The 144,179-nt window shown below is 42.9% G+C and overlaps 1 protein-coding gene across 3 annotated transcripts; it reads right to left on the reverse strand.

Annotated features, from left to right (window-relative positions):
- Nucleotides 1-328: 328 nt before the first annotated feature.
- EZH2 (enhancer of zeste 2 polycomb repressive complex 2 subunit) lies at nt 329-78,229 on the reverse strand. 3 transcript variants are annotated; one of them, XM_075828585.1, is made up of 20 exons: nt 77,882-78,229; nt 53,395-53,518; nt 52,783-52,911; nt 43,504-43,620; nt 39,529-39,649; nt 35,656-35,796; nt 35,470-35,572; nt 30,944-31,107; nt 28,569-28,660; nt 28,191-28,431; nt 27,923-28,092; nt 27,530-27,624; nt 22,207-22,247; nt 21,178-21,303; nt 20,881-21,059; nt 18,514-18,609; nt 16,882-16,963; nt 10,429-10,509; nt 10,234-10,318; nt 329-644 (listed from the first exon to the last, which is right to left on the reverse strand). In XM_075828585.1, the coding sequence occupies exons 2-20, from the start codon at nt 53,509-53,511 to the stop codon at nt 584-586; spliced, it is 2,241 nt and encodes a 746-aa protein (XP_075684700.1). In that variant the 5' UTR covers nt 53,512-53,518; nt 77,882-78,229; the 3' UTR covers nt 329-583. The 3 variants fall into 3 exon arrangements, with proteins under 3 accessions (XP_075684700.1, XP_075684702.1, XP_075684701.1); XM_075828587.1 differs by lacking the exon at nt 77,882-78,229 and adding an exon at nt 77,469-77,853; XM_075828586.1 differs by lacking the exons at nt 329-644; nt 10,234-10,318; nt 77,882-78,229 and adding exons at nt 19,103-19,143; nt 77,469-77,857.
- Nucleotides 78,230-144,179: the final 65,950 nt, after the last annotated feature.

Here is a 144,179-nt window from a genome sequence, read left to right on the forward strand (position 1 = left end):
TTCAATGGGAGGCAGAGAAAGTGTATTTAGCGGCGTTTTATGCCCGCAGCGCCCAATGGCCGCGGGCGAAAAGCGCTGCGAAAATCGGCGTGCAGGGAAAGGAAAATCTGCCTCAAAACTTCCAAACTGGATTTTGAGGCAGAAATTCTGCCTGCAAAATACTCCGTGTGATCATAGCCGTATGGTTCTCAATCCAATGCTAGCAGGAATAATACAATGTAGGAAGGTTACATTTAGAGGAGACTTGTCAGCACTATGTTCAATGAGCCATAAGCCAAAGTGATTGAGTGGCGAGTCCCAGGTGAAGTCATTAAACATGCAGGAAATAGAGAAGTTCAAGTATATTTTATTTGAGGTGGGAGATGTACCACAATACATTATTGCCAAAAATTCACTGGTACAAAAAAATTTGCATCTGGCAAAAATGTTTGACATCACTATAAATTAGTTATACAGTACTCAGTAACTTTAGAACTTCAACTCGCATTTTTTTTATTTCATTCTTTGTAGCTAAAAATTGCGCCAGTATTAGAAAGTCCTGAAGGAAATAAGGCATGGGCTGCAAGAAGAGGTAGCTGGTCCATCAGGGGATTTCCATTTCTCTCTCAATACCCACATATTTCAGAGCGTCAGCTTGGCTATATCTACAATGAAAACAAGAAATGGTTACATCCAGAGATACTATAATTTTAGCATGTGTATCGGAGTAAGGCCCCATGCACACGACCGTATATTTCATCCGTAATTACGGACCCATTCATTTCTATTGGCTACGGACATCTTTCAGTATTTTTACGGATGGATGTCCGTGCTGAAAAAATTATAGAACATGTCCTATTCCTATTCATGTCCTAAGGAACGTTTAAGAAAAAAATAATCATAATAATAATTTGAATAGATATATTGTATTAAAAATGGGCTAATAGCCAAAAGTAACTACAGTAACATGCATAATCAAATAGCACCAAGATGAATGCGAGAGTACTAGTGACACGAAGCAAAACGCTCCATACAATCATCTCTAGCAACCCCTCTCATACACCCATATTGTGATGATGCACATTGCCAGTAATCCAACCTGACTAGAACAGTGTCCCTACGCGTTTCTGCACTCTATTAGTATAGGAGTGCGTCCTCAGGGGTACACATGCAAACAGGCAGTCCTTTTATATATTTCAGGACTAAGCCCCGTTTGCATTTCTGTATTATTTAAAGAGTATGCCGGACAGCACAAAAGTGCTGTATCGTGTCTCCCGGCGTGCGAACGTCACGGATATCTGTCCTATTCTTGTCTGTAACTACGGCACAGACTCTCCCATAGAAGTCTATGGCCGCTTACATAAATACGGACATGCATCCGTAAACCTTCCATATTTACAGAAGCGTTGCTATGCAACATGTTTACTACATCATTTGTGGCCTCCCTAATTTTTAACGGGTCCGTATATAAGGATGCAATGCGGTCGTGTGCATGGGGCCTAAGGGTTAATTTACAAGTGAAAACTTTTTACGGTAATTTCTGTTATCATCCCAACTCGGGGGAAGGTACTGGTTCTCCTTGCGGACATACAGCTGGTGTAGGTGGTCTGACAGGTAATGCTCGCTGGGAAAGTTATGCAAATTAGATCTAAATAGGGAAGGCATGTCTCTAGTGCCACCTATAGGTAGCTACCCTGTAAGTCAATGTCCAAACCATTAACCCCTTCCCGCTGCAGCCACTTTTCGGATTTTCACTTTTGTTTTTTCCTCCCCACCTTCCAAAAGCCATAACTCTTACTTTTCCATCAATATTGGCGTATGAGAGCTTGTTTTTTGCGAGACGAGATTTTCCCAGCACCATTTTTTCTACCATATAATGTAGTGGGAAACGAGAAAAAAAATATATGTGGGGTGGAATAGGAAAAAACAGTGATTCCTCAACCTTTTGGGTGGTTTTGTTTTTACGGCGTTCACCGTACGTTTACCTTTATTCTGTGGGCAATGCGATTACAGCGATACCAAATTTATATAGTTTTATGTTTTACTACTTTTACAAGGAAAAAACTGATTGTTAAAAATAAAATTTGAGTTTTGTCGCCACATTCTGAGAGCCATAACGTTTTTATTTTTCTGTCGATTTAGCCGCGTGAGGGCTTATTTTTTGTGGGGCGAGCTGCAGTTTATATTGGTAGCATTTTGGGGGAGAAGGGACCAAAAAACAGCAATTCTGATGGTTTTAATTTTTTACGGCGTTCACTAAATAATGATATATTGTAATAGTTCAGACTTTTATGGACGCGTCGATACCAGCTATGTTAGCTTTTTATTTTTTTACATTGTGCTTGAGGGAAAATGAGAAAAGGGGGGGGGGGGGGTGTTCTTTTTTATTTTATTTTTATTTGTTCCCCTAGAGGACTTTAACCAGCGACTTTAGATCGCTTTCACGATATACTGCAATACTAATGTATTGCAGTATATCGCGATTCCGACTGTGAAGCCCTGCCGGAGGCCAATGGTTTTGGGCCTATTTATCACATACAAAGGATCATGGATCAGTTTGAACATATCAAAATACTTGAGATCAGGTTGCCCTATGCCAAAGAAGAAATGTCCTTGAAATGGGCGTTTCATCCCATCAATGCCCCAAAATGCACCAGTAAGCCAATAACATCTTGGTTACAGACCAACAGGATTGAGGTAAAGGAGTGGCCAGCCCAATCCCCTGACCTTAATCCCATAGAGAACTTGTGGGGTGATATAAAAAATAAATAAATCTGGTTTATGAGACAAAACCCAAAAATGCAGAACTGTGGAATGTAGTCCAATCTTTCTGGACTGATACCTGTTCAGAGGTGCCAGAAGTTGGTCGACTCTATGCAACACAGATGTCAAGCAGTTCTCAGAATGGCGCTGCTATTTTTTTTTTTGAACAGCCTAATATTCCTTTACTTTCTTTAACCCCTTAGTGACCAGCCCATTTTAGGCCTTAATGACCAAGCTATTTTATTCGTTTTTCTATAGTCGCATTCAAAGAGCTATAACGTTTTTATTTTTTCGTCTACATAGCTGTATGAGGACTTGTTTTTTGCGGGATTAGTTGTGCTTTTTAATGGCACCATTTTTGGGTACATATAATTTTTATATTAACTTTTATTAACCTTTTTGGGGGGGGATTATAAAAAAAAACTGAAATTCCGCCATTGTTCTATGCGTTTTTAAATTGACGCCGTTCACTGTGCGACGTAATTAACATGTTACCTTTATTCTATGGGTCGGTACGATTACGGCGATACCACATATGTGGAGGTTTTTTTATGTTTTACGACTTTTGCACAATAAAAACACTTTTGAACTAAAATTATTTGTTTTTGCATCGTCTCTTTCCAAGAGCCGTAATTTTTTTATTTTTCCATCAATGTAGTGATTTTTTGGGCTTGTTTTCTGCGGGACAAGACGTAGTTTTGAGTGGTACTGTTTTGGGGTACATGGGACTTATTGATTCATTTTTATTATGACTTTTTTGGGGGGCAATGGAAAAAAATTGCAATTTCGCCATAGTTTTTGGCGTTTTTTTTTTACGGTGTTCACTTTGCGGTTTAAATGACATATTAACTTTATTAATGGAGTCATTACGGTCGCGGCGATACCACATATGTGTACTTTTTTTTTTTTTTTTACACTTTTACTAAATAAAACCACTTTTTATGGAAAAAAATGGTTTTATTTATTTTTTTACTGTACTTTTTATTAATAATCTTTATTTCACTTTGATGACTTATTTTATTAGTCCCACTAGGGGACTTTACTGTGCGATGTTCCGATCGCTGCTATAATGCTCTGGTATACTTCGTATACCAGAGCATTATTGCCTGTCAGTGTAAATCTGACAGGCAATCTGTTAGGACGTGCCTCCGGCGCGTCCTAACAGGCATATGTCCAGGGCAGACCTGGGGGCTTTTATCAGTCCCCCGGCTGCCATGACACCCCATCGGAGACCCGCGATTTCATTCGCAGGCCGCCGATGGGTGAGAGAGGGAGCGCACTCCCTCTGTAAACAAAGTTAAATGCCGCGGTCGCTATTGACGGCGGCATTTAACGGGTTAAACGGCCGCGATCGAAGTAAACTTCGATCGCGGGCGTTGGAGCAGGAGCTCAGCTGTCATCAGACAGCAGAGCCCCGGCTCCTGCCTGCACGGGAGACCCGTGCAGGACTTAGACTAGGCTGACGTGAAAAGGCGTCAGCCTAGCCTAAAGCCCAGTAGTAAATGACGTGAAAAGGCGTATTAGTGGTCACTAAGGGGTTAAAGGATTAACACAAACTGGATACATTTTGTTATTGTTTGGATTTGGAATTAAATGTGTAGTATTTCCAGTGCACTTACATTTAGGCAAATAAAAATTATAAATGATTATGCGCTTCATTTGCTTTTTTTAAACTCACTGCTATTTTTTTGGAACACTACTGTATGTGCGAATAACACATGGTCAATGTAGAGCATAGAAAAATTAAGACGTGCAAAATAATTTAAAAAAAAAAATCACAAAAAGGTGATGCGGAAAACTGCTCAATGCTCGACCTGCTAACATGCCGGCCTCCTGGGATGACGTTTCATCCCAGGAGATCGCTGCAGCCTGTGATTGGCTGCAGCAGCGGTCACTTGGGATGAAAAGTCATCTCAGGAGGCCGGTCCTCTAATGTTATCCATGCCGGCTTCCTGGGATGTTTCATCCAATGTCACCACCGCCGGTCCCAGTTCCAACTGCAGCTGCATCCTTAGGATGCAGGTACAGTAGAATTGAATGATGGAGCAAGAGTGACGGCTCCTTGCTTCAGAATTCACTCTGCCATGAGCGGCTCGGCGCAGGCAGGCGCGATGTGACGTCAACGCGCCTGTCTGCGCCGAGTTACTCATAGTACAGGCCGGAGGACAAGGATCCTCCACCCGTCGGGGGAACGGGGATAGGTAAGTAATTGTTATTTTTTATTAGGCACATATGAGGGCATTATACTGGGTATGGGATGGGGAGCGCATATAGTGGCAGCATTTTACTGTATGGGGTAGCTAGAAGGGACCTTATACTCTATGGGGGCATTATACTGCAGGGGCAGCTAGGGGGGGGGGGCATTATGCTTTGGTGGCATTATACTATGAGGACAATTATATTGTGTGGGGGCATTATATCGTGGAGGTAGCTCTGAGGGGCATTATATTGTATGGGGAGCATTATACTGTGGGGGCATCCATGGGGACTGTTGGGCAAGGCGGCTGGGCATAGACACGGGTCTGGTGATGTTGGGGAGGGGTAGGGCAGCCCAAGCTGAATTCTTGCACCAGGGTCCATGAGCCTTTAGCTACACCCCTGCTGCTATTTGTTGTGGGTTTTTCCTCTCCATTGAATTTAAATGGGGGAAAACCCGCAACAAATAAGCAACGTTTATGCAAATACAATTGACATGCTGCGGAATAAAATTCTGCACCGCATGTCAATTTCTGAGCGTTTTTTCCCGTTTTGTATTTACGCAGCGTGTGGATGAGACTGGTTTTATCTCATCCACATTGCTGCTACTGTATTATGCTGCGGAATACCCAGGTATATAATACAGGTAACGCTGTATTTACGCAATGTGTGAACTGACCCTAATTCCTCATTCCTCAGCTCCTGGAAAATCTTTCTTGCATCAAACTGGTCCTTGGTGCAAAAAAAGCTTGTTGACCACTGATTTTAAAAGTACCATATAATGTACTGGGAAACTGAAAAAAATTATTTGCGGCTGAAATTGCAAAAAACTGAATCCGCCATTGTTTTTTGGGTTTTCTTTTTACGTCTTTCACCATGTGGTAAAAATTACAACTTAACTTTATTCTGCGTCTCAATACAATTACGGTGATACCAAATTTATAGAGTTTTTTTTATATTTTACTAAAGAAAAGACTATTTGTTAAAACCCAAAAATTGTTTTGTATCATCACATTCTGAGAGCCATAACTTTTTTTAATCGATTGAGCGGTGAGGGCTTATTTTTGGCGGGACGAGCTGTAGCTTTTACTGGTACATACAACTTCTTGGTCACTTTTTATTACTTTTTTTTTAGAACTAATGTGACCAAAAAAACAGCAATTTTGTCGGTTTCAATTCTTTATTTCTTACGGCGTTCAGTGGGCAATAAATTGCGTTTTACTTTATTCTATAAGTCTACGGCAAGCGTTTGCACAATAAAACCAAATTTTTATAAAATTATTTATTTTTTGTGTCACCATATTTTGAGAGCTATAACTTTTATTTTTCAGTCCAAAAAGCTGTTTTTTTTGCAGAACGGGTGTTCGTTTTTATCGGTACTATTTTCGGGGTACATGCGACTTTTTGATCACTTTTTATTCTATATCTTGGGAGGGGTGGTGACCAAAAAAAATAGCGATGCTGGCATAGTTTTTAATTTGTTTTTTTTTGCGGTGTGTTCACTGTGCGGGAAAAATTAACAGTTTTATAGTTTGGGTCGTTACGAATGCGGCGATACCAAATATGTACGTTAACGGTTTAATTTTTTTCCTATAATAAAAGAGTTATTATAGGAAAAGAAAAACTTATTTTTACACTTTTATAAAACATATGGTCCTCATAGGCTTCCATATGGCAGACCTGGAGGCCATTGTCTGGCCTCCGGTTGCCATGGCAATCCCCACGATTGCATGGGGGCTGCCGATGTGCTACAAACCCGCTAAATGAAGCGATCGCCACATTTAAGGGGTTAATTGACTAAATCAGCGGCGATGAGCCGCTGATCGCCAACACTGGAGTGTCAGCTGTCGGGGACAGCGGACCTCCCGATTCCCGATGCACACTGTCGCCGACAGTGTGCATCGGGCACGACACAGTGACTTCCTGTCACTCTGATAGGAAGCCTATCCGTATCACCAGGACGCTGGTCCTGATAGGCTTCCGTCCATGGCAGACACGGAGGCCATTGTTTGTCCTCCGGTTGCCAAGCCAACCATCGACAAACCCCACTATTTTAGAGCGGGCTCTGCCTATGTGCTAGAAAACCCTAAAATGCGGCGATCGCAACCGATCGCCGCATTTAAGGGGTTAATTGCCAAAATCAGCGGCAAAGGACCGCTGACCGGTAAGAGGGCAGCTAACCTCCCGATGCACACTGTCGCCGACAGTGTGCACCTGGAATGACTCAGTAACTATACGTCCTCGTGTGGGAAGTAACCTCCCGCGACAACGTATAGTTACTGAATGGTGTAGCTAAGTGTTAAACTGCTAAATCCATCAGCACTTACACTGTAATAGTTTCTTCAGAAGGTCTCCACCCCACAACCCCATATCAAAATGATCAACCATTCTTATGCTATTCGTGCGCCCATTATTGAATACACCATTATGACTGCACGATTTTGGCCACAACACCGCCTAGCCATTAACAAGCAATTTGACAACTGTGCCAGCACAGTTTTCGGCCGCATCACTGTCACGTCAATGCTGCTTCGTGGGGCCTTAATTTAGCTTGGAATAATTTATAGTTACATCCATAATGTATTTTAAAGTGTTTTGGGATGGTTTTCAACTTTAACTCCCTCTCATTTTTGGCAGTTTCAATGCTTGTTCCCTGGTGCGAATTTCAAATGCTCAAGCAGTTATGGCACGTGTCCGTGTCGAAAAATCTACATTGGCCTAATATACCATTCCCAGTGTCGAGAATGTGATGGATCATGTCATTTTGTATGTGTTTTCTGTCCATCAGTGTCCTGAAATTCCGTGGCACACCCTTTCATTTGGCATTTCTCTGGTCTCCAACAACCGTAGCGCGTGGCATTTTTTTCATGTGATTTTATTCCATATTTGTCTCATCTTTTTTTTATGCTCTACTTGGGTTTTTGGCATGTGGTGTACTTGTAGATGGCTCTCCCACTATTCTGATGCGTCCCCGATTACCCTACTTATTACTTTTTCATATGGTATACATGTGACCATATGTCATTCGCACATATACACAAGCATTATGCAGGATATTGTGGACCTTTATTGCATTGTACAATTTTTGAATATGAATTATCACAATTATAAATGACAGCATGCATAATAATATTTTTCCTATGCTGGATTTTCTCATACACAATGCACTTCAATGTATTTACTCATCCTTACAGGTCATCATGCACACTGCTGGTTCACTTTATGACCTAGTGATGGATCGTTTAAGTTCAGTCTCACCTCACTACCGCTGTCTGCTGGACTAAAGCGGTTTGTTTTGTTTCTATGCCCCCCTGTTCCTGAGATATGGCCCCTGGTTGTTTTGGAGCCAAATATGGTAACGATTCGCTTACTAGCCAAGAGGGCGTCATTGCCAACGATTACCCTGAGGTGGAGCTACTTCACAGCCTGTCGCTATCCTATCCGCGTGAGGCTGCTACATACAGTGCTAGCTCAGCGTGATCTCAGGAGGCTCACTGTGAGATACTGAGATTGGAGGATCATTTCAAATAACGTTACATTTGCCTTAGTGCAGATGCAGCCCTGGCGACAGCGCTCTGGTCAATCAACTACATAGGACAGGGGAGGGGGGGGGGGGTTGGAGCGGTAGATACAGGATTCTTCTTGTTTCGGCAGGCGGCAGAATAAAACGTTTTTCTACTAATGCAAGCGGTAACAGCAAGAGCACAGTTATGTCCCTAATCTGTTACCCAATAGTTACCTAGCGGTGTGATTTGTTTGGCAGTATAAAATCTACTGACAGACTCCCTTTAAATGTATCTCCCCCCATTTGCTTTATATGCAGCATATGTACATTGGTGATAATCATCCAAATACAGATATTTTTTTGTAAAAGGCGCAATAGCAGATCCAGGATACATTCTACCTGACAGGAACCCATTAAATGCTATGTACAACTTCAAAAGCATCTTTTTGCTTTTTTTTTTTTATAATAAAAATGTGTGTCAATGTGTTTGGTGCAACTTTGTAATTACATATTGGAGATACAGATGCTGCATTCATGGGCCCTTCACACATGTGAGAATAAGGGTATGTTCACACGGCTTATTTTTGAAAAACTCCTGAAACCCGGGAAGCAGAACGCCTCCAAACATCTGCCCATTGATTGCAATGGGAAAACGGCGTTCTGTTCGGACGGGACGTTTTGAAAAACGGCCGCAAAAAAGAAGTGCATGTCACTTCTTGGAGCCGTTTTTCATTAACTATTGAAAACAGCTCCAAAAACCGCCTCGAAAAACGTCAGCAGCTTAAAAAAAGTCTGAGAATCAGGATCTGTCTTCCCTTGAAAAACAGCTCCGTATTTTCAGAAGTTTTTGGTTCAGCGTGTGAACATACCCGAACAGTGAGGAAATGCAATGCACATCTTTGAATCACAAATAGGAGGCTGTGATGGCTTCTAGAACTAGAATTGCTCGCAAACAAGTTAAGAAAGACACAGATCCTAAGAATGGGAGTCTCACGAAAGCTACTGAAAATAAGGGCAGGTTTCTAAAATTGTAAACTATAATTTTGGAAGGCCAAAAAATGGCATTTGTTCATCTGAAAGCACGTTATAAGGTTAAGGCCACACGGAGCGGCACTGACCCGGCCGCATCGCAGCCAACAATTACACCAGCATTCAATTCGGCGCACCTGTCAAAAAGCCTATTAATGGCCACGCGGCGTTTTGGGTAAAACGGCCCTTTACTTGCAAAATTGTTCAGCCATTAATTAATACACCCTTTATGGCCGCACAATTTTGCAGGTAAAAATGACCATTTTACTCCCAAAAATGCGTGGCAATTAACAAGCTATTTGACAGAGGCGCCGTACATAGTGCCGACGCGGTTGTTGGCTGCATCGTGTCAGTGCTGCTCCATGTGGCCTTACCGTTAGACTGAAGCCGCACTGCCAATCAGCTAATCATAGTGGGTCTTTTCTAACCGGGGAAGTTGCTTATTTTCCCCGAATGAATGGTCGAATCAATGCCACCAGGGAGTAGGTCACCCCTTGAAGTAGTTCTCTGCTGTGGACAAGCATGGGAGAAGTCTCTACGACAACCATATGAAAGGGCATATAGGACATATGAAAATGTAATCCAGATGTTCCAGCATTATATCAAATGTCACTTTTTCTTTGTTAAACATTGTTTTGATACAAAATGATGTTTTGGATTCAATGAGAGCAAAACAATCCAGCGATAGATATTGCCTAATAACTGTACATTTACTTGGACCGTTGTTAGATACATGGTACATATTAGAATATGACACAAACCTGTAATCAAAGAATAGTTCTTCACCCGTCTGGATGGCTCTTTTAGCAAATATGCCTATTCTATGGTCTCCATTAACCATCATTACTGAAAGAAAAAGAAAAAGGTGGTTCTTTTCCCAGGTACCATCCCAATATACGCAACTGCATCTATCCCCATTTCAGATTTTGCTGTGTGTACTAAATGAGATACATTACCTTTTGCATAGCAGTTTGGATTCACAGAGTGGTTTGCAAAACGAATTTTGTTGCCTTTGCGAGTTGCATCAACTACAAAATCTAAAATAAACAAATAACAGGCAATAAAGAAAATATCTGTGTGGAATAACGTACAGAACGTTTTAGAAATTTAGAGAAAAGCCCTTTATAAAATAAAATTGTCATGATATGAATACTGTTGTCAAAGCACACAATTCTCCTATCACGTGCGATGTACCATATTTTTCGGACTATAAGACGCACCCAGGTTTTAGAGCACAGAAAATTGGAAAAGTAGTAAAATATGACATTTTTTTTTCTAAGAAAAAAAACGAATTTGCTAAAAAAAAATAATTCTTCTGTTTCACCACATTCTGCTAGCCATAACTTTTATATTTTTTTTCATCGATTGAGCGGCGTGAGGGCTTATTTTTTGTGGGACGAGCTGCAGTTTTCTATTGGCACATACAATTTTTTATCACTTTTTATTTAATTTTTTTTTCGTTCTAAGGTGACCAAAAAACGATTCTGGGGTTTTCCTTTTTTTACACCGATCACCGTGCGAGTCAAATAATGCTATATGGTAATAGTTTGGACTTTTACGGACGCAGCGATACCAATTTTTTTTACTTTTTACATTGTGCTTGGGGAAAAAATGGGAAACGGTTATTATTTTTTTAAATGTTAATATTTATTTACACTAATAAAATATGTAAAAAAAAATTGCGATAAATTTTCAGGAGTTTCCTTCGGGATCGCTGGTACAATACACTGCAAAACATGGATGAGTTACAGAAACAGCGGTCCTCGCTGAACTCCCATAGTAGTAAATGGCAGTTACAGAAGCAGCGTAGCATGCAAGCTACGCGGTTTCCGTAACTACTATTCCGTTCTATGGGAGTTACGGCAACTGTGTAGCTCAGCGAGTTACGCGGTTTCCGTAACTCGACCATGTACGCTGTTTTCGTAGCTACAGAGTTCAGGAAACAGCGTAGCTCGCAGTGCTACGCGGTTTCCGTAACAGTCAATTTCTATGGGCCTCTTAAAAAATGGGTATACAAACATAAATCTGGGACCGCTGGATAAATACATGACATACCGTGTGTTTTGATGAGACCTTCCCAATCCTTTAGACATCACCAGCCTAGAGATGGTGTTTTTTGTTTTTGTGTCAGTCTCTCTCTTGTCACACATTCTAAGCCACCACAACTCCAAGAGATTTCAGTACATGAGTCTATTTATCTGCCTATTCCTGGTCGTCCTTGCATGAACAGTTCTATTGGGACCACATGTTTTGGAATCCTTTGTATTCACATTGTACATTGTATCTCTGCCTTTCTGGTTATTTATATTCGGATGTACAATATATTCAGAAAGTCTTCAGACCCTTTCAATTTTTTTTCACATTTTGTTATGTTGAGGCCTTGTGTTAAAATAGAAAAAAAAATAAAAAAATTTCCCATCATTCTGTACTCAATACCCCATAATAACAAAGTGAAAACAGACCCTTTACTCAGTACTTAGTTGAAGCATCTTTGGTAGCGATAACAGCCTCCGGTCTTCTTGGGTATGATGCCACAAGGTTTGCACGCCTGGATTGGGGGATTTTCTGCCATTCTTCCCTGCAGATACTCTCAAACTCTACCAGGACAGTTGCTGGACAGCCATTTTCAGGTCCTTCCTGAGATGTTCGATAGCGTTCAAGTCAGGGCTCCGGCTGGGCCACTCAAGGACATTCACAGAGTTGTCCCTAAGCCACTCCTGTGTTGTTTTGGCTGTGTGCTTCGGGTCGTCTTGTTGGAAGATGAACCTTTGGCCCAGTCTGAGGTCCTGAGAATCGCTCTGTACTTTGCTCCATTCAGCTAATCCTCTACCCTGACCAGTCTCCCTGTCTCAGCTGCTGAAAAACACCCCACAGCATGATGCTGCCACCACCATGCTTCACCGTGGGATTGTATTGTGCAGGTGATGAGAAGTGCCTGGTTCTCTCCAGACATGACGCTTAGAATTGAGGCCAAAAGGTTCAATTTGGTTTCTCAAAGTCAGAGTCCTTTAGGTGCTTTTTTTTGCAAACTCCCGACAGGTTTTCATGTGTCTTTTACGGAGGGGAGGCTTCTTTCTGGCCACTCTGCCATAAAGCCCAGATTGGTGGCGTGCTGCAGTGGTGGTTGACCTGGAAGTTTCTCCCATCTGCACACAGGATCTTTGGAGCTCAGCCAGAGTGACCAGTGGGTTCTTGGTCATCCCTCTTACCAAGGTCCTTCTCCCCCGTTCTCTTAGTTTGGTAGGACAGCTAGCTCCTGGTTGTTCCAAACTTCTTCCAGTTAAGAATTATGGAGGCCACAGTGCTCTTGGGAACTTTCAGTGCAGCATAAATGTTTTATACCCTTCTTCAGATCTGTGCCTCCACACAATCCTGTCTCTGAGCTCTACAGGCAGTTCGTTCCTCCTCATGGCTTGTTTTTTTCTCTCTGATCTGCACGGTCAGTTATGAGACCTTATATAAACAGGGGTGTGTCTTTCCAAATCATGTCCAATCAAATGCATTTACCACAGGTGGACTCCAATCAAGATGTAGAAACATTTCAAAGAGGATCTATAGATATAGGAGGCCTCCAGAGCTAAATTTCAAGTGTCATAGCAAAGGGTCTGAATACTTATGTCCATGTGAAATTTCAGTTTTAATTTTTTGCAAATTTATTATTCTGTTTTCACTTTGTCATTAAGTGCAGAATGATGGGGAAACACTTGAATTATTTATTATTTTAGCACAAGGCCTCAACATAAAAAAATGTGAAAAAAGTGAAAGGGTCTGAAGACTTTCCAAATGCACTGTATATATGAATGGGAGACCATATTTGTTTTGTAAACTTCAATAAAGTTTATTAAAGGTTATGAAATAAAATAGGTACCCTGTCCTCTTAAAGAGGCTCTGTCACCAGTTTATAACTGCCCTATCTCCTACCTAATTTAATAGGCGCTTTAATGTAGAGAACTACTGGTTTTTGTTTTATTTATGCAAATTTGTTCTTAATGCCCAAGTGGCCTTATTTTACTTTACCAAGTTGGCGTTGTAAAGAAAAGTGTATGACGCTGACCAATCAGCGTCATACACTTCTCTTCATTCCAGCCCAGCTTGATCGGCACTTAGTGTATGGCGGCTTGCCGCATGTGGAGCGCCTCCACATGCGGCAAGCCGCCATACACTAAGCGCCATTATGCAGGACCCAGGATATTACAGTGCCTGATGAAGGTCAGAGACATGACCGAAACATCGCACTTATACTGGCATAATTACGAATATTAAAAATCTATCTTTGGATAACGACTTCTGGTGTGCATTGTAATTTTCTTATGTTATCTGTGGTCAGTCCTGGAGAGACTGGGTTTAGGCCGGTTATATGTGGCCCCAACCGCAAGAATAAAAGGGCAAATGGAGCACTATCAGACCGGTTCTCGTTGGCTAGGGGGTCGCATCGGGGCTGTCCATTACCCATGTTCCTATTCGCTCTGGCGGTGGAGCCGTTGGCAGGGATTGAATAATGGGACGTTGGAGGAACGCATAGCATAATATGCAGATGATATGTTGTTGTTTATAGCAGACACCGAGCATACCCTTCCGATAGTTATGGACCTTATTAAACGCTTTGGGACATATTCAGGACGGACTATAAACTGGACAAAATCAGCTATCATGCCAATAGACCCGGTTGTTGTCCTGAATGGTGGGGATGGGGTACTCATACCAGTGGTCACAGAATTCAAATACCTGGGGGTTACAGTGTCGGCAAAAGTGCTGGATTACTTGACTCTTAACGTTATGCCACGGTTACCGAAAATAAAAGGCCAAAGTGGAGGCTTGGAATAAGCTTCCGCTTTCTGCTTTAGGTAGAACTAACTTGATAAAAATGCTCATGCCTCAGGTGATGTACATACTCCATAACTCGTCGATATGGATCCCCAAGTACTGGCTTAGGAGGCTTCACAACCTTTTTGGGGATCTGGTGTGGAAAAAAGGAGTGCCCAGAATAGAATTGGAAAAATTTAAATTGCCAAAGACAGAAGGGGGCCTAGCCTTGCCAAATGCGTGGGTGTATTACCTCGCTGCTCAAGGTCAGCATTTTTGGGGGTGGGAGAATGAGAACAAACTGGAGTCCAATGTGCGCATCTTAGAATATTTGGGGGGGGGAGGGGAAAATCCACTGGCGGGACTGGAAGTACATACATACAATGGGTTAGCGAGCAATAAACCATCATTAATTCTCATGCATAAAGTGTGGTGGCAATGTAAGCAGCTATTGGAGATAGGGGAATGCAACAAGTACACCCCACTCTGCAAAAATCTATTTCTGTGGGAACTGTATCAATTGGGTAGGATGCAGGGCTGGGAACAAAAATACATTATAAGGCTGGGTCAGTTACATGATGGCGACACCTTCAAATCCTTTCAGCAAATAAAAGATGTGTTTCAGTTGGATCACACTATGTTTTATCAGTATCTACAGATCCATCATGCCTTACAGACGCAATCTAACTCGGTAGATCTGACAATACACGCTTTGGGTGTGCTGGAATATGTTGCAAAAGAATCTACCTCAAAGGGTTTGATTTCTTTGGGGTACGGTAGGTTGTTGCCCGAGCACCTAGGTGATGTTATGGCGCCTGTTAATGCCAAATGGGAGCGGGATGTTGGCCCCATTCCCAAAGACCACAGGGGGGAAATAATAGCGTCACCAAGTGTTCTCTCTCTTAACGTAGCACAGAGGTGATCGCAACTCATTTCGATACACAAGGTCTATAGGACCCCTTGAGTACTGAAGTGCATGGGGATTAGAACGGATGCCAAATGTCCAAGGTGCCCGGAAGAGAAGGCGAACATTTTTCACATGCTTCGGTACTGTGGGACTCTGGGGACCTTATTGGGGGGGGAGGGCGGGGTGTATGATTTGGTGAGGAGAGTTTATGATGTACGGACTCCAGTAGATCCAATAGTGATGCTTCTGGGATATGTCGGAGATTTGGAGGGGGAACGGATGAAATGCTTTGCCATTGCCAAAATATTGTATCACGTAAGGAAGGGCATAGCCAAGCATTGGCTGGATGGGGAACCGCCCTCAATGCAGGAAATCGTCGCAACAACTATAAGGTTTTGATGGAGCATAAAATATACTCCAAAGAGGGGCTCCTAAGAAATTCGAGAAACAATGGGCCAGGTGGATTGATCACTCTGGAGTGGCATCAGAGGAACTCCTTACAATTCGTTCATTTACTTAAACGTAAGCTGGTACGACAGAATGATGTGCGCACCGTAGGGGGGGGTTGGATCATTGTATAATACAATTTTCTGAGATGGTATAAAAGAGCTGGTGGGGGACTGGACACAGTTGGTATAGGGAGGGTCCATATGATATATGAGTGATATTTTATGAAGGTATAAATATGGCATCCCTAAGATTGGAACAGAGGGAGGGACAGTTCGTGAAAACCGGTCGCTTGACATAACCTACTGAAAGCCTTGGATATATAGAGTGTTGGGGGACTGGGGTGGGGAAGGTGGGATGGGTATAGTTGATTTGACCTGCAGGTTCTTGATGTGCAAATACTATGCTTGTATTTCTTATTGTGTGATAACCTGTAATGCTGCTGTTTTTTGTTGAAAAAACTTGAACTGATTAAAAAAAAATAAAAAAATTGATATGTTCAGTTTGCACATGTAGAGAAGTAGAGTTCATTTGACTTTTTAGATTTACAATCACGCATGGCTGAAACGAACCAGATGAAGGAATTAGACCGAACAGAAGGTCTTTCCATGTAAACTGGCCTACGATATATGCTAGAGTTACCTATAAGAGAGTATATGGTAAGGAGAATTGGAGGTACATTCCAGCTTAGAATTTGAATAGATCAGCAGCATGCATAGTCGGCTCCTGCAACTCCTCCTCATTGTGGTATCTATATTACATTAGATTGTGTACGAATAGTACACAGGCCATTGTCAGGGCATACCTCAATATGCCCGAGCAGGGAATATGTTGGCTTCAAAAGATCCCAGGCCATCTGCCCCATAAGGTATGGGAAGAAATTGTGCCACAGGGTGGCAGGCATACAAAGCAGGAGCGGACTCCCTCCCATTACTCATGCAGCAACTATTCACAGCATCTCTTTGCTGATACAAGGCAAATGCTGTGAATTCAAACTAGAGATACAGGATCTTCCTGAAAGTAGAGCGCTGTCATTTAAAATTCCTCATAGAAGTTACAAACTCATTTACAACAGTCTTTAGGGCCATAGAAGCATCAGGGACTTTGAACAGAAGCGTCATTATTTCTATTTTATGTTTAAAAAAAAAATCTCAATTTTCTTCCTATAGCGTGGCCGCTCATCTTTTCAGAGAGGGTGGGGTGTAGCAACTTCAAAAATGTCCTTTAGATACAGATAATATGTCAGACTTACCATTGTTCAAGTTAAAGAGGAAACTGCACATGTATTTATCATACACTTTCCCTCTTCGATCTGCTTCATCCTGAGATATGATCTGAAAACAAACATATTTAACCACTTAATGACCAGCCTAGACACCACCCTTTGGAATGCTGCAGTATAAGGCCTCATGCCCACCTCAGTTATTTTTTTCAGGGTGCCATTTGTTTTTTTTTAACGAATAGCACACGGACACATTATTTCTATGGGGCCATGCACCCTTCCATTGTTTTAACGGAACCGTGGGGCCGTTCGACAAAAATAGAACAGGTCCTACACTCCTGTCCGTTTTTGACGGGACAGTCTCCGCCATTCCATTAATTTGGTCCTTTGAAACAACGGACTACACACAGAAGCCATTAGTGTGAGTTCCGTTCTTTCACGGATCCGTCATTAGTGGCTGTACAACGGGCATGGATGTGTGCATGAGGCCTAAGAATGTTTTTGTTTTTAGTTTCTTAGCCTAGCCGTTGTTTTCTACTTTTAAAAATGTTCCGTCCTGAACGGATTTATACAACAGCAGGACCAATATGCCTAAGGAAATTTCCCTGTAAACGCCGCCTCCTACTAATTTTCGGAACTAGCATACCATCTTTAACAAGCTGGTTTCTGGTCCAGCTACAAGGAAACGTAAAGGGGCAAATTTATCTATGTATTCACACAATTTTTCTGTTGTAAATACATTGAAAAGTATAGGGGCAGACTTATGGGTCCAAATGCGCCAGAGCTCTGACTCAAATTGTACCAGAATTCTGGTGAATATTCCATGCGCTACATTTATTGTCTATTTTAGACACGCTCAACAAGGGGGTGTGGATTAACGGGAAAGGGTGTGGCTTAAAATGTGCCACCATCCAAGTTTAACGCAAAAAACTGGCGAAACTAAGCCAACCAAGAGAAGGAATCTAGCTCGATGCGCCAAATTTATCACTCAGCACGCACCACTGATAAATATGGTGCATTTTCTGACTGCATTGTCTACACTATCTAAAATGTAGACAGTATTAGTAAATCTGTCCCATACTGCTAAACACCATAACGCCCCGTTAACAGTGTTTTTTTTGGCGTGGATATGGACACGGAAACCGCACCAGAATCGGTGCAAAAAGACGGTTGAAATCACCCCCATTAATTTCAATGGGAGGCTATTTTTTCCACGAGCGGCGTTCAGCCGATCACCAGAAAATAAAACGGCATGTCCTACCTTGCCAGAGCTCTGCCTCTGACCTCCCATTGAAATCAATGGGAGGCAGAAAAAACCTGCGGTGCTAATCTCCAAGCGTTTTTTTGCCCAGCGTGCAAAAAAAACAAACAACTGAAAACCATTGCAAAAAAGCGCAAGCAGTTAAAAATCTGCCTCAAAACTGAAAGAATTCTGAGGCAGATTTTTTCTGCCTGCAAAAAACGCTGTGTGAACAGGGCCTAATTATAAAGCCCCAATTTTTCACAGAGTGTGCAACTTATTTACCTCAATTTTGTCTACTGCTCAGAACACCCACTATGAGCCAGGGCTGAGAGTAACTAGAAAGAGAGGATCCCACTCTGGTGGAAGAATGACAATGTAGCATAGGACTTAAACTAATTGGTGAGCAATTCTAAACATACCTCTCCACAGTATTCAGAGATAAACTCATTCTTCTGTACAGGATCTTTGATGAAGATTCCCCATCCAGCCACATCAGATGGCGCCAAAAGCAAATGCTAAGAAAACAGGATATCTTAAGTTGCTAGTGGTGAACTAAATACCATAATGTGCAATTGCATTAAAAGAAAGGAAACAAAAGTAAAAAAAATAAAAACAATGAATTTAAAGTTGCTACTGGAACAAATGACATTGCAATTCAGTATCAACCTCACTGCGGCAAAGCAGTTCAGTCGCAAGACAGACATTCAAGTGTGTGAACATAGCAAGCATAAGCTGCAAAGGAAAAAGAAAAAATAATAAGTCACAAAACTGCACCTACTGCAAGGCACTCATTCAATGGCAATTCCCTTTCTTTCTAAGCCACAAAAAAATGGAAAACATGAAGAGTAGAGGATTAATGAGACCTGCTCTCACATGGCGGTGTCTCATGATTGTTGTGGAAGGAATGCAGTTTGAAATGGCCAGCTCACGCTCTGCACCATTCCTAATGTCAAGGCAGCCATACCGCCCATTCACGTGCATCTATTCCAAAAACTCAAGAGGCCTTACCTAGCAATTCTGACTCTCTGCCAAAATTGGACCATATCAGTCTGCAGAATCAAGTGTTATTGAAAGAGGGGGCAAACAAAGACAGGGTATTTGTTACATTCCTCTAACCCAAGAGAAAGGCAACATTACTCATTTTATACAGGGGTACAGTATTAATGAAGACTGGATGGGGGAGCCCCTAAAACAAGCCATCCTCTCAGAAGCAGCTGCTCATAAAATCTTTAACTGTCCTAAACTAAATTTGTCAAAGTCACATTGGCATACCTAATTAGAATAGTAAGGGGCTTCAGGGCCTAGCACTTACATATTGCAACTACCTATAGTCTCAATTTGTATTACTGCAATCTAAGGCCATCAATGCTGTGTTGTGTGTGCTGGTGTATTCAACTCGAGTCCTTACAGAGTTAGCATGACATTTGTGTAAACCACCCACTTGACATGGTCCGAAGTCAGAATTGTAAAACTAATGTCACAAACATTACCTTAAAGTCCTAAATTCTGTACCAAGGCAAATATTAACCCCTAAAGTGACATTAGTCAATGCTCTTTCCTTACTTTAAAGGGGTTATCCGGGGACCAAAAATTGCTTTGCATTCAATTTTTTATGTAAAAAGAAATCACTTACTAATATACTTTAATTAAAAATTCAGTACTAAATGGTGTTGTTCGCACCCGGTGAACTGTTCCCGGAAGTCCTGGAGCTTTTCTAATATTGATGACGCGCCGACACGGCCCCACGTGACTGAGGGATTGCTTCCTGTGCTGTTCGTGTCTGTGTGTTATTAATGGCAAGACCGCAAGGGGCTGTCACATTGCCTATTGCTGGAGTCCCCGAGCAGAGCATCAGCTAGCACTTTGCTCAGGACTCCAGCACTGCTCCCGACATTTGGTTCGTGACTTCAGGGGTTTCCTATCGCTGTAGTTCCGCAGCAGAGCACCAGCTGTGCTCGGGGACACCAGCATTGCTGCCAACATCACGGTCACTGTCCATATATGGATAGTGACGTCAGCAGCTGTAATGGGAGTCCCCAAGCAGAGCATCAGCTGATGCTCTGCCTGGGGATTCCAACATTGCTGCCAACTTCACAGTCGAGGACTTCCGGGAACAGTTTATCGGGTTGGAACGTCACTATTTAGTACCGAATTTTTAATTAAAGTACATTAGTAAGTGACTTCTTTTTACATAAAAATATGAAATGTAAAATACTTTTGTGTCAAAAAAGACAAAAGTATAATAGGTATGATACCTTTATTGGCTAACCATAAAAGTTCTATATGCAAGCTTTCAGAGCACAGAGGCCCAGCAATTTTTGGTCCCCGGATTACCCCGTTAACTTTTGTGGCAACAGTATAAGTGCCGCCATCGTAAGAGGCTCTATACCTTACTTTGCCTGTATTCAACAGAATACGACAAGAGGGAAAAGCACTGTCAGGAGAGTCCGGTTAGCCAGTTTTTCCTCAACCATTTATTGGCTCTTGGAGTTTTCGCAGTAATACAGACTAATTGAGAAAAACGGTCTAACAGGGCTCTCCTGACAGTGCTCTTCTAGCATTTCCCTTTCAGTTGGATATGGCCACACAATATATACAGTCTCATTACAGAGGAGCTTTAAATTCTTAGTCTTCTTTGCACCAGTGTAAAAACCTGGTTCCTGTACTTTGATACTGCTTATAGAGCTCAGTGTTGCTAAACATGCAAGAGGAAACGCCTTCAACTTTCTGAGAGCTTTACCTCAATGTATCTAAATCCCTCAACTAATAAGGCATGTGGCTCTGACCTTTTTGGATCCTCGCTGAATGCTGCAGTTCTTGCATGACACATTCTTGCTGTCCCAATGATCAGCAGCACCACAGGTGAGACATAAGTCTGGGTCACACTCCCGCACAGCAAGATAACATGGGCATTGCTTGGTGTTACACTGTGCTTTACAACGACATCCTGGGAACCTGTTTTGGCCTTTAGAAAATGACAAATAGGGTGATATGTATGAAACAAAACAAAAAAAAAAACACATGTAAACTCCATTAAATCCTAAAAGCAGATATTCAAACTTTATTTTTGACATTTAACTTACACTCGGAGCTGCACTGACAAAACTTCTCACAGAAATTCTGTGCAATCACACAGGGACAAGAGCCATCGCAGGGCTGGCGAGGATGATCGCAAGGCTGATAATTGTAAACATGATTAGAGGAACCATCTGCAAAAATTTAATTTAATTGTTAAGATACAAAACAATGAAAAATGAATCCTTCTTCATTTGCAGGATCTTCACTATTTAATAAAAACAAAAAAACAAATAGTGATTGAGATGGTACAGAAGAGGATAGTAGTGCAGTAGCCTGTAAAAATTTTTTTTTTTATGATTTTTTTTTTTTTAAATGAATCTGTGTGCATTTTCTATACACTATTTTCCTCTCTAAATGACCGTCTCACTTACTGTTCAGCTAAAAATTTGGCTGAACAGTAAGTTTCGTAATGCGCACCATACGACTTGCTGAAAGGCACATGTGCATGAAGCTTACAGAGTGTCTGCTAGATTTCTGAAGAGGATTTCCACCGAAAATTAAGGAATAACCATGAATCAATAATGCTAAAGGGGTCTTCTGCTCAGGATAACCCCTGTCCATATGCCTTATTAGGGCTTATGGACGTCAAGGGCAGCCATTGTGCTGGGTGACTCGGCACGAGATGTACAAGGTTGTCAATACAAACAAAACCGCAGTTTACAGTCTCCTGATAATGTGACAAAATTTTAAAGGTCTGTGTTTCAGCAATTCAAAGGTTTCCTTTAGACCAGTTAAAATTAAAATCACTTAAAGGGGTTGTCTTGCAACAGACATTTATGGCATACCCACAGGAAACTGCTATGAGTTTTTCGTAACTCCCAAGTTAAAGGAACTGCGTAGCACAGAAGTTTCCGTCGCCTCGCCAGGTTGGGGGACCTCCATTCTTGAGAAAGGCGCGGGTCCCAGAGGTAGGCCTCTCATCTATCAGACATTTATGGTATATCCTGTGGATATGCCATAAAAATGTCTTCATGAGACAACCCCTTTAAGCAGTAAAGAGGAAGTACCAAACCAAAGGCTGCAAAAATACTAACCTTTTTTTAACTGTATTTTCCTGCAATGTGCCGCCCACAACCTGTAAGAGTGAACGTTTCTGTTTTAGAAATCACAACAATGAGGCACAGACATTGGGAGGTCCAAATATATTCTATCAAGCGTGGCAAATTTTAAAATGTGTCAAGTTTAACTTTGATAAGTGGATAAGTAACCTAATATAATCATTTTTCTTAAAGTAATGATAAGTAAACAAATAAAGCATCTTTAACCCCTTCCCTCTTTAGCCACTTTTGACCTTCCTAACAGAACATTTTTCAAATCTGACGTGTCAATTTATGTGGAAATAACTTCGGATTGCTTTAACCTATCCAAGCGATTCTGAGATTGTTTTCTCGTGACACATTGGACTTTATGTTACTGGCAAAATTTGCTCGATAAATTCAGTATTTAAATGTGAAAAACACCAAAATTTAGCGAAAAATTGCAAAAATTAGCATTTTTATAAATTTTAATGTATCTGCTTGTAAGACAGGCCACACAAACCACACAAAATAGTCGCTAATTAACATCCCCCACGTCTACATTAGATGGACATCGTTTTTTTGAACATCCTTTTATTTTTCTAGGACGTTACAAGGCTTAGAACGTTAGCAGCAATTTCTCACATTTCAAAAGGCTATTTTTACAGGGGCCATTTCAGTTGTGAAGTGGCTTTGAGGGCCTTATAGATTAGAAACCTCCAATAAGTCACCCCATTTTAAAAACGTCACCCCTCAAAGTATTCAAAACAGCATTTAGAAAGTTTCTTAACCCTTTAGACGTTTCACAGGAATTAAAGCAAAGTAGAGGTGAAATTTACAAATTCCATTTTTTTTTGTTGCAAAAATTCATTTTTAATCCATTTTTCTTGTAACACAAAGTTTTACCAGAGAAATGCATCTCAATATTGATTGCCCAGGTTCTGCAGTTTTAGGAAATATCCCACATGTGGCTCTAGTTTGCTTATGGACTCAAGCACAGGCCTCAGAAGCGAAGGAGCACCAAGTGGATTTTGGGCCTTCTTTTTATTAGAATATATTTTAGGCACCATGTCGGGTTTGAAGGGCTCTTGCGGTGCCAAAACAGTGGAAATCCCCCAAAAGTGACCCAATTTGGTAAACTACACCCCTTAAGCAAATTATCTAGGGGTATAGTGAGCATTTTGACCCTACAGGTTTATTGCAGAAATTATTGGATGTAGGCCGTGAAAATGGAAATCTACATTCTTTCACAGAAAATGTAGGTTTAGCAAATTTTTTCTCTTTTCCACAAGGACTAAAGGAGAAAAAGCACCGCAAAATTTGTAAAGCAATTTCTCCCAAGTAAAACAATACCCCACATGTGGTAATAAACAGCTGTTTGGACACACGGCAGGGCTTAGAAGGGAAAGAGTGCCATTTGGCTTTTGGAGCCCAAATTTAGCAGGAATGGTTTGCGGCGGTCATGTCGCATTTGCAAAGCCCCTGAGGGACGAAAACAGTGAAAACGCCCTAAAAGTGACTCCATTTAGGAAACTACACCCCTTGAGGAATTCATTTAGGGGTGTAGTGATCATTTTGACCCCACAGGTGTTTCAAAGAATTTATTAGAATTGGGCAGTGAAAATAAAAACAATCCCTTTTCTTCAATAAGACGTAGCTTTAGCTCAAAATTTTTCATTTTCTCAACAAATAAAGGAAAAAAAAAAGAACCCCCAACATTTGTAAAGCAACTTCTCTGGAGTACGGAAATACCCCATATGTGGTCATAAACTGCTGCTTGTGCACATGGCAGGGAACAGAAGAAAAGGAGTGGCATTTGGCGCACAGATTTTGCTGGATTGGTTTCTTGACACCATGTCACTTTTGCAAAGCCCCTAAGGTACTAGTACAGTGGAAACTACCCAGAAGGGACTCCATTTGGGATAATATACCCCTTGAGGAATTAATCTAGGGGTGTAGTGAGCATTTTGACCCCACAGGTGTTTCATAGATTTTATTTGAATTGGGCAGTGAAAAGAAAAATTACATTTTTTTTCTAATAAGACGTAGCTTTAGCGCAAAATTTTTCATTTTCTCAAAAAATAAAGCAGAAAAAGAACCCCAACATTTGTTAATTTCTGCTGAGTGTGGCAATACCCCATATGTGGTTATAAACTTGGGCACGCACATGGCAGGGCTCAGAAGGGAAGGAGAGCCATTTAGCTTTCAAAATACAGATTTTGCTGGATTGGTTTCTGGTCGCTATGTAGCATTTGCGAAACCCCTGTGTGACCAAAACAGTGGAAACCCCCATTTTGGAAACTATACCCCTCAAGGTATTCACCTAGGGGTGTAGTGAACATGTTAACCCCGCAGGTGTTTTGCATAAATTAGTGTGCACTCGATATTGCAGAGTGAAAATTGGATTTTTCAATAGATATGCCAATATGTGGTGTCCAGCTTGCGCCACCATAACAAGACAGCTCTCTAATTATTATGCTGTGTTTCCCGGTTTTAGAATCACCCTACATGGGGCCCTAATCTTTTGCCTGGACATTTGACAGGGATCAGGAGTGAGAGAGTACCATGCGAAATTGAGGCCTAATTTGGCGACAAATAAAGTATTGGTTCACAATTGCAGAGCTCTGATGTGAAATAATAAAAGAAACCCCTGAGAAGTGACCCCATTTTAGAAACTACACCCCTCAAGGCATTTATTAAGGGGTGTAGTGAGCATTTTCACCCCACAGGTCTTTTCCATAAATGAATGCGCTGCGGGTGGTGCAAAGTAAAAATTTAAATTTTTCCCCAGATAAGCCAATTCAGTGGCAAATATGTCGTGCCCAGCTTATGCCACTGTAGACACACCCAAAATATTGTTAAAAGGGTTCTCCCGGATATGGCGGTGCCATATATGTGGAAGTAAACTGCTGTTTGGGCACACTGTTGGGCTCAGATGGGTGGGAGTGCCATTTGGCTTTTCAAGTGTAGATTTTGCTTGGTAGTAGTTTAGTTTGAGCATTGCTGGTGTTTCCATTTATAATGTGGGGCATATGTAAGCTGGGCAGAGTATACCACGGGCATAGTCAGGTGGTATAATAATGGGGTAAACAATAAAATAATCCATAGATGTGTGTTACGCTGTGAAGCAATCATTTCTGCACAGGCCAGTGTCGCACTGATAAATGGTGTCTTTACTTATCCCCCTTTAGGTACACACTCCACATCTTTGCAGTTTGGGGAATTTTGCTGGTAAGTGTTGTCCTGGTATAATACGGGCGCCCTCGCTTCTAGCAGATATGTTTGGGCCCTGACCTTCCTGGTTCTCTAATTTTAGGGCCCCGATAAATCGTCTCTTGAAACAGATGAAATGTTCCCCTCTGATCTGCACAACTGCATATTTTTATTTCCTGACTTATTGAAGCCTTAACTCATTTAATTTTTTCATAGACATAGTGGTATGAGGGCTGGTTTTTGCTGGATGAGCTGTAGTTATTGGTACTATTTTGGGGTACATGCTTTTGACCTTTGGATCACTTTTTATCCTATTTCTTGAGGAGCAAGGTGACCAAAAAACAGAAATTTTGGCATAGTTTTTTTTATACAGCGTTCACCACGCGTTATAAATTACATGTTAACTTTATTTTGCGGGCCAGTACGATTCCGGCGATACCTAATTTATAGCACTTTTTCATGTTTTACAACTTTTTGCACAATAAAATTACTTTTGTAAAAAGAATGTATTTTTTCTGTCACCATGTTGTGAGAACCATAACTTTAATTTTTTTGTCGACGGAGCTGTATGAGGGCTTGTTTTTTGCGAGACAAGCTATAGTTTTTATAGACACCATTTTTGGATACATGCATCTTTTTGATCACTTTTTATTTCAATTTTTGTAGGGCAAAGTGACCAAAAACCAGAAATTCTGGCATTTTTTACGCCATTCACTGCGTGGAATAAATAACAATATTTTTTATAGTTTATGCGGTTACGGTCGCGGCGATACCAAAATATGTATGGTTTATTTATTTTTTTCAATAATAAAGGACTTGATAAGGGAAAAGGGCGATTGTGTTTTATTTTATTACTTAAAACTTTTATTATATTTTTTTACAACTTTTTTTTTTTTTTACACTTTACTTTAGTCCCACTAGGGGACTTGAAGTTCCAACTGTCAGATTTTTTTACTAATACATTGCACTACCTACGTAGTGCAATGTATTAGATTATTAGATCTGTCAGTCATTCACTGACAGCAAGCAGATTGGGCGGCGCCTAATCGGCTTCCGTAATGGCAGACAGGAGGCCATTGTTAGGTCTCCTGTTGTCATAGCAGTCGTGCGATTGCAGGGCACAGCTGCCGATTTGCTAGCAACCACAAAGATGCAGCGATCAGATCCGATCGATGCATCTGAGAGGTTAATGGCAGGGATCGGAGCTAGCTCCGGTTCCTGCCATTACAGGTGGACGTCAGCTGTAACATACAGCTGATATCCACCGCTGATGACGCTGGATCAGCTCCTGAGCCGGCGCCACCATGCCGGCGGCTACAGAAGCGATCAGGCCCCGCCTCCGGGCGGGAGCTGGAAGTTTTCCGTGCTAGGCACACCGGGAGGCCAGTGTTAGGCCTCCGGTTGCCATTGCAGCCACCGACACCCCGGCGATTTCATTGCTGGGGTGTTGATGAGCTGCAAACACCTTAAATGTAGCGATCGCTTTATTCACGGCTGCATTTAAGGGGTTAATGGCGGGGATCGAAGCTAACTTCGGTCCCCGCTGTTACAGCAGGATGTCAGCTGTAAGATACAGCCGACATCCGGGGATGATGGCACCGACTCAGCTTCTGAGCCGGTGCCATGCATTTGTCCTAAGTATACGACATTTTGCGGGAAGCACTGGCTTTCCATGACGTATACTTACGACAAATGCCGGGAAGGGGTTAACAAGCCCCAAACACATGCAACAAATGAATCAAAGAATGAAAATATTATATTATTTACATAAAAAAAAGGATCTGTCAACTTTGCCCCTCCTCTCTCATTTCTATTGAAAATGTATGAATAAATGGACAACTGTGTGTTACCATTACCCTTGACTGATACTGAACAATCAGGGCAGACTGTAAGGATATGCACTATTGTCAAGGGGAATTATAATGTACAGTTCTCCATTTATTCATACATTTCCAGGAAGAATAGCAGAGAAATGGCGCAACACAGAGTTCTAAGCAAAGTCGCTCCAGCAAGCATTTACAAAAACAAGCATTTCAGGAGACCCAACAGATTCTCTTTAAAGAATTAAAAAAAAAAAAACAACTAAAAACCGGTCTGCAACTTCAGCACACTTATATAAAAACAGTACCGGTGTTTCCGTTTCTTCTTCCTTGGTGGCGTATCTACATCCTCAGCAAGAACTGGAGCAATGATATTCGATTCCTTTACCCTGAATTCATACACCTGTAACAGCGTATATGGTCAGGTTAGGTTACAAAGTACTCTTACAATTAAATTACCAAATACACTATATGGTTATTGTAGTACACTGGTGAAAATTGATATGCAATGTAATCCTTCCCCTCTATAAATTGAAAAAGAAAACGCAATTATATAATTAACATTGACTACCTCTTGAGCTCTAGACCTAGATGGTGCCACATAAAAGGCCCATGGATTGGCAGATGTATCACCAACCTTCTGGGAGTCATTTGCCTCTACAGTGTTGCTGCCGTGAAATATATTTAACAAGCAGAATTACCTGTCGACACGTCTTTGTCCCAATCAACCTTGCAATTGCACAGAAGTTGTCATAATAGGTGCCAATGAGAACTCTAAACAGCGAGGCTTCAGCTCCACTCCAATCCACATTCTCGGGGGCTTCAATATTTGGCTTTATTTTGACTGGTGTTTGGCAGCGAGAGTTTGCTTCTTTAAAATAAAACAAAAATACATTTTGTTCGATAACAACCTACACTAAGCCACTCATGATCACAAAAGCTCCTAAAGATGAGGATCAAGTCAATTACCAGAGGAGCTTGAGGTCTCATCTTTCTTTTCTTCTTCTTCTTTATCATTGCTTTCTCCACCGGTTTCAGTTCCAGCTTCCCGGTCACTATCTGTGTCCTTTGCTTCTGAAACATTAACTGTTGGTGTGCTAGGTCTGCTAGTGCTATTGGGAAGTCTACCTCTTCGGCGACCACCAGGACGCTTGGGTGGTGTTTTTATCCTCTCTGCGGTCAATGCAGCAGCAAACTCCCTCGCTCCTTCCTACAAAAGATATACATCTTTTGACTGGGGGCTAAATTAAAATGTTCAGTAAATAGCAATCTACACCTCCATAGATGCTTAATAGTTTAATAAAGGTCTTTGAAGGAATCATTGAACAAGTAGGAGAATTATCTTACCAAAAGTTGGTAACAGTGTGGTCCACAAGGTTTCCCATCATTTGCGCCCTCATTGTTTTTTCTTTTGTATGTGTTTGGAGTGGCATGAAAAGCTTTACATAAAAAGGTAGAAAAAGAGAATATAAATTTTTAGCAGCAGAGTTGTACACTAATACTTAAAGGAGTCTTCCAGCCAATAAAAATTGATGGTCTATCCTCAGGATAGGTTATTAATACCTGATGGGTCGGGTTCTGACTTCCAGGACCCCCGCAGATCAGCTGTTTTGAAGGGGCCGCAGCACTCGTACGAGCGCTGCTTTCCCTTCATTTCTTCTTGTTCACGATGAATGTTTGACGCATTTAGTGGCGATTCACAGGTATTGCAGCCTTCTCTCCTATTGAAGTGAATGCGAGAAGAAGGCTACAATACCTGTCAGTCGGTGATGACAAGACTGTGTGTGATCTCTCATGAGACACGTGTGATCATACAGACAGCACAAGCCGCTCTGACACTGTCCACAGCGGATTGGATGGTGTCAGAGTACTAAGTATTACGCCCCCTGCCCTTTCCATGAAAAAAAAACAAAAACACACCACTGACAGTACAGGGGGTAATTTACATATCGGGCGCCAAGAATAATGGCACTGATAGCTCAAAAACGGACTAGAGACAGGTAGTTTAAAGTGCCCCAGGGTCTGTGCAGCAGTGCCTAGAACATGGTGCACTCATCTGCACATGTATGGGCTAGTGAAAGGTTCTCTTTAATAGGTCGAATATGTTACAGGGGAAGAAGGCCTGTGGAGTCCTACACTTGCTGCAGCCATAGAGATGCAAAGATGAAGAAGGGCAACTGTAGTATAGAAAGTATAGAAAAAAAAACAGCAAAAAAAACAAAACCACTTACATAGACTGATAAACATCAGACATTTTAGAAGATTTGATCAATGAGGGTCTGGTATTGAGACACCCCCAATCGCTGGAACACAGGTGCAGAAGCGCTCAGCTGATCGCCCTGCACCTTTGGCTGTGATCAGCGCTCCTTGTTAGGCTTAAGATGGCTCAACTTCTAGGTGACCCATCTTTAGCCTAAAAGGGAGCGCTGATCACAGCCAAAGGTGAAGGGCGATCAGCTGAGCGCTTCTGCGCCTTATTTTCAGCGATTGTAGGGCTGGGTTCCCACAGTGCAGATTTACTGCAGATTTTGCATGCAGTTTTTAAGCCAAAACCCAGAACGGTTTACGCTGCGGAGTTTCTGCAACGGAATTCTGTTCGTAAATTATACAGCATTCACAGTAGCAGCAACGTGAATGAGATTCAGAAAATCTCATGCTCACGCTGCGGAAAAAAAAACTTTAACGTAAACGTTAATACATTTACCTGCGGTGCGGAATTAAATTCTGCAGCATGTCAATTTATGCTGCGTTTTTGTTTTTCCATTGCAGGTTTTCCACATTGAATTCAATGAAGATGCAAAACCCAGTGTTGCGGCTTTTTGCGGCGCATTCGCAGCGATTACACCACAAAAATCTCAAATACGGAAATAAAAAAAACATACTTACCCAGAACGCTCTCCTCCTCATGAAGCCTTCTGGGATGACGTTGCATCCCATGTGACCCCTGAAGCCAATCACAGGCTGCAGTGGTGGTCACATGGGATGATACGTCCTCCCAGGAGGCCGGGCTAGACTGCGATGGAGGGACGTCGCCGCCGTAACAACGACATACCTAACGATGAGCGTTTTTTTACTGCTCCAGTATGGTGCAATTTTCAGACAGAATGTACTGCGAGTTCCAGGTCGGATACGCTGCGTGGTTTTTACGCAGAGTATCCGTCCCATGGGAAACTGGTCTAAGGGTTTGAGCACCCAGACCCCACCATTTAAAGCTTCTGATAGGTCTATGACAGATCAAAAAGTTTTTTTAGTTTTTTTTTAAAACTACAATTACTCTTTAAAGCATATTCTTCATATAAAAGCTAGATATACCTCACAGGATATAGACAGTATTTATACATAGTACACATACTAACAATCTTTAAAGAGCCAATCCACCATTTATTTATTTTTTTAAACACTGCATGCTTTGCACCACAAAGTGGTTGCAGTTTCACTTTTACGGCGCTCGGAGCTGCTCTAACTTCACCACACAGTATTGAAACGAAATTAGAAATAACCACCCAACCCAGGAGAAGCTTGTATTTGGTACCCTGCTACAAAGTTGCATTCAATTTCAGGATTGTACAAATGGCATTTAGAGGCAATTTTTTTTCTTTAAATCAGTCGTTGAATGTATCTTACTGACCAATATAATTTACAGTATAGTTTAAATCCAAGTAGGGACTACAAGTATATCTATATGTTCAACAAAACATACATAAAACAGGACATGAACTTACGATGTAAAAAGCAGTCATATTTGAAACATCGTCTACAAAACAAAGTGTGGAATGAATGTAGGCTCTGTTCCCTTTGCACAGATTTTGCATTTGGTCCATCAATATTTGGGGTGCATTCTGGAGGTAGAGCTCCTGGCAACTGTTGCTCTGTTAATTCCTTGTATCTGAGAGGAATAAGAAAAACTACGTCAAATTTAATGTCAGATTTAAAGGCAGCGGGGGAGATTTGCGCCTGTGTTTTAGACATTTTTTTCACCTCCCTAGTTTGTGTCTAGAAAAGTGAGACATGGCTAAGAGGAGTTATCAAATGTGCCCAATTATTGGCGCCATTATAATAATGCGCCATTTTTTACGCAAAACATTGGTGGGAAATAAGCCAGCCAAGAGGTGATATAAGAAAAAAAACAAAAAACATGCAAACTTGTCATACAGCATGCGCCATTATTAGAGATGAGCGAACTTATGAAAAGTTAGGTTAGTTCACCGAATTTCACGAAAAAGTTAGATAAATAAAAAATACGTTCATACTTACATTCCTCCTGTCCGGCCTCCAGCGATGACGTTTCATCCATGTCGCCGCTGCAGCCAATCACAGGCTGTAGTGGCTGTCACGCACGTAAGGATGACGTCAGAAGGCCGGCCTCCAGGGATGACGCTTCATCCCACGTGACGGCCTCTGCAGCCAATCACAGGCTGCAGCGGCCTCTGCAGCCAATCACAGGCTGCAGCGGCCTCTGCAGCCAATCACAGGCTGCAGCGGCCTCTGCAGCCAATCACAGGCTGCAGCGGCCTCTGCAGCCAATCACAGGCTGCAGCGGCCTCTGCAGCCAATCACACGCTCCTCTCCTGAAATCCTCTGTGCTGCGCTGCCTTAAATTCTGTGGACAGGTCAGGATCCTGTTTCTTTTAAATGTTGCTGGGGAACCCGCTCGATCCACTATATAAGGCTGCGCTACAGTGCAGCATTTAAAAGAAACAGGATCCTGACCTGTCCACAGAGTTTAAGGCAGCACAGAGTATTTCAGGAGAGGAGCGTGCAGATTCTGTGCTGCTGTGAATTCTGCTCTTACCATTACGTAGCTCTCAGTCTGTTACCTCTCCTCCACTCCTGTCCTCAATAACACCTTCACATGATTGGCAAGTCACCACGTAATGGTAAGAGCAGAGTTCACAGCAGCACAGAGTATTTCAGGAGACGAGCGTGCGGATCTTGTGCGGGGTGGTGACTTGCCAATCATGTGAAGGTGTTATTGAGGACAGGAGTGGAGGAGAGGTAACAGACTGAGCTACGTAATGGTAAGAGCAGAGTTCACAGCAGCACTGAATCTGCACGCTCATCTCCTGAAATACTCTGTGCTGCCTTAAACTCTGTGGACAGGTCAGGATCCTGTTTCTTTTCGGAATCGCTGCGAACCGAACTTTTCCTGATCTTCGGACCGAAACCGGGTTCGGTTGTCCCGGTTCGCTCATCTCTAGCCATTATGATAAATTTAATGATGCTTCTGACTGTACGGTCTAGTTTTATACTGTCTAAGGCCCCACGCACAGTCGTAATTTTGATCCGCAATCACGGACCGTAATTGCGGATCAAAGTACGGGTCCATTAATTTGTATTGCCCACGGACACCTTCCGGTATATTTACGGACTGTGCTCCCATACATTAGAATGGTAGCACGGCCCGCAGATGACTGGTGACTTTCTGCGGCCGGACGTGACCGTAATCACCGGCATAACCCCAACCCAGCATTTATAAATCTCACCCAATGACTTAACAATATCAACCATGAATAAATATGTTATATTTTAAATGTAAATATTTTGTGATAAAAGAGACAGACACACAAGAGTCTAATGTGTTGTATAGAAAGTACAGTGTTTGCGAGGTCTGTGAATAGGCCTTTCATATGAAATTTATTTTTCTCCTAGAAATCAGTGTAAAACGCACGCACGCACGCACACACACGCACACACGCACACACGCACACACACACTTCTCTGTAACGGATGAACTTAATAAATGTTTTGCACAGAAACATGTCTATCTGTTTTAGGAAGGAGTAAAAGGCGATACACCATAGTCGCTTCGAGAAATGCAGTGTAGTCTGCGGTACATTGCTCGTCTGGAGCAGGTTCTTCTTGGTGGTGTGCAGCGTACCCTCGAGAAATACGCTGAAAACAAGAACGTGTACATGATCGACCACGACCTGGGCAACCTCGAGTGACCACAAAACATCAGGGCAAATTTATCAGAGTGCTCGCCAAATAGGACAGATTCAAGACAGCTCATCAATCCGTGCCGCTCTGATGGAAACAAGGAAGAAAAGCACCTCAAATGCCATTGTCAAACGCTACCTTTTAGCCAGTGGTTTAAAGGGATGTGTTGCAGCACGAAAACCGCTCCTTAGGCCCATTAATAGAAAGAGGATATTTTGGGTTTAAAAGCACAAGAGCTGGACCACAAGTCAGTGGAAGGTGGTTCTTTTCACAGCCGAATCTAACTTGGTTGTTTGAGACCAAGAGGTGAAAGTTCGCTCATCATGTGACAGGTGAGCGCATGCTTCCTGCCTGCATTCAGCCCAGTCAAGCATGGAGGAGGCTCCATTATGGTCTGGGGATGTTTCATAGGTGGTACGGTTGGTGACTTACTAAAGATCAAAAGGAATCATGGACCTGAAGTGCCATCACAACATCCTGGTGCGCCACGCCATCCCAATCGGCCCACATCTTATTGGTTGTGGTTTGACACTACAGCAACATAATGACCCAAAACATACCTCCCGCCTCCATACCTCCCGCCTTTGCAAAAAGTATGTACAGTCAAAAGAACGACAACAGGTGCTGAAAAAAAATGATTTAGCCACCCCAGAGTCCCGATTGCAATCCAATTAAACTCCTTTGGGATCATCTGGAGAGATGTTTGATATGTGCAAGTTACGAGCCAAAATCATTGTTGGGAGTTGCTACAAGAGTAGTGGGCCGCAATCGGAGATAACATTTAAGACATGTTGACTGACAGAAGCCCCACGTTTGCACTGCTGTGATCGCTGCTAAGGATGGATACTTTGATTGGAGAAAGATTTAACCCCTTCGGGACGAAGCCATTTTTTTTATTTTTCATTTTCGGTTTTCATTTCCCGCATTCCAAGAGCCATAACTTTTTTATTTTTCTGTCAATAGAGTGGTGTGAGGGCTTATTTTTATGCGGGAGGAGTTGTAGTTTCCTTTGGTACCATTTATAGTTCCATATCATGTACTGGGAAACTGGAAAAAATTCTTTGCGGGCTGTAGTTGGAAAAAACTAAGATTCCGCAATTTTTTTGGGGCTTTCCCCGTGCGGTAAAAACAACAACTTATCTTTATTCTGTGGCTCAATACGATTACGGTGATACCAAATTTATATGGGTTTTTTTTTTACTTTACTACTTTCATTGATAATAAACTTTCTTAAAATTCGCCACATTCCCAGAGCCATAACTTTTTTATTTTTTCACCGATTCAACGGTGAGGGCTTATTTTTTTGCGAGACGAGCTGTAGTTTTTAATCGGTACCATTTTTTTGGTACGTAGAACTTTTTGATCACTTTTTATAAAAACAAATTTGAGAGCTAAGTTGACCGGAAAAAACAGTGATTTTGGAGTTTTACATTTATATTTTATACGGCGTTCACCGTGCGCTTTAAATAACGATATATTGTAATAGTTCAGACTTTTACGGATGCAGCTATACCAATTTTGTATACTTATTTAATTTTTTTACATTACTTTAGGGGGAAAATGGGAAAAGGGTTTTGTTTGGAACGGTTAATAATATTTTTTTTTCGCTACTAAAAACTTTTTTCCACTTTTTTTACACACTATTAGTCCCCCTAGGGGACTTAACCAAACGATCGTTAGAGCTCTGGTACAATATACGGCAATACTAATGTATTGCAGTATATCGTCATTTTTACAGGCTTCTATTAAGCCCTGTCACAGTCAGGGCTTAATAGAGGCAGAATTAAGGCAGCCCTGGGGGCCTTCATTAGGCCCATGGGCTTCCATAACAACCGCCGACATGCCACGATCTCACTGGGGGGGGGGCGGGGGGTGATGAGCTGTCGGAGGGGGCCGCCCCTCTCTTTTCAACACATTAGATGCTGCGGTCGTGACTGACCTCAGCATTTGAGGGGTTAAACAGCCAGGAAAAGCGTGATTGCTGCTGCCGGCTGTCCGCTGTAAAATACAGCCGACACTTGCAGCGCGCTCCAAACATCACACCCATACATAATAGCACGTCTGGATGCGCAAAGGGGTTAAGGAAATCAAGGCTCAATCCATTTGTAAACCATTTTCACGAGTACAAAACAGGTTTATTTGCCTAAACACAGTAAATCCGTATTTATCACAAACTAGCTTCTTTTGTTAATTTCCCAAGAGAAAAAAAACAAAACAGGATTTGGGTGGTGAAATGAATGAGCAGTGGTGGATAGAATTTCTCTTTATGACTTAAAGATTAAGTTCTAAATAGTCATCTAACTATTCTTACTTTTCTTTTAATTCTTCGGTTGTTCCCTTATCAGGAAACATGGACGATATCGCTTCAAAGATTTTATCCGAAGGAAATTTCCGTGGCAGAAGAGACACTTTGTCTGTAGGGAAAGTAGATTTTAGTCGACACATTTTTTTAGTGCTTAAAAAAAAATACATTCACAGAAATATTAATTATAATTACCATCCATACTGTCGTCATGATCTTTCTCTTTGCGCTCATCATCCTGATTGTCCTCTCCATCATCATCATCTTCATAATCACTATACTGACTGAGGGCATTCACCAGCTCCACAAATATTTCATCATTAATAAATCCACACTCTACAATAGAACAAAAAAAACAGATATTAGTATCTTGTCCACAAAGATATGAACTTCAGAAAAAGTGCTGGATCAGTGAAAAACGAATTACTTGTTCTAATCGGAAGGATTTTTTCCAACACTCAAGAATGTAGCACCTTCTTAACATGAGAACGGGTAGCTTCATAGCAGAATCATGGGAACAGACAAGTAAAGACACTGCGGACACATCAGAGAAGCTACAAAAGCAAGTACAAGTATTCAGATTTTCTTTTCCCTACAGGACATCAACCGTATCACACTTTTGTAACCAGTAAAAGCACATTTCAGTTACTGGCATTATCCCCGATTACAGCAGAGGGTTTACCGACGTCCCATTAATCATTTACACACACACCCATGTAATGAAAATTGTGTAAGAGACAAATTGAAACATTTCATTAGCTGAAAAACCTCATGTTTCTGAAAAGGAATCATCGACACTGATACATTTAGTCTTTTCTGGATTAAAAATAAAATAAAAAATGCACAACTATTTATTAAGCAAGACTATAAAAAGACCCAGTGCTTTACTTTGCATGGCTGTTTTCCCACCAGTTCTGCCAGACCCATGGTCATTACAGAATCAGGTTTGTACGACTGCCAAGAGATTTGGCTGGAATGAAAAAACATGTCCACGAACAGCTGTAACTTGTAATTATCAGTCAGACAAAAGATTTCAATCAAGGACATAAATAAATCAGAGATATCTAAAAATTTACCCATTTCCCTAACAAAAATGTGGTGCCGCCAAGAAGTAGAGCAGTTGCACAAAGGAAAAACTTAAAGAGATTCTATCACCACATTATAAGTGCCCTATGTCCTACATAAGGAGATCGGCGCTGTAATGGAGGTGACAGCAGTGCTTGTTATTTAAAATAAATGATCTGTTTTCACCACGTTTATTAGCGATTTTAGCTTTATGCTAATGAGTTTCTCAATGGACAACTAATGGGTAAATTAAGGACTATAGGTTTAGAAAATATAGTTTGTAATTGGATTGAGAATTGGCTCAAGGACCGTATCCAGAGAGTTGTGGTCAATGATTCCTACTCTGAATGGTCCCCAGTTATAAGTGGTATACCCCAGGGTTCAGTGCTGGGACCACTATTATTCAACTTATTTATTAATGATATAGAGGATGGGATTAATAGCACTATTTCTATTTTTGCAGATGACACCAAGCTATGTAATATAGTTCAGACTATGGAAGATGTTCGTGAATTGCAGGCAGATTTAAACAAACTGAGTGTTTGGGCGTCCACTTGGCAAATGAAGTTTAATGTAGATAAATGTAAAGTTATGCATCTGGGTACGAAAAACCTGCAAGCATCATATGTCCTAGGGGGAGCTACACTGGGGGAGTCAATTGTTGAGAAGGATCTGGGTGTACTTGTAAATCATAAACTAAATTTCAGCATGCAGTGTCAATCAGCTGCTTCAAAGGCCAGCAAAATATTGTCGTGTATCAAAAGAGGCATGGACTCGCGGGACAGGGATGTAATATTACCACTTTACAAAGCATTAGTGAGGCCTCATCTAGAATATGCAGTTCAGTTCTGGGCTCCAGTTCATAGAAAGGATGCCCTGGAGTTGGAAAAAATACAAAGAAGAGCAACGAAGCTAATAAGGGGCATGGAGAATCTAAGTTATGAGGAAAGATTAAAAGAACTAAACCTATTTAGCCTTGAGAAAAGACGACTAAGGGGGGACATGATTAACTTATATAAATATATGAATGGCGCATACAAAAAATATGGTGAAATCCTGTTCCATGTAAAACCCCCTCAAAAAACAAGGGGGCACTCCCTCCGTCTGGAAAAAGAAAGGTTCAACCTGCAGAGACGACAAGCCTTCTTTACTGTGAGAACTGTGAATCTATGGAATAGCCTACCGCAGGAGCCGTCACAGCAGGGACAGTAGATGGCTTTAAAAAAGGCTTAGATAATTTCCTAGAACAAAAAAATATTAGCTCCTATGTGTAGAAATTTTTTGCTTCCCCTTTCCCATCCCTTGGTTGAACTTGATGGACATGTGTCTTTTTTCAATCGTACAAACTATGTAACTATGTAACTGGGCGTGTTTTACTATTGACCAAGCGGGCGTTGTACAGAGGAGTGTATAACGCTGACCAATCAGCGTCATACACTTCTCCCCATTCATTTAGTCAGCGAATAGGGATCCTTTTAGATCACTATGTGCTGTCTTAGGGCGGATTTACACGAGCATGTGCGTTTTTGCGCATGCAAAAAACACAGCGTTTTGCGTGCGCAAAAGGCACTTAACAGCTCCGTGTGTCATCACATAGGATGTGCGGCTGCGTGATTTTCGCGCAGCCGCCATCATTATGACACTCTGTTTGGATGTTTGTAAACAGAAAAGCACGTGGTGCTTTTCTGTTTGCAAACATACTTTTGACTGCTGTTGCGCGAATCACGCACGTCCCACAGAAGTGTTTCCGTGCGGTGCGCGTGATTTTCACGCACCCATTGACTTCAATGGGTGAATGATGCGCGAAAAACACAGAAATATAGGACCAGTCGTGAGTTTTACGCAGCGGACTCACGCTGAGCAAAAATCACTGACAGTCTGCTCTGCCCCATAGACTAGCATAGGTCCGTGCGACGCATGTGAAAAACACGCGCGTTGCACGGACGTATTACACGGTCGTGTAAATCCGCCCTTATACTAACACGTTAACAATACTGAAGTGTTTAGACAGTGAATAGACATTCCACGGGATGTCTATTTACAATCTCTGCACTTCGTTAATGTTTCTGTGGTTGTTCCAGCAGATCAAGCGTAATCCCGCGAGATTACGCTGTAAATGACAGGTTACAACGAGATTACGCCTTCTCTGCTGTAACTACCACAGAAACAGTAACGAAGTGCAGAGATTGTGAATAGACATCCCGTGGAATGTCTATTCACTGTCTAAACACTTCAGTATTGTTAATGTATCAGTATAAGAGAGCACATACTGATCTAAAAGGATCCCTATGCGCTGACTAAATGAATGGAGAGAAGTGTATGACGCTGATTGGTCAGCGTCATACACTCCTCTGTACAACGCCCACTTGGTCAATAGTAAAACACGCCCAGTTGTCCATTGAGAAACTCATTAGCATAAAGCTAAAATCGCTAATAACGTGGTGAAAATAGATAGTTTTTTGGTTTTTTTTTAAAATAAAAACCACTGCGGTCACCTACATTATAGCACCGATCTCCTTATGTAGGACATAGGGCACTTATAATGTGGTGTCAGAGCCTCTTTAAATACCGCTGTCATTTTTATAATACAGGTTAAAAAAAAAATTAAACCAGTAATCTAATGGCTCTAGGCAACCGCTTCATTTCTTATCTGCATAAGGGTCTACATGATGCCCATCAAGTCACAGACACATTAGGCTTTGGTCACATCTGTGTCAAGTCTCCGTTCGACTAAGATATTGATTCCGTCAAAACGACGGAACCCTTGCACAACCGAGACAAACGGTACCGGATTTGTCACCATTGAAATCATCGGAAAGGAGGCCCTGACACAGATGTGAACATAGTCTTAGCTTTGAGGGAGAAACCAGAGTTCACCATGTTACTCATCCACATTCAAAAAGGTCAATTGACAGATAATCCACTGAAGTGATTTGCTTACAATTACATTAAACAGTCAGATCAAAAGCATATTGCAATAGTCTAGTTTGCGAATGATCCTACCCCTGTCTCCGTGCACCTTTCCATCATAGTTCTTTATTAGTTCTTCAATAAAAGTCCCATCTTGATCCAATACCTCATCTCCCATGTAAGGAATGTTATGCAGCACCGTCTCATCTTCCACCTACAAAGAGGACAAGATTTATATGCAAGAGTTACAATAAATATATGGTAATCTATAAAGCTCCCCGTCGACATGGATCAGAACTGTGCATACACGGTTCTACCTTAATAGCAGGTCATAAACCCGCCCAGTGAGTCTTTTTTAAATTACACGTATCACCATATGTACTATGTTTGCACCCTTTTCATGGCAAACAGATTTTCTTAGGGTATGTTCACACGCAGTGTTTTCAGGCGTATTTCAGGGGCGTTTACGCCTCGAAAACTGCCTGAAAAAACGGAAGCTGAATGCCTACAAACATCTGCCTATTGAAATCAATGGTAAAAACAGCATTGTGTTCATCCGGGGTGTCTTTTTACGCCTCTGTTTCAAAAACGGAGCTTAAAAAGACGCTCTGTAAAAAGAAGTAGCATGTCACTTCTTGAGGCGTTTTTTTGGAGCTGACTTTCCATTCAACACTATGAAAAACGCCTTAAAGAGGCTCTGTCACCAGATTTTGCAACCCCTATCTGCTATTGCAGCAGATAGGCGCTGCAATGTAGATTACAGTAACGTTTTTATTTTTTAAAAACGAGCATTTTTGGCCAAGTTATGACCATTTTTGTAGTTATGCAAATGAGGCTTGCAAAAGTCCAAGTGGGTGTGTTTAAAAGTAAAAGTCCAAGTGGGCGTGTATTATGTGCGTACATCGGGGCGTTTTTAATACTTTCACTAGCTGGGCGCTCTGAAGAGAAGTAACATCCTCTTCTCTTCAGAACGCCCAGCTTCTGACAGTGCAGATCGACTTACCTGCAAACGCTGATGCTGCTGCAGAATCAACTGTAGCCTCTGGTGCCGTCACGATGCAGGACCTGTGAGTGACGTCACAGATCTGCACTATCAGAAGCTGGGCGTTCTGAAGAGAAGAGGATGTTACTTCTCTTCAGAGCGCCCAGCTAGTAAAAGTATTAAAAACGCCCCGATGTACGCACATAATACACGCCCACTTGGACTTTTACTTTTAAACACACCCACTTGGACTTTTGCAAGCCTCATTTGCATAACTACAAAAATGGTCATAACTTGGCCAAAAATGCTAGTTTTTTTTAAAATAAAAACGTTACTGTAATCTACATTGCAGCGCCTATCTGCTGCAATAGCAGATAGGGGTTGCAAAATCTGGTGACAGAGCCTCTTTAAAATCTTTTCTCCCACACTACTCTGCAGTGTTATATAGAGGACAATAAATCATATTAGTGTGGGGTGGATCTAGGATTGACTAGGATACTCATGTTAAAAAAAGAAAACAATTATCTCCCCCCGGGTAGGGACTTTCGTTGGTCGTTCAAGGTGTGAGCAGAGAAAGGTCTTAACAAAATATACCCTTAAGAGCTAGAAGATGGTAGATCCCTCTTCATCTCACTTCAGGAGGAAATACAAATTACGCAGGTTTATTCTGATTTAGCCCACACCTCATACTGCACCCAATTATACTAGGACTCAAAATGGGAATCAGGTTCTACCTTATCTAGCGATCAGTGGACACAAATCGGAGAGTGTACTTGTAAGGGTATGTTCACACGGGCCGTTTTTCGGGTCGTAAACGCCCGAAAAATCGGAAGCAGAACGGCGGAGCGTCCAACAGAGCGTTTTTCGCAGTGTTTTTTTACGTGTAAAAACACGGCCGCGAAAAAGTGCAGGAGACTTATTGGGACGTTTTTGGAGCCGTTTTCCATAGACTATTGAAAAAAGCTCCAAAAACGGCCATGAAAAACGCAGCGAAAATCGCGAGTGGCACAAAAAACATCTGAAAATCAGGAGCTGTTGTCTCTTGAAAACCTCTCCGTATTTTGAGACGTTTTTGACGCTGTGCGTGAACATACCCTAAGAGTGCTCAAAACATGGTGATGCAGGAAACCTCTTTTAAAAGATCCCTATTTAGATGGTACTTGGTCGTCACTAGAATAGCCTATGCGGTGTCAGGCTACTCTCCTACTTGTCAGAGGATGCCCACCTCTTAGAGATATGTTACTGGTGGAAAAGCCCTCGAGTCAAGAGACTCTGGATTCGGGTCTACTCCCTCATCCACTGGCCATAATTTGCAGAAAGACTTATGGGAAGACCTCTTAAATAAAAAAAATATTGCGGGTATACCCTCAGACTGCCAGAAATTAATCTCATTCTTTTTTCAATCAATTGCTTATGCTTGGAAAAAACACACTAGACTTTTTTGAAGTCAAGAGGCATCTTAATTGGTACATGCTAAACGAAAAATTTACATCCATTCACGACAGATTCCTGGAAGTGGATAGATTATGTCATTCTTTCCCAACAAAGCAGAAGTTTGCTCCCAATATAACCCGGTGCGAGTCCTCCTAACCTCTACTCTACTAGACTCTCCACAACGACCACCCAGCAAAGAAAACCACCACCCTTTTTATCTGATCTCAGGCCCAGTTCACATCTGCATTGAAGACGCCATTAGGGGACTCTGTCACAGATCCAGTCGCAGCATGTGGAGATATTGTTTCCGGTAAAACCACATACAAAAGGAACCGGCACTTTCTGTGCTTTCATTGTTCTGCTCCTCTGACAGAGCAGGATAACGGAAAGACCGACGTAGATTATCCCGCCCCTCTATTGCTCTAAAGTTTCAGACTTGCCTTGTCTAGGTCATTCTCTGAATTTCATTGTAATGGAATAATCTTATCTTACATATAATCTGATGCCCCCAGCACGATACGATGGTCATTCTTTTGTAGCCTCGGCTTCGTTCACATCTGCGTCAGGGCTCCATTGGATTTTTCCGTCAGGGGAACCCATGAACGGAACCCTGATTGAAACAAACGGAAACCATCGGTTTCCGTTTGTATCACCATTGATTTCAATGGTGACGGATCCGGTGCAAATAGTTTCCGTTTATCACCGTTGTTTAAGGGTTCCGTAGTTTTGACTGAATCAATAACATAGTCAACTGTGCGTTGTCAAAACAATGGAACCCTTGAACAACGGTGACAAACGGAAACTATTTGCACGGATCGGTCACCATTGGAATCAATGGTGATACAGACAGAAACCTATGGTTTCAGTCAGGGTTCCGTTCATGGGTTCCGCTGACTGAAAGCTCTGACAGAACGCATAAACGGCGCCCTGACGCAGATGTGAACAAAGCCTTAGCTGTTGACTGTTGGGGTATGTTCACACGGCCTATTTTCGGGCCAGAAAAGCCCGAAAAATCCGACGCAAAACGCCTCCAAACATCTGGCCATTGATTTCAAATGGGAAAAACTGCGTTCTGTTTCAAAGGGCCGGTTTTTTTTTACGCGACAGTTTTGAAAAACGGCCGCGTAAAACAACGTCCGCGAAAAAGAAGTGCAGGAAATTTCTTGGGACGTTTTTCATAGACTATTGAAAACAGCTAAAAAAACGGCCGTAAAAAAACACTGCGAAAATCGCGAGTGGCTTAAAAAAAACTTCTGAAAATCAGGAGCTGTTTTCCGTTGAAAACAGCTCCGTATTTTCAGATGTTTTTGAGTTTGTGTGTGAACATAGCCTTAGGCCTAGTTCATTCAGAGTTTTTTGACAGGCAGAAAAAAAATCAGCCTCAAAATTCCTTTTGGGCGGCTTTTTTTTTTAAAAGCGTTTTTGTGGCGTTTGCTGTTGAAATCGACTGCAAAAAACCACTAAAGAAAGAGCTTCGCAGGTTTTTTCTGTCTCCCATTGATTTCCGTGTCAAAATCAGTGCCAAAGAATTCCCTTACTTACACAATTTTTGTTATTATAACTGCTTTTTTGTTAAAATGCTAAAACCAAAATTAAAAATAAATAAATAAATAAATAGATTAATGATAAAGAAATACAGAGAAGTAACTTACCATAAAATTTTGCTGGAGAGGAGACCAAGAATACATGATCGGTACAGAGGCTACAGCATTGAGTGTTTTAAGAGGGATGACTTGTTTTGGAAAATCAAAATCGCTAGTCACAGAACACTAAAACAAATACAATAGAAGATGAAAAATAATGAATAGCATAACAGCTGAAACAGATCCATGTATCCTACCGAGGTTGTTAAAAATAAACTTTGTACAATGTTTTTAGGTGCATAGCAGTATTCATAGAACCTGCACAATTGACTACACTATTGAATTAGAAGTACATCTTTTTTTTTTTTAACTAAACACACCAATTCATTTGATCAGTTTATTCCTAAAAACATATCTGTCAATACAATGGTTAAAGGGTAACTAAACTTTCAAAAAAACGTCAAAAATTAAGACATGTCAGATTGGTGGGGGCCTGAGCACGGAGACCCCCACCAATAGCTAAAACATAGCGGCTGAAGCGCTTGGGTGAGCGCTGAGCCGCTTCGTTTCTGATCGGCTTTTCTCGGAATGCCGAGCAGTTGGTGTACAGACACAGACTTTCTATTGAGCCCGTACACCAACTGCTCGTCTTTCAGAGAAAAGCCGATCAGAAAATAAGTGGCTCAGCGCTCACCCGAACGTTTCTACCGCTTCATTTTAGCGATCGGTGGGGGTCTCTGTGCTCGGACCCTCACTGATCAAAGCTTCTGACAAGTCACTATGAAGTTTTTTTAAAAGTTTAGTTACCCCTTAATATATTTCATAATAATTTATTACTGTTGCATTCCACAATATCTCATAAACTCTGAAGTACTGCAATGGTTTATCACAAAGATGACACATTTTAGGATCGCATAATGCAGAAAATCTGTTTGCTATGTGGACATCATTACTTCAGATGGACCATCAATCATCTCTATATCCATGTGTTCCCTGACAAACAACTAGTTATTAAACCCTTAGTGACCAAGCAATTTTTTATTTAATTTTTTTCTTTTTTCCATCGTCACATTTAAAGAGCAATAACTTTTTTATTTTGCCGTCGACGTAGCTGTATGAAAACTTGATTTTTGCGGGATTAGTTATATTTTTTAATGAAAACATTTTGGGGTACATATACATTTTTTGATTAGCTTTTATTAACTTTTTTTGGGGTGGGAAATAGAAAAAAAAACAAAAACCAGAAACTCTGCCATTGTTCTTTGAGTTTTAAATTTGCGCCGTTCACCGTGCGGCGTAAATGACATGTTACCTTTATACTATGGGTCGGTAAGATTACGGCGATACCACGTGTGTAGGGTTTTCGGGTTTTAATACTTTTGCACAATAAAAACACACTTTTGAACTAAAATTATGTTTTTGCATCGTCGCTTTCCAAGAGCCATAAGTTTTTATATCTCCGTCAATGTAGAGATACGCAGGCTTGTTTTTTTGCAGGACGATACGTAATTTTAATTGGTACTTTTTGGGGTACATGCGACTTATTGATTAACTTTTATTATTACTTTTTTGGGGGGGCAATGGGATAAAATAGCAATTCCGCCAGGTTTTTTTTTTTTTTTACAGTGTTCACCGTGCAGTTTGAATTACATGTTAACTTTAGTGTTTGGTTTATTACGATCTCGGTGATACCACGTGTGTATATTTATTACATTTTTTCACTTTTACTAAATAAAACCACTTTTTAAAGGGAAAAAATTGTTTTATTTCTTTTTTTTTTTTTTTTTTTTTATAGGGCATACTGATTAATAATTTTTATTCAACATTAATTTCTTATTGTTTTAAGTCCCACTAGGGGACTTCACTATGCGATCTTTTTATTGCAGATATAATGCAGCCCTATAGTCAGGACAGGCCTGGGGGGGCTTTGTTAGGCCCCCGATCACATTTGCGGGCAGCCAATGGGTGACAGAGGGTGCCCCTTCCTCCGTAAGCCACTTAAATGCAGCTGTTGCGATTGACTGCAGTATTTATGGGGTTAAACGGCCACGATCAAAGGAAACTATGATCGCTACCGTTAGAGCAGGAGCCCGATTGATATCAGACAACAGTCACCCGCTCCAGCCTGCACAGAACAGCCCTGCAGTACTTAAACTAGGCTGCAGTGAAAAGGCGGCAGTTTAGCCAAAGGCCCCTTAGTGACCACTGTGAAAAGGCGTTTTGGTGGTCACGAAGGGGCTCTGTCACTAGTTTATGAATGTGCTCTCCTAACGAATCAATAGGCGCTATGATGCTGATAACTACAGTGTAAAAAAAAATTCTATTAAAAAAACGTTTGTTATTTGCAAAGTTATGAGCATTTTTCTAAATATAATAATTTGGCTAATAGCCAAATAGGCGGTGACTCTTTCTTTTCACTCTGAGCAGTGCAATGTTTTCTGTTTGATACTATCCAATCCGCATACAGCTAGAAATGGATATTTGAAGTGATCCCCCTTCCCTCCAGCCACTCACACTGTGTGATAAGACAGTGTCAGCGGCTGTGCGGTAGCTTCACCTCAGGAGAATCGCTGCCGTTACCTCCCACGTGTCTAGTATAGCTTCATTTGCATATTTAGAAGAAAAAAAGCTCATAACTTTAAACACAAATTTTGGGTCACAATTTTCACTAGCATTATTAGTGTGACCGCGCCTATTAGATTAGCTAGAAGATTGGGCATTACTAAACTAGTGACAGATCCTCTAAGTTAAAACACCTCTAAAGTGTTTGTATGCTTCTCAATTGATTTCTCGCTTTTCATTTTTAGAACTCGTGTCGAATTTTCCCTAAGTCATCCACTAAATAAATAGCAATAGCATGCAAATCACTCCGTTCATAAATATATATATAAAAAAACATTTCTGCAACGTTATGGCGATTTAAAAGAGTTGTCCAGGGTAATGTTTTTGTTTTTTTCTTTTCAAGCTAGGCCATGTTCAGATGTTGTAGAACAAAAATCCAGTGATTCCGCTGAAAAATCTGCATGTAACACAGATTTTGCTGCAGTTTCAATGGAGAAATCTCATCCACACGTACAGTGAAGGAAATAAGTATTTGGTCCCTTGCTGATTTTGTAAGTTTGCCCACTGTCAAAGACATGAACAGTCTAGAATTTTTAGGCTAGGTTAATTTTACCAGTGAGAGATAGATTATATAAAAAAAGAAAAAAAAAAGAAAGAAAATTACTGTCAAAATTATATATATTTATTTGCATTGTGCACAGAGAAATAAATAAGTATTTGATCCCTTTGGCAAACAAGACTTAATACTTGGTGGCAAAACCCTTGTTGGCAAGCACAGCAGTCAGACGTTTTTTGTAGTTGATGATGAGGTTTGCACACATGTTAGATGGAATTTTGGCCCACTCCTCTTTGCAGATCATCTGTAAATCATTAAGATTTCGAGGCTGTCACTTGGCAACTCGGATCTTCAGCTCCCTCCATAAGTTTTCGATGGGATTAAGGTCTGGAGACTGGCTAGGCCACTTCATGACCTTAATGTGCTTATTTTTGAGTCACTCCTTTGTTGCCTTGGCTGTATGTTTCGGGTCATTGTCGTGCTGGAAGACCCAGCCACGAGACATTTTTAATGTCCTGGTGGAGGGAAGGAGGTTGTCACTCAGGATTTGACGGTACATGGCTCCATCCATTCTCCCATTGATGTGGTGAAGTAGTCCTGTGCCCTTAGCAGAGAAACACCCCCAAAACATAATGTTTCCACCTCCATGCTTGACAGTGGGGACGGTGTTCTTTGGGTCATAGGCAGCATTTCTCTTCCTCCAAACACGGCGAGTTGAGTTAATGCCAAAGAGCTCAATTTTAGTCTCATCTGACCACAGCACCTTCTCCCAATCACTCTCAGAATCATCCAGATGTTCATTTGCAAACTTCAGACGGGCCTGTACATGTGCCTTCTTGAGCAGGGGGACCTTGCGGGCACTGCAGGATTTTAATCCATTACGGCATAATGTGTTACCAATGGTTTTCTTGGTGACTGTGGTCCCAGCTGCCTTGAGATCATTAACAAGTTCCCCCCGTGTAGTTTTCGGCTGAGCTGTCACCTTCCTCAGGATCAAGGATACCCCTCGAGGTGAGATTTTGCATGGAGCCCCAGATCGATGTCGATTGACAGTCATTTTGTATGTCTTCCAGTTTCTTACTATTGCACCAACAGTTGTCTCCTTCTCACCCAGCGTCTTACTTATGGTTTTGTAGCCCATTCCAGCCTTGTGCAGGTCTATGATCTTGTCCCTGACATCCTTAGAAAGCTCTTTGGTCTTGCCCATGTTGTAGAGGTTAGAGTCAGACTGATTAATTGAGTCTGTGGACAGGAGTCTTTTATACAGGTGACCATGTAAGACAGCTGTCTTTAATTCAGGCACCAAGTTGATTTGGAGCGTGTAACTGGTCTGGAGAAGGCTGAACTCTTAATGGTTGGTAGGGGATCAAATACTTATTTCTCTGTGCACAATGCAAATAAATATATATAATTTTGACTATGTGATTTTCTTTTTTTTTTATATATAATCTATCTCTCACTCGTAAAATTAACCTAGCCTAAAAGTACTGTATAGTACTATAAATTGCTGCGGAATTGTGGTGTGGAACATGCCCGTAGCCATCTTTATATAGGACACCTGTATATTGCATCCAAAGGGTTTCCCTGCTCAGGCCATTTCAGTTGTGTCAGTATTTGGCACGTGCGGTATATAGACTGAACAGCAATGCAATATTTATACAGCTCTGTAGACACCTCAGAGATGGGATTGTTTTTTGATTCTTTTTTTTTTAAGGACATTTAATTTTAAAATCTTGTTACTCGCAATGAAAAGAGGGCTGATTCGAAGGCTATGTAAACCTTAGTATAAATTGTTTCTGAAATGTAAGTTGAATCCGTTAGTCCGCTGGACCGATGGCTTGGCTGACAGCGGCTCATGTCTGCTTCTTAGACCCAATTCAAATGACGCTTTTTGCTTTTTTTCAGCAGTATATGTCAGGACTACCTCCGACGTATTCCTCTGACAAAAGGTGTTAATGTATCCTACTGTAAAAGGCTTTATTCACACGACGGTGTCAAATCGGCCATGAAAAACTACCGTTTTGCAACCGTGCGGTATCGATTTTCACGGATCCTTCATAGACTTGAGTCTATTGAGGGATCTGGGGAAAAATAGGGCATATCCTATTTTTTTACCGGGTCGTTAAAAAAAACAAAAAAAAAAAGCGGCAGTGTGAATAGCCCACTAGACATGAATTGATTTTAATGCAGTCGTGTGACGGCCGTTAAAAAAACGTCCGTCAGACAGCCGATTATCCTTGTCGTCTGAATAGGGACTAAGAATACGGTGGGATCGTTGTCCGAATCCCCCGGGCAGAGTGCTACCTGAAGCGCTATGCCCGGGGAAGCTCCTGATGTCACCGTCTATATATGAATGGTGATGCCAGTAGCTTTGCGATGCTTCGGAATAGTCCTGGCCAGGGGCTTCTGGGCTGGAGAAGCCCTTGACGTCACTGTTAGAATATGGACAGTGCGTCAGAAGCTTTCAACTACAGAGTCCCTGACCCTTGCGAAATTCCCTGACCTATACAATTAACGTAAAATGGCATCTGTCACACAAAGACTACCATGTTTTTTACGGGATACCTCAGGAAAGCCTTCAAACAAACAAACAAGAAACGTATACCGGCCTGACTATGGCCAATAGGAAACTCTTTTGGCCTCCGTCAGGCTAATGGCGCCCTACGGACACGTTTAGCTTGTATGTCGGGAGCTTTCCCGTTGAACATGCTAGAACATAGGTCCTATTTGCATCGCGTTTATGCCCTAACACACAGGATAACCATAATGCTGATCACATATAAGTTCAACCAAGCCATGGGTCCAGTTGACCGACAGATTGGGCTTAAAGCGACACTATGCAGTTTCTATGTATAGTGCATACATAGTAGCTGCTATGCAAAAAAAAAAAAAAGATTAAACTTTGATGGTTTATGGTGAGGTGTGCTTAAAAGGGTTGTGCCATCAAAGAAGGGTGCCTGGGACCCCCCTTAATAAGCCAAAACTCTTCTGCTATAGTGAACTGGAGCAGATCGCGTGGTGAAGTCCCCTAGGGGGAAGATAAATAAGTAAATAAAAAAGTTTATGAAAAAAATAAATAAAATCACTTTTTTTTTCCCCAAAAAGTTTTTTTTTTTTAGTAAAAGTGTAAAAAACAAATATATAAACAAATACACATATATGGTATCGCCGCGATCGTAACAACTCAAACAATAAAGTTAACACATTATTTTAACCGCCGGGTGAACGGCATCCAAAAAACACAATAGCAAAAGATTTCTTTGTCCCATTCCCACCATACGAAATAAAATAAAAGTTAATCAATAAGACCCATGTAACCCAAAATACTACCAATGAAAACTACACCTTGTCCCGCAAAACACAAGCCCACATAAGGCTACATCGAAGGAAAAACAAAAAACGTTACGCCTCTTGAAATGTAGTAATGCAATAACAAGTATTTTGCAAACTTAGGAAAACATAAAACCTTTAAATATTTGGAATCCCCGTAATCGTGCCGACCCATAGCATAAAGAGAACATGTTATTTATGCCGAATAGTGAACGGCGTAAATTTATAACGTGAAAAACAATGCTGGAATAGCGGTTTATTTTAAATTCTTTCCTAAAATAAAAAGTTAATAAAAGTCAATCAATATATTATAAGAACCCAAAAATGGTGCAATTGAAAAATTCAACTGTCCCACAAAAAAAAAAAAACGAACCCTTATACAGCTATGTCAACGGAATATTATTTTTTTTACGACTCTTAGAACGCAACAGTGAAAAAACAAAAAATAATCCTTGGTCATTAACGTGCAAAATGGCCTGGTCATTAAGGGGTTAAGTTCATAATTCGTTACCCTGATCCGTTTTTAGATCAGAATAAGGATAAAAACGGATCTGTTAAAAATCCCATTAAAAATCAAAACAGATGCAAACAGATGACAATCCTTTTGTGTCCATTTTAAACGAGTGATCAAAATAACCCATCCGTTTTACTTAGTTAAAAAAACCTGATGTCTAAGTCCTGTACTCTGAACGTCTCTCCTTCAAAGAAAAAGGATGACTAAGGGCCTGTTCACATCACCGTTAGTGTCCGTTTTCCTTAACACTGAACTTAATGGTGACGGAAACGTAAGCTAATGGTTTCCGTCTGTCACCGTTGTAACAGGGTTCCGTCGTTTTGACGGAATCAATAGCGCAGTTGACTGAGCTATTGATTCCGTCCAATTCAATGGTGAGGGAAACGGAAGCGAAGGTTTCCGTTTGACTTTCCGCTGAGGGGTTAACCCAACAGAAACCTCTGACGAAACCCCTCAGCGGAATCGAACGGTGAACACACCCTTCCATAACGGACACAATTAAAAACCCCATTAAATGGGATTTTTAACGGATCCGTTTATATAGTTATTCTGATTTAAAAACGGATCAGAGTAACGGATTATACAACGCAAGTGTGAACTTAGCATTAACAGTCTTACATGCCAAATAAGTCCCCACGCAAACAGTAGTTTTCATCAGTAATTACAGATAAAATTGTGGACCCATTCATTTCTATAGGCCACGGACACGTTTTCGTATATTTACGGATGCGTTTGTGCCGTAGAAATGATCCTCAAAATATAGAACATGTCCTATTCCAGTCTACAACTGCTGCACGGACTCGCCTATGGAATTCTAGGGGCGTGTGCAAAATTGCGGACAGCTACAGATGTGCATCCGTAGCCATCCGTAATTGCGGAAGCGTTGCTATGCGAATGCAGGGGATTCCACAAGAAAATGGCGCATGAGCGATCATATGACCCTTTTCAAGGGGTTGGAATATATGTTGGTGACACAATTTGTAGCCAAACTTTGTTTGTGGATCCGTAAATACGGATGCACTACAGACCGTATTTGCAGACATAGTCCCAGATTTGCGGATGACTACGGCTCCGTATTTGCAGACAATAAAAAAACACTACGGTAGTGTGCATCAGATTTTAGGCTATAGACAAAACCGATAAAAACAAGGGGACATATACAAAAACACCGAAAAAGGCTGTATCCATTTGTAAGTATGGCCTTTTTCGGTGTTTTAGATCTTAGGCTATGTTCACACAGAGGTTTTTGCAGGCGGAATTTCTGCCTCAAAATTCCGTTAGGAAGTTTGAGGCAGATTTTCCTCTCCCTGCACGCCGATTTTCGCTGCGTTTTTCGCCCGTGATCATTGAGCGCCGCGGGCATAAAACGCTGCGAAATACGCTTTCTCCGCCTCCCATTGAAATCAATGGGAGGCATTTTCGGGCCGTATTTGTCGAGTTTTTTGGCGCGGTTTCCGCATCAAAAAACTCAGTGTGAACATAGCCTTACTGTAAACCGTTCCTTGTGTTTTTCTAAAACCTACTATTTATGCAACTGTGACATGAATATAACATAGTTCTGCAAAAGACAGTGAAAAGAATTCCCTTAGGGCCTGTTCACATCAGAGTTGGGCTTCCGTTTGGCTTTCTGTTCATCCGTTCTGTTAGAGGAACAGACAATCAGAAAGCATCATTTCCATTGATTTCAAATGGTATTTTTTTTGTTTAAATTTGCCTTTGTTCTGCTAGGTTTTTCTCAAGAAAACAATAGTGTAGTGTGCGGCGCTATTGTTTCAGTGAAAAAAACGGAATTCTAGCGGAACGGAGGCAAACTAATAGAAAACAAACATTGAAATCGATGGTAATGCAAACGGAAACAATACTTTGTCTGTTCCGCCAACGGAACAGATGAGCAGAAAGCCAAACGCTGATATGAACAGGCCCTTATCGGAGCTAATAGATATAAAAAAGCAAATAAAAAGTTCTGTAAACCTAAAAAGGGAACTAGTCTGCCATAAGGGCCATCTGAGCTTAACATATAAAGGATTGTGTGTAATGGGGGAAATAAGTATCAATGTGGGAGTAAGGCCTCATGCACACATCAATTGCCTGTCGTATGGCCGCTAATGACAGTTCCGTGAAACACGGATCACAACCAGCTGGCTTCTGTGTGCAGTCCGTTGTTTCAATGGACCAAATGAATTAAATGGCCAGGACTGTTCCGCCAAAACGGACAGAAGTAGGAGCTGTCCTATTTGCGTCAGAACGGACACAGGCTTCCGTTAAAACAGAAGTGTGCATGGCCCCATAGAAATGAATGTGGGCATGAGGTCTTAGGTTACAATACATGAAATTCACAATAAGAAAATTACATTCTCCACAGTCATAATAAACGGTTGGTCCATACTTCTCTAGTTCCACGTAGAGAGCTGACAGAGGTCATAATGTGGACAGGCTGGATCCTTCGTAGTTTCCATTCTTGGTTTAAAATTTCAGTTCGTTCTAGAATTTTTTGACGATTTGAATTAAACATGCCCTGCAAGCAGAAAGGGGAACCAGAAATAAATGTGAATGACAGCGTACACGAGTGTAAAAATCTGTGATGTTCTAAGTGTCATAGCGGACACATTTATTTAAAATGTAGTTTCTTTTTATCTTTATTGTTTTCAAATTTAGGTGGTAAAGTAAGGCCTACATCACATCTGCGTTGGCATCTCCGTTAGGGGCCTCAGTGGCAGATTCCACAAAAAAGAAAAAAAAGAAGGAAACTCAGCATGCTGCGCTATTGTTTCCAGTAAAAACACCGACATCCTGACGGAACCCATTAAAGTCAACGGGTTTCGTCGGTCGCCGGTGGTGTCCACGGAGCAAAAAAACCGGTGTTTCCGGTTATTCCCTTGTTCTGCTCCCCTGACGGAGCAGAACAACGGAATGACGAGCCTAAGAAGTCAACAGCAGATTCCAAATTTCATACAGGCAAAATCCCTCAGATTAGACAACCCCAGGCTTATCTATGTACCTTTACTTCATCCGCTCGTCTGAACCGCTTTAGCTGCCGCAGACGCATATACTCAGATTTCACCCGCTTCCTCCAGCATACTGGTCCTTTCTCAGATTTTTTGCCTGTCTGGCCCATGATTATCCTGCAGAGATAAGAAAACGTCTCAAGTTCTAAGTACATTTAAGCCATACTGTCGTTAATTAAAATTAAAATGACTCTATTGTTATTATAGCCGTGAAGCTCATAAGTTACAACACAGCATTGTGGAGATTCAGAGATAACATTACAAATTGAAAAAGGCAATCAAGACAATTTTTAATAGTAAAGTTAACACATTATTGACCACCAATACGCCTTTTCATGGCGGTTACTAAGGGGCCTTAGGCTAGGCCGCCGCCTTTTCATGGCAGCCTAGTCTAAGTCCTGCACGGTTCCCGGCTGAAGCTCAGCAATCGAAGTTTACTTAGATCCCGGCCGTTTAACCCCTTAAATGCTTCGGTCAATAGCGACCGAAGCATTTAAGTTGTTTACAGAGGGAGGGAGCTCCCTCTGTCACCCATTGGTGGCCTGCAAATGCAATTGCGGGCCTCCGGTGGGGTGCCATGGCAGCCGGGAGCCTAACAAAGACCCCAGGCCTGCCCTGGCTATATGCCTATTAGGACGTGCCAGAGACCAGCCCTAATAGATTGACTGTCAGTTTTAGGGCTTATTCAGACGAACGTGATATACGTCCGTGCAACGCGCATGATTTTCACGCGCCTCGCACGGACCTATGTTAGTCTATGGGGTCGTGCAGACAGTCCGTGATTTTTACGCAGCATGAGTCCGCTGCGTAAAACTCACGACATGTCCATTCTTTGCGCGTATTTCACGCATCACGCACCCATTGAAGTCAATGGGTGCGTGAAAATCACGCGCACCACACGGAAGCACTTCAGTGGGACGCACGTGATTCGCGCACCAGCAGTAAAACTATGAATGTAAACAGAAAAGCACCACGTGCTTTTCTGTTTACAAACGGAGTGTCATAAAGATGGCGGCTGCGCGAAAAGCATGCAGCCGCACACCATATGATCATGACACACGGAGCTGTTAAGTGCCTTTTGCGCACGCAAAACGCAGCGTTTTTTGCATGCACAAAATGCACACGCTCGTGTGAATCCCGCCTTACACTGACAGGCAGTAATGCTCTGGCATACTAAGTATACCAAAGCATTATATCTGCGATCAAGCGATCGCATAGTGAAGTCCCCAAGAGGGACTAAAGATAAGTAACAAATGTTAAAAAGTATTAATAAAGATTACAATTAAAAAAAATTCCATAAAAAAGTGGTTTTATTAAAGAGAAAAACTAGAAAAAAAAAGCTGTCATACAGCTATGTAGATGGAAAAATAATGAGCGCCGACACTAAAAACAGATAAAATGGCGGGCGCACTGCAAAACACCCCCATATTTTGTCTTCAGTGCCTGCGCCGGCGTTCATTAGTGCAGCGCCGGCCGCATCATATCACGCTGACTGCGCGCGCGCACACACTTTATGTCAGGAGTGGGGCAATGGCTGTATTACCTCTCATCTCCAGCGCTATTCCCATGAATGCTGCGTTTAAAGCTGACCGCAGCATTCAAGAGGAAACTGATAAGGGGGATGCCCCTTGGATCGAGTCACAGGGAATCCCTGTGACGCGATCAAGGGACAAACCATATATGGGCAGACACAGCCCAGGGTCCATTGAAGGACCCCAGGGCTGTCTGACCATATTTCCTGTTAGGGCTTACTTAAAGAGGGTCTGTCACCACATTAAAAGTGCCCTATCTACTACATAAGGAGATGGGCGCTATAATGTAGGTGACAGCAGTGCTTTTTATTTTAAAAAACTATTTATTTTCACCACATTATTAGTGATTTTAGCTTTATGCGAATTCGTTTCTTAATGGACAACTGGGCGTGATTTACTATTGACAAAGTGGGCGTTGTACAGAGGAGTGTATGACGCTGACCAATCCGCATCATACACTTCTCCCCATTCATTTAGTCAGCGCATAGTGACACTGCGTTGTTCACTATGTGCTGTCTTATACTGACATATTAACGTTACTGAAGTGATTAGACAGTGAATAGACATTCCTTCCAGCCAGGACGGGATGTCTATTCGCAATCCCGACACTTCGCTAATGTTTCTGTGGTACTTACAGCAGAGCAAGCGTAATCTCGCTGTAACCTGTCATTTACAGCGTGATCTCGCGAGATTACGCTTGCTCTGCTGTAACTACCACAGAAACGTTAACGAAGTGTCGGGATTGTGAATAGACATCCCATCCTGGCTGGAAGGAATGTCTATTCACTGTTTAAACACTTCAGTAACGTTAATGTATCGGTATAAGACAGCACATACTGATCTAGCAGGATCCCTATGCGCTGACTAAATTAATGGAGAGAAGTGTATGACGCTGATTGCTCACTGATTGGTCAGCGTCATATACTCCTCTGTACAACGCCTACTTGGTCAATAGTAAAACACGCCCAGTTGTCCATTAAGAAACTAATTAGCATAAAGCTAAAATCGCTAATAACGTGGTGAAAATGGATAGTTTATTAAAATAAAAAGAACTGCTGTCACCTACATTACAGCGCCCATCTCCTTATGTAGGACATAGGGCACTTATAATGTGGTGACAGAGCCTCTTTAAGTATGTCCTAACAACTGCCTGAGTACTATCAGTACACAGGCTATTGTACTGGCATATAGATATATACCAGTACATGAAAAAGTTTAAAAATAAAAACGTAAAAGAACAAAAAAAAACTAATTTTTTACAGTAAACATTAAAAGCAAAGTCTCAATACATAAAATATACACAGACATTCGTTATTGTCGCGACCGTAATAACTTGCACAACAAATTTAAGCTTCATTTATGATGTGTACGCTGTAAAAAAATTAAATAAAAACTGCTTTCTTTCACTTATTAACATGAAGCACATGGTATGAATTTTAAGCCTCCATGTGCCTAATTAATAGTAATTAACCCCATCATGTACCTCCCACATTAACCCAATGTTGTCTATTAGGACTGTGAGAAACAGAATAGTGTTTATTACTATTAGGCTGGGTTCACACGACCTATTTTCAGGCGTAAACGAGGCGTATTATGCCTCGTTTTACGCCTGAAAATAGGGCTACAATACGTCGGCAAAAATCTGCCCATTCATTTGAATGGGTTTGCCGACGTACTTTGCAGACCTGTCATTTACGCGTCGTCGTTTGACAGCTGTCAAACGACGACGCATAAAAATACAGCCTTGTCAAAAGAAGTGCAGGACACTTCCATACATTATATGCAGGACACTTCTTTCAGACATAATTTGAGCCGTTCTTCATTGAACTCAATGAAGCACAGCTCAAAATTTACGGCTGTCAGAGAAGCCTTGCAAAATGCGAGGAGGAGCTTTTACGTCTGAAACGAGGCAGCTGTTTTCTCCTGAAAACAGTCTGTCTTTTCAGACGTAAAAGCTCCTCCTCGCATTATGCGAGGCGTCTTTGACGCTCGTAAATCTTGAGCTGCTCTTCATTGACTTCAATGAAGAACGGCTCAAATTACGTTGCAAAGAAGTGCCCTGCACTTCTTTGCCGAGGCAGTCAATTTACGCGTCGGCGTTTGACAGCTGTCAAACGACGACGCGTAAATTACAGGTCGTCTGCACAGTACGTCGGCAAACCCATTCAAATGAATGGGCAGATGTTTGCCGACGTATTGTAGCCATATTTTCAGGCGTAAATCGAGGCATAATACGCCTCGTTTACGCCTGAAAATAGGTCGTGTGAACCCAGCCTTAATGTGAGGCACATGGAGGTTTAAAACTCATCACACCACGTGCCTCACATCAGAAAATGGAAGAACTTTTTTTTCATTCTTATTATTGTTGGTAAAGTGCTCTCATCTGCAATGTCGGAGACCGACGGAGATGGTGACTGGCAGTGAGGGGGGATGTTAGTGCACGCAGTGTATCATTGATTATAGATGGTGTTAACCTGCTCCCTGCCGGGGAACTCAGAAATTATAATCAATTAGATCAACATTTTTCCAGTTGTATTTCTGATTTAAAAAAAAAAAAGCATTTGCAGAGACTAAAAGTTGTGAAGTTACGTACAATTATAACAGTGAGATATGTTAAAAAGTTATTTATATAAAGAAAATTATTTATTAAATTATCTCTTGGCATTACTGTTAAAATAAAAACAGAAAAAAATAAGAAAATAGAGATTCAAATCGAAAGTCGCCCAAAGTCTTGAAAAAAAAATCTAGATTTTATTTTTGGGCAAAATCGCCCAGCCCTAAAGTAAATATATTGTATATATTTTTCTGAATTTTTGCTCATTCAATTTTGAATCATGTAAATATACTGAGCAACATAAGTTTTTATTTACAATGGGAGACGTATGAAACTATATAGGCATACAGTTGCATAAATCTGTTATTCGGTGGTAAACTGTATGTTTGCCCCGAACTTGATGTTAACAGAATCTATCAGTATTTCAATATCCTGAGATGAGAAAAAAACATAAAAGACAGTCACATTTCTCTCTGACTATAAACACTTGATAATTGGACATCTCGCTAAAAGTTCCCAAAAATATGCAGATAACAGCAAGGTTAAACTCAATTAAACAAATGTGTTTTCCCATACTTTTGTCCTTGAAATTCCATTATAGCTTGAACTAAGCCTCCCACAATAATTTATTTATTTTTTTGTTTTAGAAAACCGTTACCTTAAAGGGCTCATACACACAGCCACAATGAAAATCCGCCACGGATGAACATACCCAATAGAGCTTCTATGGAGGTGCATTGGCCCTCTTACTGTACCTCCATTCACCTTGTGATTTTAAAGTTTAGGATGATTCCAGCGATTTTTGTAAAAATTAATTTCTTTGTGTCGCCATGTTCGAAGAGCCATAACTTTTTATTTTATTTTTTCATTCGACAGAGCTATGTAAGGACTACATTTGAGGGCGATTTTGACTTATTTTTCTAAAGCTTTTTTACTTTAGAACTTGAAGGCCTGAACCCCTGATCGCTAACATCATACATTGCACTGCTTATGTAGTGCACTGTAATAGAACTGTCAGTTTTAAACAGACAGGCAGCCTATACGCTTCTGGCAGGGCCTAATAGCCTTCAATATTTGACAGTCCTGGAGGTCTTTGTCAGCTCTCTGGTTTCCATAACAACTATCCGCACCCCTGCAATTGCATCGCAAAGTGGCTGATGGGCTACAAACCACAGATGCCACGGTCGCTATTGACAATGGCACCTAAGGGGTTAATTGGCTGAGATTGGAGCTAGCTCCGGTCCCGATCATTACAGCAGTGTCAGCTTTAACCCCTTATTACACAACTGTAATTGATAGGGGTTAAGGGGATCTATGGAGCGTACTCACGGGCTGAGCGCGCTCCATACACTGCGGATGACGGCTGTGTAATACAGCAGACACCTCCCTGTAACGGGCGGAATCAAAGATCACTTTGATTCCGCCCGTTTAACACCTTAAATGCATTTAAACTATTGTTAGAATCAGGGGGGGGCGCCGCCACAAACACGCCAGGGCTTCAAAGGAGACTGTCAGAATCACAATATACTGCAATACATTAGTATTGCAGTATATCATTCAAGCTATCCAATGATCGCTGCTTCAAGTCCCCTAGGGGGGACTAATAAAAAAAAGTTACAAAAAAATTATGTTCCAAAAAATACTATAAATAAAAGAATTAAAAGTTTTAAAAAAACTTTTTCCCATTTTTTTCCCTAGATCAATGTTAAAAAAAAATAAGTTAAAGAGGCTCTGTCACCAGATTTTGCAACCCCTATCTCCTATTGCAGCAGATCGGCGCTGCAATGGAGATAAGAGTAACGTTTTTGTTTTGTTTTTTAAACAAGCATTTTTGGCCAAGTTATGACCATTTTTATATTTATGTAAATGAGGCTTTCTAAAGTACAACTGGGCGTGTATTGTGTTCGTTACATCGGGGCGTTTTTACTTCTTTTACTAGATGGGCGTTGTGTTTAGAAGTATCAGCCACTTCTCTTCACAACGCCCAGCTTCTGGCAGTGCAGACACAGCCGTGTTCCCGAGAGATCACGCTGTGACGTCACTCACTTCCTGCCCCAGGTCCTGCATCGTGTCGGACCAGCGAGGACACATCGGCACCAGAGGCTACATTTGATTCTGCAGCAGCATCGGCGTTTGCAGGTAAGTCGATGTAGCTACTTACCTGCAAACGCTGATGCTGCAGAATCAACTGTAGCCTCTGGTGCCGATGTGTCCTCGCTCGTCCGACACGATGCAGGACCTGGGGCAGGAAGTGAGTGACGTCACAGCGTGATCTCTCGAGAACACGCTGTGTCTTTGCACTGCCAGAAGCTGGGCGTTGTGAAGAGAAGTGGCTGATACTTCTATACACAACGCCCAGCTAGTAAAAGAAGTAAAAACGCCCCGATGTAACGAACACAATACACGCCCAGTTGTACTTTAGAAAGCCTCATTTACATAAATATAAAAATGGTCATAACTTGGCCAAAAATGCTCGATCTGCTGCAATAGGAGATAGGGGTTGCAAAATCTGGTGACAGAGCCTCTAAGTTAACATAACTGGCATCACCGCATCCGTAAAAGTCCAAACTATCACAATGTAGCATTGTTTAACCGGCTCGGTGAATGCTGTAAAAACAAAAATATATATAACTGGGCGTTTTTTACCAACTGGCCGTTGTAAAGAGAATTGTATGACGCTGACCAGATTCATACACTTATCTCCATTCATGTCAACCTGTATTCACAGCACTCACGAGATCACGCTGTGCTGTCACATACACCCACATTAACTTTACTGAATTGTCTTGAGAGTGAATAGACAATCACCTCCAGCCAGGACGCGATGTCTATTCACTCCCCCGACACTTCGGTAAAGTTACTGTAGGAGTATGTGACAGCACAGCATGATCATGAAGAAACTTGTGTGCAATTTTTTTGCACCTATTTGTAATGAGTCAATAGAGGGTTATCTTAACCCCTATCCGTACGACTAACTGTACATCGCCGCGGGAAGTTACTATGCAATAGCGGGGGGTGCCGATGGTTGGCATGGCCTCCGGGTCGGCCATGTATGGAAGCCTATGAGGACCAGCCCCTGCCTGGTCCTGATAGGCTTCTTGTTAGGCTACATTCACACGAGCGGATCAGATTCTCGCGCAGGAATCTGGTCCGTGTGTGTTGCGTTTCACGCACTCGCAATGCACATTATTTAAAAAAAAAAATGGAATTGATGCGTAATCACGCACAGAACACGGATGTGAATCAGTGTGCTGTGCGTGATTTTCACACACCCATTGACTTCAATGGGCGCATAAGTGCGTGAAAAAAGCACCAATATAGGACATGCAGTGAGTTTCACGCAACCTACACACGCTGCGTGAAAACACCTGCATGTTGTGAATGGTCTCATTTAAAATCAATGGATCAGTGTGCTGTGCGCGATTTTCACGCACAGCCCACGGACGAGTTTTACGCTCGTCTGAATGAGCCCTTAGGCCTCATTCACACGACAGGGTCCAAGTGTCGGCCGGGAAAATCAGCCGATTTTTCCCGGCCGGTTTGCATCCGTTCCGATTCCGTTCCGAGTTGACGTTTTTACCGGCTGATTTGGACCCAATTTGCATCCGTTTTTTTCCCTGTCCGTTTTAAAATCGGATAAATTTCATTTAAATTTGTTGCCACACACAGCCCTTTGTAGATAATGCCACAGCCCCCTGGTAGATAATGCCACCCAGCCCCCTGGTAGATAATGCCACACAGCCCCCTGCAGGCGATGCCACACAGCCCCCTGCGGGCGATGCCACACAGCCCCCTGCGGGCGATGCCACACAGCCCCCTGCGGGCGATGCCACACAGCCCCCTGCGGGCGATGCCACACAGCCCCCTGCGGGCGATGCCACACAGCCCCCTGCGGGCGATGCCACACAGCCCCCTGTAGGAATCCCACCCAGCCCCCTGCGGGCGATGCCACCCAGCCCCCTGCGGGCGATGCCACCCAGCCCCCTGCAGGCGATGCCACCCAGCCCCCTGCAGGCGATGGAGAGGAATTCCCTGCCACAGGTCGGGAATTCCGCTTCAGAAGTGAGTGACGTCACTGTGTCCATATATGGACAGTGTAGTCACTCACTTCTCCTGTAACGGAATCCCCGGCCATAGAGTCAGGGATTCCGCTGCAGAAGTGAGTGACTTCGCTGTGTCCATATACGGACAGTGTAGTCACGTACTTCTCCTGCAGCGGAATCCCCAATCCCCGGCCGGGGATTGGGGATTCAGACTCCTACAGCGAGCAATAAAAGACCCCCCTCCTCCTCACATGCACTCTGCACTGTGAGGAGGAGGAGAGAGAGTGCGCGAGCGACGGTAGACCCGGCCATCACTCGGGACACGTTCCGGTGATGGCTGTGTATTACCCGGCCCCATAGACTTCTATGGGAGCCGGGCGGCCAGGCACCCGGCCGAAAATAGGGCATGTCCCATTTTTTGACGGCCGGTTTAGTATCAACACGTTCGTAACCATCCAAACTGTTATTTTTCCCGCACGGTAAACACCACAAAGAAAACCAACCGATATTCTTTGTTTACCACCTCTCTCAAAATATAGAATAAAAAGTTACAAAAAGTCGCATGTACCCCAAAATAGTACCAATAAAAAGTAGCCATGGCTCTCAATATGGTAACACAAAAAATAACATTTCAAATAAAAAGTAATTTTATTGTGCAAATTCGGCAAAACACAAAAACAACAACTATATCCACATGGTATAACTAATCGCATTGACCCGCAGAATAAAGTAAAATGTCATTTATAGCACACTGAACGCCGTAGAAAGTAAAGAATTTAAAAATGCAAAAAAATCTATGTTTTTTGGTCACCTTCGCTCTAAAGAAAAAAAATGTAATAAAAAGGCGATCCAAAAAGTTTGATGTACCAAAAAATGGTACCAATACTACAAAAACTACAGCTTGTCCCGCCCAAAAAAAAAAAAAAAAAAATTCTGCCCCTCAGAATGTGGTGAAACAAAACAATTTTTTTAAACGTTTTTTTTTGTTTGTGAAAGTAGTAAAATATATATAAAAAAAAAAATATACATGAAATTTGGTATCGCGCTAATCGTATTGAGCCGCTGAATAAAGTTGATGTTTTTACCGCACAGTGAAAAACGTAAAAACGAAACCCAAAAAACAATTGAGGAATCCCAGTTTTTCCCAATTTCAGCCCAAAATAATTTTATTTTCAGTTTCCCAGTGCATTATATCGTACTTAAAAATGGTGTCAATAGAAACTACAATTTCTCCTGCAAAAAATAAGCCCTCACACCGCTCTATGACAGAAAAATAAAGAAAATAAAAACAAGTTATGACTCTTGGAAGGCGGGGAGTAAAAAACTAAAATGAAGAAGCAAAAAAATAAATCAGAACTGAAAGGGTTAATTTCTAAAGAAAAAGCACATTTATAACCGCATGTGGGGTATTATCGTACTCAGGAGAAATTGCTTTACAAATGTTGGGGTGCCTTTTCTCCTTTATTCCTTGTGAAAATTAAAAAATTCAAAATTTTCACTGCCTAATTCTAATAAATTCTGCAAAAAACCTGTGGGGTTAAAATGCCAACTATACCCCTTGAAAAATTCCTTGAGTGGTGTATTTTCCAAAATGTGTTCACTTTTGGGTGGTTTCCACTGTTTTGGCACCACAAGACCTCTTCAAACCTGACATGGTGCCTAAAATATATTCTAAAAAAAATAAATAAAAAAAGGGAGGCCCCAAAATCCACTGGGTGCTCCTTTGCTTCTGAGGCCTGTGTTTAAGCGGTTAAGGACTAGGCTGTTTTACAGCTAAATGACCAGAGCAAATTTCACAATTTTGCTATGCGCTTCTTTAGATGACTATAACTCTGCAGGTGAATAAAGTTCATCTTTGAATTTTACACTCTTTTTAAAGGACAGATAGGGCTTTGTTTTAGTGGCATTTGTCAGTATATATCATTTTTATTTTTTTCTCTATAAAGTGGGCAAAATTAGAAAAAAATGCAAGAATTTAGCAATTGCGTCAGTTTATGCTAGCATTTTTCACACACAGTATGGACCACGGACAGAATTAATCTCCTTTCACATTCTTCCACTTCTCCCGTGCATGGGGATACCAAATATGTGTGCCTTATTCACTGTGCGGGCATGTGCCAGGGCTTGGCATAAAAGGAGGCTTTTTGGCCTTTTCGGTCCAGGAATTTTGCATTTGATTTTATAGCAGCATACTGTTTTCTTGGGGGCGTAATGCTGCTGAAACATTGGAAACACCCCATAAATGACTTCATTCACACAAGTAGACCCCACAAGGTTTTCTTCAAGGGGTTTATCATATTTTTAGACAGTCCAGTTTTCTTCTGAAAGTTTCTTGAATAAGATGGATCAAAATAAAATTACCAATTTTTTAGCAAATGCATCAGTTTATGCCAGCATTTTTCACACACAGTATAGACCACGGACAAAATGAATCTCCTTTCACATTCTTCCACTTCTCCCGAGCATGGGGATACCAAATATGTGGGCCTTATTATCACATAGAGATGTAGGAGGGCGGACGATAGAAGAAGCTTATTTCACAAATCGCTTTTTTTCAAAGCTGGTTTTACAAAACTCAACAGAGTTTCTATAACACTTCCAAAATATCTGCTCTTGAAGCAGAAATCCCAAAATATTCATCTAGGGGTATAATGGGAATGAATTTTTTTGGGTTTTCTAAAATAAGAAATTGCAGGTTTATGCAAATGGAGCTCTCCAGCAGATGAACTTTAGAAAATATGCAAACATGACATCCACCCCCCACCCATTCCCTCCCTCACCCTTGGAGTAAAATCAGGGGAAAAATAAAAAAGTAATGGAGGGCAAATATATTTTCAACTAATTAACTAAAATCTAATAATTCAGAACAGTGTGGTATTTTTTAAAACATGGCTCAATGCACAGGCCTGGTTGCGAGGGACATGAGGGACAGAAATATCGGGAATCTTTGCGGTGCCCGTCTTTTCTGCAGACGCGGCACTTTTTCTGGGGGTTGCTTCTGGTTGGTGTTGGGGGAATCCGACTGATGAAGTGTCTTTCAGTCAGTCGCGTGACATCCTCAGATTGGGGGCATTCTCAGGTGTCCTGAACATCAAAAATGAGGCCTTCAATAATTTTTTTTAGTTTTTTTTGTAGAGCACAAATGAGTTGTGGATTCCCACCTGTAACAAATAAATGGCCACTTTTTTGTACCAGGTTTTTGTTTTTCGCTTTACTAAATAGGGCTGTAAAACCTGGTCGCTTAAATCCACCCCCCCCCCCACTTGTTATATTCGGACACGCTCACTGGTTTGTGCTTGTCCGATGTTGCCCCTCTTTCCCTCACTGCCACTGTTCCTGCGGTATGAATCGTGCTTAGCACATACACGTCTTTGCGATCCCTGAACTTAACCGCCAGCAATTCCTCGGATGCATAAGCACAGGAGTCCCCGTTTACCATGCGCTTCCCCACTAATTGCTGTGGAAAACCAATTCGGTTTTTGCGCATGGTACCCCATGCCCCAGTCCTTGCAGCATGCAAATGCCTAAACAGGGGCACACTGGAATAAAAATTGTTGCAGTACAGGTGGTACCCCTTGTGAAGCAGAGGCTGCATTATCTCCCACACGATCTTACTGCTGGTGGAAAGATCAGGGGGGCATCCAGGAACATTTATTGAGCGGTCCCGCCCTTCATAAATCCTGAAGGCGGTGGTATTTCCTGACCCGCTTTCACACAATTTATAAAGCTTAACGCCATATCTTGCCCTTTTGGAAGGTAGATATTGGCGAAAGATAAGTCTTCCATGGAAGTTGAGGAGGGATTCGTCCACACTTACATTCTGCTCAGGGGTGTAGAGTTGCAGAAATAAATTATTCAGGGAATTAGCGGTCTAATTTTGAACAACCGATCCCGGTTTGCATCGGTACTTGGGGGGGCCTGTGCGTTGTCATTGAAGTGGAGGAACCTCATTATTGTCTCATTACGAGACCTGGGCATTACTGCAGAATATACTGGGGTGGCTTGTGCGGGTCTTGTTAACCAGTAAGACCTAATGGAGGGCTTTTTGACAATACCCATATTTAGGGTGAGCCCCAAAAATTTTTTTCATTCCTGCAAATTGGTGGGCGTCCAATCTCTGGCATGGGTGGATGAAGGTTTCTGCCTTATATATTGAGTGGCATATAAATTTGTTTCGTGGACAATCTGATTTAGGATGTCGTCCGTTATAAATAAATGGAAGTAATCCATTTGGACAAAATTTGTATTGTCCACGGTTATGCCAGGAGTGGCAGTAAATCCGTGGATTCTAGGCCCAAAAGATGGGGCAGGTGCCCATACAAGAGCCTGGACTAGAGGGACCAGGCTGTCCCGTGCTACAGCGCTACTTGGCCCTGCGCTTACATGTTCTGCAGTTTCAACTGCATCAGGGACAACGTCCCCTGAAGATGAACCTGAAGTGACGCTATCATCGTCACTGCCCAAAACAGGTTCCATCTCTGATGCGGTCTCCGACTCAGACCACAGCATGGCATATGCCTCCTCGGCGCTAAACAACTTCCTCGCCATAACGTCACTAACACTAACTAAACACATTTTTTTTAAATATAAAACACACAAACTAACTGGTATATAGATCTACACTACCGCTAACAAAAAAATAAACCGCTATTGCTATATATATATATATATTATATATATGTGGAGATATATATAATTATATACTCCCTACCTGCCTATTCTAATAGAATAAAAGAAAGAAAGGTAGATAGAAAAAAAGATAGATGGATAGATTGTATAGATAGATAGAAATCTATCTATACAGAGAATGTTTTATAGTGTAACTGTATTTTTTTTCACTGTATTCTTCTGGCAGCAATTCTCTCGAGTCTCTTCTTCTCCTCAAACTGAAACAATGTTTGAGGAGAAGAAAAGAGGCAGGAGATTTACTGCCAGAAAAGTAAAAATAAAACAAATGTGGTCGCGGTTTTCACAGCGACCACATGTTCAGGTACCATCAGATTGGTCCCCGATACTCTGCCCAGTGCCCAGAGCTGTTGGTAACAGCGTGGGCACAGGGCTGTGTGCATGCGATCGCGTGCACACTGTTTTATACGTACAAATGCATGTGATCGCTGTGATTGGTTGTAACAGCGATCACATGTTCAGGGGCCAAAAGATTGGCCCCTGACATTCTGCCCAGTGCCCATGGCTGTTAGCAACAGCCAGGGCATAGAGCTGTGTGCACGCAATCGGCGGACTTTAGAGACCCTGACCGCGTATGTATGTATGTATGTATATATATATATATATATATATATATACACAGCCAGCGGTCGGGAACCTATTAAAGGGGGTTTTACACATGATAATAATGTATGGGGACAAACGATCGGAGTAACGACCGCTCATTCCCATCCATAGCTCCGTGTGACAGGAGCAAACGAGCGCCGATCAACGATGTGCTTTTCTGTTTACATTCAGAGTTTGACAGCTGTTGCGCGAATAACGCTTGTCCCACGGAAGTGCTTCCGTGGGGCATGCGTTATTTTCACGCACCCATTGATTTCAATGGGTGCGTGATGCGCGAGAAACGCAGAAATATAGATCATGTTGCGAGTTTTACGCAGCGGACTAACGCTGCGCAAAACTCACGGACTGTCTGCACTGCCCCATACACTTGCATAGGTCCGTGCGACCCGCTTGAAAACCATGCGGGCTGCACGGACAAAAATCACGTTCGTGTGAATCCCCCCTTAGGGTATGTGCACATGACAACGCCAATTACGTCTGAAATTACAGAGCTGTTTTCAGAATTAAACAGCTCCTGAATTTCAGACGTAATTGCTCGTACTCGTGTCTTTCGCGGCGTCTTTTACGGACGTAATTGGAGCTGTTCTTCATTGGAGTCAATGAAAAACGGCTCCAATTACGTCCCAAGAAGTGCCCTGCACTTCTTTGACACGGCAGTAATTTTACGCGCCGTCTTTTGACAGCGACGCGTAAAATAACAGCTCGTCTGCACAGAACATCGTAAGACCCATTGCAAGCAATGGGCAGATGTTTGCCGACATATTGGAGCAGTCTTTACAGGCTTAATTCGAGGTGTAAAATGCCTCCATTACGCCTGAAAAATGGTCATGTGCAAATACCCTAAGTGCAGCGCCGGCCGCATCACGTCATGCTGACCGCGCGCGCTTGTGAGGACTCAGGAGCTGGGAAATGGCTGTACTGCACAGCCGCAGCCCCGCTCTCATACATTCTGTTATGTTATGTGTTACAATGCTAAGCTGTGTGGCCGCACAGCTTAGTATCGAAATCCATGAAATAATGGTATCGAACCGTTTGAGGGTGCACGGTATCGAAAACAGTATCGAAGTTTCGATGAATCATGCATCCCTATACTAAATATGTCCCTTTATATCACTGTTGACCAGCAAGCGGCACTGTAATAAAATGATAACGCTGCTTGCTGTATCTGCACGCTCCCGAGACGGCTACGATACACCATTCATAACCACAGAAAAGAAGTGGGACATATAATAAGATTAAAAACACAAAAAATGGCCATCCTACAAATTGGGCAGGTATAATCCCAACAGGACGCAGCCAGGTCAAAAATGCTGCTGAAGGAAAGTGCTCAGGTGTGTTAAATAATAATAGCCACTCCCACTAGCCTTGAGGGGAGTGGTGTGTGGTGCATGGGATATGTAGTAAAAAAATAAATGAATTGTGTATAATGTGCAAGTAGTAATAATATGTGTGAAATATAGGTGGCAGTATTGAGTGGTGAATAACATGTGTAAAATATAGGGGGCAGTACTGAAAGGGTCAGGAATGTGAGTGATGCATGAAGTGTGGGTGCAGTGTGTAAAACATGGAGGGATAATGCGTAAATCATGAGGCACAGCCTATATAGCCTGGTAGCAGCCTATTTGTAACGCCATGATAATACATAGAGCGGGCTGCCCTACACCATTCACAGCGAATTATAGCTGTCTTTCAGAACACCCCCACCGTGTGCTTCACCCCTTTACCCAGCGGTGTAACTAGCAGTGTATCAGCCATAGCAGCTGATACGGTGTCCTCAGCATAAAGGGTGTCCGTGTTATGCGCGCTCACGCTACAGAATAGGAAGGAGAAGTGCGCAGGCGCGACATAATGAAGGAAACGCCTGCAATGGTAGTTTCCATGGAACCGACCAGCACAACGAAATACATCAGATGCTATTCAGAGGAGGGCATATGTTACAAACACTGCACTAAAGAAAACAGAAGGTATTTAGAAATATGTTTATTTTTACGTTTCTAGGGCTTAGAAAATTGATCTTTATGTTGGGAATAATCCTTTAATTCCATTAGGACACTAGGGTCACATGTGGGATATTTCTAAAAAAAAGAGGGCAAAATCTGGGCAATAAACATGGAGTTGCGTTTCTCTGGTAAAACCTTCTGTGTTACAGAAAAAAAAATGTATTACAAATTAATTTCAGCAAAATAAAAATTACATTTCTGAATTTCACCTCTACTTTGCTTTAATTCCTGTGAAACGCCTAATTGGTTAAGAAACTTTCTAAAACGCTGTTTTGAAGACTTTGAAGGGTGCAGTTTTTAAAGTGGGGTCATTTATGGGGACTTTCTATATATAAAGCCCTCAATGCCACTTCAGAACTAAACTGGTCCCTGAAAAAAAAAAAAACCTTTTGAAATGTTCTTGAAAATGGGAGAAATTGCTGCTAAAGTTATAAGCCTTGTAACATCCTAGAAAAATAAAGTACCCCACGGCAGGATCTGGAAATGGGGCCACTTTGGAAAATGTAAGTATATTACAAATGTATTTACATTTATAAATTACAAGCATTAACACAATCATTAAATCTCGGACAACCCCTTTAAATCAGAATATGTTCTATGATTTTGTTTCTTGCTGCTTTCCTTCACTCTGCGGTCCAACTCATCCCAAACCTTCTCAATTGGATTTAGGTCGGGTAATTGTGTAGGCCATGTCATCTGATGCAGCACTCAATCACTCGACTTCTTGGTGAAATAGGCCCTACATAACCTGGAGGTGTGCTTGCGGTTCTTGTCCTGTTGAAAAACAAATGATGGTCCGACTAAGCGCAAACCAGATGTTTTTTCAGAATGCTGTGGTAGCCATGCTGGTTATGTGCTCCTTGAATTTTGAATAAATCACCAAGAACGTCACCAGCGCACCCCCACACCAATTCCATGCTTCACGGTGAGAACCACACATGTAAAAAACATCCGCTCACCTTTTCATGCGTCTCACAAAGACATGGTGGATGGAACAAAAAAAATATCACATTTTTACTCATTAGACCAAAGTACAGATAGCCACTCGTCTAGTGTCCATTCCTTGGCCCAAGCAATTCTCTTCTTCTTGTTATTCCTCAGTAGTGGCTTCTTTGCAGCAATTCAACCATAAAGGCCTGATTCTCAAAATCTACTCTGAACAATTGATGTTGAGATGTGTCTAGCACTTTATCTCTGTGATGCACATATGCTTAGGGCCTGTTCACATCAGCGTTGCCCTTCCGTTGAGGGGTTCCGGCTGAGGTTTCCGTCTGGTTAACACCTCAACGGAAAGGCAAACAAACCTTAGCTTCCAATTCCCTCACCATTGACCTCAATGGTGACGGAAACATCGCTAAAGCTTTCCATTTGTCACCGTTGTGACAGGGTTCCGTTGTTCTTGACGGAACCAATAGCGCAGTCGATTGCTCTATTGAGTCAGTCAAAACGACTGAACCCTGTCACAACGGTGACAAACGGAAAACATTAGATAGGTTTCCGTCACCATTGAGTTCAAGCGAAGGTTTCAGTTTGCCTTTCCGTTGAGGGGTTAAGCTGACGGAAACCTCCGACGGAACCCCTCAGCAGAAAGGAACGCGAATGTGAACACAGCCTTAATCTGAGGTGCTGTTCATTTGCGATTTCTGAGTCTGGTAACGAACTTAACTGCAGCAGAGGTAACTCTTGGTCTTTCTTTCCGAGGGCGCTCCTTACGAGAGTCAGTTTGATCATAGCATTTGATGGTTTTCATGACTGCATTAGAGGATACCTTCAAAGTTCTTTAAATTTTACGGGATTTGACTAACCTTCATGTCTTAAAGTAATGATGGACTGTTGTTTCTCTTTACTTATTTGAGTGGTTCTTGCCATAATGTGAACTAGAACAGTGGTTGAGTAGGGCTAAACACTGTAGGGAAGTGTGTACCAATCCTACCTCTGCACAACACGACTGATGATCTCAAACATTACGAAGGAAAGAAATACAACAAATTAACTCAACAAGGCATACCTGTTAGGGCTTGTGCAAACGTAATGCAGAAATTAGAACAAATTCCGCTGCGGAAAAACCGCACCATTTTCTGCGTTTTTTATTGCAAAAAATGGTGCAGATATTGCTGCGTTTTTTCAATGCTGGGTGATGGCGATATTTCCTCAGAAAAACGCAGCAATTGAGTTCACGTTCCGCAGCAGGAATTGACATGCTGTAGTACGAAAAATACGCACCGCAGGTGAATTTCTGCTCAGAAATTTTACGCAGTGTGTGGATGAAATTTGTTAAAGCTCACCCACTTTGCTGCTACTGCATTCTGCTGCGTATTTTCTGTCCGCAAATACTCAGCAATTCCGTTACACATGGACAAGCCCTGAATTGAAAACCATTCGAGCTGACTACCTCATAAAGCAGATTGAGAGAATGCCAAGCGTGTGCAAAGCGATCATCAAAGCAAAAGGGGGCTACTTTGAAAAACCTTAAAATACTAATTCTGGTTTGTTTAATGCTTTTGTTTACTACTTAATTCCATACATGTTTCTTCAACGTCTACAATGTAGAAAAAAGAAAAAAAAACATGGAACAAAAAGGTGTGTCCAAACTTTTGACTGGTACTGTAGACGAAGCTAACTGATCTGCTCATTCTAAAGGCCATTTTACACTGGGCAATTATTGGGCAGACAAGCGTTCATAGAATGCTCGTTCCTGATAGGGCAGCGATCAGCAGATGATCATATCGTTCTAAAAAAAAAAAAAGTGAAATATTATAGCTGTTTGTCTAAACAGGGTGATGCGATGCCGACATGATAACGTATGGGGATGAGCGATCGGTGTAACGACCACTTGTCCCCATACATACATCCGTGTGACAGGAGCAAACGAGCGCCGATTAACGAGGTCTCGTTGATTGGTGCTCGCTGCACCGGCCGAACACCCTTCAAGCTCCTTTTACACTGGCGTCATGGCTTCATTTCATAGCATCCACTTGATGGATCCATCATGACATGGGATGAGTCCACCATGCCTCCAAAAAGTTTGCCTTCTTTTTTTAACTACAAACTTTATTAGAACAAAGAGGAACAAATGAAAGCGCTTTTTTTTTTTTTTAATTACACAAAAACAAGTACCAACGAATTTATGAAGGCTAGCACATGGAAAGCCTTTATTCGGTCTTTCCCTTGATAAGGCAACTAGAGCACAATGAAACTCTAAACTACCAGGACATGTTTACATAAATCGGATTTGCCGCTGAGGAAACCAGATCAGGAAATATTAAGAAAAAAAACCTCCATACTCACCCCCGGTCTCCTAATGTGACAGGTCACTCCTCCCAGGGCTGGTGTCTGTGCTGCCAGCCTCCTGGGACGATGTTTTCTCCCATGAGTCCGTTGTAGCCTGTGATCGGCTGCAGCAGGAATTAGTAAAGAGTTGCTATGTGAATGCTAGGGAAGGGGAGTATGGACTTTTTTTTTTCTTTCATTATTTACTTTTGCTGCAAACGCGCAGCTTCCCCCAGCAAAAAAACGCAACACTTGCTATTTTTTCACTTTCCCATCAAACGCAATGGGGAAAGTCCGCAACAAATATGCAGCCGTTACGGAGAAAAAAAACTGACATGCTGTGGATTAAAAAATCTTCACCCTGGGTCAATTTATGCATGAAAATTTCCTGCAGTGTGTTGATCAAATTTTTTAAATCTCAACCACTTTGCTGCTACTGTTTTACGCTGCAGATTTCCTGTCCGCGAATCCTAACGGAAAATCTGCAATTACTCTATGTGTGAACGTAGCCTTAAAATGACCTTTTACAGCGGCCATATGAACACTCGTTTTCGATCATTGCCCAATGTAAACAGGGCAACGATCAGGCGATGAACGATCAAACGCTCGTTCATAGTCTGATCTGCTCGTTTATGCAGCATTAAATATTATCGGCGTCAGCAGCACATCTCCCTGTGTAAACAGTGAGATGTGCTGCCGACATGATGAAAACGTATGGAGATGAACGATCGTGGTAACAATCGCTTGTCCCTATACATAACCTAGAATTGCTCGTGAAAGGAGCAAACGAGTGCCGATCAACGAGCTATCTTGTTGATCGGCGCTCATTTTCACGGCCTGTGTAATAGGACCTTAACACACGTACTGTATATAAACTTGTATCTCAAAGTAAATACACCATGAGGTAAAAACGGTTCTCTAATCTATGCCCTCCAGTTAACAGCAAGGCAGCTACATCCCTGCACATTATACCTCCATGGATTAGTCATGTAACACACTTGAAATCACAAATATTCATAATTTGAAAACTTAAAGGGAACCTGTCACCAGCATTTCACCTATTGAACTTTACTTATCCCTCACTGGCCGCTGCTATCAAAAGTTCATTACCATTATCCCCGCTCCTAAACGCCTCCTCCGACTGTAAATAACGGTCTGCAAACATTTTGCGCCTTTTATCGTAATAATCCGGTGTCCCTTTGTGCGCACACACCAGAAGAGGACATCAATGCACAAGTGTGGGATTTAGTGCGCTGGGTAAAGGAGAGTAGCTGTCAATCAAAAGAAAGGAGGCGGGGTAAACTTGGAAAAACTTGAGGATCTCTTTTATGCTCATTAGCATACGGTGTGGGTAAACTAAAAAACTGAATACTAAAGCTACAGAGCCGACTAAGAAGACAATTATAGGTTATATAGAAATGATTTTTCACCCACTACCACCAGGTATTGCTGGTTTAATAGGTGAAATGCTGGTGACAGGTTCCCTTTAAGAATACAAACACGAAAAATAGTAGAAAGACTACAACACTTATACAATATATTAGGAGACTTTCACATTTTATTCCAATTAATAAAACCACCCAAAGAAACTTGTTGTGAATGTTTGTGTGCCCAATAGAACGTGGCACAATTTTTTCTTGTATGAAGACAGAAAGCACTTCCATCTGAATTTGGAAGAATACAGTAAAGGCCTCATGGACCTCTATGGCAGCATTATTACGGCTCTGTACCAAAACAGAACTGTAATACATACAGCCATGTGAATGAGCCCTGTGTTATGATAATAATCAAATGGTTTTTTATCATGATCAGAAGCTTGCTATTGAAAGTATAACACTATGTAAATTCAAATAATCTTGCCTTGTGACATCAATGGTATCTGCCTCTCTAGACACAAAGAGTACAGACTACACACTTCATAAAAACATGCATGTCAGCGTTTCTCATTCCCCTAAGTAACATTGGTAATTGAGAAGAGGCATGATAGTTTCATGATATATTGCTCAATCACTTTTCTGTAGACAATATTTAATAAAATATGCAATAATATAAAAGCCTTTCCCCAACCACAGAGTAAGAATCTTTGTGCTCATTCAGGAAGGTCATGAGAGGATTTAGGTTCTAAATCCGATACATTTTAAATATATATGAGCATAGAAAGGCAATCTACAAAAATATACAAGATTCATTGAGCTTTTGAATATAGTTTGCAACAGAAACCTGCATTTTGTGAGCGATTATAAAAACCCATTATTGTAGAACATGATTAAAGGTGATGTCCAGTCCCTAAAAATTGTTGGCCTGTCCTCAGGATAGACCATCAATCTCTGATCAATGTCCGACTCCCTGGACCAGCCGCGAACAACTGTTTTGAAGAGGCCGCAGCGCTCGTACAAGCGCTGCTTCCACTTCCTTATCTGCTCACACTGTGAATCGCTGACATACTTGTAGTGGCGGCACACAGTATTACAGCCTTTTCCTATTGAAGTGAATGGGAAAATGGATGTAATACTGTGAACCTCCGCTACAAGTGTGTTGGCGATTGGTAGTACAAGCAAGGAATGAAGTGGAAGCAGCGCTCGTACGAGCACTGCAGCCTCTTCAAAACAGCTGATCGGCGGGGGTCCCGGGAGTCGGAAACTGATCAGATATCGATGGCCTATCCAGAGAACAGGCCAACTATTTTTAGGGACTGGACAACCCCTTTAAGAAATTGCTCAAATATGTAACATTTGCTATTACAGTATCTGTATGGTTTCTACAATACAGCCACATGTGCCGGTTTTATCCATGACATTTTTTTCTCAGTCGGAAGCGTGTCAGCAATGTGTTAATGACTAAATAAGACATTATGTAACCTAAAATACAAAATAAGGAATTTGGACATTTCAGATCAACTCCTGCACGAAAACATTAGCCCACGCATAATTAAATTTAATTTGGATCTTTTCTCTGTATACCAGAGGACGCCAACCCGCCGATCGCCGACGGGCGCTTCAGTCAGTTCTGCAGAATAAAGTTTATTCTGCAGTACTGAGTGCCTGGCTTCCTGGTTGCCATGGAACTAGGTCCTACACACATAGCATCAACATACTGATGCTAGTGCAGAGGAGCTTAGGAAAGGGGTGGGTTCCCCCGCTCTAGCGGTAGTACGGCAGTTCAGCCAGCAGCATTGGACTAGGTCCCGGACTACATAAGACTACGCTGCGGCAGACCTCCCACCTATCATATTGATGAAGCGCCACACTCAAAGGGCCTACAACCACATCATCACAGTCATGTAAGTCGCTGCAGACAAGACAATAAGCGTGCTGCAGTCACGTGCATTTCGCTAGTACAGTTTGTGACCTATTAGTAGACCTTAATTGGTTATCCCCAACTCAGACATTTATGGCATATCCATAGTACCATAAACGTCCGATAGGTGCGGGTACCAGAACTGGTACCGCATCTATTGCTAGAACGGGACCCCGATCCTAACTTCTGCCACTGGGCTCCGGACACCGATTTACGAGGTGGCCGGGTTTACGGAAATAGCCAAGCGAGTTTGCTATGCTGTTTCCGTAACTCCCATAGAAGTTACGAAAACAGTGCAGCAAAGCGAGCTACCCGGTTTCCAGAACCCAGGAATTACAAAAACAGCATAGCTCGCTGTGCTATGCGGTTTCTGTAACTCCAATTCACCTGCCAAACAGACATGAAGCGACTGAGCACTCACACGAACGCTTCAGCTGCTTCGTTCTAGCGATTGTTGGGGGGTCTCAGTGCTCGGATTCCCACCAATCCAAACTTCTGACATGTCAGAAGTTTATCAAACGTTTAGTTACACTTTAATTGTCCAAATGGGGGAGTAAGGCATGAGGCCCTGCACTGGCCTCTACCTTGCTACGACCCACAGAGTGAAATTTCCACTAGAATTTGAGCCAGTTTTCTGGCATAAATTATAATAACTTTCTTGGGCGCCTGTGGTCACGCCCCCTTTTCAAATCCAACGCCAATTGCGACCGTTGGGCCCCATTGCGACTTTTCTATGCCAAAAAAAACTGGTGTAGAAGGGTTGATAAAGGGGCAGCGTGCTCTGTGTGTGGTATTTTTCATAGGCTTCTCTATAGAACCATTGAAAAGTGCCAGGAAAAATGCCACCAAAAGCATGGGTTTTGTTTTTTGAATGCAGTTGAATACGCTGTGTGAAGGAGGTCTGAATGAATTGTGGCTAGTGTACGATTTACAGAACTTTCCCACTAACCAATTTTCTCCATATACCTTTGTACAAAATATAATTTCACATTTGATAGAACTATGAAGAAACGAAAAAAAAGTTAGACATTATTGCCACCAGCACGCCATGACTGTCATAGCAAAAGAAAAACGTGTGACTTGCTCTCGTGTCCTACGCTTGAAATGAGTCGGACGTTTCCCATGTAGTTCTGCAGCACAGAACGAGGATCCAAGTAAAGGTTTGCCGCTGGTTTACACCACGTTTTTCCATACAGTTGAGGCAGAAGTCGTTTATTGTGCTTACTGAAAATAAGACATTTACTGCTACTGATGCCATTGACTTCTATTGTTAAAAATAAACAAAAACACTCGATGCAGATGTGGACAGTGACATCTATTTAGGCGGAAGATATTGTCACACGCAAATTCTGAAGCTTAGTGACAAGGCCATGGATTTATCGTTAAGGCGTCGTGCACATACTATAATCTGACATGTGACATCTTCTTGCAACTGTCTACACAAGTGTGCGCACCACTACAACCCTCAAAACCGGACAGGACCACCTGACAATTGTCCTACCGATGGAGCAGCATTTTCTGCCACCTTATAAAAATGCACCGACCACAAATATTGAATGAGAGCTTGGTAGTCACATACAGTAATAAGATACAAGAATGATTGCTTAGTAAAAAATAAAAAGTTTTACTTGTCTGATTTGGAGTTATAACTTGTCAAAAACAACAGTATGTAATAAAGTTTTATTGTAAGCGCTGTTACTTTCTAATACGCTGCAGACGCCTTGAACTTTGCACTGCACCTAATCGGAGAGTGAGTCAGACATATGTCAGAAAGATTTCATGCACCGCTCTCATTCATAATGTGACAGTCACACTTTGACGCTTGCAGCACCGGTAGAGCCGCCGCATGCACAGCGCATTACATTCACAGGGGAAACTTCACATCAGTCTACGTACCCGAGCAGCACCTGTCCTTATACTGACCCTATACCTACATCCCTAAAGTGCAGGGTGGCTCTGCTGTTGCAGGAAGCCCCGCCTCCTCCCTAGCTGGGGGCGGCCCCTTTGTCCTCGCCTGCACTCATACAGGGCCCATACTATAACCCACTGTAACCAGCACACTGGACAAGCGTGAATTACCGTATGAGTGACGGTCTCCTCTGTCGTTCCTCCTCTTCCGCCGGTTCTTCTCTTTCACCCCCAAACGAGTATGTGACCACCAAGCTCACTCAGCCGCACCGGTCCCGGGCGCCAAACTAACCTCCCTGATCCACCTATCCCCGGCTACTACCACGCCCACACCGGCGCCTAACCACACTTTCCTCATTGGTTGCTGAAGCGGCGCTCTAAGCAAGAAGAGCCAATGAGGGCGCAGAGAGGGAAACGAAGCCGGCGCCAGCAGTTCCCCCTTATCCAGTCGCGCTCTCCGGATCCTTTGTTCTGCTTTTCCTGTGTCGGGCGCGCGCACAACTACTTATTTTCCTCCTGGCTCGCACGGGTGTCAGTGAAGCTGCTCGCTTTATGGAATTTTAGTGTCGCTTTAAGCATTTTACCTCAGACTGCCCAGTAGTACAGTATCGACTTATGTCCTCAGAGAGTCTGTTATAAACGGGCCTGTATATCACATATCCGTACATATTTGTTTAACCGTTTGGTAGACCGGAAACTGTCTACCGCCAGACCACCGAAACCGCTGCCGTTTTTCAGTCATTTAACTATTTGCACGGTCTCCACTGGCGGGAGAAAGGAAGTGGGCGGTAAAAGTTTGAATTTCGGACCTGGCCGTTGACCGCGTTAACGTTTACTGCTCCAATAGTGACGTGGGCGGGGTTGTCTCGGACACGTGATTCCGCACGCAGTTCTGGCCCTCCTACGGCGGCTTTTTACGTTCTACAGCTCATGTAAATGTTCGGCGGTTTCTTCTATTGGCAATGCTGGCATCCTAGTCAGGTATTGAGTAACTTTATATAGTTGTGCAGCCCCATATCAACCAATCAGGTGCATTAGCTGCTGTGCGTAACTGCATTACGTTAATTAAGTTTGGGTTCACAGGTCGCGGTCAAACTGTCTATATATATATATATTTATTTTTTTTTGGTTTGCCAAAAGTGAGCTATTGAGCCGTGAGACGCAGCAAAACAGGTATTGTGACTGCGACATGTGAACCAAGCCTTAGGCCAAATGCACACAATGCGTATTACATGCAGATTTTCACAGTGTAATACAGTACCAGCATAGTAAGAGATTAAGAAATCTCGTCTACACGGTGCAGAATTTTTCCACGTGTAAATTGGCCTGCAGTGCGTTTTTTAAAATCTGTAGCATGTTAATCTATTTTGTGTTTTTGCCTTAGAATTCTATCTGAAAAGTTTATTTAAAAAAAACTGCACCTATTTCCACATCAGCAACTAAAAACACATTAAAAAAAAAAAAGCACTGGCACAAATACTGCAGATTTTCAACAGCAGATTTCATTGTGGAAAATCCCCAGCGTAGCAGCAGATGGATGGGGTTTGAACAAATCTCATCCACGCTGCGTAAATGAGTGGAGAAAACGCTCAAATTGACCTGCGGTAAGTACTTTTAATCCGCAATTTGTCAATTGCCAGAATTACCTGCGGCGCCAAGGGTGGATATGGCGTGTGTGTGAACATACCCTATTAGGAGTGGATTTTGCCTGCAATATTGCCTAATTTTTGTGTGAATTTTCTGCACCAGATTCCACAACGTGTGCCTGTAGCCTTTGGGTAAGTTCACACGTAACGTGAACACTGTGGATTTTCAGCAACAGTTTTCGTTGCAAAAAATCTGTAGCTTGAGACCGTAGCAGAAAAGTGGCCGAAAAATCATATGCAGAACGCCTCCAAACATCTGGCCATTGATTTCAATGGGAAAAACGGCGTTCTGTTCCAACAGGGCGTCTTTTTACGCTGACGTTTTGAAAAACGGCCACGTAAAAAAATGCCCTCGAAAAACGGCATGTCACTTCTTGAGCCGTTTTTCATTGACTATAGAAAAACCGCTCCAAAAACGGCCGTAAAGAAACGCGAGTTTGCGTAAAAAACGGCTGAAAATCAGGAGCTGTTTTCCCTTGAAAACAGCTCCGTATTTTCAGACGTTTTGGATACCCTAAGGCCTCATGCACAAGACCGTATTTTTCCCACCCGTAAATACTGGTGTAAATACGGGTCCGGTGTCACACGTATTCGACCCGTTTTGCACCAGTATTTACGGACCCGTGCCCGTAAATACGGTTCCGGAATCACCAATATTCCACCCGTATTTACGGGCACGTTTTCGATGCAAAGTTTCACTGCACTAATCGGCAGCCCCTTCTCTATCTGCAGGATAGAGAGAAGGGGCAGCCCTTTCTGAGGTAAAAGACATTCATACTTACCCGGCCGTTGCCTTGGTGACGCGTCCCTCTCTTGACATCCAGCCCGACATCCCTGGATGACGTGGCAGTCCATGTGACCGCTGCAGCATGTGATTCGCCTGTGATTGGCTGCAGAGGTCACATGGGCTGAAACGTCATCCAGGGATGTAGGGCCGGATGTCGAGAAGGACGCGTCACCAAGGCAACGGCCGAGAGATTGGACTGGAGGAAGCAGGAAGTTCTCGGTAAGTATGAACGTCTTTTTTTTACAGGTTGCTCTATATTCTGATCGGAATTCACTGTCCAGGGTGCTGAAAGAGCTACTGCCGATCAGTTAACTCTTTCAGCACCCTGGGCAGTGACTTTACTGACGTCGCCTAGCAACGCTGCCGTAATGACGGGTGCACACATGTAGCCACCCGTCATTACGGGAGCTCCATAGACTTCTATGGGCTGCCCGTGCGGTTATTACGGCCTGAAATAGGACATGTTCTATCTTTTTCAACGGCACGGGCTCCTTCCCGTAAGAAAACGGGAAGGTACCCGTGGCCAATAGAAGTCTATGAGCCCGTTATTACGGGTCGTAATTACAACTCGTAATAACGGGAGTTTTTACGGTCGTGTGCATGAGGCCTAAGGCTGGGTTCACACGACCTATTTTCAGGCGTAAACGAGGCGTATTATTCCTCGATTTACGCCTGAAAATACGGCTACAATACGTCGGCAAACATCTGCCCATTCCTTTGAATGGGTTTGCCGACGTACTGTGCCTACGACCAGTAATTTACGCGTCGTCGTTTGACAGCTGTCAAACGACGACGTGTAAAATGACTGCCACGGCAAAGAAGTGCAGGACACTTCTTTGAAACGTAATTTGAGCCGTTTTTCATTGAAGTCAATAAAGAGCAGCTCAAGATTACGGGCGTCAAAGACGCCTCACATAATGCGAGGAGGAGCTTTTACGTCTGAAACAACGCAGCTGGTTTCTCCTGAAAACAGTCTGTATTTTCAGACGTAAAAGGAAGCTAGCGTGTGCACATACCCTAAGTCTTACAGTTCTCTTACTTATGCCACATTTTGTATGGCTTACATGCGCACTAATGAAGAGTACACACCTTTTCACTACCAAGTACGCACGTACTACGTCATAACTTTAACTGGTTGCCGACATAGGATGAGAGTGCTCGTCCTGAGCGGTAGGTACTTCGCACATTAGGACGAGCATTCTCGTCCTGTGTAACAGCCAGTGTCCGCGCACGATCAGGAGCGGGGCAATGGCTGTAGTACACAGCCGCAGCCCCGCTCTAACGTCGGAAAGAAGAGAAATCTCTTCTCTACGCCGTTAACCCCTTGAATGCCGTGATCAAAGCTGACCGCGGCGTTCAGAGGAGGGGGGGGACTGCCCTTTGCGTCACAAAAAATCCCTGTGACGCAATCAAAGAACATAACTTGTATGGCTAAGGCTATGTTCACACGGGGTCTTTTGCCGAGTTTATTGACGCGGAAACCGCGTCGCAAAACTCGGCAGAAACGGCCCGAGAACGCCTCCCATTGATTTCAATGGGAGGCGTCGGCGTCTTTTTCCCGCGAGCAGTAAAACTGCCTCGCGGGAAAAAGAAGCGACATGCCCTATCTTCGGGCGCTTCCGCGTCCGACCTCCCATTGACTTCAATGGGAGGCAGGAGAAAGCGTGTTTTATGCCCGCGGCGCTCAATGGCCGCGGGCGAAAAACGGCGCGATAATTGCTATTCACACGGAGTGTTTTGGGGGAGGAATATCTGCCTCAAAATTCCGTTTGGAGCTTTGAGGCAGATATTCCTCCCCCAAAATACTCCGTGTGAACATAGCCTAAGGCTCCACTGAAGGACCCCGGGTCTGTCTGAACATATTTTCTGTTGTTAGGGCATACTAAGGAGCTGAGCGCTCAGCTGCTTCGTGTCTGTTCGGCTTTTTCTGGAAATAAATGTATCAGTGTACGGACTCAATAGAAAGTCTATGAGCCTGTACTCCGATACATCGGCTTTCCGGAAAAAGCCGAACAGACACGAAGCAGCTGAGCGCTCACACGAGCACTTCAGCTGCTTTGTTCTAGCGATTGGTGGGGGTCTCAGTGCTCGGCCCCCACCAATCCAAACTTCTGACATGTCAGAAGTTTGTCGAACGTTTAGCTACACTTTAAATAAAAGTAAAAAAATACACAAATACCAATTTTTTACAATAAACGTTTTAAAATATAAGTCTCAATACATGAAATAATATAGACATATTTGGTATCGCCACGACCGTAACAACCTGAAAAACAAATGTATAACATTATTTATGATCGGTGTATGGTGTAAAAAAAAAATATTAAAACTGCAGCGGAACTGCTTTTTTTTTTTTTCTGCATTTTCACCAAAATAAAAATGTATATAAATTAAACGATAATGTATTTGTACCAAAAAATTGGTACCGCAAAAAACAAAGTTTCATACAGCTACGTCGCGCAAAAATAATAAAAAAAGTTATGGGCGTCGGGATGCAAAGAGGAAAATATAAAAAAAAATTCTGTTCTCCAGGCCAAAATTGGCCGTGTCCTTAACCCCTTAATGCTCCAGGACATACTATTATGTCATGGTAAGTGCATCGTTCGCGCTCCATGACATAATAGTATGTCATGGAGTAAACACGGCGCCGTTCGCGCGGGGCGCGTTCCATTGCTGTGATAGCTGCTGTTTCCGACAGCAGGCTATCACTGCTCAATGTGCCGGGACCGATCGCGGAGCTCCCCCGCCGATTAACCCCTCAGAAGCCGCGTTCAATAGCGATCGCGGCTTCTTAGGGGTTAATCCGCCATCGCCGGCCTGCTACACGATAGCGGCCGGCGATGGTGACTATGGCAACCGGACACCAAACAATGGCGTCCGGCTATGCCATATAGACGGAAGCCTAGTGGGTCATGACAACGTCAGGACCCACTATGCTTGCTGTCAGTGAGTAGCTGACAGTTCTAATACACTGCACTACGCATGTAGTGCAGTGTATTAGAATAGCAATCCGGGCCTCCTGCCCTCAAGTCCCCTAGTGGGACAAAGTAATAAAGTAAAAAAAAAGTAAAAAAAGTTGTGTAAAAATAAGAAAATAAAAGTTTTAAAAGTAAAAATCCCCCTTTTTCCCTTATCAGTCATTTATTATTAATAAAAATATATAAACAAACAAATAAACTATACATAATTGGTATCGCCGCGTCCGTAACGGCCTGAACTACAAAATTATTTTCTTATTTATCCCGCACGGTGAACGCCATAAAAAAAAATAATAATAAACCGTACCACAATCACAATTGTTTGGTCACTTCACCTCCCAAAAAATGGAATAAAAAGAGATCAAAAAGTCGCATGTACCGAAAAATGGTACTGATCGAAACTACAGTTCGTTACGCAAAAAAAAAGTCCTCGCACGGCTTTATTGATTGAAAAATAAAAAACGTTATGGCTCTTAGAATAAGGCAACACAAAAAGTGAATGATTGTTTACAAAACGTATTTTATTGTGCAAACGCCATAAGACATAAAAAAAAACTATAAAAATAGGGTATCGCCATAATCGTATCGCCACGCAGAATAAAGTGAATATGTCATTTATAGCACACGGTGAACGCTGTAAAAAAATAGAATAAAAAAACAATAGTAGAATTGCTGTTTTTTAGTCACCACGCCACATAAAAATAGAATAAAAACTGATCAAAAAGCCGCATGCACCCCAAGAAAACTACAATGGATTCCTCAAGGGGTCTAGTTTCCAAATTGGGGTCACTTTTGGGGGGTTTCCAATGTTTTGGCACCACAAGACCTCTTCAAACCGGACATGGTGCCTAATAAAAAGGAGGGCTCAAAATCCACTAGGTGCTCCTTTGCTTCGGAGGCCGGTGCTTCAGTCCATTATGACACTAGGGCCACATGTGGGATATTTCTCAAAACTGCAGAATCTGGGCAATAAGTATTAAGTTGCGTTTCTCTGGTAAAACCTTTTGTGTTATAAAAAAAAATGGAATAAAGAGGATTTTCTGACAAAAAAAAAAAAGTAAATTTCACCTCTGCTTTGCTCTAAATTTCTGTGAAACACCTAAAGGGTTCATAAACTTTCTAAATGCTGTTGTGAATACTTTGAGGGGTCTAGTTTCTAAAATGGGGTGTTTGATAGGGGTTTCTAATATATGGGCCCCTCAAAGCAACTTCAGAACTGAACTGGAACCTAAAAAAACAAAAATAAATGAGGCAATACTTCGCTTCTTACATTATACTGATAATGAGCCGTGCCCACCCCGAGATGGCCCCAGTTTTGACCGTTTGTATAAACGGAGACCCCTATCAGACCGTTTCAGTGCCCGGTTTTCCCAAGCATACACCCCCGAGAAGTGTATTTCTATTGAGGAGTCCCTGGTACATTTTAAAGGGAGGGTTCAATTCCGCGAGTACCTGCCGGGTAAGAGGGCAAGGTATGGCGTGAAGATGTATAAGCTGTGCGAGAGTGCATCAGGGTATACCTACAGATTTAGGATATATGAAGGAAAGGCCACCCCCAAACCAGACTGCATCCTGGACTACAATAGGTACATGGGAGGGATGGACTTGTCAAATCAAGTCCTGAAGCCCTACAGCGCCATGCGGTGTGGTATAAGAAGCTGGCCGGGCACATCATACAGATGGCTTTGTACAATGCGTACGTGCTACGTCGATGTGCAGGACAGAGGGGAACTTTCCTGGAATTTCAAGATCTAATCTTTAGGGACCAGGAAGGGGGGGCACCCAGTACTTCTGGAAGCGAGGCCACACGCATCGTACCAGGGCAACACTTTCCAGGAGAAGTTCCCCAAACCGGTGGAACGGGAAAGAGTCAAAAGAGGTGCAGAGTCTGCTATAAGAGGGGGATAAGGAAAGTCACAATATACCAATGTGACACGTGTCCCGAAAAACCAGGGCTCTGTATAAAAGATTGTTTTAAAATGTATCATGCATCCCTTGATTTTTAATTTACCCTGATGCACTCCGCACAGCTTACCCCCCTCATCTTTCCCTTCTGAGCCCTGCCGTATGCCCAGGCAGCTGATAACAGCCACATGTAGGGTATTGCCGTACCCAGGAGAACCCACATTACAATTTAAGGGGTGTATATCTCCGGTGGCGCATGCTGGGCACAATATATCGGACACTGACATGCCATATATATATATAAAATTGCAAATCTCACTCTGCACCATCTGCTGCGCATTATCTTTTACACAGTACCTGTGGGGTCAAAATGCTCACTACACCTCTAGATGAATGTCTTAAGGGGTGTAGTTTTTAAAATGGGGTCACTTCTCGGGGGTTTCAACTGTACTGGTACCTCAGGGGCTTCTGCATACATGACTTAGCACCAGAAAAGCTCCAGTAGGCCAAATGGTGGTCCTTTCCTTCTGAGCCCTCCCATGGGCCCAAACGGCAGTTTATCACCACAAATGGGGTATTGCCGCACTAAGGACAAATTGGGCAACAAAATGGGGTATGTTCTTCCTTGTGAAAATAAGAAATTTTGATCAAAAATGACATCTTATTGGAAAAAAGATCATTTTTTTCATTTCACAGCCCAATTCAAATAGGTGCTGTGAAAAAACTGTGCGGTCAAAATGATAACAAAAAACATAAATGAATTCCTTGAGGGGTGTAATTTCCAAAATGGGGTCACTTCTGGTGGGTTTCCATTGTTTTGATACCTCAACACCTCTTCAAACCTGGCATGCTGCCTAAAATATATTCTAATAAAAAAGAGGCCTCAAAATGCACTAGGTGCTTCTTTGCTTCTGGGGCTTGTGTTTTAGTCCACGAGCGCAGTAGGGCCACATGTGGGACATTTCTAAAAACTGCAGAATCTGGACAATACATATTTAGTAGTATTTCTCTGGTAAAACCTTCTCTGTTACAGAATTTTTTTTTATAAAATTGAAATTCAGCAGAAAAAATGAAATTTGCAAATTTCATTTCCACTTTGCTTTAATTCCTGTGAAATGCCTGAAGGGTTAAAAAACTTTCTATATACTGTTTTGAATACTTTGAGGGGTCTAGTTTTTAAAATGGGGTGTTTTATGGGGGTTTCTAATACATAGGCCCCTCAAATCCACTTCAGAACTGAACTGGTACCTTCAAAAAAAGGCTTTTGAAATTTTCTTAAGAATATGAGAAATTGCTGTTTATGTTCTAAGCCTTGTAACGTCCAAGAAAAATAAAATAATGTTCAAAAAACGATGCCAATCTAAAGTAGACATATGGGAAATGTGAACTAGTAACTATTTTGGGTGGTATAACCTTCTGTTTTTCAAGCAGATGCATTTAAATTCTGAAAAATTCTATTTTTTGTAAATTTTCTCTAAATTTTGCAATTTTTCACAAATAAAGACTGAATATATCGACCAAATTTTACCACGAACATGAAGCCCAAAGTGTCACGAAAAAACAATCTCAAAATCGCTTGGATAGGTTTAAGCATTCCGACGTTATTACCACATAAAGTGAAATATGTCAGATTTGAAAAATGGGCTCTGAGCCTTAAAGAGGCTCTGTCACCAGATTTTGCAACCCCTATCTGCTATTGCAGCAGATAGGCGCTGCAATGTAGATTACAGTAACGTTTTTATTTTTAAAAAAAGAGCATTTTTGGCCAAGTTATGACCATTTTTGTAGTTATGCAAATGAGGCTTGCAAAAGTCCAAGTGGGTGTGTTTAAAAGTCCAAGTGGGTGTGTATTATGTGCGTACATCGGGGCGTTTTTAATACTTTCACTAGCTGGGCGCTCTGAAGAGAAGTAACATCCTCTTCTCTTCAGAACGCCCAGCTTCTGACAGTGCAGATCTGTGACGTCACTCACAGGTCCTGCATCGTGACGGCCACATCGGCACCAGAGGCTACAGTTGATTCTGCAGCAGCATCAGCGTTTGCAGGTAAGATCGACTTACCTGCAAACGCTGATGCTGCTGCAGAATCAACTGTAGCCTCTGGTGCCGATGTGGCCGTCACGATGCAGGACCTGTGAGTGACGTCACAGATCTGCACTGTCAGAAGCTGGGCGTTCTGAAGAGAAGAGGATGTTACTTCTCTTCAGAGCGCCCAGCTAGTGAAAGTATTAAAAACGCCCCGATGTACGCACATAATACACACCCACTTGGACTTTTACTTTTAAACACACCCACTTGGACTTTTGCAAGCCTCATTTGCATAACTACAAAAATGGTCATAACTTGGCCAAAAATGCTCGTTTTTTAAAAATAAAAACGTTACTGTAATCTACATTGCAGCGCCTATCTGCTGCAATAGCAGATAGGGGTTGCAAAATCTGGTGACAGAGCCTCTTTAAGGCCCAAACTAGGCTGCGTCCTTAAGGGGTTAAAGGGAAGGTGTCATGATTTTTTTGTAATTATATTGCTTTTTATATAATGTAAACAACATTTTTATTTATGTTGTCACTTTCAACTTTTTTATGTATTCATACTTTTACTTCTCTATGGGGGGCTGCCATTTTTTTTTTTCATCTCTGTATGTGTCGATTAACTGAAACATACTAAGATGCTATACGGCACATACAATCCCATAGAGAATGCGAACAAGAGCCGTTCCATTCTCAGAAGCGTGCGCCGTCTGTGTGAACTGTGCATGCGCAGTTCCCACATAGACCAGAACGAAGCTCGTTCGTAGAGCGAAATCCGGCGCCATTTTCATGTGGAACGGAAGCCACTGCCGGACAGTAAGATGACTACTTCCGGCCATATATTCAACGAAGTGAAGGCGCAAGGAAGAGAAGTGTAGGCGACAAGATCTTGCTAGACCAGCGGAGGTGGCGGCAGGAGCAGGTAATTTGTTAGTGGTCTGCTTGCTGTAGAACCTCCTACCACTGTGCAGTTGCTCAGAAAATGGCGGCACGCAGTGTAGGCGGTTTGAACACATTCAAACCCCTCCCACGCCTGGCACTAGCCAGAAGAAGGGAGGGAGGATTGTGTGAGGACACTAGAGGAGTGTGTTCATCCCAAATTTGCAGCAGAAATCAATGAAGTTGGTTTACCACAGTGACATGCTGCAATTTTGGGAACTGCTCCCTCTAGTGGCCAGCACATGGAAATGTTATAAATTAGCATCTAATTTTAAAATATTTTCTGACTTGTAAAAAAATGAAAACGATGTGTAATCAGTTATATACTAATTGTTAAAATAAAAAAAATTCTAGCGTTTAAGGGGTTAAACGCTTGTCGTAGCTGGAATATTAGGTCTAGAGCTTAGACCTTGGCATTAACCCCTTCCTGACATTTGTCGTATGGATACGTCATGGAAAACTAGTGCTTCCTGCATTTTGCCGCATCCATACGACAAATGATGGACACCGCCTCAAGCTGAGTCGGTGCCACCATCCGCGGGTGTTGGCTGTATGTTACAGCTGACACCCTCGGGTAATTGCGGGAACCAAAGTTTGCGCCGATCCCCGAAATGAACCCCTTAAAAGCAGCGGTCAAAAGCGATCGCTGCATTTAAGTGATTTGCTGGGGCGCCGGTGGCTGCAAAGGCAACCGGAGGCCTAACACTAGCCTCCCGGTATGAAATCTTTCAGACCCCGTCCGGAGGCAGGGCTTAAAAGGATTCTGTAGCTGCCGGCTCAGGAGCTGAACCAACATCATTAGCGGTGGATGTCAGCTGTATATTACAGCTGACATCCACCTGGAACGGGAGCTAGCTCCGATTCCTGCCATTAACCACTTCGATGCAGCGATCGTTGCATCTTAGAGGTTAGTAGCAGATCGGCAGCCATGCCATGCAATCGCAAGGCTGCCGACTTCTGCTATGGCAACAGGAGGCCTAACAATAACTTCCTGCTCTGCCGTTACGTAAGCCGGTCTGTGAATGACTGACAGATCTAATACATTGCACTACATAGGTAGTGCAATGTACTCGAACAAAAAATCTAACAGTTGTACCTTCAACTCCCCTAGAGGTGCTAAAAAAAAGTTGTAAAAAGTTTCAAGTAATAAAATAAAACACAATCGCCCTTTTCCCTTATCACGTCCTTTATTATTAAAAAAAATAATAATATATATATATACCATACATATTTGGCATCGCCGCATCCGTAATGGCTTGAACTATAAAAATATGTTATTTATTCCACGTTATGAACAGCTTAAAACAAATGCCATAATTTCTTTCTTTTGGTTACTTTAACCCTACAAAAATTGGTAAAAGTAATCAAAAAGTTGCATGTATCCAAAAAATGGTACCTATAAAAACTACAAGAACAAGTCCTCATACAGCTCAGTCGAAGAAAAAATTAAAAAGTTATGGTTCTCACAACATGGCGACAGAAAAAATACATTGTTGTGCAAAAAGTTGTAAAACATAAAAAAGTGCTATTAATCCGGTATCGTCGGAATTGTATTGATCCGCAGATTAAACTTAACATGTAATTCATAACGCATGGTGAACGCTGTATAAAAAAAAAGCTATGCCAGAATTGCTGTTTTTTGTCACCTTGCCTTCCAAAAAATAGGATAAAAAGTTGCATGTACCCCAAAATGATACCAATACTAACTACAGCTCGTCCCACAAAAAAACAACCCTCGTGCCGCTACGTTTATGAAAAGATTAAATTAGTTAAGGCTCCAAGAATTCAGCAAATTAAAATATGCAGTTGTGCAGGCCCGAGGGGAACGTTTCTTCTGTTTCAAGAGGCGATTTATTAAGGCCCTAAAATTAGGGAACCAGGAAGGGTATGGCCCAAACAAATCTGCTGGAAGCGAGGGTGCCCACATTATACTGGGACAACACTTTCCCAACAAAATTCCCCAAGCTGCAAAGGTGCGGAGTGTGGACCAAGAGGGTATAAGTAAGGACAACATTTATCAGGGCGACACTGCCCAGTGCATAAAGGATTGCTTCATAGTGTAACAAATATCTATAGATTATTTTATTGTTTTGTGTTTTTTTTTTACCCCGTTATTATACCACCTGACTATGCCCCTGATGTACTTTGCCCAGCTTACATGTACCCCCACATTATAAACTGAAATACCAGTAAAACTACTACCAAGCAATATCCACGCTCCAAAAGGCACTCCTTCCCTTCTGAGCCCTACAGTGTGCCCAAACAGCTGTTTACCTCCACATATATGGCATCGCCATACCCAGGAGAAGCCTTTTAACAATTTTTGGTGTGGCACAAGCTGGGCACGACATATTTGGCATATCTAGGGAAAAATTAAAATTTTTACTTTGCACCATCCACAGCGCAATCATTTATAAAAAAAAGTCCTGTAGGGTGAAAACACCCCTTAATAAATGCCTTGAGGGGTGACGTTTCCAAAATGGGGTCACTTCTCAGGGGTTTCTTTCATTCACATCGGAGCCTCTGCAATTGTGAACCAATACTTTGTAAATCGTCAAATTTGTCCCCAACTTCGCATGATACTCTTTCACTTCTGAGCCTCGTCGAATGTCCAGGCAAAAGATTAGGTCCACATGTAGGGTGATTCTTTAACCCGGAAACACGGCATAATAATAAGAGAGCTGTCTTGTTATGGTGGCACAAGCTGGGAAGCACATATTGGCATATTTATGGAAAAAAATTCAAATTTTCACTCTAACATCGAATGCACACTAATTTCTGCAAAACACCTGCGGGGATAACATCCTCACTACAACCCTAGGTGAATACCTTGAGGGGTCTAGTTTACAAAATGGGGTCACTTTTGGGGTGTTTCCACTGCTTTGGTCCCACAGGGGCTTTTCAAATGAGACCAGAAACCAATCCAGCAAATCTGCACTCCAAAAGCCAAATGGGGCTCCTTCCCTTCTGAGCCCTACTGTGTGCCCAAACAGCAGTTTATGACTACAAATGGGGTATTGCCCTACTCAGGAGTAACTGCTTAACAAATGTTAGGGTTCTTTTTTTTTCCTTTATTTGTTGAGAAAATGAAATTTTTTTTAGCTAAATCTACGTCTTATTGAAGAAAAAGGATTTTTTTTATTTTCACTGGCCAATTCTCATAAAATCTATGAAACACCTGTGGAGGTCAAAATGCTTACTACAGCCCTAGATGAATTCTTCAAGGGGTGTCGTTTTGTAAATGGAGACACTTTTGTGTAGTTTCCACTGTACTGGCACTTTAGGGGCTTTTCAAAAGCGACATGGTGTCAAGAAACCAATCCATAAAATCTGTGCTCCAAAAGCCAAACGGCGCTCTTTCCCTTCTAAGCCCTGCTGTGTGTCCAAACAGCCATTTATGACCACATTTGGGATATTGTTTTACTCGGGAGAAATTGCTTTACAAATTTTGTGGTGCTTTTTCTCCTTTTAGTCCTTGTGGAAATGATAGAAAATTAGCTAAACCTACATTTTCTGTGAAAAAATGTCGATTTTCATTTTCACGGCCTACTTCCAATAATTTCTGCAATAAACCTGTGGGGTCAAAATGCTCACTATACCCCTAGATAATTTCCTTGAGGGGTATAGTTTCTCAAATCGGGGATATACACTGTTTTGGCGCCGCAAGGGCCCTTCAAACCTCACATGGTGCCTAAAATAAATTCTAATAAAAAGGAGGCCCAAAATCCAGTAGGTACTCCTTTGCTTCTGTGGGCTGTGCTTCAGTCCATAAGCAAACTAGAGCCACATGTGGGATATTTCCTAAAACTGCAGAACCTGGGCAATAAATATTGAGTTGTGTTTCTCTGGTAAAACTTTCTGTGTTACAAAAAGAATGGATTAAAAATAAATTTCTGCAAAAAAAATATGACATTTTGTACATTTCACCTCTACTTTGCTTTAATTCATGTGAAACGTCTAGAGGGTTAAGAAACTTTCTAAATGGTGTTTTGAATACTTTGAGGGGTGATGTTTTTAAAATGGGGTGATTTATTGGGGGTTTCTAAATATATAAGGTGATTCAAAGTTACTTCACATCTGAACTGGCCCCTGTAAAATAGCCTTTTGACATTTTCTTGAATATGTGAGAAATTGCTGCTAAAGTTCTAAGCCTTGTAACGTCCTAGGAAAGTAAAAGGATGTTCAAAAAACGATGCCAATCTAATGTAGACATATGGGGGATGTTAATTAGCAACAATTTTGTGTGGTATAACTGCCTGTCTTACAAGCAGATACAATTTTTCACATTTTAAATATTGATTGTATTGAGCACATAATGCCAGTAACCTAAAGTCTAATGTGTCACAAGAAAACATGTCAGATTTGAAAAATGAGGCTCTGTGAGGAAGGTCAAGTGTCCAAAGTGGGAAGGGGTTAAAGCCCAGTATAGTAGATCTCTATAATGCTGCTATTGCAGGTTATTAGACACCCCCCCCCCCCACACACACACTCGGACTGGTATTTGCAGCCCTAATCATATGGCTTCATTACAGCCTGTCTGAATGAGGCATTGATACCAGGTCTACATGGAGTTTTAATAGTAAGGAAAGATCTTGGAGGAACCTGTCTTATCTAGTTTGATGTGTGGTATTAATTTTCCTAGGTCCAACAACAGCTCTCAGAGGCTCATTAGTCTTATATAGGATTTAACTTTTTTATTTTTCCATCCACAGAACTGTATGATGGCTTGATTTTTGCTGGGGGGGGGGGCGGGCGGGCGGCAATTATATTGTTTAACCCCTTCACGCACCTGGAGGTAATAGTATGTCTGGGTGCAGGGTGTGAAGCTCCATATACGCTGCAGTTGTCAGTTGTGTATTATAGCGGACTACCGGGACTAATTGCCAGGAACGGCGATCGCGCTGTTCCTGGCCGTTTATCCCCTAAAGCGTACAAACACACTAGGCCTAAGCACTGATGATTTTCGGCGACGGATGCAAGTTTCATTTTTTTTTTGCAGAAATTATATTTTAATCCATTTTTCCTGTAATACTGAAGCTTTTTACCAGAGAAACACAACTGAATATTTATTGTCCTGATTCAGCAGTTTTTAGAAATATCCCACATGTGGCGTGGCCCTAGTGTGCTAATGGACTGAAACAAAAGCCCCAGAAGCAAAGGAGCACCTAGTGGATTTTAGGGCCTTCATTTTCTTAAATTATATTTCAGGCACCATGTCAGGTTAGAAGAGGTCTTGTGGTACAAAAACAAAGGAAACACCCCAAAAAATACCCCATTTTGGAAACTTCACCCCTTGAGGAATTCATCTAGTGGTGTAGTGAGCATTTTGACCACACAGGTGTTTCATAGATTTCATTAGAATTGGGCAGTGAAAATGAAAAATTACATTATTTTCTAATAAGATGTAGCTCTACCTCCAGAATTTTTTATTTTTTCAACAAATAAATGAGGAAAAGCACCCCAACATTGGTAAAGCAACTGCTCCAGAGTACGGAAATACACAAATGTGTTCTTAAACTGCTGTTTGGACAAGAGGCAGGACTCCGAAGGGAAGGCTTGCCATTTAGCTTTTGGAGTACAGATTTTGCTGGATTGATTTCTCTATACCATGTCGCATTTGTAAAGCTCCTAAGGTACCAGTACAAGTGGAAACCCCCAAAAGTGACTCCATTTTGGAAACTACACCCCTAGAGGAATTCATCTAGGGGTGTAGTGAGCATTTTGACCCCCCAGGTGTTTCATAGATTCCATTAGAATTGGGCAGTGAAAATGAAAAATTAAATTATTTTTTTCCACTAAGATGTAGCTTTAGGTCAAAATGTTTCATTTTATCCTCAAATAAAGGAGAAAAAGCACCCTAACATTTGTAAAGCAACTTCTCCAGAGTACGGAAATACCCCATATGTGGTAATAAACTACTGTATAAATACACATCAGGGCTCAGAAGGGAAGGAGCGCCATTTGCCTTTAGGAGAGCAGATTTTGCTGGATTGGGTTTTCTGCATCATTTCACATTTGCAAAGCCCCCTTAGGTACCAGTACAGTGGAAACTACCCAAAAGTGACTCAGTTTAGAAAACTACACCCCTTGAGGAATTCATCTATGGGTGTAGTGAGCATTTTGACCCCACAGGTGTCTCATAGATTTTATTAGAAATGGGTAGTGAAATTGAAAAATTACATTGTTTTCCAATAAGACGTAGCAGTAGTTCAAAATGTTTCATTTTCTCAACAAATAAAGGAGAAAAAGCACCCCAACATTTGTAAAGCAACTTCTTCAGAGAAGGGAAATACCCCATATGTGGTCATAAACTGCTGTTTGGATACACGGCAGGATACAAGTTAAGGAGCACCATATGGCAGTTGGAGCGCAGATTTTGCAAGATTGATTCGTATGCGCCATGTTGCATTTACTAAGCCCCTGAGGTACGAGTACAGTAAGAACCCCTGTAATGTGACTCCATTTGGTAAACTACACCCCTTGAGGAATTAATCTAGGGGTGTAGTGAGCGTTTTGACCACACAGGTTTTAGCTGAATTTATTAGAATTGGGATGTGAAAATAAAAAAAAACTTTTTTTTTTTGCGAAAAGATGTAGTTCTAGCCCAAAATTTTGCATTTTCACAAGGACTATAGGAGAAAAGCACCTCAATGTTCGTAAAGCATTCTCTCCAGAGTAAGGCAATACCCCACGTGGTCATAAACTGCTATTTGGACACACAGCAAGGCTCTAAAGGGAAGGTGCGCCATCTGGTATTTGGAGTGGAGATTTTACAAGATTCGTTTTTTGACACCATGTTGCATTGAGCTATAGTACCAGTACAGTGGAATCCCTGAAAAATTACTTCATTTTGGAAACTAGATCCCTCAAGGAATTTATCTAGGGGTGTAGTGAGCGTTTTGACCCCACAAGTGTTTTGCAAAAATTAGTACACAACAGATGTTATGCTGTTTCAGTGCCCAATGTGTTGTGCCCACCTTGTACCACCGTAGACACACACCCCATAAATTGTTAAGCGGGTTCTCCAGAATACAGTAATACCCCATATGTAGTCATAAATTGCCGTTTGGGCACACTGCCAGTCTCAGTTGGACCACCATTTGGCTTTTGAAGCGCAAATTTTGCTAGGTGTTTTACTGGTATTTCAGCTTATAATGTGGGGGCATATGTAAGCTGGGCGGAGTGCATCAAGGCATAATAGGATGATGTTATAATGGGGTGAATGAATAAGCCATGGATTGTTGTGGTACGCTTTGAATCAATCCTTTATGCACAGGCCGGGTTTATTGGGTATTCTGCTAAATATCTGCGCTCCAGTATTGCCTAATCTTTGACTTCTTCACTAGCCCTATAAGCAGCACAATGCCGTAAAGTTTCCTAATCTCCGCTGCATCTACAGGGTCCACCTGTGGGGTCCAGCAAATGAAGATGTGGGGTATTTAGTGAAATTCTACTGGACCTAAAAATTTTTGTCTGGGCCGTCATTTAGCATCATTTTGCATTATTGCGTTTTGAGAGTCATAACGTGTTATTTACCTATTCACCTATGACAGCACCCCTGGAGAGACGTCCCATCCGCTGGACAGGAAACCTGAGGATATAAAATGGACACACCTCTCCACACACCCAGTCAGGTTTCCTGTCCTTTGGATGGAAGATTCTCCTGAGGAAAAAAGCACTTCTCTGGGATTGCAGACCCCCTAGCAAGGTTTACCTTATTCCACTAGGGGTGCTCTGGAAAGGTATAAGTCTCCCCCCTGGGAGCAACCTTAGTCTGGGATAGGTACTCCCGCCTCTCCCGGTCCATCGTCCCCCTCCTGCTGCAGAGTGTGCCTTCCTCTGGCGGAGAGCGGATCCCCGGGGCTCGTTCGGCTTGGGGAAGGGCCGGACCAGACCCAGCGTTGGCGGCTTCCCGGCGCTCTCACTGGCATGTCCGGTCGCCGCGACGCGTCACTTCCGGGCGCGTCCAACACTCCAGGGGGCGGTGTTCCGGTGGCCCACGTGGGGAGGTGGTGCTCCAGCGTCCGGAGCGAGGGCCTCCCAGCCAATCCTTGGCCTCTTTTAGGCCAGTAATAACAGGACTCGCTCTCCAGCTGCCACAGTCATGGAGTCGCCAGGAGAAGCTCCAGGACGCACTGAACGCTCGGATGCCAAGTCCTCCTGCCCGGTACTTGAGGACGCCAGAGTGGGGTAAGAGAAGGACCTCTCCCTTACTTAATGCTGTTCCCCTTTCTCTTGTACATATGTTTAGGCCAGGGATTGTCCTAGGAAAAAGCAGGATAAGGCCCATAACAAGGAATGTGCGATATGCAAAAAGAAACTTATCTTCCTATAACAAAAGACTCTGTCAGAAATGTCTAGATAATATTATATCAGAAGAGTCCACAAATTTAGCCAAAAGCATTAAAGATATTGTAAAGGCTGAAGTGAGGAGCTCACTAAAGTCCCTTAGAAAGAGAAGAGATCCTTCGGTCGCCTCTTCTAGCAGGTTGGATTCGGATTCCTCAGCTGAAGCGGACCCCCAGCTAGGCGAAGAAGGGGAGTACAGCTCCTACGATTCCTCAGGTGAGGAGGAGGGAGAGAGAAATCTATTCCCAACGGAGGACGTTGACCTACTCCTAAAAACGGTCAGGGCGACTATGAATATAGACGACCCCAAAGAACCACGGTCCATCCAGGACATTATGTTTCAAGGGCTAGGACCTAAAAAGAATAGAACCTTCCCCATCCATAGGAACATATCTAACCTTATTAAAAAGGAATGGGAAACTCCTGATAAAAAGACAAGCATTCCCAAGTTTCTCAAAAGGAAGTATCCCTTTGAGGAAGACGCATGCAGGGACTGGAATAACATCCCCAGGCTCGACGCTCCAGTAGCCAAGATCTCAAGGAAACACTTCCTTCCTTTTGAAGACCTAGGCTCCTTTTCTGACCCTATGGATAGAAAGGCCGAATTCTACCTTAAGAGAACCTGGGAAGCCTCTACGCGGGGTTTCAAACCAGCCATTGCAGCCACCTGCGTGGCCAGATCCCTGAAAGTGTGGCTCGCACAACTGGAGGTACATCTGAAAGACAAGACCCCTCAGGATCAAATCTTAGCCTCCCTCCCAACACTTTCTAAAGCAGCAGACTTCTTGGCAGACGCCTCAGTAGACGCAGTACGCCTTTCCGCCAGATCAGCGGCCCTGGCGAATTCAGCTAGACGAGCTATCTGGCTAAAGACCTGGAAAGGGGACACCGGATCCAAAGGGAAGCTGTGCGCTATCCCCTGTTCAGGAGATTACCTTTTCGGGCCCCCACTTGATGACATGCTAGAAAAGGCATCAGACTGTAAAAAGGGGTTCCCGGCACAAACAAGGCCAACAAGAGAGTCCTTTCGTCCCAGAGGGCCAAGTAACAAAAGAGGGGGGTACGCTAACCCTAGAGCACAGGAATTTAGACCCTCGAGATTTCCAAGAAAAAACAAGTCCTTTCTTTTCAGGCCCCAGAAGGACCCTAAAAATAGGGACCAACAATGACGCCAAGGGGGCAGTGGGGGGTCGCCTTTCCCTGTTCCTCAAACATTGGCGGAAGATTTAATCGAATCCTTGGATTCTGGGAATCCTTAAAACAGGATGCATACTAGAGTTCACAACCCTCCCCCCAGACAGATTCCTTCCCACAGGGGTCCTAAGGAACCCAGTCCAACAAAAGATCCTAGAAGTAGAAGTTCTGTCACTTATAAAAAAAAGAGGTCCTAATACAGGTTCCAGACACCGAGATAGGTCAGGGCTTTTATTCCCCCCTCTTCCTAGTGAACAAACCAGGAGGAAAACACAGGGTCATTATAAACCTAAAAAAACTGAACTGCTATCTGACCTACAAAAAATTCTGCATGGAGAGTATCACGTCAACTATAAACCTCCTCTCCAAAGACTGCGTGATGGCCTCAATAGACCTAGAGGATGGCTATTATCACGTACCCATATGTCACCGTCATCAAAAGTATCTAAGGGTAGCAGTAACACTCAACGGGTCCGTATGTCACCTACAATACAGAGCCCTCCCCTTCGGCATCTCTCAAGCCCCAAGGGTATTTTCCAAACTGATAGCGGAAATGACCTCCTACATCAGGATGAACGACATTCTCCTGATTCCATATCTAGACGACTTCCTGGTGGTAGCAGAAATGGTTCCAACTCTGACCCTACACATACAGATAGTCCGGGACATACTGACAAGATTAGGATGGAACATAAATTTAAAGAAATCAAATTTAAATCCATCGAAAAGATGTATATTATTAGGAAACCTGCTGGATTCCTCCAAACAGATGACCTTCCTCCCAGAAGAAAAAATCGGGCCCCTGATGAACAGGATATCAGAGATCTACCTGAACCAATACGACATCTTTCAGGGAAGCTATGTAAGTCTTAGGCCTCATGACATCATGCATCCCAGCCGTACTATGGGCTCACTTCATGTCCAGACCACTGCAGTGGGACATCCTAGACCAATGGGACAGGAGCAGTTTCTCCCTGGACCAACCCTTTCACATCTCTTCCACAGCAAGGCTGTCCCTCAGATGGTGGTTAAACAGGGCAAATCTCACAAGGGGTATTCCATGGAGGTTAACCCCTACTCTCAATATGACCACAGATGCAAGTCCCTGGGGGTGGGGAGCTCATTTAGACTCAGCTTTCCTTCAGGGTCAGTGGGACCAGCAGACCGCTCTCAGATCCTCCAACTTCAGGGAACTAGCAGCAGTTCTTCAGGCCCTGAAGGGATCCACACAGGCAATCTCAGGTAAGCACCTAAAGATCTATTCGGACAACACAACTACAGTATCCTATATAAACCGACAAGGGGGTACGAGATCGGCCTCACTGATGGGCCTAGCCAAACAGATATTTTCTCTGGCAGAACACCACCTGTTGACTCTATCAGCTGTTCATCTCAGAGGGAAGGACAACCTGGTGGCAGATTTCCTAAGCCGGGAAAGGCTTCACCAATCAAAATGGTGCCTGAACACCACAGTATTTCAGGAGATTTTCCTCAGATGGGGAACCCCATCCATAGATCTGTTCGCATCCAAAAGAAACAGAAAAACCCAGAGGTTCTTCTCCCTAAATCCCTCAGATCACCCAACAGCAATAGACGCACTCTCCCAGTGCTGGAGTCTAGAGAGAGGCTACGCCTCCCCCCCCCCCCCCTGAACCTACTCCCAAGAGTCTTAAATAAGATCAGAGAAGACAGGGCCAGCGTGATACTGATAGCCCCCTTCTGGCCAAAGAGACCATGGTTCATGTGGCTAAGAAAAATGTCGTCACACCAAACATGGGTTCTTCCAGACAGGCCAGATCTTCTATATCAGGGCCCAGTATTACACCCCGATATTCAGAAGCTCCACTTGACAGCATGGAAACTGAAAGAATAATCCTTAGGCAGAGAGGATTTTCAGAATCGGTCATCTCCACCCTACTAGCTAGTAGGAAACCGATTACCTCAAAGATATATCTGAGGTCATGGAACGCATTCTTAAACTTCGCAGGCAGGGAGGCTAAAGAGGCTCTGTCACCAGATTTTGCAACCCCTATCTGCTATTGCAGTAGATCGGCGCTGCAATGTAGATTACAGTAACGTTTTTATTTTTCAAAAACGAGCATTTTTGGCCAAGTTATGGCCATTTTTGTATTTATGCAAATGAGGCTTGCAAAAGTACAACTGGGCGTGTTGAAAAGTAAAAGTACAACTGGGCGTGTATTATGTGTGTTACATCGGGGCGTGTTTACTACTTTTACTAGCTGGGCGTTCTGATGAGAAGTATCATCCACTTCTCTTCAGAACGCCCAGCTTCTGGCAGTGCAGATCTGTGACGTCACTCACAGGTCCTGCATCGTGTCGGCCACATCGGCACCAGAGGCTACAGTTGATTCTGCAGCAGCATCAGCGTTTGCAGGTAAGTAGCTACATCGATTTACCTGCAAACGCCGATGCTGCTGCAGAATCATCTGTAGCCTCTGGTGCCGATGTGTCCTCGCTCGTCTGACACGATGCAGGACCTGGGGAAGTGACGTCACAGCGTGATCTCTCGAGAACACGGCTGTGTCTGCACTGCCAGAAGCTGGGCGTTCTGAAGAGAAGTGGATGATACTTCTCGTCAGAACGCCCAGCTAGTAAAAGAAGTAAAAACGCCCCGATGTACGCACATAATACACGCCCAGTTGTACTTTTACTTTTCAACACGCCCAGTTGTACTTTTGCAAGCCTCATTTGCATAAATACAAAAATGGTCATAACTTGGCCAAAAATGCTCGTTTTTTAAAAATAAAAACGTTACTGTAATCTACATTGCAGCGCCTATCTGCTACAATAGCAGATAGGGGTTGCAAAATCTGGTGACAGAGCCTCTTTAATCCTTTAACCAATCCAGATATTCCCCTAATATTGGATTTTCTCCAGGCGGTACTAAAAAAGAACCTTAGGCCTACTACATTAAAGGTTCATATTTCGGCTCTAAGTTCCTTTTTCAATTTTAAATTAGCAGAACACCCCTGGATCAAAAGATTCCTAGCGGCCGCCTGCAGGCTTAAACCCCAGATAAGGTCCCCAGTTCCTCCCTGGGACTTAAACCTCGTTCTCCAGGCTTTGATAAAACCACCCTTTGAACCCATAGACTCTATTTCCTGGAAGATGCTAACACTCAAAATGACCTTTCTATTAGCCATTACATTAGCCCGTAGAGTGAGCGAGATCCAGGCCCTCTCTGCCTTTCCTCCACATACCCTACTACTAGATAATAGAGTCATCTTAAAAACCCTACCAGAATTCCTTCCTAAAGTGGTTTCACCCTTTCACCTAAACCAAGACATTGTCCTTCCCTCCTTTTGTGACTCCCCAAAGAATCAGAGGGAACAACAGTTTAACTGCCTAGACGTAAGAAGATGTCTAGTCCAGTATCTAAAGGTTACCCAAGATCTGAGATCATCACAAAATTTGTTTATCCAGTTTCAGGGTCACAATAAGGGTTCAGCAGCCAGCAAAGCTACCATAGCAAGGTGGATCAAGCAGGCCATATGGCTAACCTACCTAAACCAAAAACTCAAACCCCCAGAATTCTTCGGGGCACACTCCACTAGGGCCGTATCCTCTTCATGGGCAGAAAGAGCAGATGCGTCCCTAGACCAAATATGTAAGGCTGTCACATGGAGTTCTCCTCACACCTTCTTTAAAGGAACAGTGTCATCACAAATTATTTTTTTATATGTTAAAGATGTTAGTGCTTTATTAAAAACGTTTATATTTATTTGTGTGTTTGTGTTTTACTTTTTCTTATTTTTACACTTTTTCTTCCCTATGGGGGCTGCCATTTTTTGTTCCATTTCTGTATGTGTCGATTAACGACACATACAGACATGGAATACGGCAGCCACAGTCCCATAGGGACTGCGAACGGCTCCCGTCCCATTCACTTGTGTGTACGGCGTCTGTGTGGGAACTGCGCATGCGCGGCTCCCACACAGTCCAATTTGAAATTGGCGCCGTCCGGCGCCATTTTCCTGTGGACCGGAAGTCGCGGCCGGACAGTAATATTACTACTTCCGGTCGCGGCTTCCGGACTTGTGCACTTGGACCAGCGGCAGCAGACGGAGCGGACGGGCCGGAGGGAGCCGCGGCGGCAGGAGCAGGTAAGAGATTTCAATGTATGTTCGTGTTTGTGTGTGTTTACTACTGTATGTAAACCTACTACACTGTGTGTTAGCTCAAAAAATGGCGACACACAGTGTAGGAGGTTACACCGTTCAAACCCCTCGTTTATCCCGGCACTAGCCAGGATAAAGGAGGGGGGGATGCTGAGAGCTCACTAGAGCGAGGGCTTTTTACCCAATTTTGCAATGCTGCAATTTTGGGAATAGCTCCATCTAGTGACCAGAAATGGGAAATTTTATAAATTAGAATTAATTTATAATATTTCCTGACTCGTGAAAAAAATAAAAAAAATTTGAACAATGTTTAATCACCCACACACTAAATGTTTAATTTAAAAAAACAAAACATGTTTTTCTGGCAACACATTGCCTTTAAACACTACAGATTACAACTACATACAGCCTCTGACTTGGCCTTCGGTAGAAAGGTACTACAAGCTGTGGTCCCACCCTAGAAATAATGATTTCTATTTTACATCTCCAGGGGTGCTGTCATAGGTGAATAGGTAAAAGATCGATTACTTGCCGGTAATCTGTTTTTCAAGAACCTATGACAGCACCCCGCTGTTACCCTCCCATGTCTGTAGTACATGACCCTCATAAACTGGATCGCTACCCTTAATTTGAGCGTCCCTGTAAATATTGTACATATTAAGGTGTGAGGGACTTCCACCAAAAAAAAAACAAGAAAAAAAAAACAAAAAACACACATACAAGCTAAACTACTTCTCATCCTGAGTTCTTCCTAAAGACTGGGTGTGTGGAGAGGTGTGTACATTTTATATCCTCAGGTTTCCTGTCCAGCGGATGGGACGTCTCTCCAGGGGTGCTGTCATAGGTTATGAAAAACAGATTACCGGTAAGTAATCGATCTTTTTTCAGTTGATGGAGCTGTGTGAGGGCTTGTTTTTTGTGGATGTGCATTTTTTTTTTTTTTATCACTTTATTCAAGTTTTTTTGGGAGATGAGGAAACCAAAAAACTGCAATTCTTCCACTGTTTTGTTCTTTATTTTTTACAGTGTTTAAACAACATGTTAACTTTATTCTGCGGGTCGAAGCGATTACAGCGACACCAAATTTATATTGTTTTTTTACGTTTCACTATGTTCCCACAATAAAAATACTTTTTTCTAAAAATAAATAAATCATGTTTTAGTGCTGCCATTTTCTGACCCATAACTTTTTTATTTTTAAGTTGATATCGCTGCGGGAGGGCTTGTTTTATGCGTGATGAACTGTAGTTTCTATTGGTACCATTCTGCGTTATTTGCAACTTTTTGATCACTTTTTATGAAATGTTTTTTGAGACAAGATGACAAAAAATAAAATGCTGTCATTGTTTTTTATAAATTATTTTTTTTACGGTGTTCACCTTGCGGTAAAAATAATGTGATATTTTTATAGATCAGGCCGTTCCGAACGTGGTGATACCGATTATGTAATTTTTTTTTTTCATGTTTTCATTTTTTTTCTAATTATAAAGAAGTTGATCAGGGAAACAGGGCGATTTATTGTTTTTATTAGTAAAAACTTTTTATTTATTTATATTTCTTTAAAGTGTAGCTAAATGTTCGATAAACTTCTAACATGTCATAGTGACATGACGAGCACTGAGACCCCCACCAATCGCTAGAACGAAGCAGCTGAAGTATTCGTGTGAGCGCTCAGCTGAAGCGTTTCTGTTCGGCTTTTTCCGGAAAGCCAATGTATCGGAGTACAGGATCATAGACTTTCTATTGAGTCCGGAAAAAGCCGAACAGACACGAAGCGGCTACGCGCTCACATGAGTGCTTCAGCTGCTTTGTTCTAGCGATTGGTGGGGGTCTCAGTGCTCGGACCCCCACCAATACAAACTTCTGACATGTCACTATGACATGTCAGAAGTTTGTTCAACGTTTAGCTACACTTTAACATATTTTAGTTCCTTTTTTAACTTTTTTTTTACACTTACCTGGGGACTTGAAGATCTGATCCCTGGTACAATACACTGCACTACTTATGTAGTGCAGTGTATTGTAACTGTCATTCTTCATCTGACAGTTAGCCTATATGGTCCTGCCTCGGGCAGGACCTAATAGGCTTCTGTACCTGGGCAACCAGGAAGCCTAGCAATGGCCTTCTGGTTGCCATAGCAACCATCGCCACCCGCGATCTCTTTCGCAATTATCAGCAATGAGCATTCTATGAATGCTTGTCTGCCCGATAATCGCCCAGTGTAAAAGGGCCTTTAGTCTGTAATTTTATTTTTGAGCTCCTCTAGTTTGTTGACCTCCTTTTTTTAATTGCAACTGATTCTTTAACCAGACATCATTTTTCCTTCAACATCTTTAATTCGATCACGCATTTTATTTGTCATCTCGGATTAGTGATATGTCACTCCAGACTACTCTGACTTTTAATGTGGGATCATCAAGAGCAAAGTTATTTTTTTAACCTGCGCCAGAATCTCCCCCAAAATATCATTGGGTTGATCACCTTGTTCCCTTTTCTACACCTCCAAGGCCGCATATCTGGAGCCTGTTACGTTATACAGTGGGGGATTCTGCTTGTTTTTTTTTTTAAACTTTTCGAAGTTTAACAAAAGTCAAATTCAAAATAGTGAATGGACCACAATGTCCTATAACTTTATAACAAAGCACTCGCAGGTGCTAAAAACATAAGTGCCATAATTTCACTCAATGCCAGCATTATCTTGCGAACAGATACACCATATTTGTAAAACGTAACCATCTGAGCGTTCATTAATAATAACAGTACAAGTGTTTGATTGTATGCGAGAGGCCCGGGACATCCACTGTCACCCCTTCCAACTGTGATTATCTCCCCCCCCCCCCAGCGCACTCCTTGCTTGCCCCAGTTCTCTGGAGGAGTAATTAGTATCTGGTGCTTCACACCACAGGTCCCAAATTTTGTGGAATTTGTCAGGTAAGTTTCTGTGTTTGTAGATGATGCATTCGTACGACACTGTCGAATTTACCATGTTTTTCCACACCGTAACTTTCGGGGGTCGTCTATCCATCCACCTCATTGATATACCTTTGCGAGCTAGAAATAGTGTCTCCTGTATAAAAATTCTGGTGTAATGTGGCCATTGGTCTTCCTCCATTATGCCAAACAAACATATTTCTGGCGAGCTGTTGATCGGGAATGGCAGTATCCGATTTAGGACTTCAACCACTTCCGCCCAGTATTTCTTGATATGAGGACACGTCCACACCATATGCCAAAAATCTGCAGGAGCATGTGAGCATTTAGGACAGGCAGGTTCCGCTATACAATGCATTTTAAACAGTCGAATAGGCGTTAGATAGGCTTGATGTATGTAGTATAACTGAATGAGCTTGTTATTAGCCGCCGGCGACACATGTAAGTGAGATTGCAGTAAATCATCAATTTTCTCTTCAGTTAGCGATGGTATCAATTGGACCCATTTAGAGATAGCTGGTAGGGGTGCCGCTGAAGCCTTTTTATCCAAGAGGTGAGCGTATATGGTGGAGATCAGTCCTTTAGGACCCTGAGATCTGATCACCCCGATGAGGGGATATGAGGAGATGGGCTGACGATGTGCCGGGAACTGTGTGGAAAGGAGATGGCGCAGTTGTAGGTATTTGAAGAAGTGCTGCCTTGGAATGCGAAATCTTTCCTGCGCCTGTTCAAAGGATATAAAGGTGTCATTTTCATAGATATCGTTGAGCACCTGTACGCCCGCAGCTGTCCAGTATGCTGCGTCCGGGAAGGTGTGCAAGGCTTTCAAGTCCATATTGTGCCATAATGGAGTCTCCTCCGGTATTGTGGGGGTACCTGAAATTTCCGCCGCCGCTTTCCACACTCCTCGGGCTAGTCGACAAATGGGCAGTAGAGGTGTCCCTAGGTTCCCACGATGGAACAATATAGGCCATAGTATTTCATGCGCGGAGTATTCCAGTAAAACTCTTTCAGTTCCAGCCGGTCGGTTTGCTTGTGTCCAGGGGCCCAAATATTTGAGTTGGCCAGCCAAGTAGTATAGGTAGATATCTGGAAGAGCAATTCCAGCCATCTCTTTTGGGCGTTGTAATTTTTGTAAGGCCAATTTAGATCTGGAACGGCCCCATATGAAGGATATGATTAATGAGTCCAGTTGTTTGAAAAAGGATTTTGGTATAGGAGTACATACATGTTGTAGGACATACAGGCTCTTTGGTAGTACCACCATTTTAATCAAATTAATACGGCCCATGACTGATAAGGGAAGGGCCGCCCACACCTTGAATTTTTCTCTAAATATAGCCAGAAGCGGATGGACATTGAGTGGAAGTGAGCGCGATGCGTTGGGGATTCTGCTTGTTATCCACATTCTGATGTTTCTGAGCAAAGCAATTTCCTGTGGGGATTTCTAAAATTTCTCCATTTTCGAAAGAGAGTCTGGCTTATTTGTATTTGTGTTTCTTTCTTTAGATTATCCTCCTCCCATTGATTTTCTATTGACTGGTTTAGAGGCCATTCTAATGCAAACTTTCACATGTAGACACTCTGGTAACTGCCAGATCAGCTCTCAATATAATAATCAAATTAGCAGTCCCATGTTTTTAGTGGGCGGAAGAGAGAGTTTAACAAAAAAAAAAGACGCCCAAATCTCATGCAATATCAAAGTATCAAGCAAGTGACCTCTTTCACAAAGCCCAAACATAGGTGCTCCACAGGTACTTCGATGCAATTTTTAAACCTTTAAGGCCCAGACACTTTCCCATTATCTGTAATAAAGGCATATGAAAGAGACCAGCAGTTTCAGTGCAGTTTCACTACCGTTCTTTCCAATCAATACAATTCTTATATTTGATTAATTTCAAATTTAATTATTTTTTAACCTATCCGATCGATAATGCAGGGAGAGACCAAGAAGTTCTATCTCTCACCAGTCCCTGCAAATGGGTTCCGTCAGACTCCGGGGCCAAGATAGAAGACTCGAGGAGAGTCAAGCTAGATATGTTCATGCTTTTCATCAAGCCAAATCACTCCAAACAGTGCAAACCCAGGTACATCCAGCCAGACTCAGTAATGTCCCCTGCACTTGTCAGGCAGTGAGAAAAATGCAAACCATGAGATCCGCTCCAACTTTACATACTAAGGAGCATTGTCTCGTGCCCCGAGGCATCTGCGGCCATAGCTTCGTCCCTACACTGCTTCTCCATAAACAAGTTAGGACTAGTAGACTAGCATTCCTTGTAGCGTTCCTCAACGCCGCCAAGATCCCCCACACAGCGAGCCAATACAGGTAGAGTCAGGGAGGGGGCAGAGAGAGTATCCCGGCGCACATGATTCAGACGCCGAGGAAAGAGCCAGGGAGGGGCGGAGCGACCACGGCATGCGCCCTACGTCATGACGTCACGTTCGTAAGAGGCACCTCCCCTTACTTGGCTAATACCATCCCTTCTGTAGCGTAAACCCTGCGGAATTTCCACAACGGAATTCTGTGTGGAAATTAGTGTATTTACAGTAGCAGCAAAGTGGGTGAGATTTAGTAAATCTCATGCCCACACTGCGGGAAAAAAACCACAGCGTAAACGTTAATAAATTGACATGCGGTGCAGAATTTAATTCAATGGGGATGCAAAAACCGCAACAGAAAGCCATGTGTTGCAACTTTCGTGGCGTATTCGCAGCATTTGCACTGCAAAAATCTCAATGCCGGAAAAAAAACCAAACATACTTACCCAGAACGCCCCCCTTCTTCATGCAGTCCGGCCTCCTGGGATGAAGTTGTATCCCATGTGACCGCTGCAGCGTCACATGGCCTGAAAAGTCTTTCGGGGAGGTCGGAGTGGACGTCAGAGGAGGCAGGGGGTAAGTATGTGAGCTTAACCACACAGCGGAATTTCCGTTGTCGTATTCCAGGTCGGATATGCTGCATATTTTTTTACGCAGTGTATCTGTCCCGTGGAAACCCGGCCTAAGATTAGACTGTCAAGTGGGCGGTTCCCAGCGCTCCGTGTCTCCATGACTGAGATTGACACTGAGCACTGGGGACCGTTCAATAGACAGTCTACTCTGTTTTTTTTGTGTCAGAGCACACAGCCAAGGCAACACAGGAGTGGCTTCGGAAAAAGTCTGTGAATGTCCTTGAGTGGCAAAGCCAGAGCCCAGACTTGAACCCAGTCAAATGTATGTGCATCGACCATCCCCATCCAACTTGACAAAGCTTGAGAGGATTTGGAGAGAAGAATAAGAGATGTCCAAAAACTGGTGTGCCAAGTTTGTAGAGTCATACTCAAGAAAACTTGAGACTGCAATGCCTGCAAAAGGTTACTCAGGAAACTACTGAATACTTATGTGAAATATTTACAATTTTTAGTTTTAAAAATAATGAACAAATTTTAACAAACCTGATTTTGTCATTGTGGGGTATTGTTTAGATTGCTAAAAATTTGAATATAATAGTTTGTGAAAATCGTAGCAAAATTACTTGCTATTGCCACGGCTCGTGGCAAAAACTGCATTTTGACCACAATGTAAGCACCCAGCCTAAGGCTGGATTCACACGAGCGTGGCGTTTTTGCGCGCGTAAAAAACGCGACGTTTTGGTTGCGTTGTAGTTGCGTGTGGCATCCGTAAGGGCTGCGTTAGTGCATTTTTTTTTACGCGCGTATAACATGCGTTTTTTACGCGCGTAAAAACAACGGAGGGTGGAGTAATGGAGAGGGCAGCCTACAAAAAGACACCTTCTCCAACACCTGCTTGATGTGAGCACATGTTCGCATCCTGTTGGCACCTTGCAAACTACTTTTGGTCGTGTAGGGTGTTTCTTGCCTTGTTTGCAGGTATAAAATCAACATTAAGCCCTTGACTCCGCTGGGCCATGTGCTGATATCCTGGATGGTTTCTCGGAGATTTGGTGAGCGGCGACCCATGCTTCCGGAGCGAATCTGGAGAAGAGCGAGGATTTGGGTTCATCCTCTTGTGGCCCAGCGCACCTCCAAAGGCCATTTTCATACTCTATATGATGACCTTCACAGCCACCCCGAGAAACTTCGGTCGTTTTGCCGCATGTCTGTGTCGACATTTGATATTCTGCTGGAGCAGATTCGCCCAGGAATCACCTACCAGGACACAAACATGCGGCACTGCATTTCCCCCGAGGAGCGACTCCTTGTGGCGTTGAGGTATGTTTGTTTTATACAATTGCAGCTTACAGGACGGTGTGTGGGTGTCATGGCCTACATCACGTTTATTTGTGTGTTGTGTTTTTGCTTTTCGCCCATGTAGATTTCTTGCTACAGGAAACCGCTATCATTCGTTACATTCCGAATTCCTTCTTGGAGTGAGCACAATTTCGGGCATTGTGACCGGCACCTGTGTTGTGATGTGGCAGCGATTGAAGCCCACAGTGATGCCTCAGCCCACGACAGAGCACTGGCTTACGATTTCTGCGGCTTTTCTCACCACCACCCAATTTCCAAATTGTATTGGTGCCCTAGACGGCAAGCATATTCGTGTCAAGAAGCCCCCCCCCCACTCTGGATCCCGATTCTATAATTCCAAACCGTTTTTTTCCATCGTCTTGTTGGCCTTGGCCGACAGCAATTATTGTTTTACCATTGTACACATTTGGTCCTATGGAAGCTCTGCTGATGCCCGCATCTTTCGCACATCCAGAATGGGCCATCGTCTGATGGGCAATCAACTATCTGTGCCGGAACCGAGCCTCCTGCCTGGCTCGCGAGGACCACCAGTCCCTTATGTAATCGTGGCAGATGAGGGTTTTGGCCTCACAAGCCAAGTAATGCGCCCATTTGCTCGAAGAGGCTTGGATGACCGTCGGCGCATATTCAATTACCGGCTTAGCAGAGCACGCAGATGTGTGGAATGTTCATTTGGCATAATGTCAACCAAATGGCGTGTTTTTCTCACCACTATGCAACTGACGCTGCAAAATGTCACCCGTGTCATACAAGCGTGTGTCGTGCTTCATAATTTTTGTCGCATACATGACGGCGGTTGTGATGCAGAATATATTCGCCAAAATGTTTCAACATCAACCATTCCGCACCAAATTCCACTCGGAAGAGCTCAAACATCTGGTTTTCGAGTACGTGACATATTTGCCCAATATTTTGACAGCCCCGATGGAGCACTGCCATGGCAGGAGGATGTTCTGTGAAGGGTGTCCTAGTGGAGATTAGTGGCCCAATGTATCATTTGTTCATTTAATTTTGCGTAATTTGGGGTGGGGATTTTTGGATTAGGGACTCGCAAGACATGAGGACCCTTGACGTGGGTTGCGAGCTTATATCTTTGGTGGTTTTGCTGTTTTGTTTTCATGTACTAAACGAAATAGCATGTGAGGCACATTGGCTTAGCCAATGTTCACAAATACAAAGCCAAAAGTCATTCGCCTGGAATTTCCCACAGCACTGCAATGCAGCAGAGCACAGTAAGAGGGATTGAGCAAAACCACAAAAGATACACTAATACCTCAATAATGGCATGCAACTATCTCGGGACGTTGCCATAATGTTCCAACGTTACCTAAAAGGACCTGTTGGGGAACCTGGGTTCCAGCACATAGATGGAGGCAAACACAACAAATTTTCCTGCAAAAAAACAAACCACACTTTATTGTGTAATGTGGAAAATGCACTTTAAACCTAAACAAGCAGGGAAAAAAAATAACAAAAACGCACCAACATGATGCAAAATTAACCTACTCGTTCTTCTAGGTTTAGCTCACAACAACGAGCACACCATAATCTGCCGACACAGCGCTACAAATCCTGATATTTGTGTGATGGCGAGTGATAGCTTTGCATTTCAGCACCACTATGCTGTCCCTGTACCTGCTGAGGATGTTCCTCAACAGCATAGTGGTGCTGATACAGAGTGTTGAACCCTGCCGGGGGCCCTGGGCAAAGGGTTGCTGGGGTCTGGCGTAGGGTGCGAAAGGCCGGTCCCGAACCTCACCTGACCAGGTGACATTATGCTCACCATTGGCCGCTGGAACTGTGGCCGGGGAAAGTGGTTGGCAGGCTGGGAAGGGAGAGGTGCAGTGGAGGGCACCGATTCCTCAGGCAATCCACGCCAATGCTCTATTACCTGGAAGCACTGGCGTGGATTGTTAGGAGCAGCCTTGGACGCGCGCCATCCGGTAGTCAGGTACTCGCCGGAGTAGCGGCGCTATATTCCGGCCAAACGCGTCACAGGTGTCCTCAGAACAGCGGCGGAGGTACTCCAGGACTCGGGAGTCCACGTTGGCACCTGTTGTGGCTGGTGGCGTCCGGGGATTGTCGACGTCCCCTGGCAGCTGGGGTTGGCTGCTTGACTGGGTGGCTGCTTGTGGTGCCGTCGCCTTGGGGGTCAAGGGCAGCACGGGATGTTCCGGGGCCGGCTGCGACTCCTCATGGCCAGCATCCTCCTCGGTGTCGAAGATTATCACTGCATGTGCCAGAAACAATTTGCGTTACTCCTTTTAACATGGGCACAAGGGACAAACAACCATTTTTGTCTGATTTTTAACTGACTACACACATGTCATCAAGGTACAGTCAGTATTTACGACCGCATCTCCATAATGTCCTTCAGGAACTTTAGTTGTTTAGTGTATATGTATTGGCGCTTTTTGGGCGCACCGTCCCCACTTCGCCCTCTGCTTCCCAATTCCCTCCGGAATTGATCCCAACAGCTCATCCACCGGGTTTTAACATCATCAACTGTACATAGGAACACCAATCAAAAAAACAAGGTCACCAGGTGACATCACTGAAAACGGCACTTGTCCGAAACGTCGCCATCCCTTAAATACCACTAAACATTATACACCTGCCTAATGATGCTGTGACAGACCCGCGACCAAGCACAGTAGGAACATGTGAAACACAAGGATATACACTACAGCATGGGCGATTGCATTAGCATAAATACAGATCTGCACTTACCTATGCTCTTGCGGTCTCTTGTGGTGCTGTCATGCGGTCGTGGTAGGCCTCTGCGCTTGTGTTCCACAACTGTGGCCTCTCATGGACCAAGCAGATGAGCTTTTCCACATCGCACGCACGTGGCATTCCTACAGATGTCGTTTGGAACTGCGCATGTGCCCAGCAAGTGAAAACCCACTTCCTGGTTTGTGCTTGTTTTGTCTAGTTTGGTCAACTCATTTACATAGGCTTAGCAAGTGTTGCGTGAAAAACGCTGTGTGTACGGTGGTGCTTCCGTGTGCCGTGCGTTGTTTTCACGCACCCATTGACTTCAATGGGTGTGTGATGCGTGGAAAACGCCGAAAGAACGGACATATCGTGACTTTTTCGCAGCGGACCAACGCTGCGTAAAAATCACACACATGTCTGCACGGCCCCATAGACTAATATAGGTCCGTGCGACGCGCGTGAAAAGCACGCGCGTTGCACGGACGTTTTTCCCGTTCGTCTGAATAAAGCCTAAGAGTGTATTAACATGAAGTGGTTGTGCAGTTTTGAGTGCACTGAAAAAACCACCATGTAAAAACAGCATGTCTTTTACCACGGTTCACCTGTGCTGCTTACTGCAAAACAACGTAAGATCGTGTACAAAACCCATAAGATATTTTTTGCATTTTTCGTGGCATGCTAATAAACTGCGCCACAAACACATGGGGAGCTACCCTCTTCCTGGCGCCTTTCACCTTTTCCTCTGAATAAATGCAATTATATTTTGGGTATAGCTTCACGGCAGAGAGCCCCTGTGAACTGGTCCCTCTTGCTGGATGGACTAATATTTGCTGCATAGTGGTACTAAACAGACCGGCAGCTAAGTATTGCTACAAGTGGATGCAACCAGCCGAACGGACATGGCGCCCACTCCCCCTCCTAAAGGTCAGACAGAAGACGAGACCGTTGAGGGGATACAGATGGCACAGGGCAAAGACTGCATTGATTATTTGCTTCTAGCCATAGAGGTAGCCAAACAACTGGCACCGGACATAAGAAGGACTCTTATATCTACAGTGCAGGCCACTCGTGCGAGTTTGAGGAACTTTCACAGCATGGCTTCTGGCTGACAGAAGCAGAGCAATAGATCACAGCTTTGCAAGAGTAAATTGCAGGGGTGCACACTCAGGTCAGAGAACTTTTAAAAACTAACAATATTTGTGTCTGCATTGATGAGCGGGAAAACCGGTCGTGCAGAAATAATCTGAGTTCAATTGGCCTCTCGGAGTACAAACCGGCAAAAATAACTGACACGTCTGCGAGATGGACCTGTGGTAGGCCTTGGGACTATCAAGCCCTTGGGACCCCCAAGAGTCGCAGTTTCCAAAGTAGCCTCTTCAGTACAGACCCGCCCAAGACAAGTCATCATGAAATATCTGGATTTTAGTGGAATCGGTACGAAGCTTTATAATAATTTATATAATGGAATAATTTATTAATCCAATTGATCTACCCTGCCATCCTCAGAGTGAGACAGATGGCTTTCATACCTTTCTAAGATCCAGATGCCATGGTGTTATATCAGAATAATAGGATAGCTTATGTTAAATATGAGAGTATCCTGTTTTTTCTACACCGTGTTTTATGGTTTTTTTTTTCCCTTCTATCTTTTGTATCCTTTTTGTTATTTCGGAATGTACTATTTTCTTCTGTTGGTGATTTGTGCTGCCATTTGCTACTTTCGAACACACCTCTTTTACAACTTAGTACAAATACAATGTAGGTCACCTCACTAGATAGTACCCCTTGAAAAAGCTACCGCGAAACGCGCGTCGGGGCTCTTGCGGTGGATATTCATTTTTTGGCTTGATATGCAGTATACTGGTTGGTATGGCTTCTGGGACCTATTGTCATTTTTGGTGATTTCCTGGTTTCTATACTATTCTATTTACACTGATCACTCAGTGTTGGCTATTTAGTCCTCCTTGCATACCATTTTCACAAGGGTCTATATTACACTGTTCTGTCCTAGTATATTCTTCTGGAGACATAGTTCCAGGTGTCTGTCATTTTTTGTAACACATGCATTTATGGCATGACTGTCAGAACAACTCTGCATGGCATTTCTTGAACATTTTATATATGCCATTTGTTAGTAGCCTTATGTTTTCCACTTTGCATATTTTAATTGTTTGTGGTTTTTAGGTCTTGATGGCCAACATGTTCTTATATTTATTGTAATAAAGGATGTATATTTTTTGCAAATTTCTTGCTGTACTTGGTGTTATTCTTTCCCTACGGGGCGCTATTATCTGTCCTCACATACAGTTATAGGTATTTATTGTCTGTTCTTCTTTTATATGTGTGGACGTTTACCATAACGTTTATTGTTAGGTCTGGTTCTATATAGGTATTCATGCAGAAGATGAGGTTTACAAGCTCCTGAAGCACCGCTGGAGCGTTACACAGTCCAAAGGGCATTACAAGATACTCGTAGTGACTGTCTTGGGGTTTGAATGCGGTCTTCCATTCGTCACCCTTGCGAATACGGATCAAGTTATAGGCCCCGCGTAGATCCAGCTTCGTGAAAATCTTGTCTCCACAAATCCTATCGAAGAGCTTCGAGATAAGCGTCAAGGGGTACTTTTGTTTTTTACCTTAATTAAGTTTAATCCACGGTAATCGATACACGGCCGGAGCGATCCATCCATTTTTCTTCACAAAGAAGATTCCTATTTTCTAGGAGAACAGTAGGCAAGTGGAGACGGTCTACTAAGTTCTGCTGGAGGAAGTTTGCAGCCGCTCCAGAATCCAAGTAACAGCCCGGTACAGAGTGCAATTTCTGAGTAGAAAGTCTGGGAGAGAATTTAGTAGTCGCGGGAGATTCACCTAGGATTGTGTCTCTCCAATCAACCCTAGGTGCTGCAGTTTTCCCGGCTTTTGCGGGAAATGGCGCACAAAATGTCCCACAATACGGACATAAACCAGTCGTACGTCTGTGTTGCCATTCCTGGTCGGACAGTACGAGTCTGTGAACCTGCATAGGCTCCTCCAGAGGTGCAGCAGAACAGGGCAGTAGAGGCCTTTGAAATTTGGGTGCCAGTCGACAAGACCACCTCTCCCGACAAACTTCCAAAGTGCGCTCTTGGATCCTCATATCGTTCCGGGTTGCCAGAAGTATTAGGGCATCCAGGGTAGCAGGAAGCTCTCGAGGTGCCATTTCATCCTTTATATGAGAGCCCTGCCAGAAAGTAGCCACTAAGGCCTCATTATTCCAAGCCATCTCCACTGCCAGTGTATGGAAGGAGATGGCATACTCCCCTACAGTTGACTTCCCGTGATTGAGGGTCAGCAGTGAGGCAGCTGCAGAGGATGTTCGACCCAGTTACTCTACGAAAAGTCTCAATAAACAGTGGAAAATCAGAGAACTCCACATCCTCTCGTTCCAAGATGGTGTTCGCTCATGCCAGGGCTTTCCCAGAGAGGAGAGAAATAATAAAAGCGACCTTGGCCTCGTCAGAGTGGAAGAGATGGGCACGTAACTTGAAGTGGATCGTACACTGATTGATAAGGCCTCTACAGGTCTTCGGATCCCTGTCGTAGCGAGGAGGTAGAGGAAATGAAATTGTAGACCCAGGACAAGCAGGAGGGATAGCAGGTGGAGCAGCGGAAGCAGCCAGGGGAGGTACAGATGAAAGATCTAAGCGAGTAATTATGGACTTTACCGCCTGTAGGAGCTGATCCTTGCGTGCCCGCTTGCATCATCTGGACGCACTTTTAGGTTGACCAGCGGAATCCAAGGCCTGAGCGTACTGTCACTGCTATGAGGTATGTAGACCCACTAGGCCGCTCCGCGGTGGCAGAGTAGCAGCTGGCCAAACAATAGTCAATAACAGTCTCTAGGACGAGTACCTAGATAGATGATTTGGCAGACACTTGGCACAGATGACACTTGACTTCGCACTGGATCAAACACTCAGGATACAGGGTACGGGAACACAGGATACAACTAAGGGACCATTTGCAATAACGAACATGGGCAGACACAACAACGCTCAGGCAAGGACGAAGTGGGCAGAATCCTCTTTATAATGCAGGGGCGTAGGGATTGGATAGGGAACTTTTAATAGGTGCGAGCGCTGGCCCTTTAAAGAGGCTCTGTCACCAGATTTTGCAACCCCTATCTGCTATTGCAGCAGATAGGCGCTGCAATGTAGATTACAGTAACGTTTTTATTTTTAAAAAACGAGCATTTTTGGCCAAGTTATGACCATTTTTGTAGTTATGCAAATGAGGCTTGCAAAAGTCCAAGTGGGTGTGTTTAAAAGTAAAAGTCCAAGTGGGCGTGTATTATGTGCCTACATCGGGGCGTTTTTAATACTTTTACTAGCTGGGCGCTCTGAAGAGAAGTATCATCCACTTCTCTTCAGAACGCCCAGCTTCTGACAGTGCAGATCTGTGACGTCACTCACAGGTCCTGCATCGTGTCGGCCACATCGGCACCAGATGCTACAGTTGATTCTGCAGCAGCATCGGCGTTTGCAGGTAAGTCGATGTAGCTACTTACCTGCAAACGCTGATGCTATAATTTAGGTATCACCGGAATCGGACTGACCCGCAGAATAAAGGTAATATGTAATTTATAACTCGTGGTGAACGCTGTATAAAAAGAACTAAAAAAAAATGCCAGAATTGCTGTTTTTTGATCACCTTGCCTCCCAAAAACAAAAGGATAACAAGTGATCAAAAAGTCGTATGTACCCCAAAATGGTACCAATAAAAACTACGGCTCGTCCCGCAAAAAAAACAGCATTCATACCATTACGTCTATGAAAAAAATAAAATTAGTTAAAGGCAATGTGTTGCCAGAAAAACATGTTTTTTTTTTTTAATTAAACATTTAGTGTGTGGGTGATTAGAGTCAGGAAATATTATAAATTGGATTCAAATTTATAGTATTTACCATTTCTGGTCACTAGATGGAGCCATTCCCAAAAGCATGTGGTAAAGCAACCACATAGCTTTTCTGCTGCAAAATTGGGTAAAAAGCCCTCGCTCTAGTGAGCTCTCAGCATCCCCCCCTCCTTTATCCTGGCTAGTGCCGGGATAAACGAGGGGTTTGAACGGTGTAACCTCCTACACTGTGTGTCGCCATTTTTTGAGCTAACACACAGTGTAGTAGGTTTACATACAGTAGTAAACACACACAAACACGAACATACATTGAAATCTCTTACCTGCTCCTGCCGCCGCGGCTCCCTCCGGCCCGTCCGCTCCGTCTGCTGCCGCTGGTCCAAGTGCACAAGTCCGGAAGCCGCGACCGGAAGTAGTAATATTACTGTCCGGCCGCGACTTCCGGTCCACAGGAAAATGGCGCCGGACGGCGCCAATTTCAAATTGGACTGTGTGGGAGTGGCGCATGCGCAGTTCCCACACAGACGCCGTACACACAAGTGAATGGGACGGGAGCCGTTCGCAGTCCCTATGGGACTGTGGCTGCCGTATTCCATGTCTGTATGTGTCGTTAATCGACACACACAGAAATGGAACAAAAAATGGCAGCCCCCATAGGGAAGAAAAAGTGTAAAAATAAGAAAAAGTAAAACACAAACACACAAATAAATATAAACGTTTTTAATAAAGCACTAACATCTTGAACATATGAAAAAAAATTTTGTGATGACACTGTTCCTTTAAGGCTCCAATAAGTCAGGAAAGAAAAAATATGCAGTTGTGCCGACCCGAGGGGAACATTTCTTCTGTTTCAAGTGGCGAATTATCAAGGCCCCTAAAATTAGGGAACCAGGAAGGGTAGGACCCAAACATATCTGCTGGAAGTGAGGGTGCCCGTATTATACCAGGAAAACACTTCCCAGCAAAATTCCTCAAACTGCAAAGATGCCGAGTGTGGACCAAAAGGGGAATAAGTAAGAACCATTTATTAGTGCGACACTGGCCTGTCACAGCGTAACAAATATCTATGGATTATTTTATTGTTTTTTTTTACCCCATTATTATACCACCTGACTTTGCCCCTTATATACTCCGCCCGGCTTACATGTACCCCCACATTATAAACGGAAACACCAGTAAGACGCCAAACAAAGCTACTACCAAGAAAATTCCGCGCTAAAAAAGCAAAATGGTGCCACCTCCCTTCTGAACCCTACAGTGTGCCAAAACAGCAGTTTGCTTCCACATAAATGGCATCGCCATACTCGGGAGAACCCTTTTAACAATTTTTGGGGTGTGTGTCTCCAGTGGCACAAGCTGGGCACAAACATATTTGCCACTGAAATTTTTACTTTGCACCTTCCGCAGCGCAATCATTCATGGAAAAGGCCTGTGGGGTGAAAATGCTCACTACACCCCTTAATAAATGCCTTGAGGGGTTCAGTTTCAAAAATGGGGTCACTTCTCAGCAGTTTCTTTTATTATTTCACATCAGAGCCCTGCAATTGTGATCCAATACTTTGTAAATTGCCAAATTAATTTTACATGGTACGCTTTCACTCCTGAGCCTGGTCGAATGTCCAGGCAACCGATTAGGGCCCCACGTAGGGTGTCTCTAAAACAGGGAAACACAGCATAATAATTAGAGAGCTGTCTTGTTATGGTGGCAAATCCCATTTTCACTCTACAACATCGAGTGCACACCAATTTCTGCCAATCACCTGTGGGGTGAATATGCTCACTACACCTCTAGGTGAATACCTTGAGGGGTGTAGTTTCCAAAATGGGGCCACTTCTGGGGGTGATCCACTGTTTTGGTCCCACAGGGACTTTGCAAATGCGACATAGCGCCCAGAAATTAATCCAGCAAAATCTGTACTCCAAAAGCCAAATGGCGCTCCTTTCCTTCTGAGCCCTACTCTGTGCTCAAACAGCAGTTTATGACCACATGTGGTATTGCCGTACACAGGAGAAGTTACTTTACAAGTGTTGGGGTGCTTTTTTTTATTTATTTGTTGAGAAAATGAAAAAAATGTTTATTTTCACTGCCCAATTCTAATAAAATCTGTGAAACACCGGTGGGGTCAAAATGCTCATTACACCCATAGATGAATTCCTCAAGGGGTGTAGTTTCGTGAATCGAGTCACTTTTGGGGAGTTTCCACTGTACTGGTACCTTGGGAGCTTTGCAAAAGTGACATGGTGTCAAGAAACCAATCCAGAAAAATCTGTGCTCCAAAAGCCAAATGGCGCTCCTTCTCTTCTAATCCTCGCCGTTTGCCCAAGCAGCAGTTTATGACCACAAATGGGGTATTGCCGTACTCCAGAGAAGTTGCTTTACAAATGTTGGGGTTCTTTTATTCCTTTATTTGTTGAGAAAATGAAAAATTTTGAGCTAAAGCTACGTCCTTATTGGAAAAAAAAGGATTTTTTTTATCTTCACTTCCCAATTCTAATAAAATCTATGAAACCCCTGTGGGTTCTAAATGCTCACTACACCCCTAGATGGATTCTTCAAGTTGTTGAGTTTCCTAAATGGAGTCACTTTTTTTGTGTTTTCACTGTTTTGGTCCCTTAGGGGCTTTGCAAATACGACGTGGTCTCCGCAAACCATTCCTGCTAAATTTGAGCTCCAAAAGCCAAATGGCACTCTTTCCCTTCTAAGCCCTGCCATGTGTCCAAACAGCCATTTATGACCACATGTGGGGTACTGTTTTACTCGGGAGAAATTGCTTTACAAATGTAGTGGTGGATTTTCTCCTTTAGTCGTTGTGGAAATTTGAAAACATTAGCTAAGCCTACATTTTCTTTGAAAGAATGTAGATTTTCATTTTCACGGCCTACTTCCAATAATTTCTGCAAAAAACCCTTTGGGGTCGAAATGCTCACTATACCCCTAGATTATTTCCTCAAGGGGTGTAGTTTACAAAATGGGGTCACTTTTGGGGGATTTCCACTGTTTTGGCACCGCAAGAGCCTTTGAAACCTGACATGGTGCCTAAAGTATTTTCTAATAAAAAGGAGGCCCCAAAGTCCTCTTGGTGCTCCTTTGCTTCTGAGGCCTGTGCTTCAGTCAATAAGTGCACTAGGGTCACATGTGGAGTATTTCTAAAAACTGCAGAATCTGGGCAATCGATATTGAGTTGCGTTTCTCTGGTAAAACTTTCTGTGTTACAAAAAAAATAGATGAAAAATGAATTTCTGCAAAAAAAAAAAAGAAATTTGAAAATTTCACATCTACTTTGCCTTAATTCCTGTGAAACGTCTAAAGAGTTAGGAAACTTTCTAAATGCTGTTTTGAATACTTTGAGGGGTAAAGTTTTTAAAATGGGGTGACTTATCGGGGGTTTCTAATATATAAGGCCCTAAAATCCGCTTCACAACTGAACTGGTCCCTGTAAAATTAGCCTTTTTAAATTTTCTTAAAAATGTGAGAAATTGCTGCTAAAGTTGTAAGCCTTGTAACGTCCTAGAAAAATAAAAGGATGTTCAAAAAACAATGCCAATCTAAAGTAGACATATGGGTGATGTTAATTAGAAACAATTTTGTGTGGTATTACTATCTGTCTTACAAGCGGATACATCTAAATTTAGAAAAATGCTTTTTTGCAATTTTTTGCAAAATTTTGGTGTTTTTCACAATTAAATACTTAATGTATCGAGCAAATTTTGCTAGTAACATAAAGTCCAATGTGTCACGAGAAAACAATCTCAGAATCGCTTGGATAGGTAAAAGCATTCCGAAGTTACTACCACATAAAGTGAAACATGTCAGATTTGAAAAAATTGGCTGTGTCCTGAAGGCCAAAACAGGCTGCGTCCTTAAAGGAACAGTGTCACGAAAAAAAAAATGTTTTACATCAGTTTCATTTTAGTGCTTTATTAAAAACTTTTATATTTATTTGTGTGTTTGTGTTTTACTTTTTTTTATTTTTTAACTTTTTCTTCCCTATGGGGGCTGACATTTTTTTTTCCATTTCTGTATGTGTCGATTAACGACACATACAGACATGGAATACGGCAGCTACAGTCCCATAGTGAATGCGAACGGGGCCCGTTCCATCCACTATGGTGTACGCCGTCTTTGTGGGAACGGCGCATGCGCCGCTCCCACACAGTCCAAGTTGAACTGTGCGCAGTCCGGCGCCATTTTCCTGTAGACCGGAAGTAACGGCCGGACAGTAAGATTACTACTTCCGGTCGTGGCTTCCGGACTTGTGCACTTGGAGCAGCAGTAGCAGACGGAGCGGACGGACCGGTGGGAGCGGCGGCGACTGGAGCAGGTAAGTGATTTCTGTGTATGTAAGTGTTTTACTGTGTGTTTACTAGTGTATGTAAACCTACTACACTGTGTGTTAGCTCAAAAAATGGCGACACACAGTGTAGGAGGTTTGACCGTTCAATCCCCTCGTTTCTCCCGGCACTAGCCAGGATAAAGGAGGGGGGGATTCTGAGAGCTCACTAGAGTGAGTGAGTTTTCCCAAATTTTGCAGCATAAAGCAATGTGGTTGCTTTACCACATGCAATGCTGCAATTTTGGGAATTGCTCCATCTAGTGACCAGCACTGGGAAATATTATAAATTAGAATCTAATTTATAATATTTCCTGACTCGTGAAAAAAATAAATAAATTAGAACAATGTTTAATCACCTATGCACTGACTGTTTAACTAAAAAAAAATTATAATTTTTTTTTCTAGCAACACATTTCCTTTAAGGGGTTAAAGTTTAAAAAATAAAGTAAAAACATAAAGCAATGATCAATAAAAAAAGCAATTCACATACGCCTTTTTACAATAAACATTAAAGGGAATGTGTTGCCAGCAAAACATGTATTTTTTTTTTTACTTAAACATTTAGTGTGTAGGTGATTAAACATTGTTCAAATTTTTTTTATTTTTTTCACGAGTCAGGAAATATTATAAATTAGATTCTAATTTATAATATTTCCCAGCGCTGGTCACTAGATGGAGCTATTCCCAAAATTGCAGCATTGCATGTGATAAAGCAACCACATTGCTTTTTGCTGCAAAATTGGGATAAAATCACTCGCTCTAGTGAGCTCTGAGAATCCCCCCCTCCTTTATCCTGGCTAGTGCCGGGAGAAACGAGGGTATTGAACGGTGTAACCTCCTACACTGTGTGTCGCCATTTTTTGAGCTAACACACAGTGTAGTAGGTTTACATACAGTAGTAAACACACACAAACACGAACATACATAGAAATCTCTTACCTGCTCCTGCCGCCGCGGCTCCCTCCGGCCCGTCCGCTCCGTCTGCTGCCGCTGCTTCATGTGCACAAGTCCGGAAGCCGCGACCGGAAGTAGTAATCTTACTGTCCGGGCGCGACTTCCGGTCCACAAGAAAATGGCGCCGGACGGCGTGCATTTCAAATTGGACTGTGTGGGAGCGGCGCATGCGCCGTTCCCACACAGACGGCGTACACAGAAGTGGATGGGACGGGGCCCGTTCGCAGTCCCTATGGGACTGTGGCTGCCGTATTCCATGTCTGTATGTGTCGTTAATCGGCACATACAGAAATGGAAAAAAAAATGGCAGCCCCCATAGGGAAGAAAAAGTGTAAAAATAGAAAAAAGTAACACACAAACACACAAATAAATAAAAACGTTTTTAAACACTAACATAAAACTGACATGAAAAAATAAATTTTGGTGACACTGTTCCTTTAAAATAAGTCTCATTACATAAAATATACACATATTCAGTGTTGGCGCGGCCGTAATAACCTGCACAAATTTTTTTTGCATAATTTATGATGTGTACGCTGTAAAAAAATAAAATAACTGCTTTCTATCACTTATTGTGGGGCACAAGGTGTGATGAATTTAACCTCCATGTGCCTCACATTAATAGTAATTAACCCCATCATGTACCTTACATACTAACCCATTATGACTGAGAAACATGATGGGGTTAATTACTATTAATGTGAGGCACTTGGAGGTTAAATTCATCATCACACCACGCGCCTCACATCAGAAAATGGAAGAACTTTTTTTTTTTTATTACTGTTGGCAAAGTATCGAATTAGTATAGAAATCGCAATACTAAACGAATTATCGGTATCAAAGTCCAAATTCTGATATCGTGACATCCCTAGTCCAGATAAATTTCTTGACAACAACACTAGTAGGATTTTGGCATTTGACGTACAGCAAATAGGATCTGGCATTATCTCTGTAGGCCTTGAGAAAATTGCTCATAAAAAATGCCTTGGATTATATGGTTTCTGTTAATTAGGCCTTATAAGGACGAACGGGAAATACATCCGTGCAACGCGCGGGATTTTCACGTGCGTCGCGCGGACCTATATTAGTCTATGGAGCCGTGCAGACATGTGCGTGATTTTTACGCAGCGTTGGTCCGTTGCGAAAAAGTCACGACATGTCGGTTCTTTGGGCGTTTTTCACGCATCACGCACCCATTGAAGTCAATTGGTGCGTGAAAACAACGCATGCCACACGGAAGCACTTCCGTACGCACACCGATTTTCACGCAAGACTTGTTAAAGTCTATGTAAATGAGTTGAGAAAACTTGTCCAAACAAGCACAAACCAGGAAGTGGGTTTTCACTTGTTGACCACATGCGCATAGTTGAAACCGACAACTGCTGCAATGCCTCGTGCATGCGATGTTGAAAAGCTAATCTGCTTGGTCCAGGAGAGGCCACAGTTGTGGGACACGACCACACGGGCAAGGAGGTTGCCTGGGATGAGGTCGCGCAGACCCTATTCGGCCAGGAGTGGCCTAAAAGCACCACAAGAGACCGAAAGAGCATTGGTAAGTACATATCTCTACATATGCCAATGCAATCACACATGCTGTAGTGTATCCTTGTGTTAACATGTTCCAATTGTGCAAGGTAGCGGGTGTGTCACAGCATCATTGAGCTGGTGTATAATGTTTTGTTGTGTCTAAAGAATGGCAACGTTTCGGACAAGTGCCGTTTTCATTGATGTCACCTGGTGACCTGTGCTTATTTTTTGTTGTTCCTACGTAAAGTTGATGATGTCAAAACCCGCTGGAGGAGCTGTAGGGATCAATTCCGGCGGGAATTTGGCGCCAGAGGGCGAAGTGGGGACGGTGCCCCAAAGAAGCGTAAATACATCTATATACAGCAGCTGATGTTCCTCAAGGACATTATGGAGATGCGCCCGTAAGTACTGACTGTACCTTGAAGAAATGTGTGTGTTCACTTGTAAATCAACCAAAACAGGTTGTTTGTCCCTTGGGGCAATGTAAGGAATACCGGAAAATGTTTCTGCCAGATGCAGTGACAATCTCCTCGACACCGAAGAGGAGGCTGGGCATGAAGAGTCGCAGGCGGCCCAAGAACACCATCCCGTGCTGCCCTTAACCCCAGAGTCGACTGCACCACAACCAGCCACACAGGCAAGCATCCAACCCCAGCTGCCACGGGACGGAGCTAATCCACGTACGCCACCAGCCAGGCGCAGCCACGTTGGTTCGGCAGGTGCCCACGTGGACTCCAGGGTACTGGAGTACCTGCGCCGCTGCTCCGAGGAGGACGCCTTTTGCCGCAGCCTTGCGCCGCTACTCAGGCGAGTACCCGAGCACCGGATGGCGCGTGTCCAAGGCTCCATCCTTGGCCTAATAGATTCGGCCACACCTCCTAACAATCCACACCAGTGCTTCCAGGCAATTGAGCATTGGCGTGGATTGCCTGAGGCATCGGTGCCCTACACTGCATCTGTCCCTTCCCAGCCTGGCACCCCCTTGCCACGGCAACCGTACCAGCGCTCAATGCCGACCCGAATGTCACCAGGTCATGTGCAGGTGCGGGACTGGCCTTTACCACCGTACGGCAGACCCCTGGAACCCTTTGCCCACGGCCCACCTGCAGGGTACCACACTGTGCATCAGCACCACAATGCTGTTGAGGAACATCCTCAGCAGGCCCATGGACAGCATAGTAGTGATGAAATGGCCATCTATCACTCCCCATCCCGCCGATATCAGGAGTTGTAGCGCTGTGTCGGCAGAATAGGTTGGGGTTGTTTTTTTGAGCAAAAGCTCGAAAATGTATGTGTATTGTGCATCATGGTGCGTTTATGTGTTACTTTTTGGTGCTTCGTTAGATATAATGTTCATTTCGCACATTACACAATAAAGTGTGTTTTGGTTTCACAAGAAAATTGTGTGTGTTTGCCTACATCTATGTGGTGTAACAAAGGTTCCAAAACAGGTCCTTTAGGTAACGTTGGAACATTCAAGCCAGGGCCCAACATAGTTGCATGCCATAATTGAGGTATTAGTGTATCTTTAGCGGTTTTGCTCAATTCCAAAAAGTATTCTCTGCCGCCTTGCAGTGCTATGATAAAGGCCAGGCGAATGAGATTTGTATTTGTGAACATTGGATATGCCAATGTGCTTCACATGCAATTACTTTTTGGCCAGGAAAACAATACGGCGAAACCACAAAAGATATAAGCTCGCAACCCACGTCAAGGGTCCTCATGTCTTGCGAGTCCCTAATACTAAACTCCCCACCTTAAATTAATACATTTGCCGTGACAAATTATACATTGTGTCACTAAGCTCCACGAAGCCACCCTTCACAGAGAATCGTCCTGCCATGGCAGTGCTCCATCGTGGCTGTCAAAATATTGCGCAAATATGTTGCGCACTCGGAGACCAGATGTTTGTGCCCTTCCTAGTAGAATTTGTGCCGGAATGGTTGATGTGGTTGCATTTCCTCTAATATATTCAGCATCAAAACCTGCATCATGTATGCGGCAAAAATTATGAAGAACGACAGACGCTTGTATGACACGGGTCACATTTTGCGGCGTCCGTTGCATTGTGGTGAGAAACACCCGCCATTTGGTTGTCATAATGCCAAATGCACATTCCACACATCTACAAGCTCGGCTTAGCCGGTAATTGAAGATGCGCCGATGGTCATCCAAGACCCTTCTTGCAAATGGACGCATTACTTGGCTTGTGAGGCCAAAACCCTCATCTGCAACGATGACATATGGGACTGGTGGTCCTCGCGAGCCAGGCAGGATGCTCCGGACCGGCACAGAATGTTGATTGGCCATAAGACGATGGCCCATTCAGGATGAGCGAAATATGCGGGCATGTACAATGTTAAAACAATAATTACTGTCGGCCAAGGCCAACAAGACTATGGAAAAATACCGTTTGTAATTATAGTATCTTGAGCCAGAGTGGGGGGGCTTCTTCACACGAATGTGCTTCCCATACAATTATGAAATTGGGTGGTGGTCAGAAAATCTTCTGAAATAGTAAGCCAGTGCTCGTGGGCTGAGGCATCACTGTGGGCTTTATTCTCTGCCACAGCACAACACAGGTGCCTGTCACAATGCCTGAAATTGTGCTCACTCCAAAAGGGAATTCGAAATGTAAGGAATGTAAGGAATGGTAGCTATTTCCTGTAGCAAGAAATCTACATGGGCGACAAAGAAACACACAAAACAAAAAAGTTTATGTAGGACATGACACCCACACACCCTCCTGTAAGCTGGAATTGTATAAAACACACATACCTCAACGTCACAAGGAGTCGCTCCTCTGGGGAAATGCAGCGCCGCATGTTTGTGTCCTGGTAGGTGACAGACATACGGCAAAACAACCTAAATTTATCGGGGTGCCGGCCAAGGTCATCATAGAGAGTATGAAAATGCCCTTTGGAGGTGTGCTGGGCCACAAGAGGATGAACCCAAATCCTCCCTCCTCTTCAGGTTCCCTCCTGAAGCATGGGTCGGCGCTCGCCAAATCTCCGAGAAACCATCCACGATACCAGCACACGGCCCAGCGGAGTCAACGGCATCATTTCGATTTATAGACGCAAACAAGCCAAGAAACACCCTAAACGACCAAAAGTAGTTTGCAAGGTGCAACAAGGATGAGAACATGTGCTCACATCAAGCAGGTGTTTGAGAAGGGCGCCTTTTTGTAGGCTGCCCTCTCCATTACTCCACCCTCCTTTTTTTTAACGCGCGTAAAAAACGCATGACATACGCACGTAAAAAATGCAGAAACGCAGCCATAACGCATGCCACACGCAACTACAACGCATGCAAAACGTTGCGTTTTTTACGCGCGCAAAAACGCCACGTTTGTGTGAATCCAGCCTTAGAATGTGGGTAATGTCTGCACAGACTGTCACGTGTCTATTCATAAGATGTTCAAAAAAAAGAGTCCCCAGATATCATTCATGATTTTGATGTCTGGCATGTTGCCAAAACCATCAGGAAAAAACTGGTAACTGTAAGTCACAAAAAGAACTGTGATAAGTTGGCACACTGGATAGGTGCTATTAAAAGCCACCTGTGGTGGAATGCCAGCACATGCAATTATGACGCAGAGCTCTGGAAATGTAAATGGAACTCTCTGATATATCATCTATTGAATGTTCAATAGTACACATTCCAGCTATGTAAGGTGCCAGCATGATGATCTTTCGGAAGATGTGAAACATAGGAGAATGTGGCTGCACCATAAAAGCGTTGCTTGTGAGGAAATGCAAAAAAACTTGACATGAATCCAAGACTGCAGACATATTTGTCCAACTTGTCAAAACTTTTGCTTTACCGGCGACCTCAAAGTGTATCACAGTGCTGTCCTGAAATATCGCCCCAAAAGGCAACATTTCAGTTATTGGATGGCATCTATGCCAGAACTCAGTTTGCAAGATTGGAACACAACTACAACAGCGAAAAAGTTCAGGCTACATCGATATATTGCATATCCGATGAACAAAGTGTTGCGGTGCCACGATTTTGCTTTTCCTACTCCCAAATGCAAGAAAAATTGCTATGTTCGTGCCATTTATAAGCCCTCTAATCGACAATTACTGATTGATGTAATTGAAGAAGACGTGGAGTTTGTGGCTGGAAATCAGATATTTAAATGGTCAAGTAGAAAAGAAGCCGTGGCTAAAAATATTGCTTACTTCTTAGAAAGGCACAACTGTATTCAAAAATTCTAATTTGTTTGCATGCAAATATACATGTCAGATTGAAGCTTTGCAATGTTTATTCACTTTTAGTTGTGCATTGAATTATCACAAAAGTAAACTTTTATATTTAAAAAGCCAAATTTTGTGTGTACTATTTATCGAATATTTTTATAATTCATTGAATAAATGTATATTTCACATGTTGCGTTTAGATCAGTTCATTCTATTTAAATTGTAAAAAAAATTAAAGTGCATTTACAATTGTCAGTTCTAAATAAACAATGTGTTTTAAATAAAAATAGGATTTAGTAGGCAGACTGCACGTCCTATATTGGTCCATTTTTTGCGGAACTTGTTGCCCATTGAAGTCTATGGGTGCGTGAAAAACACAGACAGCACACGGACGACATCCTTGTGCTCTCCGTGTTACATGCATCAATTGCTAAGGAGATGCAGAGGAAAAAAAAAGAGGAAGTGAAAAATGGATGACACATGCAAAGCACACAGACATGAAATACGGTCGGTTTTTTTGCGCACGCAAATTGGACACGCTCGTTTGAATGAAGCCTAAGTGTTTACTATCCATCTGTCTCCAATGCAAGGAGACAGTGGAAATATTGCAAGTATCTCGCCTCACAGACCTAAAACTATATCATAGACAGTGGATATTTGAAATGTCACTTCACTCACTCTACGGGCCAGTTCACACGTTCCGTAAATACTGCGGATTTTCCGCAACGGAACATACGCAGCAAATGCAGTAGCAGCAAAGTGGGTGAGATTGAACAAATCTCATCCACACGCTGCGTAAATACTGAGCAGAAATACCGCTCAAAAATTGACCTGTGATGCAGAAATTTATTCCGCAGCATGTCAATTGTCTTTACCTAAATGCTGCTTATATGTTGCAGAATTTCCTCATTGAATACAATGGAGATGTAAATCCCACATCTAATAGCAGTTGTTCCGTTTTTTGTGGCGGATTCGCAGCGATCTGGCCGTAAAAAATGCATCTTAGAAAAAAAAAATTCAACTTGCCTAGGAATCTGTATATTATCCTCCTGGGAAGACTCTTCATCTCATGTGACCGCCACTGCAGCCAATCGGGCTGTAACGGTGGTCACATGGATGAAACGTCATCCCAGGAGGCTGGCCTGGATGATGTCAGAGGCCCGGCCTCCAGGGATGACACTTCATCCCATGTGACCGCCGCTGCAGCCAATCAGACTGCAGCGGTCTCCTTGGATGAGCTGGTCTGCTAGCTTGCCAGGTAAGTGCTGCAGTTTTTCGCAGCGGACATTCCGGGCAAAAAACTGCACCACAGTTTGGTGCGCTTTTTCACCCGTAATTCCTTGTGGCGCAAAGGGCAGATGCGATGTGTGCTATTTCGCAGTGTATCCGCCACGTGTGAACTCCGCCTACAGTCTAGAACGGATATAGGGCCTTGATGTTTATCATCTTATCAATGTAATGAGGCTGTAGAGAGCGTTTTTAATGACTTATCCCGCTTGCATAATATTGTTGTTTCATTTGGAGGAAAAAATGTTATCACACTCAGCCAATCTTCATGCAACCATATTTTTTAAGAGATATAGCATACCAAGGGCACTATTTTGCGTAGCTATTCTCAATGACAAGACTTTGTTTCTTATGTTTTTATAATAATATATATATGGTATTTTTAATGCAAAAAAACTATTTTACTTACCTCTTTCTGATAAGTCAGCTGCAGAAAGCAGGAAATATCAGCTTACTGTGATTATATTTGTTACAGTGGCCATATATATGTCTCTTTATTTTTCTCCGTAATTACACATTGTTCAGTGAACTCCCAAGCTTTATGATGATACATTTCTTGGGGTACTACATGCTATTTATTAAGACTGTTTTATTATTCTGCTTGTTTTGTTTGTTTTTTTTTTAACCCTTTTTGCTCTTAACCCCTTCAGGACACAGCCTGTTTTGGCCTTCAAGACAAAGCCGATTTCTTCAAATCTAACATGTCCCTTTATGTGGTAATAACTTGGGAATGCTTTTACCTATCCAAATGATTCTGAGATTGTTTTCTCGTGACATATTGTACTTTATGTTATTGAAAAAACTTTAGAGAAAATTTGCAAAACTTAGCATTTTTCTAAATTTAAATGTATCTTCTTGTAAGACAGACAGTAATACCACACAAATAGTTACTATTTCACATCCCATATGTCTACTTTATGTTTGCATCGTTTTTTTGAACATTCTTTTATTTTTCTACGACGTTACAAGGCTTAGAACTTTCAGGGCAAAAATCAAAGGGGATAATGGGCATCCTTGCCATGTGCCGTTTTGTCAAAGAGAATGATCTGGACAGTATTCCGGAGATGTAGACCTGTGCAGAGGGCGATGTGTACATAGACCTTATAGCCTTATGAATCCAAACTGTGAATCCAAATTTGTCCATAACCTTTGATAAGAATCCCCAATGGATCCTATCGAACGCTTTTTCTGCGTCAAGAGATAAGAAAATAGTAGAGGTCTTAGATGCATAATTGTTTGTATCAGATTGATCATCCTCCTAGTCCCATCCATGGCCTGCCTTTCTCTCACAACGCCTACCTGATCTATGTCTATCAGACGAGGTAAAAAGGGGTCTAGCCTCATTACCAGTATTTTAGAAAATATTTTCAGATCACTATTTAACAGCGCTATAGGCCTGAAGTTCCCTGGAGAGATTGAGGGGTTGCCAGGTTTCGGGAGGGCTACAATAGTGGCACATATCATTTCTTGGGGGAAAAATACCGTTCTCCCCCGCAGCATTAAACACCTGAGAGAACTCCTTAGATAACAAAGTGGGGAAGCTTTTATAATACTCCCCCGGGAGTCCGTCAGGACCAGGTGCCTTAGAAGCTTTAAGGGATTTGATAGCTTTCTCTATTTCTGTAATTGTAATCTGAGCGTTCGTTTGATCCCTATCAGACTCTGAGTATAGGAAGGTCCAATTCATGGAGGAAGCCATCAATTAGAGCCTCCGTTGGTTGAGGAGTATTAGTGTCTTTATTTAAATTGTACAGCTTATTGTAATATGATACAAAAGCATCAGCTATATCTTCTGGGTTATACACCCTGCCTTTCTCAGGTTGATCAATGTAAGGCAATAGCACTCTTTGCTTGTTGACGTTTTACTTTCTTGATGAGGGTTGCCCCTGCTCTCTCCCCTGCTACATAAAAATGTGTTCATCATTTTTAAGAGCTAATTCGTATTTATAGAGCATAAGAATGTGTAGTTGTTTATGTATATCTCTAATTTGATCAGACTTGTGCACACTAGACTTCTGCCTATTTAATTGTTCAGGGTGATACAATTGGGTAAGAATGGAATGTCTAAGGATTGCTTTTTCTCGTAAGCTACTAACTTAATTAATAATCGCTTTCTGACAGCACCATAGAGTAGATGGGGTGTGAAGTATTAATATCAAAGTACTGTTCAATAGCCTTAGCTACTGTCTCCTTATGTTTGGGAATATTTAAAAGGTGAGGGTTCATGCACCAGGGTCTAGAGTTCTTGTAGTTGTATTTGTCCCTTATAGTGACTGAGATAGGTGCATGGTCTGACCACGTTATGAGACCAATTGTGGTATCTTCCACTGCTTGCAGCAAGACACTCAATTAAGAACATATCAATCCTATAATAGGATGTTTGGGTATGTGAGAAATATGTGTAATCTCTTTCCCCTGGATGCAAATAACGCCAAATATCATGTAAAATGTTCTTTTAGTACTTTGGCTAGTGTAACCCTACTGGGACTGGTTGTATTTGAGCAGTCCATATCTGGGTAAACCGTAGCATTAAAATCCCCGCATAAAATTAGCGAGCCTCTTTTGACCTTATGTATGAGCTTCAAAAGTCTATTTATCTGTCCTGGGTTGGGAGAGTAGAATCCCACCAGTGTATAATCCTTATTATTTATGGTGCATGTAATAATCAGGTATCTCCCTTGCGGATTCCAGACGGGTATCTATGGCAGAGAACGCTAAAGTATCATTTATAGCAAAAAAGAACCCCAGCTTTTTTCCCCTCATTATTAGCTGTGTAAATATGTGGAAACTTTTTATGGGAACATTTACGCGCATTATTATGCTTAAAATGGGTTTCCTGGTCACAAATGATATACCCTTTAGACTGAAGAGCATCCCTCCATAAGCTAGACCGTTTTAATGGGCTGTTCAGGCCGTGGGCGTTAAGAGACAGTATTTGAATACCATTTAAAAGTTTAGTGTATAGAATATAATCTATATGCCATAACCTCCGATGGCTCAGGATTGTCTGCATTGAGCTGTATGTAGTTATTTGTACCTCCAGCAAAAAATAAAGGAAACAAGAAAAAACAGGAGAACATAACTGAACAGGGTCTAGCGGGTGAAACGCAGGCCAAAGGAGAAAGATCACGTGTATATCATACATGAATGTTGCAATAAACATAACCATGTATCTTGCAAACAAGTGCAAATAACGGAGGTGGGTTTATGCTACACTAAGGGTATGTTCACACGTAGTCAACAAAAACGTCTGAAAATCCAGAGCTGTTTTCAAGGGAAAACAGACCCTGCTTTTCAGACGTTTTTTTACCAACTCGCATTTTTCGCGGCGTTTTCACGCCGTTTTCGCGGCGTTTTTTACGTCCGTTTTTGGAGCTGTTTTCATTGGAGTCTATGAGAAAACAGCTCCAAAAACGTCCAAAGAAGTGTCCTGCACTTCTTTTGACGAGGCTGTATTTTTACGCGTCGTCGTTTGACAGCTGTCAAACGACGACGCGTAAATAACAGGTCGTCTGCACAGTACGTCGGCAAACCCATTCAAATGAATGGGCAGATGTTTGCCGACGTATTGGAGCCGTATTTTCAGACGTAAAACGAGGCATAATACGCCTCGTATACGTCTGAAATTTGGCCGTGTGAACATACCCTAACCGTGCAGTGTTAGATGAAGATTGGGCCACACCTGAATGGGACAGTATTAGAGATGAAGAAACTAGTTCTCAACTATACCCTTTTGCTGACGGGAATGTTAAGACACAGAATCGTGTAACAGAAATACAACATATCTTAATATCTTTACAGTGCATTTCTGAGACCTAAAAATAAAATACACCAACAAAGAATACAGTACATATTCTTTGAGAAGAGCAATACTTAAGTGTCCTCAGTCTGCCGTCACTTTATGCCACTCTACTTCGAGTCTCGCCAGGACACCTGCTGACAAGACTGAATTTGAGGATCTTGGAGACACATATGTGAGGAGGTTCCATTCCTTAGTAGCTTTTATGGCTGATGCCTGGGAACGAAAAATATGCAGAGTCCCATCCTTGTGACCAAAAGCTTTACAGGAAATCCCCACCTATAAGGAAAACGACGTTCCAGCAGTGCTTTAGTGGCAGATGAGAACTCCCTCCATTTTGCAAGAGTAGCAGCGGATAAGTCTGCGAAGACCGTAATGTCCTTATTTGCCTCTGAAATATTGGATGGTTGTTTGAAACATCTCATGAAGGCTTCCTTCCCATGAAAAAAATCTCATGATAACATCTCTTGGAAGCGATGGAGCAATTGATTTTGGTTTCGGTAAGCGATGAATGTGATCCAACACTTTCTCTGTATCTAATAGATCAGGCCAGACAGCAGAAATGACATCCGACACATGGTGATATAATTGGTCATTGGAGACAGATTCAGGAATGAATTCTCATGCGGATATTTTTCTCCTTGACCGATCCTCAGCATTAGCGATTTTAGCCACTTGTTTGTCAAGCTTGTCCTCCTTATCTATGAGGTCATTGTGAGATCTGGTCAATTCCGCCATCTTGGATTCCAGATGATCCGTGCGATTACCAATACTTTGAATATCAGTATGGAGCATTTGCTGAAAGTCCTCCTGAAGAGATTTACGGAGTGAGGTTAGCATTCACGCCATAGATTCTTCCGTAACAGAAGAGGTAGCATTCTGTAAAGAACTTCTGCCCGCTGGCCAATTAATTGCCAACGTATTAGTAGAGCGTAAGCTATGTTGAGCACCAGTTCCTTTCGGAGTTTGGAAAAATTCAGTGAGCTTTTTTTTAACTTTACTCATTCTTCCCATTTTGACTCAAGTATAGATCAAGTGCCATCCTCAGAATGTACAGTTGCTTAGAGAAAATGCGGAGAGCCGCTTTGGTCCCTGTAACAGCAGAGGCTATGGAATCACATATTTATCATGTACAGAGCATGGTGAGCCCTAGCAGGCTCGGTTAGTATAACACATTGTAATTGGATGGAAAGATCTAGGTAGCTAGCAGCACCTCCACCTCTTTTGTGAAGCTGCAGTAAGTGCAAATGGCGGCCGATATGTTCTGTGTATGTGCCGCTGGAGTAAGGGAGCTGATAAAACCGTGGGATGATTGTGCAGGAAGGGCTGATAACGCTGGTATGGTTTCCTGTGTCCCCAGAGCTCCTGGAAGACTAGCCGGCCATCCGGCCACTTTGTAATTGAGGTCGTGGCTTCGTAGGTAAGTAGGCCGCAACTTCAAAACGGGCCGATCTGTTCACTACACCCCTCGTTCTGTTCATCTAGATCCTGGGGGACCCACGGTTATGCTTGCGGGAAGCTACCCGCAATCCTATAATGCGGATGGCATCAGATCTTTCAGCTCGGTAGGAGCTCCTCAAATGTGCGTCCTCTCACCATGCTGTGCAGGCCACGCCCCCCGTAAGGAGTGCAATTTGTTTTTTGGAGTGGAGATTTTACACAATTTGTTTTCTGACGCCATGTTGCATTGAGCTAAGGTACCAGTACATATGAAAGCCCCAAATAATTACCAAATTTTGGAAACTACATCCATGAAGAAATTCATCTAGAGGTATTGTGAGCATTTTGACCCCGCAAGTTTTTGCAGAAATTAGTGCACAGTGGATGTTACAGATGAAAAATTGCTATTTTTCCACTGATATGCCATTTCAGTGACCAATATGTTGTGCCCAGCTTGTGCCACTGGAGACCCAAACCCCATACATTGTTAAGCAGGTTCTCCAGAATACAGTAATACCCCATATGTGGTCAAACTGATGTTTGGGCACACTGTCAGGCTCAGAAGGACCGCCATTTGGCTTTTGGAGCGTAGATTTTGCTTGGTAGTAGTTTTGTTTGGAGTTTTACTTGTAAATGTGGGGGCATATGTAATCTGCGCGCAGTACATCAGGGTATATGTAAGCTGGGCGGAGTACATTAGGGTATATGTAAACTGGGCGGAGTACATCAGGGTATATGTAAGATCAGGGCCGGCCTTAGTGGTGTGCGACCTGTGCCATTGCACAAGGCGCATCACTCCAACAGGTGGAAGGGGGCGCTGCGCTGGCTCCCCTCCCTTGCTGGTGTTTCAGAAGCGCCCGGGCCCGGCGACTCAGCAGCTGCCTTTCCGCCCGGGCGCTTCTCTCAGTGTGAATAGACAAGCCCGTCCAAAGTACCATGCATTAGATATAAAATGCGCAGGGTACAGTTACCTCAATAATACAGAAAGTCTAAACAAACCTTTAATAAATACCCCTAAAATCAGGTGTATAGACTCACAGGACAAACAGAAAGAATGAACAGTATGTGGAGACCTCCAGTGTACGATAACTGGAAGAGCCTCTAAAAAATTTGCCAACAGTAAAACAATATTATGCACAGCAATAAGATACAATGCAAAGGAAATATACCAAAATCAGCACACCATGATTTAATTTCTACTGAAAAATGGGTGGATCTTACCAGAATCAACGTTGGCTGCCTGTGCGCAAAGCGTTTTAAATGGAGAAAACGCAGACGCTAGGCCAGCGCGGGTCTGTGGAAAGTGAAGACAATCATAGCCATCCCTATCTCACCCTAAAACTGAAAGAACAACAGTGCAGATATTCGGACCTATTTATCTGACCCTAAACAGGAAAGTGGCCCTTGGGGGCCCTCACTCTATACTACACAATCCCTACATATATCTACGCATTATCTCAACGTGTTACATCCCTCACGGGACTCATCAGGGGATTTTGAAAAAAATTGCTAGAAAAATTAGTGAGGATTTTAAGGCGGATGTGTCGCGAATTAAATTTTTTTTTTTAAAGTAAGTTACTTATTTCTATTAGATTTTTTACTGTATTTCTTTTTCTTCCACATGGTGGAAAGTATTTAAAAATTAAATAATAATTTGACATGGTTTCCTATGTTTGCCACCAGAGGAGCACTTCCCAGAATTACAGCAAGGTGAATAAGGCAAAGCAACCTGACTCACAGCTGCCGTAAATGTGGGAGGGAATCTCACCCCCTTCCCCCCCCCCCTCCTACAAGTCAGGAAAAGGTGTCTTCAAATTGCTAAGCAGTGTCCGGCTGCTATTTTGGGAGTGATTTTACAAATGGCAGTAGCTATTGGACACACCAAAAGGCTAAGGTTATGTTCACACGCTTACTAAACAAAGTGAAAACTGCTCCTGATTTTCAGCTTTTTTTTAAAAAACTCGCGTTTTTTACGGCCGTTTTTGGAGCTGTTTTTCTAGAGTCAATGAAAAACGGCTCCAAAAACGGCCCAAGATGGTGACATGCACTTCTTTTTGGCGGGCGTCTTTTTACGTGGCGTTTTTGAAAAACGGCCGCGTAAAAAACGCCACGGAACAGAACGCCGTATTTCCCATTGAAGCAGTGGGCAGATGTTTGTAGGTGTTCTGTTTCCGATTTTTCAGTCGTCTTTCAGGATGTTTACAGCCCAAAAAACGGCTGAAAACACTGCATGTGAACATACCCTTAGAATGATGAAAGTGAAGTGAATGACTTTTCAGTTGGCCGGTTCACATGGCGTGTATTTGACACATTTTCTTTACGCATTTTACGTGCCAAAAAATGCATCAAAAAACGCTTGATTACGCTTTTTATTTACGAAGAAATTTATGGAGGAATCCTCCAGCTCACCATTTAGCAGGTTTCAACTGCAGACAGCATCAGGATCGCCACGACAGCACATGGCAATAAAGCAGGAAAGAAAAGGAAACGGTGATCCAGCGCAGTGAAGTTTAAAATGGACAAGCCATGAGAAAGGACATAGTACACGTCTGAAACGCGTAGGCAACATTCAGAATATATCTCCTTGTACTTGGAAGCTATTCCCTGTTTAAAATTTCGGAATAAAATTGAAACTCAAGTTTCATTTTAAACTTCACTGCGCTGGATCACAGTTTCCCTTTCTTTCCTGCTTTTTATTTACATAATTGGTAAAGTGCGCTGTTAGTACATAATACGCGCTTTTTTACACACGTTTTAAAAAAAACGTGTTGTGTAAATAACGAAGGGTTGAGTCAATTCCTTTCCACACACACTCCGCTCTCCTACACACAGACACACATACACAACTCTGCTACACAAACACACACACTCAGCTCTGCTGCACACTGACACATGCAGCACTGCTACACACAGACACACACTCAGCTCTGCAACACACACAGGACACACACAGCACTGCTACACACAGACACACACACTCAGCTCTGCTACACATAGACTCACACACACAGCCCTGCTACACACACACACTCAGCTCTGCTACACACAGACACACACAGCGATGCTACACACACACTCAGCTCTGCTACACACAGACACACACAGCACTGATACACATAGAGACACACACGCAGCTCTCCTACACACAGACACACAGCACTGCTACACACAGACACACCCTCAGCTCTCCTACACAGACACACACATGGGGCGGGGTTCGCAAGAGGGGGTGTCTGTGAGAGAGGGACAGACAGAGACACACACACACACACCTTACCTGCAGTGCAGCTGGTCTTCATAATGGCGCCTGCTATCTCCCTACAAACTAGCTTCTCTGCTGGGTGGTTCTGAACTGCGGCTGCGCAGTACAGAAGTAGATGCAATGAACGGCTCCCGTTCAATGTGTCCTATGCACTGTGCTGCCGTATTCCATCTGTGTATGTGTTGTTAAGAGACACACACAGATAAATAAAACATGGCAGCCCCCAGTACAGTAAGAAAGTGTTAATAAAAAAAACTTTGTGTTTGAAAAATTAAATAAAGTCAATATAATATTTTAGTAATTAAAAACATATAAATTAATTTAAAATATGACACTTTCCCTTTAAATATATAACAATTTAAAGAGGAAAGCTTCTGAGGAGTTCATGCAAAAAATCCAACACGTCAAATTTTTGGAACAGTGTGGAATACTTGTGTTACAGGGGATGATAGTCCTCAAGAAGCAGCCTAACTATAGAATGCTATATATATATATATATATATATATATATATATATATATATATATTACACTACACAGTGGTATGTGTACCTGTTCAGACATAAAAGACAAAGGAGTCAATAACATGTGTGGAATGTTATGCTAATAGCATTTGGTCTGCAGTCTGGATAACAGAAGACCAGTAGCAAATAATAGGCCAGGCAGGGGTGCCGTCAGGAAAAAACTACCACAATGCTGGAAAAAAAGGGTCCCGTCCGCCTCTTAGTAACTTTAAGCATTTCTATCAGGACCCCAGCATTAGTTACTTGGAGAAAGGAATGGACCTTCCATTCCTTCCTCCGAAGTCCCTGGGACCCTGAGAGGACAGTAGGGGAAGCTGCTGCATGAGAAGCATGAAAGCAGCTCCGTGTGGAGAGAGCCCGCCCACCAGACACAGCCGACAGGACCCTGCAAGACTTTTTTAGTTTACTTTGCTTTTTTTTGCTGTGATTTTCGTAATCGTGGCAAAAATGGCGCAGTTTGCTGCAATTTTTTTAACCGCCTTATTTGTGCCGCGATTACAAAAATGTAATAAAAAAATAATGCCACAAAGCATGAAAAAACCTGCTTTTAGGCTATATTCTCACAGTGCAGTCAGATCCCGTTTTGCTGCGATTTTGCAAAAATCGTGGCAAAAAATGAAAAAATGGGATTTGACTGCACTGTGTGAATAGACCCTAAAGGCCCTTTTAGATAACCGGCCCATGCAGCGAGCGCCGTTCAACGAGACATCGTTGATCGGCACTTGTTTGCTCCTGTCACACGGATCTATGGATGGGGTCAAGAAGTTGTTACTCCGATCGCTCATCCCCATACGTTATTATGTTGGCAGCGCATCTCCCTGTTTACACAGGGAGATTTGCTGCCGAAAACGATATTTTACTTTTTTTAAATGATACGACCAGCAGATGATCGAGTGTTTGCTCGTTCATCTGCTGATCGCTGCCCTGTTTACACAGGGCAATTATCGGCAATGAGCGTCCTATGAACGCTTGTCTGCCCGATTAATCGCCCAGTGTAAAACCCCATTAAGGCCACTTCAGACATGGTGGATTTGTCTCCTATTTTCGGTGCTGATTGCGCACTGAAAATATACTACAAATTACAATACAATCTATGTGAATTGGGTTTTCAAAACCCCATTCATATGCAGCAGAAAAAAAATGTTTAAATCCGCAGCATGCCTATTATGTTGCAAAATTTGCACGCACTTCACCGTTTACAATGCAAAAATTTCATTTCCTGCAAATCCTTAGCAAAATCTGTAAAGGTAAATTCACACGTAGCATAAACACTACGCATTTTCCGCAATGGATCTAATTGCGGAAAATCCGCAGCGTAATACTGTAGCAGCAGAGTGGATGAGATTTGAATAAATCTCATCCACATGCTGTGTAAAAAATGCACTAGAAAACTGTTGATAAATTGACCTGCGGTGCAGTTTTTTGATCCAGAACTCTGTGCTTCTGCGTCCAGCCCGGCCTCTAGAGATGACATTTCATCCCATGTAACTGTTGCAGGACGTCAGAGACATGCGTGGCATGGAAAGTATAGGCTTTTTATTGTTGTTTTTTTTTACCTGCCCTAGTGGTCCTTACATCCTCACAAGTGCTTCACTTTCTTGTAAGGCGCCCTCCACATCATGTTATTGCCCTACGTTTATCTTGTACATCAGAAAAGCTCCCGACGTACACGATAAATGTGTTCATAGGGCTCCATTATTTCCTTTTGGTTTCCATCGGGTTGGTATAGCTTTTTATTTATTTTTTTGAAGGATGGAATAGCGTAGTAGATTCTGCTATCCACACACAGCCCCCTCCCCCTTGTAGATAGTGTCTTCCTGTAGATTGTGCCATACAGCCTCCCTGTAGACAGAGCCATAATCCCCACCTCTTCCTTGTAGATCGTGCCATACAGCCAAACAAAAAACATTGTACTCCCCTAGGCCCCGTTCCCATGATGAACTGAGCTGCTCCACGACAGGATCTTTGCGTAGGCTGGTGTGATCCTGTAGCCTAGTACAGAGCTTCCCAACCGAAAGACAGAAAACGGCAAAAACAAGAAAACAAGCACTACACTCGTAGGGTATGTTCACACAGCGTTTTTTGTAAGGCAAAAAAAATATGCCTCAAAATGCCTTCAGGAACTTTGCTTGACCTTTTTTTTTGCATTTTGTTTAAGCCATTGAAGCTAATGCAAAAGAAGCAAGCAAAAAAGCAATCCAAACGAGCGCCACAGGTATTTTCTGCCTCCTATTAATTTCAATTGGAGCTTAGAGGTGGAAACCACTTGAAGACCATCAACCCCCCACTCACAGTTAAATGACCATCAGCCCCCCACTCACAGTAAAATGACCATCAGCCCCCCACTCACAGTAAAATGACCATCAGCCCCCATTCACAGTACAATGACCATCAGCCCCCCCCAGTCACAGTAAAATGACCATCGGCCCCCAGTCACAGTAAAATGACCATCGGCCCCCAGTCACAGTAAAATGACCATCAGCCCCCCAGTCACAGTAAAATGACCATCAGCCCCCCAGTCACAGTAAAATGACCATCAGCACCCCACGCACAGTAAAGTGACCATCAGCCCACCACTCACAGTAAAATGACCATCAACCCCAACTCACAGTAAAATGACCATCAGCACCCCACTCACAGTAAAATGACCATCAGCCCCCCACTCACAGTAATATGACCATCAGCCCCTACTCACAGTAAAATAACCATCAGCCCCCACTCACAGTAAAATGACCATCAGCCCCCACTCACAGTAAAATGACCATCAGCCCCCACGTCACAGTAAAATGACCATCAGCCCCACACTCACAGTAAAATGACCATCAGCACCCCACGCACAGTAAAGTGACCATCAGCCCACCACTCACAGTAAAATGACCATCAGCACCCCACTCACAGTAAAATGACCATCAGCACCCCACTCACAGTAAAATTACCATCAGCTCCCACTCACAGTAAAATTACCATCAGCGCCCCCCCCCCCACTCACAGTAAAATGACCATCAGCCCCCACTCACAGTAAAATGACCATCAGCACCCCACTCACAGTAAAATGACCATCAGCCCCCCACTCACAGTAATATGACCATCAGCCCCTACTCACAGTAAAATAACCATCAGCCCCCACTCACAGTAAAATGACCATTAGCCCGACCCCACTCAGAGTAAAATAACCATCAGACCCCCACTCACAGTAAAATGACCATCAGCCCCCACTCACAGTAAAATGACAATCAGACCCCCACTCACAGTAAAATGACCATCAGCCCGCACTCACAGTAAAATGACAATCAGACCCCCACTCACAGTAAAATGATCATCAGCCCCCACTCACAGTAAAATGACCATCAGCCACCCACTCACAGTAAAATGACCATCAACACCCCATGCACAGTAAAATGACCATCAGCCCCCCGCTCTCACTAAAATGACCATCAGCCTGCCACTTTCAGATTCCCCCTGCAGATAGTGCCACACAGCCCCTTGTAGGTAGTGCCACACAGCCCCCAGTATGTAGTGCCACAAAGCCCCCTTGTAGGTAGTGCCAAGTAGCCCCCTTGTAGGTAGTGCCAAGTAGCCCCCTTGTAGGTAGTGCCACACAGCCCCCTGTAGATAGTGCCACACAGCCCCCTGTAGATAGTGCCACACAGCTCCTTGTAGGTAGTGCCACACAGCCCCTTGTAGGTAGTGCCAAGGAGGCCCCTTGTAGGTAATGCCACACAGCTCCCTGGTAGGTAGTTCCACACAGCCCCCTGGTAGGTAGTTCCACACAGCCCCTTGGTAGGTGGTTCCACACAGCCCCCTGGTAGGTGGTGCCACACAGCCCCCTGGTAGGTGGTGCCACACAGCCCCCTGGTAGGTGGTGCTACACAGCCCCCTTGTAGGTAGTGCCACACAGCCCCTTGTAGGTAGAGCCACACAGCTCACTTCCCCCTTGTAGATCGCGCCACTGTAGCTCCCTGAAGGAACGGAATCCCTGTGTTCATATATGGACAGTGACATCAGGGGCAACTCCTGAAGCGGAATCCCCGTCCACAGCGTTGCCAACACTGTGACCTGGGATTCCACTCAAGGAGAAGCCACTGTCTGTGTCCATTTATGGACAGTGACGTCAAGGGCATCTCCTGAAGTGGAATCACCGTTAACAGAGTCGGCAGAGTCCGCTTCAGGAGTTGCCCCTGATGTCACTGTCCATATATGGACAGAGACATCAAGCGCTCCTTCAGGGAGCTACAGTGGCACTAGTAGATATCAGAGCAGGAAGATACCTCCCTGTTCTGCTATAGTGGCGTCGCTGCCGCTGTAGTAGCCGCAGAGGCTGCTAGCGGCGTTGCCGGCCATGGGAGGTCCATCCCGACGGGCGGCATGGGGGCCCTCATGCCCAGTGTTGCTGCTAGCAGCCGCTATGGCTACTACAGCAGTAGCAATGCCACTGAGTGAAGAAGCTCCCGGGCAGAAAAGCGGCTGCTGAGTCGCCGGTCGCGGGCGCTTCTGAAACAAGCATGGGAAGGGAGCCAGCACAGCGCCCCCTTCCACCTGCTGGAGAGATGCGCCCTGTGCAATGGCACAGGTTGTACGGCCCTAGCCACACTTTCCCTTGTCCACCCCTGGTAATGGAGGGGGTGCCCAATCTCTTAGGCTGTATGGGGCCCAGAAATTCCTGGGATTCAGTGGAACCACAAGTCCCAGAGTGCACAAAAAGTCTAAACCATTACTAGAAAGCCATAGTCCAGCAGGCGAGTTCTAACTCCTGTAGTGACAGGCAGTACTAAACCATTAAAAAATGTGCAGTCAGTGGCACCATCTGTCTATCCCACTTATATATCCCTCAACTCCACCTCAACCTCCGTGTCCATCGGTGTACAGCAAAGGGAGGAGGGAAACTGGTGCCCATTGCCTACAACATCTGACATCAGACGTGCATGTGGGCGGAGCTACATACCTGACATCGTTGTCATGGTGCTACACAACAAACACAGGACAAAATAACTATATACTGTACATACTGGACATACTGTGCACTGGTTGCCCATCCCCTTCCGATTAAAATTCAAACTTATTACTCTCACCCACAAAGCTTTCCACAGTGCTGCACCTCCTTACATCTCCTCCCTCATCTCTGACTACCACCCTATTCGGGCTCTACGTTCTGCCAACGACCTTAGATTAAAATCCTCCATAATCCGAACCTCCCACTCCCGTCTCCAAGATTTTTCTCGTGCTGCACCCGTCCTCTGGAATGCGCTATCCCAGACAATCCGATTAATTCCCAATATCCACAGTTTTAAACTTGCCCTGAAAACACATCTATTTAGACAGGCCTATAACATTCCCTAATCTGACTCCTTTCCATGGCCCTCTTTTTAGATTAGTCATCAGAATAAGATTCCCTCACACTCCTTCTCTTCATGTCAGTCATACACGGATACTGGCTGGTGACCGGCTCATGCAGCTTTATGTTACCACCCCATGTGTATAAAAATGGCCGGACCATTGTACAGAACAAACACTGTTACACTTTGTGTCTCCCTTATGTCCTCATAGATTGTAAGCTCTTACGAGCAGGGTCCTCACTCTCCAGGTTTGAATTGTAAATGAAATTTGTCACTATGTAATGTCTGATATTGTTTGTTTCATGTCCCCTCTAAATTGTAAAGTGCTGCGTAATATGTTGGCGCTATATAAATAAAGATTATTATTATTATTATTACTGGATGCATTTAAAAAAAAAAAAAGGAGAAGCGAGGGGGCGATTGTCCCCAGTTTAAAAATCCACTCCGTTTCCCTTTGCAGAAATTTATTGTCCCAGTTTTCCCCTCTGTTTGATGGGGGCACAAGATAAATACCTGTAAACCTTAGGCCGGTATTGTTCCCATTATGTTCCGTGTTAATATGCTTGGAGGTGGGCGTGTCCCTTTTAGATTTGATATCACCAACGTGGTCCCCAATTCTTCTTCGTGACTCGCTGGTCTTGCCTACATACTCCATTTGACATGTACAGGTTGGTTTAATGATTACACCACGCGATCTGCAGTTGATGAAGTCATTGACAAAAAAGGTCTTATTATTAACCAAACTAGTGAAGCTTTTACCACATGTCCTAAATGTACAAGCTATGCATCCACTGCACCTAAAGCAACCTTTAATTTCTCTATCCAACCATATGCCTTTGGTATTGGGGGAGAAATGGCTATGAACCAATCTATCCTTTAATGATCGGCCCTTTCTGAATGTGATCTGAGGGACTGGGCCCAAAACATCCCTAAAGTCACTAGCCATTTTAAAGATACTCCAATATTTATTAAAGAATTTTTTAGCCAGATGTGCTCCATTATCAGTAGTAATCATTCGAATTATGTCACTTCCCTGCTCAGTTTTTTCTTTAGGAATAAGTAAATCATTCTGCTTTCTGGAGAGTGCCATCTGAAACGCTGGTCTAAGTACGTCATCAGGATAGCCTCTCTCCCTCAAGCGGGATCTTAGGTCAATTGTTTGACGTATGAAATCACTGTTTGATGAGCAGTTTCTCCAATGTCGGAGATATTGTCCGCTTGGAATCCCACATTTTAGGGGGAGGGGATGGTTACTGTCCCATCTGAGAAGGGTATTACTGCCCGTTGGTTTCCTATAGACCTCCGTCCGCAGTGCCCCCTCATTGGAGGTGCAAATGAGTACATCCAAGAAAGGTTACGAGTGTGCATCAATCTCAGAGGTGAATTTAAGACCTATAAAATTCCTGTTGAGACCGCTGACAAACTCCGCAAAATCCTTGCTAGTGCCACGCCAGGTGAC

This window comes from Rhinoderma darwinii, chromosome 5 (assembly GCF_050947455.1).
Source record: "Rhinoderma darwinii isolate aRhiDar2 chromosome 5, aRhiDar2.hap1, whole genome shotgun sequence".
NCBI classification, from domain to species: Eukaryota; Metazoa; Chordata; class Amphibia; order Anura; family Rhinodermatidae; genus Rhinoderma; species Rhinoderma darwinii.

Excerpts from the sequence above, each read along its gene's own strand:
- EZH2 (XM_075828585.1), bottom strand. The coding sequence starts at position 53,511 with ATGGGCCAGACAGGCAAAAAATCTGAGAAAGGACCAGTATGCTGGAGG. Across the intron at positions 43,621-52,782 it reads CTCTACGTGGAACTAGAGAA|TGTTCTGTGACTAGCGATTT; the intron begins GTATGGACCAAC and ends TATTTGTTTTAG. Across the intron at positions 27,625-27,922 it reads GGACAAAGACGTGTCGACAG|GTGTATGAATTCAGGGTAAA; the intron begins GTAATTCTGCTT and ends ACGCTGTTACAG.